Consider the following 144179-nt stretch of genomic DNA (forward strand, 5'->3'; position numbering starts at 1 on the left):
GGTCCTCACGTGGAGTTCGTCATCCTGCACGATTTCACCGTTGGCCAAGATATGCACTGTCCTCCCAGGAAGTATGGGTCCCTGCTGCACTGCACCTTTCCCCAGACCTCGAAACACCTGAAGGAAACAATCTGTGTGGGCGGCTCCCAGAACTCGGCAGCGTCCTCTCCTCGGAAAGTATGGATTCGAACACTGGTTTTGGATGTATTTAATACGAGTGGCTATATTAGCCTGTCCGAGTGCCATAACAAAACACCACAGACTATGTGACTTGAACAATGAAACTTATTTTCTCACAATTCTGGAGGCTGGAAGTCCAAGTTGAAGGTCCTGCTTTCTTCCTGGCTCACAGACAGCCACCTTCTTGCTATGTCCTCACATGGGGACTGAGGGAAGGGCAAGCTCTCTGGTGTCTTTTCTTCACATAAGGGCACCAGCTTTGTCAAATTAGGGCCCCACCCTTATGACCTCATTTAACTTTTATCACCCCCTCACAAGCTCTGTCTTCAAATACAGTCACATTGAGGGTTAAGGCTTCAATGTATGAATTTGGGGAAGGATGCAATTCACAGAAGTAGCCTATTACACGATCAAAGGAAGTGCCAAGCAGGCAGTTGGATGGAAGTCTGAAGTTCCATCCAACAAGGGACCTAGAAATATAAGCTTGGGAATTGCCATTATATCTATGGTATTGAATCTATAGAACTGATTGAAGTTACCTAGGGAATGAATGTAGGTAAAGAGAACGTCTGGGAACATTTCACAGTGAAGAGGCTGGAAGATGGAGAATTGGGCAACCAGTTGAAGAACAGTAAGTGAGATAGGAAAATTGGGAATCCTGGAAGTCCTTTCATTCATTTCATTTCAAGGTGGAGGGAGTGATCTACTGTGTTAGATGCTGCTGATCAGCTGAGCAAAATGAAGACCAAGACTCAGCCACAAAATTTGCAATGTAGAGATCAGCTCTCAGCTAAATGGCCTTCAGTAAATTGAAGCTTTGTTCCCTGCTCGAAATGAATTTCACTTCCTCAGGTAATGGAGGAACCACACCGTTAAAACTGACTTTTGCATTTTTATATTTTCCCTCTGATTAAAGTAATGCATGCTGTGTGAAAATCTCGGAAAACAGAGAAAAGCATGGTGAAGCTTATTTAAATCATACATAACACTACCCCTAGCTATCTATATTTTGGTTTATTTTCTTTCAGGCTTTTTTCCTGTGAGTAGGTATTTTTAATACCAAGAAGATGTCACCTGGACATATAATTTTATATCCTTCTAACATAAGCTTTGTTCACCTCTCACTAAAATGAATGTTTAAGGACTACTTAATTTTCTGTTGTATGGTAATATCATTATTTAGTCAAACCCTAATTTGGGGGCATTGGAATAGTTCCAGGTTATCCCATTGTAAATAGCTCTGCAATGAGTATCACTGGCAATTAATCTCTAACTACATCTTGAATTCTTTTAAGGAAAATTCTAAGAAATAAAAATAATGGCCTTGGGTATTCCCTGGCTTTCTGGTGGTTAGGACTCCACGCTTCCACAGAGCACAGGGTCGATCCCTGGTTGGGGAATTAAGATTCTGCAAGCCGCATGGCACAGCCAAAAAAAAGGAGAGAGAGAAAAGAAATAATGGCCTTAAACATATGGCTTTTGATTAAGCTCTAATTGCCAAACCTGGTTAATGTTACTGAAGGATTTGATGAGGAAGAATGACTAATCTGACCTTTTCATAATTAAGAAGATATTTTGTGAACTGATACTTGACAAGAATACTCAATGGGGAAAGGTTAGTCTCGTTAATAAATTTTGTTGGGAAAACTGGATAACCACATGCTGAAGAATGAAATTGAACCCCTATCTTATACCACTCCCAAAAATTAACTCAAAATGGATTAAAGACTTAAATAAAAGACATGAAACCATATAACTCTTAGAAAAAAAACAAGGAAAAGCTCCTTGACATTGGTCTTGGCAACATTTTGGATATGACACCAAAAGCACAAGAAACAAAGGCAAAAATAAGTAAGTGGGACTACAACAAAGTAAAAATCTGTGCAGCAAAAGGACAACAACAAAATGAAAAGGCAACCTACAGAATGGGAGAAAATATTTGTAAACCATATATCTGATAAGGGGTTAATATCCAAAATATATAAATATACAACCCAATACAAAAAAAATGTCAATTTAAAAATGAGCAGAGGAACTGTAAAGGCCTTTTTTTCAAAGAAGACCTAAAAATGGCCAAAGGATACATGAAAAGATGTTTAACATCATTAATCATCAAGGAAATGCAAATCAAAAACCTCAGTGAGATATCACCTCACACAGGTCAGAATGGCTTATCAAGAAGACAAAATGTAAAAAATGCTGGCAAGGATGTGGAGGAAAGGGATTCCTGTGTCCGTCAATAACAAAAAAACAAACAACCCAATCAGAAAATTGGCAGAAGACCTAAATAGACACTTCTCTAAAGAAGACATACAGATGGCCAATAGGCACATGAATAATGCTCAACATCACTAATTATTAGAGAAATATAAATCAAAACTACAGTGAGGTACCACCTCACACCACAGAATGGCCATCACTAAAAAGTCTACAAATAACATACCTGGTTGGTCATGCCAGTAGCACATGCTTGTCTCAAAGATTAAACCATGCCTGTCTAAATATGCACGGCTGCTACAGTGAAACTGTGACTGGCTCATTAAATTAGTTATGGTTCCTTTGGTCACTCGCTCCTCTCCAACAGTAATTTACTGGCACAAAACCAGAAATCTAGATCAATGGAACAGGATAGAAAGTCCAGAGATAAACCCACGCACCTATGGTCACCCAATGTATGACAAAGGAGGCAAGAAAATACAATGGAGAAAAGACAGTCTCTTCAATAAGTGGTGCTGGGCAAACTGGACAGCTACATGTAAAGGAATGAAATTAGAACAATACCTAACAACATACACAAAAATAAACTCAAAATGGATTAAAGATCTAAATGTAAGACCAGATACTATAAAACTCTTAGAGGAAAACATAGGCAGAACACTTTCTGACATAAATTGCAGCAAATCTTTTTGGATCCACCTCCTAGAGTAATGAAAATAGAAAACAAAAATAAACAAACGGGACCTAATTAAACTTAAAAGCCTTTGCATAGCAAAGGAAACCATAAGCAAAATGAAAAGACAACCCATAGAATGGGAGAAAATATTTGCAAATGAAATCAGCCAACAAGGGATTAATCTCCAAAATATACAAACAGCTCATGCAGCTCAATATCAAAAAAACCCAAATAACCCAATCAAAAACTGGGCAAAAGATCTAAACAGACATTTCTTCAAAGAAGATCTACAGATGGCCGAGAGGCACATGGAAAGATGCTCAACACCACTAATTACTAGAGAAATGCAAATCAAAACTACAATGGGATATCACCTCACACCAGTCAGAATGGCCATCATCAAAAAATCTACAAACAATAAATGCTGGAGAGGGTGTGGAGAAAAGGGAACCCTCTTGCACTGTTGGTGGGAATGTATATTTGTACAGCCACTATGGAGGATAGTATGGAGGTTCCTTAAAAACTGAAAAAAGAGCTACCATATCATCCAGCAATCCCACTCCTGAGCATATATTCAGAGAAAACCATAATTCAAAAAGACACATGCACCCCAACGTTCACTGCAGCACTATTTACAATAACCAAGACATGAAAGCAACCTAAATGTTGCTTTCAAGAGAGGAATGGATAAAGAAGATGTGGTACATATATACAATGGAATATTACTCAGCCATAAAAAGAATGAAATAATGCCATTTGCAACAACATGGATGGACCCAGAGATTGTCATACTGAGCGAAATGTCAGACAGAGAAAAATGTCATATGATATTGCTTATATTTGGAATCTAAAAAAGGGTACAAATGAACTTATTTACAAAAAAGATATAGAGGTGCAAATTTAAAAAAACAAACTTACGGTTACCAGAGGTGAAAGAGGCAGGGGGGAGGGATAACTGGGAGATTGGGATTGACACATACACACTACTATATGTAAAACAGATAACTAACAAGGACCTACTGTCTAGCACAGGGAAGTCTACTCAGTACTCTGTAATGACCTATATGGGAAAAGAATCTAAAAAAGTGGGTATATGTATAACTGATTCACTTTGTTGTACAGTAGGAACACACACAACGTCATAAATCAACTATACTCCAATAATTTTTTTTTAGAAGTCTACAAATAACAAATGCTGGAGAGGGTGTGGAGAAAAGGGAACCCTCTTGCACTGTTGATGGGAATGTAAATTGATACAGTCACTATGGAGAACAGTATGGAGGTTCCTCAAAAACTTAGAAGTAGAACAACCATATGATCCAGCAATCCCACTTCTGGGTATATATCCAAAGGAAATAAAAACAGGGTCTCAAGGAGATGTCTGCACTCCCATGTTTATTGCAGCATTATTCACTATAGCCAAGGTATGGAAACAACCTCAGTGTCTGTCAATGGATGAATGGATAAAGAATATTCGGTTTAAATATACAATGGAATACTATGCGGCAGTGAGAAAGAAGGAAATCCTGCCATTTGTGACAAATACTGTATGATATTACTTATATGCAGAATCTTAAAAACTCTGAACTCATAGAAACAGAGAGTAGAGTGATGGTTACCAGGGGTTGGGGGTGGGAAGAAATGGGGAGATGTTGATCAAAGAGTAAAACTTCCAGTTAGAAGATGAATAAGTTCTGGGGATCTAGTGTACAGGATGGTGATTATACTTAATAACACTGTATTAAATATTTGTAAGACGGGGATTCCCTGGTGGTCCAGTGGTTAAGACTTTGCTTTCCAATGCAGGGGATGAGGTGTGTTGGATCCCTGGTCAGGGAGCTAAGATCCCACATGCCTCAGGGCCAAAAAACCAAAAACATAAAACAGAAGCACTATTGTAACAAATTCAATAAAGACTTTTAAAATGGTCCACATTAAAAAAACAACAACCTGTAATAAATAAATACTTGGAAGTTGCTGAGACTAGATCTTAATCTTCTCATCACAAAAAAAGGAAATGGTAATTATGTGATGGATAATGCTACAGTGGTTATCATATTGCAATATGTAAGTGTATCAAGTCAACACTTTGTACATCTGAAACTTACATGCAATGTTTTATGTCAATTATATCTCAATAAAGCTGGGAGGGTGGAAAGTATTTTGTACAAAACAAAACCACCCACATTTATCATAAAAGTTTTTAAATTACAGATAAGTAAAGTAATAACCATCACTTGAGTGACATATATATTCTCTCAATATTTTTTCTAGCTATTTTTAAACAAAAAGTGGGATCAAACTATACATCTTGTGTAACTTGCTTTCTTTCAGTCGATGATACATGATGAAGAGTTCCATTGTACAGATATACTACAATTTATTTGCTCAATCCCTGCTATGGTTCATTTTATGCGTCAATTGTCTAGGCTATGGTATCCAGTTGTTTGGTCAAACACAGTCTAGATGTTGCTACTAAGGTCTTTTTTTTTTTTAGATGCAATGAGCATTTGCAATTAGTAGACTTAACTAAAGCAGAATTTGCTCAATAATGTGGCCAGGTCCCATCCAACCAGTCGAAGGCCTTAAGAGCAAAGAGAAGTTTCCGAAGGAAAAAGGAATTGTGCCTCCAGACTGTGACCCAGAAGTTCTGCCTCTCTGAGAACCTAGGCTAGTACAGATTTTGGTAAAGGGAAGTGCTGCAATAAATACCCCAAAATGTGGACTTGTCTTTGAAATCAGGTAATGGGTAGAGGCTAGAATTTTGCAATGCACGATAGAGGAAACCTATAGTGCCTTGAAGAGATGGGTGGTAGAAACATGGACATTAAAGGTGATTGTGCTGAGTGCTCAGATGGAAATGAGCATTATGTTATTGGAAACTAGAGGAAAGATGATTCTTGTTATAAAGTGGCAGAGAATTTGGCTGAACTGCTTCTGTTGGGTGGAAAGGAGAACTTGTAAGTGATGAACTTGGATAAGATTTGGATAAGCTGAGAAGATTTGTAAGCAAAGGTTGAAGGTGTGGCCTGGTTTCTCCTTGCTGCTAAGTTTAAATGTGAGACGAAAACGATAAATTGAAGAAGGAATTGTTAAGCAAAAAGGAGCCAGAATTTGAAGATTTGGAAAGTTCTCAGCCTATCCATTTGGAAAATAACTAGAAAGGATGCTCTGAAGAAAACACCAAGGGTGTGGCTGGACAACCATTTGCTAAAGAGATTAGGCTTGTGACTTGTGGATCCAATCAACTAAAACCCTGACCACTTGGAAGGGGACAGAGATGGGACAAAATGAAGAAAGGCTGGTAGACATCAGGTATTCTACAGGCAGGAAAAGGATAGAGCTTTTCAGCTGCAAATGTGTTATCCTTAAAGAAAAGGGAAGAATGATTTGAGGGCAGTTCAGATGCCAGCAGGGCTGCTGTTGCCACCATAGGCCCAGAAGAGACAGGCCAGGGTGCAGGTCCACTGACTCTGGGCCACCTTCTTGGTTCTGAGGGGGCGGTGCAACTACCCCAGTAGGTTCCTTAAGACAGCGCATGGAGCCAGTGAGGATTCTTCTCAAGTCTTAAAATCTAATCAAATGTGCCCTGCTAGATTTCAGACCTGCTTGGGACTTGTGTCCCTTTTTTCCTTCTGACATCTCCCTTCTGGAATGAAAGTGTCTATCCTCTCTGCCTGCACCACCACTGTGCTTTGGAAGCAGATAACCAGTCTGGTTTCACAGGTTCACAGATGGAAAGGAATTTTGCTCCAGCATGAATCTTACCTCTTACCCATAATTGATTTGGATAATTTAGATGATGACATCTGAGTTGATGTGGTTTAGATGAAATACTGGACTTAGAGTTGACGCTGGAACGATTAAGACTTTGGGGGAAGTTGGGCTGGGGTGGAAGTATTCGGTACCTGGGAAAAATATGAATTTTCAGAGGCCACAGGGCAGACTGTAATCGGTTTGTGTTCCCCACAAAAAGGTATTTTGAAGTCCTAATCTCCAGTAGCTCAGAATGGCCTTATTGGGAAATATAGTCTTTACAGAGGTAATCAAGTTACAATGAGGTCAGTAGGGTGGGCCCTGATCCAATATGACTGGTGTCCTTATTTACAAAAAGGGAAACACACTGAGGGAGACCACCACATGAACACAGGAGGTAGAGACGGGAGTTACAGCCACATGCAAGGAATGCCTGGGGCTACCAGAAGCTAGGAAGAGGTAAGGAAGGACTCCCCTACAGGTTTCAGAGGGAGCACGGACGGCCCTGCTGGCACCTTAATTTTGGTCTTACAGCTTCTAGAGCTGAGGCAATAAATTTCTGTTACAAGCCACCCCGTTGTAGTACTTTGTTGGACATGTAGAACCTCAATTTTGGGCTTTTATGGATATATTTTAGCGCATCTGCAATCATTCCTATATACAAAACTGTTGTGTCAGAGGATATACAAGATTGACACTGTTGACTTGCATTGCTAAGTTGCCCTCTGCAGCGTTCCCCAACCTTTTTGGCACCAGGGACCGGTTTCGTGGATGACAATTTTTCCACGGACAGGGGAGTGGGGCGGGGGGAATGGTTCAGGCGGTAATGCGAGCGACGGGGAGCGACGGGGCGATGAAGCTTCGCTCGCTCACCCGCTGCTCACCTCCTGCTGTGCGACCCAGTTTCTAACAGGCCGTAGACCGGTACCGGTCTGTGGCCCAGGGGTTGGGGACCCCTGCTCTATATGCGGCATTAACTTAAATGATCTCCAATACTGTGGGAGCATCCATTCCTTACCCTCTGAAAACAGACTTTGTTTTTAATCACCACTGATTTCTGATTTGGGTAATCAAAGTGTCCAGAGAAATATGCCAGAGTATGTTGGGTAGAACATTATAAACTTGTATCCTGGGAAGATTTAGTTGCAGTGTTTCTAGGTTGGTCTATTACTGGTCTCCTAGGAAGTGACCAGCTCAGGCAAAGGAAAGACAACCGTGAGCGCAATGTGTCCAAGAACAGATCTGGACAAAACAGTCACAGTGGAAATAAATATCAGCTTTATTAACACTCAAAGTGCCATTCATTTATATTCATTCCATAGTCCAGAAGGTTACTTAGAGTAAGCCTTTGCACCACAATCTTTCAAAAAATGAACTAACATGTAAGAAAAAGCAATTTTCATTGTGCTAATTATTGCAGGCCTTCATGCACGATAAATCTAAACAAAGATGGGTGCCAACAATATACAAATTTCCATATAAACAAAGTCATTGATCACTAACAAAATATAAACATGGTTTCTTTCACATTAGATTTCAAAAGAAAAAAGGCTATTTACCAGCAAGAAAAAACAAGTACATAAAATCTGTAAAACTCAGAAATTTTATACATTTTTACAAGCACAATTTTGAATGAACACAAAGTCAAAATGTGCATGAAATGTGGCACACACCACACTGTATCTGGCTTCTGGTAGGTTTTTCTAATCATATCGGCTCCTTGTAACATAATAAGCTTAGTGACATTCAACTTCAACAGTGGACTTTATTCCTAACATAAGTAATTTTACATGGTACCGCATATTAAAAACAAGGTTTTCCTTAAGCACAACAACATTGTCAGATTGGAACTTTAATTCCCAATTCTTTTTCTGCCAGTTACTTAAAATACACAGTACGGTATAAAGACACAATGTATGTCTGGACATTTCTAAACCAATTTATAGTCAATTACAGAGAATCAGAATTTGTCAATATATTGTTTTATGAATGAGGTCTGACCTTGCCCAGTAAGAAAAAAACTGAAAGTTGAAATCTTTGGGGAAGAATAAAGGAAATATTCAAAAACAACAGTAGGCCAGGCCAACAGCAACTGGAGATATAAAAACCTTTGACATCTCTTCAAATTAATTTAGTTTCTCACATTTTTTCATAGTTCTGAGAATTCAAAGACTGTTTTAGTGGACAGTGTTTTTGCTACTGCTTAAAACCTATTTTTTTCTCTTAATTTGCATTTCATAGAATTCTCAGAGAGAATTCAATGTTGTTCTTTGCAAGAGTATTTTAATTGATAGATATCTAAGTAAATCTGCATCCAATTGTGGAAATACAAATACATTTTGAATGGTTAAAAACAAAACTAAAAAAATATTTTTGATCAGCCAGCTGAAAATATATTCATATAGTAAATAATCTCTCAGAAAGCTTTATACATATTTAATTATTCTAACTGAACAGTACCCTTATAAAACAAGTTCATAAAAATGTAGAAATGAAAATAAGAAATTACTGGGATATATACATGTACCTACAGACAGAAAAAGACATCTCCACACGCACATCCCCTGATACACAGAGTTACAAGCATACTTGCCACTTAGTCATGGATTTCAGAATACATATAAAATCAGAAAGTGATGTCGAACTCCTGAGTTCTTCAACAAAGATAGAACCATAGATATGTATACTTTGTAAAAGCAAGAAAGTCCATTTAAGTCAGTAATAGCAGTGCAGTTACTGACGGCTACATCTTGAAAGAAGTTTAAACGTAGAGACACAGACAGTAGTTCAATGCACGCATTCATGATGCTCATACACCCATCAACGATTATTGGTCAGAGTAGTAAATCAGTGTACAAATTAAACATTTCCAAAAATGTGCAAAAAAGTCAACCTTGATAGGAAAAGAACACCTTTGTACATAATTATAAACTGCCCAGCATTCAACTGAGATTAAAAACGTTTACAGAGAGAAACTAATGGATTAAATATAGAGAATTTAATGGCTACATTTAAAAATGTACATTAGGTCAAAGGGTAAATTTACAAATTGATAATCATAGTTTGCAACAATTAAAAGTTTATTCTCAGATTTATCCAAGTTTACTTTTATTTACAATGATATTTAAAGAAAAAGAACCATGTGAAATGTAAGAGATGTCAGACATTAAAAGTATTTTTGGTATTAACTCTTTTACAATATTTCAGAATGCAGGGTAGCAAATTTTAAAACCAACAGCAATAGAAAAAATGTAAACCTTTTACTTACTAATTAAGATTGTATTAAAAACAACTGTTTGTTTTTAAAGAAGTATTCTTATCGTTAGACACTGTAGTTTCACTTGAACAGGGTATATTGCAAGGGTTTGGCCCACTTTTTTTTTTTTTTGGCCCATAAACCTTTCCAGCTCAAATGTTTCCACTAGTTCTCTCTTCTTATTCCAGGTGGAAAAAAGTCTTTGGAAAAAATGAGAACATGACAAATCCATTTTGGAGCCTAAGTATCTAATAGAGTTAGGATGTAATTTTGTTACTTATCTCTCCCCTCCAAGTAATGCTAATGCTAAAGTCACCAATTGTTAGCTACATAAATAAGTGAACACAAAAGTGCTTTTCAGTATAGTCACAAACTTTACTGTTCTCAACTGGCATTAAGGGACTCAGAAATCCTACCTGGGGACAAATTCTGCATGTATGCTGGAGAGCAGACTCGTCCTTACGTTCCAAAGTGTCTATGGCACAAAAAGTCCATAACCTACTTTTCTTCACAGCTTTCCTGAAATGCCCCTCAAGTCAAACACAAGTTCATAAATGTTAAGACATTAGGAAGAAAGTACGCCACCAACCTGAGGCATCATATGTCAAGGTATATGTATATGCATTTATGGTCAAGTGACATTAATTAAGATTGGCACGTGTACAAACTCAAGCTCATAATGTCTATATAGTTCCATAATAGTTGAAGTAAATTCCTGCATGTCTAAATGCAAACACTGAGCACCTGTCTTTAACTTGAAGGATAGATTGAGATACAAATTCTACTAGTACCTGTTTTATCATTTTTACACTATTAGCTTACAGGTGGGCAGAAGTAGCAGTGATAATCATTTTGGCTGTATGTGCAGAGAATATAAAAGCTTTGGTTTAATGTGATTCTGATAATACAGATTGTAAATACAAACAGTAAGTCATCAGGCATAGGGAATAATAGTACTCACTGATTTAATGTCTTTGCTGTTATTAACAAAAATATCATTACTGTCAATTAAAATGCCCAATTATGAAAAATATGAAGAATTACATAAGAGACTGTATACAGGCAACAGGTAAAATTTATTCTTTTCTTTACGATAGCTGCAACTCCTCCCTTGACCTTCTGAAACGAAACCATGTCTGCTCTCACTATAACCTAGAGAAGGTTCTCTAGACTCCCCTGAGAGCTCACTACCATCTACAGCTCTGAAAGGTGAGTACAGAGAGATGGTTGGCCCTGATACTTTCACACCTATTATGGCATCCTGTCCAGACTGTGGCAGAAGTTAAAGCAAAGCTAAAGACGACTATGAAGTAGGAACAGTGGCTTCACAGCACGCCTTCCCTAGCCAACCAAAACAGAGGTAAAATTTCCTTTTGAACACTTGGTAAGCTAAGGAAGCTTGTTTTGATAATGTCTGGCAGAATTTCTATTCCAAAGAGCTCATGAAGAACTATGCAAAACCAATTACTTTCTACTTAAGAATTATATATAAGCTATTATACACACATACAAATTCAATTTTAATCTACTTTTAGCAACCAAGAGCTTGGCAATTTACAATAAATACCTTTATTAAACAACCGTTTGTACTAGCTACTTGTGGAAAATGTGCTGGCATTCCATCATCAGTAGGTCACACACATTTGAGCTGTTCTTCCAAGAACAGAGACTAAGCTAACTGGACATTCACACCTTTCCTTCCTTCCCACCCCTGCACCAACTCCAAACACACACACACACACACACACACACACGTACACACACATACACATTTCACAGAAAAGTAAGGTGGAGTTTTAGTCAAAATGTTAGTCATAAAGTAAGGATTAGAATTTGCTATCCCTGGATTTCTTGCCCATTGCCCTAAGTCTCATTGCCTTAACATATGTAAACCATTTAACTGACCCCTTTAGGACAAAAACCACCTTTCTAGTTCTGCTTTGAAAATCATAACTGAACGACGACATACAAAGAATTTGGACAGTGCCAGTGTGATTGAAAATCAAGTAATCAACCTGGAACACAATTCACTATGTCTCTTTAGAATTAGAATACCTCTTTCTATCCTTATCTTAGGAATTTGTGTCTAGTAAAACTGCAATGTGTCTATCACAGAACAATGCTAATGTTTCTCTTCTAACATATTAAAAAAAAAAAAGAGGTAGAAAAGGGTAGGAGGAAGAAGCAGGCATTAAGAAACGTTTAAGGACCAATACACAGTCTAAGGCCAAATCAACTCTTGAAGCCTACTGATTTTGGAAAAACCTTCATTTCGGTGGGTAACTTGAATTATTATTGATATAAAACAAAATTAAGGCATACAGAGAAAAAGGCACTACGAAAAATTAACAAATTGCTTTCCGTTGACATTTTAACCAATGTTAAAATTCAAATAAATATGAACAGTGCATTTGTAACTAAGGCCAAACTTCATATAAAACAATAAGATCTCAAGAAATTTTCCTGATCTTAGTATAAATAACACTGTTGACAGAATTCAATTTCTATCAAATGTTTTGGGTATTTTAACAATTTAGACCAAAAGAAAATATTTTTTTCTTTAAAGGAAAAAGCAGGAAAAAATACTCTGTAATGGAATAAATGCCCCCATCACTGGAACTGTTTGAGCAGAGGCTGGGTTTTGTAAGAGGGAGTCCTGAGAGAGAGGCTGCTTGACCTACGCAGATCCCTCCAATTTGGGGATACTTTTAATTGCTGTTGTTAATGACATTTTAGTTTATAATAGCCAATGGTTACCCAAAATTGCTTTCCCTCACTTCATAAGAAATAACATTTTAAAACATCATTGCTTAACTTTCAGATTCAGGATATGCCATAAAAATAAGTAACTGGGGGCTCCCCTGGTGGCGCAGTGGTTGGGAGTCCGCCTGCCGATGCAGGGGACACAGGTTCGTGCCCCGGTCCGGGAGGATCCTGCATGCCACAGAGCGGCTGGCCCGTGAGCCATGGCCGCTGGGCCTGCACGTCTGGAGCCTGTGCTCCGCAACAGGAGAGGCTACAGCAGTGAGAGGCCCGCGTACCGCAAAAAAAAAAGAAACTGTTTGCCCATTTTTCCTCCTAGACTGTGACCTCCTTAAGTTAATTTAGTACCATAATAAGCCACAATACTGAAAAAGCAAATGAAAAGGATTCACCATATTTAAAAAAAAAAAATCAATGGACTCCTATACTTGGTTGACACCAGGTGATTTTATATCATGCTATTGGTCCCAAATGAAATCAGTGACAAAGAATTCTGCTGTGGGCCAAGGAGTTTGCATCTGGCGAACATCTTGGCTTTTGCACCCAAGCTTAGTTGTCCTATAAACTACTCAGATTTGATTTTCTCAAATGATTTCATGTATCTTATAACAACTCCGTCTCAGAAATACGACACACCAGACCTGACATATATAAGAGCTGAAGTAGCAAAGAAAGCTACTCTAAAGAAATAGTTTCCTCTTTTTAATGTAGCTTCTACTGGGAATAAGATAAAGACTCCTTCAAGTGAAAGCCAATTCAATTTACTATGAAATAAGTTTTAATTTTTCTTTTATAGTTCAGCCTGTGCATTAACATTTCCATCTCTTATATAAATTATGTAAGGTTGACTGTGCCTTTGAAAACTTTCTAAGGCAGTAGTCTTTAACCATTCTTCAGGTTGGAAACATGTTTTGTAAATGAGGAAAATTAAAGATAGTCATACTGAAAATTTCAAAGTCTGTATATTTTTAAATACATTTTAAAGAATTATCATCAAAACTTCCATTAGTCATTATGATATTTCTCAACCCTTTTATTCAATACACTTTGTTTGCAATGTAAAAGATCTTATATTTGGTCCAAGCCTAAATCATGCCATTTTGAATCTCTCAAGGCCTAAGTAGAAAGATATTTCCTGAAAAGCACATATAAGACTGCTAGTGAATCTTCTCCAGCACCAAAAAGTCTGCCACTATCAAAGCAGAATGCATTTTAAAGGCACAAAGTTAGCAGTCAGGTCATTTTCCAGCCTCAGCAAAGAAACATTACAGTATAGAAGAATCAGTTGTGCATTTAAAAAACAAAATACATTTAGAGTCATCTTAAAAAGTCCAAATTTCATTTGTTGATCCATACAATTATTAGAAAGAAAAAATTGGAGTGTTATTTTAACTGCCCCTGATAGAGGTGGTTCCTTTGAAAATTTTCTTTTTTAAATTTAATTTTGGTCTTTCATACCTCACCCCACTTTAAGCTTTTTTGTTCTAGTAGTTTTTATATATATTAACTTTTACTGTGGTTTTTGGTACCTTTACAACTTGTCTGAAATAAATTCACATCACATTTTTATATAACTCTGTAAACTATTAGTCTACTCTTAAGTCTTTCATAAAGAACAATACTTTTCCATAGCTAGTAATATTTTTCTTATAAAACAAAGGTCTTGTGCAGCAGTGTTAAAGTAGTAGTTTCTTTTCAGGTGATTTTATTTTCTATAGCATTTCAAAAAGAAAAAGAGACTGAAAATAAAGCAAACAATTTTGCTTTGGGTTTCACAGTCTCCCAAGATTTCTCTTTAAAGAGCACCTGTCTCATATTCTGCACTGCTGATTACCCTGATAGACCAAAAATGAGCCAAAAGGAAATCACAACCACACAATACAAAGAAACAAAGGAAAAGCCCACTGGTCCAGATACCATGATCCTGCTCAAGTAGAAGAGATGCCTTCACTCATAAAAGATAAAGAAATTATAATAGATCCACATCCTTGGGGACTATGTTTATAGCACAAGATTTGGCAGTTGAGTTCCCAGGGGGAGGAGGCCAGTAATTCATGTTCTTCCTTGCAAGCTGCTTCCTTTCATTATAAGGGTATGTGAGAAGCTTTAACAACTATATTTGTGCTTTGACTTCTTCTCAGACTAGCTAATGGAATTTCAAATATTCCTACAGGGAATGCCAGATAGGACCTTGATACAGTAAAACAACATCTACTTAAGTTCAGAAACAAAGTATTTTAAAAGAGTTCCTAAACGAGCATACCTTTTCGCAGAAAACAAAATACCTGAGTCCCTTATGAATCCCATGAAAGGCATCACAGTTAGGGCCTCCAAGAATACTATTTTCTAGACCTTTAAAAATAAAGTACTTAGCATTTGCTTTAATACGTTGAAAAAAATTGCAAGTGGCCAAATTACCGATATCATTCATGTTTTTCAGTAGCGCAAGTCCATTAGAGATAGTGGGAGTTTCCCAGCTGTCTCGTTCCGCTTAATGTCGTTGCTCTTATATTAGAAATACCTGGCAGTCTTTAACCTTCCTATAAAGTAGCTAATACTTTGTTTTAATATGCCTTTGTTTTCCCACAATTATGAATTGACTATTGAGGAAAGAATACACACAGATGACTGAGTTCAACAGGCTCCGTGTTTAAGTTCATTTTGTGTCTAAAATGGAAGTTACTGATTTGGGTGCAATATGCAGCTGGAAGGGAAAGGATTGTTACTGGCTGTTTGTTGAGACCTTTCACCCTCGACTTGAAGTAGTGGTATCTTCTCTTGTAAAACCCTCATTATGCATTACATCACTCTCTGAAACTTACTTTTTGCAAGGAACCTGCTTTGTAAATGGCCATTTTCATTTATAACTGGGGCTGGTATGTACATCAGGGTTTCTCAACTTCGGCACTTTTAACATTTGGGGCAGGATAATTCTTTGTTGGGGGGCTGGACGTGCTGTTCTTGTATACTTTAATTTGTTTAGCAGCATCCCTGGCCTCTAACCACTAGATGCCTCTAGCATCCTCCTGGTTGTGACAACCAAAAATGTTTCCAGTCATTGCCAAATGCCAAGCAAAACTATCCTCACCCCAGCTGTGAAAACCACTGTTTTACATGCTGTTTTTTGAGGTGCTTTAGTAGTCTGTGATCCAAAGAACAAGAACAACGGTTTCATATCATGACACTAGCTTTTAACACATGGATACTGCAGGTTAAACTCTTAGTTCCTAAACAATGTTATCTATGGGGAATCAGGAGCTAGAAAGGAAGATACAGTATACATGATTTTGATTATTTCTCCTTCCCCTTGATTTTTGGGACTTTCCCCCTCGGGTAAAGAACACAGTTTAAAATACACTAAACAACACTTAGTTCTTCTTTTCATTATTTCTGTTGACCGGCAAATGTGGTCTCTTCTACTGCTTACACATTTAATTAGAGCAATCTCCTTTTGTCTTTTAATTTGGATTTGCTTATTGACTTCCCATATCTGTTTTAAAATAAAACAATATCTTTTCTTTTTTTAAGCAGAAAGCTATCCCTCAAGGTTTATAGATTCCAGTAACATGGATCTATTATAGTGTATTTGCTTATTATACTGGTTAGGATTAACAAACAAACATACCTCCTAGAGATTCATATTTGCTATCAAGAGTCCTACTGAGCAAAAAGCTTGGTAGACAGAGGTTAGGATCTAAAGAATACAGATACAAGAAGGAACCTATATTCTTTAAGCTGAGTACCTATCCTAAACTCAAGTTTAGGGCTCAACCCCACAAACAAGAATCTATTTTAAATACTATCACTAAAAACTACAAATTATACATCATTTTCTTCTCCTTGTTTTCCATCACTGCCAATCTGTCAGTGACACAGGGAAAGACTCTACAATCTTTAGGTATTCCAAATGATCTTTTTGTACTAAAAAGAGTGACTATGTACTAAAGTGCTTTATGTCTCTGAACCACATCAGTACATTATAAAAATTAAAAAAAAAAAAGTTTCAAGTTCTTGTAAGGGAAAAAAAGATTAAATATAAAAACTTCAGGATACTATTATTATTAATCAAATTTAACCAAGAATCAAGAGAAACACTTTCCCTCTTGTCTTTGTTTTCTCCCCCATCTCTCTTTTTTATAAAAAAGAAAAGTGCAGTCAGAGAGAAGGTGAATGAATAGATGGGAGCTGGGTAGAGGCACACGAGAGGTTACTGGCTGCTAGTGATAGTGCACAAACATGTGCCTTAAAAGTTCATCAGCGGAAGGTCTCAGTTTGGCCTCTACAAAGATCCGTTTGAGGAAATCTCGAGTATGGTCTGAGACATGGGGTGGCAGCTTAGGGTTCGTCGGCTGAGTGGCGATTTTAAAGATGGCAGCCATTGCTTCAAATTCTGCCCAAGGAGGCTTTTCCGTTAGCATTTCCACCACAGTACAGCCCACGCTCCTAAGAAGAAATAAAAGAAAGACCTTACACAAACAACATCATCATGAAGTCAGCTAACTAACTACAAAATGAGAAACAGGCGTGAAGTCCATATACATTTAAATACGACTTGGTTTCAAACGTAAAGTTTCATTAAAAGGCTGTAAAAACTGAGGTCGGCGCTCGGCCTCCCGCACGGAGCCTCTGGGGTCGGGGCCGGGGTCGGGGTCAGGGTCGGGGCCGGGCGGGCGGTTCCACATGCCTCGGCAGCGGCTCCCTCTCCTCACTTCCGAGTTGCCAAGGCGCTGCCGCCGCCGCAACCCGCCGCCGCCGCCGCAACCCGCCGTCGCAACCCACCGCCACAACCCGGGCAGCCCCGCGGGGTCCTCGGGCCGCCGCAAAGCGCCAAAAAGACGCAGGGGTGCGCGTGGCTTCGGCGGGCCCGGCCTGAAGCGCGGCCAGCACCCGACAGCGGGGACACCAGCCCCCGGCCCCGCGCCCCCTACGGGTACTGGAGGAGAATCCCTCGGCTCCTGTCGTCTGGCGGACACTGAGGGCGCGAATGAAGACAACCTGAGAGAAGAAGGCTTCGGGGCCGGAATGAGGCGATTAAGATCAACTGACACGGAGACCTGACAGAAAGGGCTGAAGAAACGGGGTTTTCTGAATTTGAGGAGACATCTTTAAGTGAATTTATGTATTCTTAAGAAATAAGGAAAAATATATCCATACTTGATGTGGTATCATTCCCAAACCTGAAAAGTGAGGAAAGTCTGTTTTAAAGATAAATATGCCTGCAGACACTACTGGACCTCCCAACAGGGATTTGTCAGGGGCAGAGGGCAGTTAGAGGGGAAGCATTTTATGTATGCAGTCTTGAAGAAAAATTTATATTTGGATTCTAGACTTCAATGAATTCTGACAGTTGTAGAAACAGATGGGAAACACTCACATATTCCTCTTGTTGCACCAAAAAGTTAATTTGCGGTACATGAAATGAATATTGTTTTATAACAACTGTTATTAGTGAAATACTTCCTAGTGCATTTTATTGACTCTTCTTAGTTTAACAAACAGTTTAAACACCTATGCAAACTTAAAATGTGCTTTTCTTTCTGAAAGCTGGTACTGTTTTGAAAGAGCTTTCTAAATGTACAGTATTGAGAATTTCAATTTGGGTAAAATGTTTGTATAACTTCCAATATTTGATGTTTGTTAAACTCAACTCTGGGCAATCAAAAATGAATAAAAAAGAATGAGGAAATGAATAGGGGCTACCCTCCTTTTCCCAGGATAAGGGGAAAGAAATTTATCATATTTCTTTTTTTTTTAACTTCTTCTTTTGAATTGCTTTGAAGGCATGGTTTTTATTGCTTATTACTTTAGGCTTGTAGTTCTCAATCCTGACAATACTTCAAAAATCTTTGCCTGGGCCCCACTCTTGAGAGATTCTCATATAACTGTTGAGATTTGGGCTTTGGGTATAGCTAGTTTTTAAGCACCAATCCTCCTCCTTCCCTCCATTCCTCAAATGTGTGGATAGGTTTGAGAACCACTAGACTAACGGTGGTTTTTCCTGTTTAAAGGAGATAATCAATTTGGGCTTTGTTTTTATATTGCTCTGTTGATGGCTTTGTTACAACTAAATTACTGTTATTACTATTTCATTGTTAAATAAAGTAAGCAGGGCTTCCCTGGTGGCGCAGTGGTTACGAATCTGCCTGCCGATGCAGGGGACACGGGTTCAAGACCCGGTCCGGGAAGATCCCACGTGCCGCGGAGCAACTAAGCCCGTGTGCCACAACTTCTGAGCCCGCACACCACAACTACTGAAGCCCACGCACGGAGAGCCCATGCTCCGCAACGAGAAGCCACCGCAATCAGAAGCCAGCGTACCACAACAAAGAATAGCCCCCACTCACCGCAACTAGAGAGAGCCTGCGCGCAGCAATGAAGACCCAACACAGCCAAACTTAAATAAATTAAAAAAATAATAAAGTACTACAGCCTGTGTTTGAGCTAAAAGAAAAAACAAAAACCTGTAGTTTAAACATAAATATCAATGAAAATAAACTAAAATTTAAGCTCTCAAATTTGTTAGGCAAAAAATGTTATTCATTTTATAATTTTTGCTTTATATAATTCTCTAACCTGACATTGAATATAACTGTTTTCTGTCTTTATCTTACAAAGAATACAAACGCTAGAAATTCTTTGTCTTTAGGTGCCTAAAATGCATATCTATCAAAAAAATTTCTCGGGGCTTCCCTGGTGGTGCAGTGGTTGGGAATCTACCTGCCATGCAGGGGACATGGGTTCAAGCCCTGGTCTGGGAAGATCCCACATGCCTCGGAGCAACTGGGCCCGTGTGCCAGAGCTGCTGAGCCTGTGCTCTGGAGCCCATGAGCCACAACTACTGAGCCGGAATGCTGCAACTGCTGTGGCCTGTGCACCTAGAGCCCATGCTCTGCAGTGGGAGAGGCCACCACGATGAGAAGCCTGCGCACCTCAGCGAAGAGTGGCCCCCACTCGCTGCAACTAGAGAGCCTGTGCGCAGCAGCAAAGACCCAACGCAGCCAAAAATAAATAAATTAAATAAATTAAAAAAAAATTCTCAGTGGGAAGTAGGAAATGGCCATTTTATGTTCTAACTTAAAATTATTAAGCAATTAAAGGTTAACTGAATTATAAGACTAATAATAAAGATTAATTACTTTTAAAGTTCTTCAGGGAAATAAAATGAAGATAGCTTTCTAATGCTGAAAGTTGCTCAAGATGAAATCCTTCCTGGGACTTCCCTGGTGGTGCAGTGGTTAAGAATCCGCCTGCCAATGCAGGGAACATGGGTTCGATCCCTGGTCCGGGAAGATCCCACATGCCGTGGACCAACTAAGCCCGTGCACCACAACTACTGAGCCCGTGTGCCACAACTACTGAAGCCCATGTGCCTAGAGCCCGTGTTTCGCAACAAGAGAAGCCACCGGAGTGAGAAGCCCGTGCACCACAATGAAGAGTAGCCCCCACTCGCCACAGCTAGAGAAAGCCCACGCACAGCAACGAAGATCCAGCGCAGCCAAAAATAAATACATTAATTAATTAAAATAAATAATAAAAATAAGTTGTCCTCTGTTTAAAAAAAAAAGATCTTTCCTAAAGAATGGAAGACAGGTTCAAAAGCTCTAGTTATTTAGTCATTTATTAAGCCTCAAACACACACAGTTAAAATGATATTAATCCTTGTAATCCTGACATCCTATTTCAAAAGTACAAAAAAATAAATTTACCTCAGTAAATTCCATCCTGGGTGGAAATATGTTAAGAAGAAATGTGCTTTCGGTCAAATCCCCCATCAAAACCTACCAGATATCTGCTTTTCTGCCATAGCCTTCTCCACTAATCACTTCAGGGCTCATCCAGTATGGTGTGCCTGTGACAGACTTCATTCCTGTCCCCGAAAGACAGATGGTTTGAAGCCGTTTGCTGGCCCCAAAATCTCCTAGTTTGACGTTGCCTGTTGAATCTCGCAGAATATTTGCGCCTAAAATAAGAAATATCCTCATTTCATTATTTGTATTGGCAATTTGGAATACAACATAAAAGAACAACGGCAGAAAATTACTTAGCAGACTCTTCAATCTGTCTCCAAAATCAGGCTGCTCTTCACCTTCCGAGCAGTACCTGGCATAATGCCAGTCATACAGTCAGTGTGCATTAAAAACTTATTACATGAACACTGAATATTTAGAGTCACCTGTGTGATTCAAGACCTAAGAAGTTTCTCCCACTGAAAAGGACTGGTGCAAGTGGGAGGCGAGGATGAAAAAGAAGAGAAAGGGGGAAAGGGCTAAGAATGTGAAGTTCAGAGAAGGATGAAGAAAAGCAGTAGCAGGCTCTTGGCCCCAATTTCTCTGTCATAAAGTAAGAAGCCCATGTCTATAGATTATTTCCCTGAGGACCTAGCATCTCCTCAGGAACCTCTTAAGGGACCTTCATAATCAAAATCTTTTCATTCTTCATTCTCAGTTTCTGTACAGTGTATTTTAAATCTAATCTAAGCAAGCTTTGAGGTTTCTGTTTTAAAATTTCATTTACTTCCATAATAAACTTTTAATTTTACTTATTATAAACTGACCTTGATAGCCTGGCTGAGGTGGTGTTTGCAGAGCCCTCCCCTGTAAAGTTACTCTTTCCCCTTTTCCATACTTAGCTCTTTGGAAGAAGTTCACTATGTGTAAAGGAGTGAGAAGTTATGCTACAGGCTTAGTAGTTACATATAAGGGAATTATTCTGCATGGGAGATTTGTCTCTTCTCTCCCATTTATTTATTCAACCATCCATTTCTATCAGTCTGAACACATGGATATTAATTTTATACTTTGGGTTATAATCCAATGACTTTTCGCTCAAGCTGTTCCAGCTTTGGCCATGGGGAGCTCTCTCTGTTGGCTCCTGTGTCCCTCTGCCATACCTCAATCATTGTGTTCTTGCTTGATTTGATTTCTGGATTGTTTGTTTGTTTCTTAGTATCGTCTTACGTTCTGGTACTAGAAGACGTTCCAGGCTCACCTTGTGTATCCCCTGTAACCACTTCTAGAATTAGCCATTTCTCCGTTTACTGAAGAATGGTATCAGAAACCAAGATCTAGGAGCTAGGTTCATTTATTTTTATTCTCTATTTTCCCCCCTTTATCATTCTTTAAACTCAATCTTTTTTCTGGGACTGTAAGTCTAGTTTCTTCTTATGTAAATTATTTCTATTCTCATTTTTAGCTTTTTCTATAAACTACCTGTTTTTAAATGAGCAACTTATTTTATTAGCTTATCTAATTTTAGTTTCTAAATTTTACCTCAATTATTTTTAAGTCTTCCTAACCTTAATCATATTTTATATTTTTTTTAAAAAATTCCCTATTTGTCTTTTTTTTTTTTTTAATGGCCTCTAAGAAGGAGAGTGAATAGTGGAGAAAACGTATTATAGACTGGAGAGAATGCAGACTGTCCATCCCCACCATGAACTTCTGTACCTGTCTTTCTGTTCTCCCAGCAAATTTCCCAGTCTAGTCAATTAAGGCTTTGCAAAGCCTCTCTCTGGGCAGGGTTAAGGATCCATTCTCTGCATGCCATAAGCCTAAGTACGCCATGGTACCAGTGATTCTCTAAGACACTATTGCCTTTTTAACATCTCCCGCTGTCCAATTCTTAAAGAAGGACTCTGTCAAAAAAAGCCACCGTGTCTAAAATATTTAACCTGGGGAAGGACAAGAAACAAGCCAGTTTTTACTGGTTACCAGCTGGGAAGGAACAGTCCCAGGCAGGTCACAGACAGACAGAGCTATCTCCAGGGAGTAATCACCAATGCTGAACCAACGGCCATCCATACAAAGGGCTGAGGAGAAAATGTATAGCCAGGTTCCCAATACAGTTATCTAATTTTTTAAAAACTTACTTTGGATATGTTAAAAGTAAGCTATGAAGGAGAGTTTTCAAATATACACATAAAGCAGACCGAACCGCATATGAACCCCTCACACTATCTGAATCAAATGAAAGACATCGCGATCCATCAATAGTTCAGTCCATATCTTTAAAAGATAAAGACTCTTATCACACCTAAGAGAATGGACAGTAACGCCTTTAATATTATTAAATGTACATTCAGTGTCTTTTTGTTTTTCTTTAAAAAATCAGAATCCAAATAAGGTCCTTACATTGAGAATCATTAATACATCTTTTAAGTCTTTTGCTAAAGTTCCCTCCAACCTTTTTTTTTTTTCCTTTGCAGTTTATGAAGAGTCTAAGCTGTCTGCCTATAGCTTTCTTATTGTCTAGATTTTGCTGAGTCCATCCCAAGGAGTCATTTAACATGTTCATCTGTTCTATATATTCTATAATTCTCCAATTTGGTAGCTGAATCTAGAGGCTTGATCAGATTCAGGTGCAAAAAAATTTTTCTTTGGCAAAACTGCTTTGTAGATAATGATATAGTCTATGAATAGGAAGCATGTAATGATAGACTGTCTGTGTGAAGTGATGTTAACAGCTATTAATGTTTAGTGCTTATGTCTACTAATCTGTTAGTCATTGTAAAATGGTACTATTCTATCATTCCTGCTTCATTTGTTAGCCAAAATATTTTTATAAAGGTTAAGTTTCCTTTCATCCACTATTTAGTCCTCAGTACAGTTCATAAAAGAAAGGTCCAATAAAGAAACCCTATTATTAAATAATGAGTTGGTTCCCTAGCAACAATGATCAATTAATTTTTGCCCTAGGTTTCATTATGAACTCATGAGTCTAAACTTAAAAGTAATCAACTAGCTTTCCTTTGCCCTCACCATTTAAAAACTGCTCATTATAAAAATTTAGGAATTACATAAAAAGTAAAAAGTATGCAGGAGAAAAACAACTATCACTCATTCTGCCACTTGGAAATAACCACTGTTAATCATGTAGAGATTGTAAAATTAAAGTATGACCTAGAAGAATGAACTTGAGATCATACTGCTTTATCCAATTTTATACCTTACATTTTTCTTATCAATATATTTCCCCTATAATGTTTTTAAATCAGCTTGTTTCCAACCTCCTCATTTTACTGGCAAGGTTAGAGGAGGATCCGCTTGGGGGGTAGCTCCCCTCAGTTCCTTTACCTTATCTTATTATCAGGGGTAAAGAGAAACTGGCTTGAATAGAGATTATTCCTAATAGAATAATTCACAATCAAATCATTTTCCTATGTGTTTTTTTTTTAATTGAAGTATACCTGACCTACAACACTATGTTAGTTGCAGGGTGTACAACATTGTGATTCAATATTTCCATACACTACAAAATGGTCACCACCTTATGTGGTTCTTTAAGCTTTAGGGTTTTGAACTTGATAGCTGAGGTCTGCCTAAGCTGGGTAGACCCTGAGGTGAAAGACAGGCTCTTATTTCTTTCAGATCATGAGCCAGGTTGTCATCCTCTAAGACTCACTAGTAAGGTCCATTCTTTACATGTGATCTGGCTCAGGCATTGTGCAGCAGATCCTACTCTGTGACCAGACACTAGTTAGGAATGTTCTCTTTAGCCTGAATATGGCCATATTCAGGGCGTGATATACCACAGAAAGGAAGTAAATTCCTGGTAGCTCATAAGAGCCCCTAGAAAGACCAATGAAAAAAAAATTCAATTTATTATTTATAAATGTGTGTTGTGTATTTGTTCATTATTCTCGTCAAATGATTGAATAAAGTGATCTTTATATTCGGGTCACAACCTGGTTTTTACAGAATGAAGCCTCTCAGCGTGCTTTGCAGTACAGAGTTTTATGACTCTCAAACTTACATACCTCCACCACTATTTTGTCTCACTTCATGCAGTTACCTTATGTAACTGATCCATGAAAACAGTTGAGTTTGTGAGTTTTAAAAAGTGAGCTTAACTGAGTTGCAGTTTATCAAAGCTCAGTCTTGGTCTCTCTTCTCATTCTCTCCCTTAGGTAATGAGGTCCATCCCTCAGCTTTAAATATGATCTCAGCATAAAGTACATCATCACCGTAACTAACTTTTGAGTGCTTTCTAGGTACCAAGAACGGTTTTAAGCATGTTATATGCATTAACTCATTTAATCCTTGTAAGAATCCTGTGAGCTGTTCACTATTATCACCCTCCTTAAAAATGAGGAACTGAGGCATAGAGAGATTGTCTCGTCTAAGGTCACACATCTGGTGATGGATAAAGCCTGAATCTGAATCAGGTCAAATTCAGAGCCCCTATTCTTAACCGCTATGTCCGAATGCCTGTGCGCTATATGTGAAAACATGTCTCATTTTCATGCTCATTTGAACTTTACTGATTCTGTGAGCCCCAACAGGGGAGCTTTCCTCTTGTGGCGACCTGAACAACACAACTAGCTGGAACTGTTTTCCCATGGTACTTTAAAGGTACATGTATTAAATGCTGAATTTCTTAACCACAGCACATGTTTCGTTAAAAGAACTGTGTACTTAAAAAATACCTCATTACTTACCTTTTATATCTCTATGAACAATCATATTACTGTGCAAATAATGAACTCCCTCCAGAATCTGACGGGTGTATTTCCTAGTCACATTCTCAGTAAGAGCTCCATATGCTTTTAGTTGGTCCTTAATTGAACCCTAGGATAAAAGAAAACGAAAGAAAACTATAGTATGGTTTGAAATGAAAACTACTAGTAAATCTTTATTTTTAAAGACGTGTACATGGGTATTTATTATTCTTATCGACTGAATAAAGTGATCTTTATTTTATTTTTAACATCTTTATTGGAGTATAACTGCTTTACAATATTTTATTTATTTTATTATTATTATTATTATTTTGCGGTATGTGGGCCTCTCACTGTTGTGGCCTCTCCTGTTGAGGAGCACAGGCTCCGGACACGCAGGCTCAGCGGCCATGGCTCACGGGCTCAGCTGCTCCGCGGCATGTGGGATCTTCCCGGACCGGGGCACGAACCCGGGTCCCCTGCATCGGCAGGCGGACTCTCAACCACTGTGCCACCAGGGAAGTCCTATTTTACTTATTTTTAATTGAAGTTTAGTTGACATACAATGTCATGTTAGTTTCAGGTGTATAACACAGTGATTCGACATTTAAATGCATTACAAAATGATCACCACGATGAGTCTGGTAACCATCTATCTCTGTACAAAGTTATTACGGTATTATTGACTATATTACAGTATTATTGACTATATTCCTTATGCTGTATATTACATGACTTATTTATCTTAAAACTAGACATTTTAATTTGGAGAATCCTAGTTCATGACTGGGAGGCTTTAATTGGACAGCACAGGAATTCTCAGGAAGGACATTATATGCCATTAATTTAACATAAAACTCTACTATATTCCCTGACTAGAATTGTGGAAGGAAGCCTTTAAAACTATTCTTTGACTGATACCCTTGTTTCTATGACTATGCTGGTTCTATCTCCTGTTCCTTGCAACTGTATTTTTTTAAATTCTCCAGTACTTTTATCTTGCATTGTTTTTGCCCTGAATACATTTTTGATTTTCCTACTCGCTCTTCTATATACGTCCTACTTTAATTTTATTTATTTTGTTCTTACTCTGTTTTTAAAACACAGTTTTATTGATACCTGCAAATTTACTTCTCAGGAGAAAGAATGGGTATGATTAGAAGATCAGAACACACGTGAGATTTTAAAGTTTTTCTTTTACATATTCACTGTTTTAGTTCAAAACATGAGAAAATTAAAAAGGAATTTCTAATTTTCTTACATGTTTTAGGCAGGATGAGGTGCCATCTCTGAGAATAGGGAATCAATCTGGTGAGACATAGGGACTTGAATTTTGAAAAAGCTTCCCTGCTGATTCCAATGTGCAAATTTGATAAATAATCACGACTTTAAAAGATGGAAATAAAATGCTTCCTGAGGGACAAAATCTTTTAGAGATAACATAACCAAATGTTCCTGTCTTTCCTTGAATTTTGGTAAACTGTGTACTTTGTCATATAAAAATAGATCCTTGGATTTTACAGGTTTAGCCACTTGCTGTTTCCACTATTCATGAGCAATCCCTGAAGGGACAGCAAGATGCAATTCTGCTGACCCCAACTTGCAAACACGTGTGGAAAGCCTTAGGCAGTGAGTGAACCCAGACAACCAGTCATACCTATAACTCAATGTGGCTCATTCTTCAGTCAACTTATTATGTCTCTACTTGCAGTAATGCACAAAATTACAGAGCTAGAACTGAGCTTTCCAAACCATAAGCCCCCAGATACTTGTAGGCTGCAAATGAGTATCAGACTTACAGATCCTCTGGGCCCTCTGGCAGCTGGGCCAGTGGCCCATGGTGCTAACAGCTCCATCAGTGTAGTCTGTTTACTGCTGTGTAACATGAAAATATTACCTTCTTCAGTGTGAACAACTGGAATGGGCTGGAAAGCACTGTGTCAGATAAAAACAGTGTGTGTGTGTGTGTGTGTGTGTGTGTGTGTGTGTGTGTGTGTGTGTAAGAGTAACAGAGAGAAGTCAACTGCTAGGCCAGGTATTGGAAATAAAAGAAAGTTATGGTTCCGGTGTAAAAGTAGTTCTAGATAGACTAAGGAATGGAATGTTATGTTGGGAAAAACTGAAGAATGGAATGACAATTTTGGCAAAGCTTGAATCTAGGGCATAAAGGGGTCCATTATACCAAATTTAATGAAAGAAATTATATAGCATCATTTACAGACTTGGGGATTCAGGAAAGTCTAGGAACATCTACGTCCATCCCATGTATGCCATGGGCTTGCCATACACATAATTCATTTAGATTGCCAGTGAACTATCATTAATTTAGTAACATGCTTTTCAAATTCAAGGAGTGATAACCTAGACTTTGAAAAGACAGCTGCCTTTACAAAACCTAATGAGAAACATGATCTAACACCTCTTCCTGAATAGTCCTAGTTTAGTCTTAAGATTGCTAAATATATAAAGATTACCCATATCTCCATTTGCGATGTAAATTGGTTCTAACCAATGAGCCATTTTAATTAATTTTATCTTCAACAATCTGGGTCTCTATTCACATTTATTCATAGTTATTTCCTTATTTTTAATTTAAATATTTGTTGCACAAACAGTAATGGGAATCTGAATAAGAGAAAAGTCAATCACAATCCCAACATAATACATTTTCATTTTTCTAAGTTTCTTCTGTTCTTGTCCAAATACAGATACTTTTAAAATATCATTAATATTAAAAAGCATTTTATATTCTTTTTCTCTAAGTACTTCCTCCAACTTTGCTACATGGGCTTCACAATTTTAATTTTTAATATATACTGTCTTGGACAATGCCATCATAATTTACTTCCACTGGGGGAATTGATATTTCCACTTTTTCCATCACAGATAGTACTAAAATAAAGGTTCACAGCTTTCTCCTTCTTTTGGATTACTGCTGTAGACTAAATTTTAAAAAACAATTTACACTGCCAACATAATCTTTGAAAATAAAAAATAGCAATGATGAATAACAGTGGTGTCCCTATAAACAATTATTCATGAAGATAAAAATCAAAGTAAAATTTACTGTTGCTGTTGTCAGACCGAGGATGTGTTAAGACCATTACAATCGGCCTGTATTTGCAGGCCTCTCATCTGGGGATTCAACCAACTGCTGATTGAAAATATCTGGAAAAAAAACTTCCAGAAAGTTCCAAAAAGCGAAACTTGAATTTGCTGCACTGGCAACTATTTACATAGCATTTACATTGTAGTTGTAACTATTTACATAGCATTTTTATAAAGGACTTGAGCATCTTTGGATTTTGATAGCCGTGGGAGGTCCTGGAACCAATTCCCTGGGGATACCAAGGGACAACTGTACTATGAGATACTGATCCACAGTTTTATTGATCCATAAGATTAAACTGCAACCTGTACATTCTACATACAATTCTAATAAGCTATTTCCTTAAAGACCCATAAATCAAGCCTTTTTCTAACATATACTGCCTATTATAAGAATGAATGTATTTTTAAGTGAGTAAATATACCACCATCTTGAAAATCATTAGTATTAGAATATACTCTACAAATACTAAAAATAATGAAGAAGGAATGACAGAGTTTTTTGCAAATCACATTTTTCACCTCCCAATGAAATTACTGACTCAGGCAATGACTATCAATCTGTGTTAAAAACATTAGGTGGATAGTTGAAAAGGAACTGGATATTCCTATGTGCCACTGCTGTAAGCCCAGATTACTTTCTCGTCTTCAGGAAAAAACAAAACTTTACAATGGAAGAATCAGGACGTCAATCACCCTAGTCAAGCAGTCATCTTAGCATCACTACCAGTAGAACAACCAGAAATTGTATGTCTCCTAATGGGATGCACAGCATCATTTAGGATGCATGCGAATAAATACTGAATTTGAATATAATTTAGATTTTAGATCTAACTTGGAGTTTACAGGAAATATAGGGATAAACGAACAAACTAAACACCACCATGAGGATGCAAGGGGAGAAATCTATGAGATGAGACTGTCAACAGAACAACTAGTTTGGTCTCTTTCTTTTTTTTTTCTTAACGTCTTTATTGGAGTATAATTGCTTTACAATGGTGTGTTAGTTTCTGCTTTATAACAAAGTGAATCAGCTATACCTATGTGTATATCCCCATATCTCCTCCCTCTTGCGTCTTCCTCCCACCCTCTCTATCCCACCCCTCGAGGTGGTCACAAAGCACCAATAGCTTGGTCTCTTTGTCGAATCTGTCACCTAAAACTGTTCTAGATTAAAAGAGGAATAAGAGACATAGCAGCAAAATGTAATGTGTGGTCCTGGACTGAGTCCTGGTTTGGATAAACCAGTTATTACAGGTTATTTTTAGGACATTTAGGGAAATCTGAGTATAGACTGCTATGATGTCTGTAACCTATTTTAGTATACTTTAGTATTTTTAAAAAACGAGTTAAAAAATACAAAGATAGATGAAGAAGACAGAAAATAAAATTGTATTACCCAGTTCTCATTTAAAACTCTTCCAAAATGTCCTTAACATTTTATAATCAAAGTTTTGTTGTTTTTCTTTATTCTCAACTAAGACTTTAAATAGAATATCTCTATTTTCAAAGGATGTACTAACTTACCCCTGGCATATATTCCATAAATATGGAAAGTGTTTTTTCTTGGGGATCCCTCAAACAGCCATAATACTGAACAATTCGCTCATGCAGCAAGTTTTTCAACAACTGAATTTCACACTCAAGTGCATTTACTTCCTGAAAGACAGAACTCACTGTTAAGTCTTTACAGCATTGCTAGTAAAAACAAAAAAATTCTAACTTCATGGACCATCAAGGTGATTTCAATCTGAAATTTTCACTTCCCAAGGAATAAACATTTTAAAGTCTCTAAACAATAATAACTTTTGTAACAGTCCTTGATGGTATGCTAAAGCAACACTAAATCACATTAGGAATATAACTGAGTACTAAAAGAGAAAAATCCATAGTACAAAGTAAACAAACATATCTAGCTACCTATTTTTTTGCAAATAATTTGCATTGAGGAAAAACAAAAAATTCTATTATGTGTTATATTTATTTTAGTAAAAATGCTTCTTATAATGTGACAAAGCAGCTTATGCAGTGATTCTTACCTTGCTGGTCTCAGGGCTATCTGGGTCAAACTGAACTTGCTTAACAGCCAATTCTCTTCCTGTATCAACATCATAACAGAGGTAGACCCTGCCAAAGGCTCCCTGGCCAAGCAGTTTGCCCAATCTCCAGTTGGTTGGAGCACGAGGTGCTAAAAAAGAACATTTTCTTAAAATGGAATAGCCCAATGGCACACAATGGTTAAGGACTACTGCATTATTGATATCCTTAATTGAATATGCTTGGATATTAAGGGAAAATCATGTTCACCCAAATTCATAATGATCATCATCTTTGAAAACTGTAAGAATTCTAAACCCAAACAAGGTTCAGATCCCTATGACTAATTTTTTCCAATGAGATTTTTTTTCACCTGATTATAAACGTAATAGCATCTTTCACTCAATTTAAGATGCCACTGATTATGTAAGATGCACTACTTCTAATCTTTATTGCAGTAATATCTGTAATTAGTTTTTCAACTGCCTACAATGTAGAAAGCTGGAAAGACCATCGTTCTCATTCTAACAAGAAGAAATCTTGAAAGCAGCCAGTGGGGGAAAAAGCACACTATATACAGAGGAACAAAGATAAGAAATACAGCAGACTTCTCCTCAGAAAGTATACAAGCCAGAAGACAATGGAGAAATAACTTTAAAATGCTGGAAGAAAAAAAAAATTGCCCAGAACTCTATACTCAGAAAAATATATCTTTCAAAAATAAAGGAGAAATATGAGTTTTTCAAACAAACAAAAGCTGAAAGAATTTATTACCAGTAGACTCGTACTACAAGAAAAGGTTAAAAACAATTCTTCGGGCAAAAGGAATTTGATACCTGACAGAATCTTGGATCTACATAAAGATCTACAGAAATAAACTGGAGGTATATTTAAAAGACATTCTTCTCCTATTTTTAATCACTTTAAAATATAGTTGCCTAAGGCAAAAATAGCAGCAATGTAGTGCGAGTCGCAGATGTGAAAGCAAAATATGACAACACTAGCACAAAAGAGAGGAATTCAGAGTATAAAAATATTGTTGCAATAAATATCTTTGAGCATGAATCTTTTATACATTGCTTACATGATAAAGTTCAAATACTTTACAATCCGGCCTTAGTTACCATTCTAATTCTACTTCCACTGTTTCAAGTAAGATACCCTCTACTTCAGCCAAAGATGAACTATTCCCCATTTTCAGAAAATATCATGGCCTCTTGCACATGTCACCTCCTTAACTGGTGAATTCCTATGCACATCATTATCCCCATTAGATTACATCTTAAGAGGCCATATTTGAAATCTCAGAGCTAAGTACTCAATAAGGATATGTGGAATGAATGAATGAATGACTAATTGGTAACAATTTTCCTAATAAAAGCAAAGGACAGAATCATTTAAGGTAATAGCAGTAATACCATGCTTATACCTGACATTACAACCACCTTTAGAAATACCATTTTTACCTCTCTTGAGATTCTGGTCTCCCTGTGAAGACTGGCTTGGTATTTATTCTTTTTTAATACTATAAAATTCTGCAAAGGCTCTGCTACACATTTCACTATGCCAATTTCTATTACTCACAGCGGCTGGGTGGGCTGATGTCCATTACAGTCAAAGTAGGATTGTCTATGTCACTTCCCCTTCTTCTTATTCGACTCTCATCATACTCTGGGGTAAAGATACTGCTTCCACTACTAGTGCTTAAGGAGTGGTCTGTAGGACTGAAACTCACAGGAGACCGGAAGCTGGTCCCCTGGGTCCTTCTAGCTCTTGGAAAAGTTTTACGACCTACAAAGTGAAAATAGCATTACCTTGCAACTTTTATTAATATATTATAATTAAAAGTATTTAAAATTTGTAACGTAAGAGAAATTTGTTCTGTGACTAGGCTAAGAAACTAAAACAGCAATTATATGATTATATGTTTTAAACTTAAGAAGAATAGTATTTTTTAAGAGTGCAAAGAAATATCTTTATTAACACTGAATCATGAAGTAAAAAATAAAAATACAAAGAAAAGTGAAAGCAGAAAAGAAAAGTGGGGAAAAAAGAAACAGAATCTGAATATAAATTCAAATAACCTTTATGTTAACACACACACATTCATAAAAGCATAGAACTCCCTCAGTTTTGTATAAAAAGGAGAAAAAATATATTTATTCTTATTTCCAATAATGATTTAAAATACAAAATAAAAATTGCAAAGTTTATAGGCAGCAATTTTTTTTCCTTAAAAGGACAATGCAAGTATGCATTTCAACATCAAGGAATAATTTTCTAATTAATACCATTTTTAACTATTCCTTTCTTTTTTCTAAGGGAAAGATAAGTATTATGAGGTAAGTTGGCATAAAGCTGTTATTGTAGTTTTAATTATGATCCAATATCTTTTAAAAAAGTTTTAAGCAGAAAGCTAAGTGATATAGGAACAAGTTTTTTTTATTGTTTCTGAGATTTTTAACAAACTGTTGTGTTCTTTGATCTAATAAACTTACCATCATTATAGTCTTGATGATGATATGAAACATGATACCTTCTTGGATATGTTCCTCCTTTTCCAAATTTCTCAAAGATAGGGTTATCATAGTCTATTAAGACACACAAGAAAGTTGTATACAAGTTATACAAAAGTCAAATATTTCCAATGATGAAAAACACATTTACTCATTTTTATTTGATTATTTTAAAATGTTCCCTCGCCCTCCCAGCCAAAAGATTATTCAATGACATAACATTTAAACATTTAGAATGTGAACAGTCTAACCTGAAAATTCCTGATGATTATCTGGGTAGCTCTGGGCCCTAGGCATTCGTGATTTTGGATAGCTCTCTCTAAAAGTAGAAAAAGTCCTGTTATTTTAAGACAAAATATTTAAGGCATTAAAAAAAATCTTTATGCAATACCAATATCTATCTGTCTGTACGTATATATACATACATACATATATAAAACAACATATATTTTATATATACATACATATATACACACACACATACATATATATACACATATATATGCTCTCTCTGAAACATTAGCTGAGAAAGGGGGAACTTCTTTTCAAACATCTATTTGGTACATGCACCGCAAAAAGTCTGGCTTTTAAAATTAACCCACAGAGTACAGTGGTAAGAATGATATATTTTGGAATTACAGATGCATGGAAACACCTGTGTTTCAATCCTAGCTCTGCCACTTAAACTAGCTATTGCAACCTTGGCAAATCACCTTTCTGAGACTATTTCTGCATTTATAACAAGGAGATAATAATGTCTAACTCATCAATTTTATACTTATCTACCTCAGGACACTGTCTTTCAAATATTAAGTACTCAATATATAGCTTTCACAACACAATTTCCCTGAATTTCTTAAATGTTTTAAATATCTATCTTGAGATAGACATGGGCACAGACAAAGGTTTCATGTATATGGGTAACAAAAAATTAAACGTAAAGTTCCACACAATATTAGTTATATTTTCCAAATTTGCTTTCATAGAGCAATTCCAGAGATTAAATAGGTCATGATCTTAATAAAGATATTGACTTTGCATGCTACAGGTGAACACTGTCCGACTGAGACCAAGAGAGAGGGAGCACTTGTAACCAAAAATTCACAGATGCAACTTGTCCCAGCTTATATTCCTGAACAGCTGTCTCACAAAAGTACTTAAACTTTAATTGACCAAAATACTGGGACATAACTACCAAGAATATATGTTATTTATAATTTGGTGCCAGAATGAACGTAATCCTGAACAGGTGCAACAACTCAAGAATCTCCAAAACAAAACCTATTATGAAAAATTTGACAGCAGTTTCACCAACACAGGTTTAAAAGTAAACGTACATAAATTCTAAGTTTGCCTTTAGTTTCAAACACAATTTAGCAAGAAACTCAGAATATTATAATCAGATATCATTTTAACTAAAAAAGATACTGAGCCCATGAAGTTAAGAAATTTGTCCAAACTGAAAAAATCAATTTGCCGTAAGTATAGATGAGTATCAACTACATTCCTCTGAATGTAACACAGAAGAGTTGATACTTTGACATGTTATATATATGCATATTTACCCACATATATTAAAAAACAAAAACTACAATCAACATTACCCATCCAGAGGGCTATCAAGTGATGGACAACTTCCTGAGCCAGAATTTTCAGGGCTGCTTAAAGATAATGGGTCCAGCATCTAGAAAAATAAATGGGTCCACCTTGAGTCTGCATGATATAACCAGAAGTTACTGTTTTTTAAAAACAGCTTTATTGAGATATAATTCATGTATCATAAAATTCACCCACTTAAAGCATACAGTGCAGTTCAGTGGTTAATACTGAGAATGTATAACCCTCACCATAATCTCAGAACACTTTCAGTACCCAAAAAAGAAAATCCATATCCAACAGCAGTCATCCCCAGAGTTATTCATTTTTAAATGTTTTAAAAGTAGTTGTCCTTGTAGGTAGGCTACAACTTCAAAATTTCCTAACAGAAAAATAGGAATTTTCTATTTCTTTCTCTCTGGATTATTATCTAAATAATTAAAAGCTAAAACACTTCACATAATTTTGTTTACTGAAAACTGAACAAAGGCACCACCCAAATTGAAACAAATGACACCATGACTGCTACATTATTAGAAAATGTAAACTCCTGTAATAATATAAGCAGCCAATTTAATGTTAAGAAAACAATAGCAAATCCATGAAAATACTTCAATACCACAAAACTTTAAAAAACATTTTTAAATGTTTTAGAAAGTAGACAAACCTCAGCTTCACAAAGTTAAATATTTATAGTTTTACTGTGTCTTTCAAATGTTAATTTTAAAAAATCCGAATGTTAATCCCAGGATTATAAACAAATGCATTCATTCACTTATGGATGAGCAACATAAGAAAATCAGCCTTATTCCACCTTTCTTTATACATGAATGCACACAGACACATGTAAATTAGTGGGGTTTTTCCTATATTTCTACCATTTTGTTCGCTTATAAAGGAAGATATGGGATTGGAGAAGAGGTAAAACAAATACCCCCTCCTCCATATACCTGCCAAACCACACTATTCCCTGACAACATCCCTTTAAATGAAATTAAAAACCACATCCAAATTTTGCTTACTTGGTCCATGCTCTCTGGAATGAACTCTCCTTCACTGTTGATACTGGTAAATGACCCATTCCGGGCAACCTGGTGTAATTCATCTGGAATGTATCCAGGGGGAGGGGAGCTTCTATCTCTACTAGTGGGACCTCAAAGGAGAAAAATTATATGATTTTATAAATTCCAGCAGGGAACCAATTCTTGTTTTAATTAAATATACACTCAAAATTTCTGGACTATAATACGAATGCTTTTAGCAACTGAAATCTAGTTTTTATTAAAGCTTATCAGAGCACTCATGTCTGTAAAACTTCAAATGTTTTTATTCCTTTCTAAACTCCTACCTACTGTAATTATTAACCTTATTGTAATATTCACTTATATTTATTAGGTGGTATGTTCTTCTGACTGCTGACAACTGCATTATGAGTATTGTATTGATAATAAAGATTTTTAGATAAATGCCACTGCTTCTGCACTTCCAAAGGTCACTTGTACCCTGGTATATGTTACCCTTTAATGTAATTTATGGAAGGCATCATGATGTAGTGGAAAGAATATGGGCTTTACAGTCTAACCTCAATTTAAATCTCAGTTCCAGTTATTTACCAGCTCTGCGTCTTTGGGAAAGTTATCCAATCGCCATGAACCTGTTTCCTCATCTGTAAACATGGGACTAAATCTCTCCTTTGCAAGGGTGTTGTGATGGCAAAATTATTCATAATGAACATATGCTGTGCACATCTGTCTACATGATGTTCTTTCCATTGCCGCTCTTTAATCTTTAGAAACCTAAAGTGAGGTTACTTCTTAGTCATTTAGTCAACATTAGAATGTTTCCAATTTGGAATCCTGGACTTTATTCTTGGGTGCTTAAAATTAGGCTTTTGGTGGCAAGCCATATTCCTGGAATTTAAATTTATTCATACTTTAGAAAATCAGAGAATCTAATACAGTTCGTCTAATTATGCTATGTTTATTAACATAGTTTTCTCAGCTTTCCTCCTTATTTTTTGAAATTAAACTATAAAAACGATATGATGAAATCATGTGAGCATTTGAGTTCTGGTCAGATTTAAAGCAAAAAAGGCTTTTGCCTAATGTAAGGGGTCACTGTAAATACGTGTCGGCATTTGTTAGTGAAGAGATAGGGAGAAAGAGAACAAAATGATTATCAAGAGATATGCATGAAAAAGATAATTTTTCTACACGGGACTCCAAAATTATTAGGAACTATTGAGTCAGTGGTTGATGTGGGCTTTGTAACAACTATGATCACAATGTCCCTAATATTTTTATTTCTTCCATATGCCCCTATTTATAAACGAAGATAAATATACCCATTATTTGAAGCAGACAGGGAAGAAAAAAAGCTTAGAAAATTTCTTCATCTTCTTGCTTGATAACCCATTTTTTTGAACCTTTGTTATTAATAGGTATGCCAATGCCCTCTTGGTCAAAACCTCCACACCAGCATATACTCCCATCCCAAAGGAAGTTCTTCCTCTATCTTTTGTAAAAATAATTGAAGGAGATAATGATCAATAAATAAGGAAAAAAGATAATGGTCATATCTATCAAAGCCATTTCAAGTTTAAAGAGGTGCCAAGAAAAGACTAGTAAATTTTATACTTTACAATTTCCAGTTTCTTCTTATGCTGGCACTGAAGTCAAACAAGAATATTTATTAGTAGAATAAGAGTGAGACATTCAGTACAGTTTTAAATCAAAATGAATTTAAAATGTCAATTTAACTAATGTATTTAGCTTGTTCTGTCTAATGCAACTAAGATGAATTAGCAATTTTTTACTTTAAAATGATAGGTACTATCATGATAAGAAAAAGGATAAAGACATGTATGATTAATAATAGTCATGCTTTCTAGTTTGAAAAGCAAAATGTAGTTTAAAAGTGTTCTCTCAGGGACTTCCCTGGTGGTGCAGTGGTTAAGAATCCGCTTGCCAATGCAGGGGACACAGGTTTGAGCCTGGGTCTGGGAAGATCCCACATGCCGTGGAGCAACTAAGCCCATGCACCACAACTACTGGGCCTGTGCTCTAGAGCCCGTGCGCCACAACTACTGAGCCCTTGCGCCACAACTACTGAAGCCCGTGCACCTAGAGCCCCGTGCTCTGCAACAAGAGAAGCCACCACAATGAGAAGCCCAGGCACCACCAGGAAGAGTAGCCCCCGCTCACCACACCTAGAGAAAGCCCATGCGCAGCAATGAAGACCCAATGCAGCCAAAAATAAATAAATTTATTAAAAAGAAAAAAAAGTGTTCTCTCAATTGACTGCTACAACAATCCCATGATTTAAAGATGAGGACAATGTTATTGGTCTCAGGTTAATTATAGAGCTGGAATTTGAATTCAGGTACCCCTAATGTTCTTTCATCAAAAATTTAAATTATATCAAAATACATCCAAATGAAGACAAGCAATTTTTATTTTACTTGTATATTATCTCTGCTGTTCATACTTCCAACACTTCTGAAACCCAAAGTAAGACAAAAGACAGACACTTAGAAGGAAGTAGTCATAAAAAAGCTTTTGGGTACCAAAACAGAAGATGAATAACAGATTTTCTGGTTGGTTCACATGCTAATTTAATCTTTTCTTTCATTACTAACAATCCTCTTCTATCACCAGTCTTAGATTCCCTTCCTGCTTCCTCCCTATTCATCTGTTTTATGTCTCCTACTTCCCCCTTTAAATTCATCCCTCACATATGTTTTCATGCTATCTTTAATACCCATTTTCGAGCAATGAAATGTTTTTGTTTTTATCATATAAAAACGTAGATTATCAATGTTTTATACAAATTGAAGAAGATGCACAGAACTGGGGAGTTCAGAGCACCTCTGCCCAGCCTATGCCTCTCTAATAGGCCTCCTTAAAAAAAAAAAAAAAAAAAAAGCACACAGGATCCATTTTTCTTTTTACCATAAACGTAAATATAAGTGTATTTTTAATGACTAATAAAGTAATTATAAAACATAATCTGGAAATTCTTAGCAATCTTTATTTTGGTAGCATTCTTGGCAATAACTAAAACTTAGAGAAAGGTGTATGAACTTAGTCCATCCATTAATTTTAATATGTTAGAATTACTTCTTTTAATTTTTTTCCCTTCAGCTTATTTGTACAATTAAAACGCTCTTGAGGTTTCCTTTTAACTTGTTAAACATCAAAATACCCTGGGTATCTTAAGAAAGGAAATATTTAAACTGGAGACTGCTAATCGTGTAATACTTGACATTAACTTTTCAAGGGACATCAGATACCAGAACATAGTTAACTGAACTAAATTACAAAGAGTACAGAGATAGGCTGCTATTTATCAGGATTATATTTAGGTGTTGCCCTACCTTAAAGGATGGAAATGAAACCAAGAAATCACCCATTTCATGATTTCGACGCTAGCTTTCTTACCTACTATAGAAAGTCTTTTTTTCCTCTCTGCTCCAAATACTGTGTTATCCAAATCTTCTAGTGATGGCAATGGCTCTAAATTAGTAGCCTACGAAGAAAAAAAGAAGATTCATGCTATTCTTCCCCTTTAGGGCTTTAATCAGAATCCTTTCCCCTACCAAATATAACCCAGGCATTCTAGGTAACTACGTTTCATATATTGACTTTTACAAGCATAAATCCTATAATCCTCACTGAAAAAACAAAATCCCAATTCATACCTGTGTACTTCCATTTATTACAAGTAATATTTTGAGGCTCTTCATATGAATACTACGATCCAGCAGTTCCACAGCTTTGTCCAAGTCATCTTGGGTGGTTAATGGAATCACCAACTAAACAAAAGGGAACATAGGAATTGTGTAGCCATCTCACCAGGTCAAGTCCTCCCAGGAGCATCTCCATTACTATGGAATTATAAATCTCAAAATACCTTGCTCTTTGATTTGTCAGTATAATGAAATTCTGAATGAATACATGTTATTTAGATTGTTTTGCTCTTCCCATCCTACCATCACTAAAATCATAAAATGAATATGGATTAATAAATTTTTTTTCTTTACTGAACATTAAATTCTTCTAGAAAACACATTTAAAGATTAAAGATCAGTTTTCTAGGATATTTCCATACTATTATTAAACTTAAGTTATAATATCTTCACCTCAAAACAGCATTAAGGAACATACACAAAAACCATGTAAAATAAAATTACTCTCTTTTATCTGCATTGATGAAAGTTTTACTTTTTTTATAGCAACCACAGATTCTCGTCCTCACCCGGTATGCTTACCAACATACAAAATACAATGAGCATCAGTGACGGATGCCGTGGAGGGGTGCCACCAGTAATGTACCTGCAATCTACAGCCTACCTGACACTCTTATCTCTGACTTGACCACTACAGTCTAAAACAAGTAAGCTAAATGGGTGAGCCATCCTACAGTAACCCCTGAATGTTGAAATTTGCTTTCATTAGTCCTCTCATGGATCAGATGTTATAAGGGACAAAAGCACCTGAACAGCCTGTGAGGAAAAAGCATGATTCATACTACTAAACAAAATACTTCTTTTTTTAAAAATGTAAACTTAGGGGCTTCCCTGGTGGCGTAGTGGTTGAGCGTCCGCCTGCCGATGCAGGGGACGCAGGTTCGTGCCCCGGTCCGGGAGGATCCCACGTGCCGCGGAGCGGCTGGGCCCGTGAGCCATGGCCGCTGGGCCTGCGCGTCCGGAGCCTGTGCCCCGCAACGGGAGAGGCCGCAGCGGTGAGAGGCCCACGTACCACAAAAAAAAAAAAAAAAAAAAAAAGTAAACTTAGTAGCTTAAGATGACTTTGTCAATAATCTTCAAAGTACATTCCGTTTCATTGAAAGGACAGAATAAAAACAAGTGAACATATTCCATACTTGTGAGCCAGCACTAACTAACACAGTATATAAGCCAATCAAACGTAAAGGCCTAGTTAGTTAAGGGTCCTCTACAGTACAAATACCTTGCGGGTAAGGACTCCCCCCACTAAGCCAGCAATGAACAGAGAGCACATCAAAAACCAAATACTTGGTAAATATTGTTTAATAAATACGATAGGGTAAAAGCTTCATCTGCACCCAAACCCACTAGCTGACATGGTGTGCATTCATTCTCTATAGATTTCTTTATGAAAACTATTCCTTGTTTTAAGAAAGGCTGCCAGACACAAATACAAAGCAGAACTAATGTGAATTACATCATACAATCTGCTTACATTTACTTACTCTGTACTTGAAATTATATTCCCAATTTCTGTTCATATAGCTAGTTTTATACTGTCACAATTTAGCTACTATCAGGCCTTTTTTTCTCTGTGAGAATTTTTTTCTAATAAAAAAAAGAATATTAACTGTTTGGTATCATAGAACAAGTCTGATCTACTTAATTAAATTCCTTTCGTTTTCCTATCAATCATGAACCATATTGGTACACCTTGTTCCCATCTTTAATAGTTTGTAAATTATATTTTAAGCACTAGAAAACATTTTAAAGCAATGAAGAGGATTGTTCTGCCAACCTTTCATTTAGGGGGAAACCTGAATGTTTACTTTAACTACACATTATTTATAATTGGATTGTTTACTTCTCCAAGATACTGCTGCTTTGGAAGGAAAAGACACTAATTTAAATCACAGTAACAAAGTATGAACATAAATGATTCCGCTCTTCTTTAGCTTACGAAAGTGAAATCTGGACATTCTGGAGTACCTGGAGTGGCAGCCTGGACTACTGTCTATATCGCTGATGTAATCCCTCATATGTGCTGAGATCACTTATTACAAATTTTAAAACAAGGACTAAAAGTCACGAACAAGTCCCACCCTACCTAAATTATACTAAATAAGTCACCCAATATTTCCCTGCTTGGTGAATTCATTTTGGCCTCATTCATGAAATCTATTTGCCTCTGGCTCATTACTGATAAATCCAGTTGTATGTTAATAAAAATCATTTCTGGAAAGGAAACTAAAAATTAAGTCCAAAACCCCATTAAATAGAACCTAAGTTTGAAATAAGTTAATTATCTTCCTAACTTTACATAGTGAAACATGAAAACTGCCCATAAAAAGGCTTGTCCTCCTCTACCTATCTAAAATGGAAAAGGTCTTAGAAAACCCACTTACTTTTGCCTGCATTTATCTCCTGTGACAGTACACACAAACCTGACACTTTATTAGATAAAGAGTAGCCTAACTCACAGATCTAACCAATCCCAGCTTAAATTTGCTTGTTTCAATTCTGGCAAACCAGAAGTTTACAGCCTTTTAGAACAGAGGATTTTATATCACACGAGAAAAAAATATTTATGGAACTGGAAAAACAAGAAGTCTAAATGAGCTTTTAGCTTTGTCTACAAGTCCACGAAACTAATACACCTTGTTAAGTCTTTCCCTAGTGCCCCCAATGTCCAAGGACATGCCCTGGGCTTGTCATGATGTGAATCAGGACATGGTTAACTTACAGAATCACAGATTCTCACAGAAACTCAGAGTTGCAAGACAATTTTAAACAATGTAATGTTACCCCAATGCCTCCTCCACCACATTTCTGCCAAGAGACCACCCAGCATAATGGCAAAACCACTCTCAGAAATCCTTTAGAAAGCATGAGAAAAAGAAACTGAAATGGACACATTTTCCAATTTTTAGACAATGGGAGAGGGTTCCTAAAACTACAGATCAATTAGCTTGATGTCAATCCTCAAGAAAACCCTAGAAAAAATTATATGCAGGCACCCCTTGTTTTAGTGTGCTTCACTTTACTGCACTTCAGATACCATGTTTTTTACAAATTGAAGGTCTGTGGCACCCCTGCCGCAAGTCTACTGGCACCATTTCTCCAACAGCATTTACTCCCCTTATGTCTCTGTGTCACATTTTGGTAATTCTTCCAAATATTTCAAACTTTTTCATTATTATTATACTTGTTATGGTGATCTATGATCAGTGATCTTTGATGTTACTATTACGAAAAGATTACAGTTTGCTGAAGGCTAAGATGATGGTTAGAACTTTTTAGCAATAAAAGTATCCTTAGGTAAGATTTTTTTTTAGACATAATGCTATTGCACATTTAAGAGACTATATTATAACGTAAGCATAACTTTTATATGCACTGGGAAACCAAACAATTCATGTGACTAGTTGTATTGCAATAGTCACTTTATTGTAGTGGTCTGGAACTGAACCTGCAGTATCTCCAAGGTACGCCTATAAACAAATTGGGAGAACTCAGAAAGGAAACAGCAATTTTAGGAGCTCAGACAGGTACAATATGAACAAATCATGTCAAACTAACTTCATTTTTTTTGACAGAACTACTAAGCTCACAGATCAAGACAATATTGTAGTCAATGTATCTTGGCATTTGAAAGTTTTCCATGATACAATTTTAGACCAAACAAAACCAAAACAAAGATATAACTGGGTTCCTTAGAATCATAACATGTGATAAAGATTCAAGTATGTTTGTAAAAGATACTAGGAAACACTGATCGGGGAATGGGGAAGACAGGGAAGAGAAGGAGCCTCATAAAGGGTATCCTATCCAGCTAGTTACCACCGTGGGTAAGTGGGGCCCATCCATCCCCACCTCCCACCACATCCTTGAGCCTCATATCGCCAATCCCAATTCCCCACCGCCATATGTACTTCAGCTTACACCCTACAGCCATACCTCTGAAAAGCCCTCAGAGTCTCAGGGGCTGGCAGATGGAAATCAGGCCAACACAAACAGAAATAAGTATCATGATAGGGCCAGGCAACAAGAGGTGTTCATGGCTAACTGAAAACCCAAAAAAGTATTTGAAAAATAACATTTTAAGGTATTACCACAGTATAATACTCATCACTTTGTTCAGAAATATTATTTGGATATGGATTTCTACTTTATCAAAATATTTTCCACTTTCAGCTATAAGTGGTTTCTTTAGACAAGCTACATTAGCATGTTCTTTTGCTTTAAAATAACAATAATTCATTTGAAAATCTAATATTTCAAATATTTTTATTAGCACAATGCTTTAACATTTGCAAAGTACTTTCACATTTTCTCAAATTAATTTTTACTGAACTTTCCACTGTCACTCCATTCCCACTGACACTTTTTCTACTCCTGACACACAAGTCTTTTCCATCTTAGGATCTCTGTGTGCTCTGCTCTCAAGCTGCTCTCTCTGTCAGGAATGTTGTTCCCCTCAAACTCTTTGCAGGGTTGGCTTTTCATACTTCAAATCTCAACAATTAAATATTACGACCTCATTCAGCTCTTCCTTAGTACTACCTAAATAGGACAAATACTGCCCTTGCCTTTATCCTTTATCGTAACACTTTATGCATTTCCTTCGAAGAACTTCACATATTTAAACAAATCAATTATTAACTGTCTGCTTCTACCACAAGTCTATAAACTCCATGAGGGGCTGTAATTCATAAATCATAGCCATCATGCCTGGCAAATTCAACAGTATTTTTCGACAGGGAACAATAACAAATTAACCAATTAACTACTGTCCCTAAAATTTTTTAAATCTCAAGATCTTGATCTGAGATCACAGGACTCGAAAGAAATCTCAGAGATTTGCAATCCACATTTTACAGAAGGTTCAAAAGGGATTCCCCAGAACACAGAGCTCCTGAATGCCACAGTGAGCCCTTAAGATTACACGTACTGACCCCCAACATAAACATGATGATCTAATCACGTCCTTACAAACATGAAAGTAATCCTTTAAGCTTTAACTAAACTGTCCAACTACCAAAGCTCTGTTGACTCTGTAGACAAGTATACAGTATGAAAAGAAAAGAGTTCATCAATAAAGAACAAAGAGTAAAAATAAAACACAAATAAGCAGCAAACCTCTAAGTAATACATATATTTCCTCCTTTAATAGATCTCAATTATTTGCACAGTAACACCTTTCAATATCCTCCACAATGAAAAAACTCATTTTAATAAGTTAAAATTTACTTCTGTTATCTTATTCCTCTCTAAAATACCATATCCTTAATCAAGCCCCAAATAAAAGCACAACCATCCTAAAACAATCTCTTAAATAAACACACTGTTTTCCAAAATAAGAACTATTGAAAGTTAAACTGTACATGTTTACCTCATTATTGGTATAATGTAGGTCCATAGACTGTCCAAAGGCAATTTTAGCTTTAGACCTCAGATCTTCCAGTTTAACTGGTCTGGGAAACTGAAGGATTCTATATAGACAGAATTTTTATATATTTTATTTTCTTAGGCATAGTTAAATAACTTACTTGCAACAGTTATCGCTTGGATAGAGAAATATAAAATTAAGTTAAAATGTAAACATTCACTTAAACACTACAATGGCGCATTTTTGATCAAGTGCACCAATATTTCAACACAAAGTTCAAGAACTCTGAAGTTTGTTCTATCTTAATAAAAATTATAAAAAGGAAATTCTCTAAATGTTCTGCACTTTATAATTTGTGCTGCAAGTGTTATATGAACATAAAAGAGCAATGTAAAATGTTCATTGAGGAAAGTGATTAAACTTAATTATGCGACATCCATATGATGAAATGCATCAAAACTGTTAAAAAGAATAAAGCTGTTCTCCAGGGATCCCAATTTTGATTCCTATACCCTTATCAACTCAACATTTCTGAGCACATATATATATCGTGTAAGCACATCTCCCCCAGATAAATATCTTTAAAGAGTTAAATTTTTTTAATTTTAGAATTTTCTTCGTATTTCACAAAGGATTGACTTGTGTTGCCCCTGGGGACCATGAACCTAAGCTTGGAGACTACTCTACTAGACCGTAGGTTTTGTAACAGGAGGGATCATGTCTATTTCACTTCATAGCCTAGCATATAGTAAGTACTCAATAAATAGTGCTCAATGAATTAAAAAAACTGAGAAAATATCCATAAAGAATTGTAAATAGGAAAAAAGTAGATTGGAGAATACATGTATGGTATATCTGGTATGTCCCCCCCCCTTTTTTTTAAACATCTCCGTGTAAATCATTTTTACATCTTCAGGTTGTATGATTTATGAGCCTTTTAAAATTTCTTAAAATGGATAGATCTTTCATTAAATTAATTTAATGAGACACTAATAATAGAAATAAAATCCCATCTTCTCTAACTCCTATTAGGTCTTGTTTAGCAATTCTGTTGTCAGCCACCACTACTATGACTTCCACCATTCCACTGAGATACAGATACCCAGTTGAAGGCTAGGCTTCCACCTCCGCTAAGTAATTTGGAGTCACCATTCCAACTCACTTTCCTCAATGTTATTAATTAAATACAGGTCATATGATTAAAGTCTCTTGAGAATAATCAAAATTGTGAATTTAAGACCACGCACCTAAATTCTATATAGTATCTGAAGGGACGATACAATTATAATAAGGAGAAATACATTTAATTTCCACTGAGTAAAAATTTTAAAATGCAGTGACCTTATTTATTTCCTAGTACTGCAAAGTAAAAACATTAATCATTTCTGATGTTTAGCCTGAATTTTGACAGGTTCTATCTTAAGTCCAAGTACACATTACAGTTACCAAGGACTATTCCATTCTCAATTTGTTAGCCATGAACCTTCATTAAAATCTAAAAACAACCTCTAATGGTCTTAACTAGGACATGCATTTGATTATATCAATAAACCGACATATAATGTTTCCTTCCTTACCTTTTTTCTCCTCTGTGTTCAAATTTGACTCGGACATCATTCTGTAACGAAATAATAAATCATTTCAGAGATCAGATAAAATTTCCAGAATTTCTAAATCACTTTTTTTTTCTTAGCCACTCATTTAAAATAGAGCAGAGGGGGAAGGAGGTTTCATTTTCAGTGTCAACTCCAATCAATTGATAGTGTCTACCAAAGAGCTGAGCTGAGAATTAGGTTGCTTAATCTGGGCTCAAAGGGAAAGAGCACCAAGATCTATTAGTGATGGCATCATGGGTCTGCGACATTTGTTAATTCTGTTAGAGGGCAATATAGAATACTATATTTCCACTTTTTTATGTTAGACATCCCAAACAAATTTAATATGATACTCCAGTAAAAATTAATTAAAAAAAAATCAAAATGATCTTCATCTGTAAATATACAGAATAATAGACTATTTTAAATAAAAACCATTGCTCGTGTTACATGCCTTAAGAATTGGATGAAATATCAACTCTAGAGAGAAGTTACCACATTAAATGAAACTACCATTTAAAAAAACAAAACAAAACAGACACCCTACGGAAAAATGTATGCAAATAACAAAATACTTGATTCGAAAGTGTGAAAGCTAATCACTTTAAACAAACCCTCTATACAATTAGGAGAGTCAAAGAAAGTAATTCATAGAATAACAATATATATTTATTAAAATATTATTGAGACAAATACCTGCTTTTTTGGTGATAAGGATTTTGCTTTTCTGGTTTCCTGTAAGGATAATGCTGGTCGACTGGCCTTATGAAGAACAGCCAAATCTTGCATGATTGAGTTCAAAGCTTGCTGATCATCTGGTATTTTTAAAATAACATATACACAGAATTGTAATTTCAATATGTATTTATCATAGACACCAATACAAAAATTTATAGTAAAATTTAATGCAAAAATACATTAATTTAATGCAAAAAATGCATCTAGAACATTTTCAATGCCTACATTCCTGCTATTTTGGTGAAATAAAAATTTAGTTATTTAAAAACTGAAGACAAGTAACATTAAAACTGCACTAGACTCAAGCACTTGCATCTTACTCGCATAGGTGTTCACACGAGACATTTATAAGGCAAGTAAAGTCACTCTGATGCTTCTAATGATGTAACATCCTAGCATATGAGTCAAAACAGCCCTGTTATGACAAATTCTTTTCTACGACACCTAAACAAAACATCAACAAGACATCTAAAATCCTAATTAAAACAAGTGGGGAAAAAATAAACAACTTTCTATAAATACCATCATTATTTAACATTTATGTTCAAAGTATGGAATGCCTTTTAGAGTTTTTCTCTTTCATCAATACTTCATGTCAGAAACAAAGAAACGCTTTATCAGTGGATGAAGACCTATACTGATACTTGGGGAAGAGTTTTTTTTTTAACTTCTTCACCATAAGGTTCAACAAGACTACATTTAACAGACAAACTATTTAATGGTCTCAGCCACTAACAACTTAAAAGGTATCAATGCAAGAAAAAAGTAATGAATCCATAAAACTGAATGAAAGGATCATGAACCATGAACCATGAACTTTTATCAAACACATCAGAGATTTCTAAGACTATAAGCATGAGCCTCCTAGTAATGTCAACTATATGATCTCTGGAAAACTTCAGAGACAATTTAATTGATTTTCACTAGTAAATCAACTCCACTAATGATAATCACCAATTGGTAAATAAAGGAACTGAGGGACTTTACAGCTTACATTTTAAAATGTAACCATTTTGGTGAAGAATAATTTATGTTCCAGAGCAGTAGTTAAAACATGCTTTATCCTGTAAAGGGAGATCATTAAAAAGAATGTGGCAAGTCAGTGGCTTCATCAGTCTTTCAAACACACAAATAGCTGACTTCTCTAACATGTTAATTTTTTATAACACTTAATATATTCTGTTCTACAGTAAAAAAAACTTGCATATTAAAATTAAAATAATGGCTCCAAAGGTTTTGTTAATAAATTCCAGGTCTGGAGAAAATTTTAATCCTTCACAAAGTATTCTTTGTAAAATAAAATTTCTACATAATATTAGCTTAGCCAAACAGTAACTGAGCCAGATGGGTATAATGTAATAACAACAGGTGTATTGTATATGGGTCCAAGCCAGATTATGTCAGTTATTGATAAAAATAAATCCTCCCTTAGAAAAAGAATAAGTTGAAAATGATCTGAACTGGAATAAAATTATCTGATGTAACCTTCTTAAGAAAAGTAAGACCCTTAATTCTATACTGGGGAAAGGAAAACTCTTAAACATATCTATGTTTTATTTTCTTCATTAAACACTTGAATTTAGGCATTTTCACAATATTTGATGTTTAACATTACATGTTTAATATTATAACACCAAAATAAATAAATGCCTGGGAAGGCTTTGGCTTAAATCTCTTATCACATTTACATATACTAACTTCCTTGTTTAAAAAAATGAATACCGTTTTCTACAGTACATGTAAAAAAGTAAAGAGAGCCATTTGAATAAAAGTAACTTCTCAGGGAGATAACATACAACTGAAGGGTTACTTAATTGAATTCCTTCTTTTTCTGGAATGAAGGAGAATCAGATGGTAAATTAGTACCCAGTAGGTAACTTACTTTTGATAAGATGTAAGCTAACAAATCCCCAAAGGATCGAGCAAAGTGGTGAACATACACTACAAGCACTGTTCTAACTATTCCTAGACTGTTTTACTCTATTAAGAATCTCTATGGTGGTTACAGGTACTAGGAAAATTAGACAGGTTATAAACGTCATAGGATCATGAGTTGATCCAAATGGCAGAGAGGATGCTTGAAGGATCCCAGAGCCTGACCAACAGTCACACAGGAGAAGCAGTGTATTTCTGACAAACGTTAAAAGGACAGTGAGTTGAGCAGAAAACCGGAAAATACTTGGGAAATAATTTCAAATAAAAAATTTATCAGCAATGTTTAATTTGATATCTTATATTCTTATTTTACTTTAAAACTACAGGAGAAAATCTTCAATCAAAAATTCAAATATCTGTGACACACTTTTAAATATTCACAGTTTCTTGTGACTAGCTTTGTACATGTTTTTAAGCAATGACTGTTCTTTGCATACTATAAGTATCATTTGAGAAGTATGGTGTAATTCAAATTTAATATAAAGTTCAGACTGCAAGTGAGAGCAACAAAAATGAAAAGTTGGTATGAATTCAGTAAAAGGATATCCAATTTGGAATTGGAGGCGAAGGTGACAAAAGTGGAGAATTTGGACTACATGATGGCACTGCACTCATGGTTAAAAAAGGAGAAAGTAGGGCTTCCCTGGTGGCACAGTGGTTAAGAATCTGCCTGCCAATGCAGGGGACACGGGTTCGAGCCCTGGTCTGGGAAGATCCCACATGCTGTGGAGCAACTAAGCCCACGTGCCACAACTACTGAGCCTGCGCTCTAGAGCCAGCGAGTCACAACTACTGAGCCCACGTGCCTAGAGCCCATGCTCCACAAGAGAAGCCACCACAATGAGAAGCCTGTGCACCACAACGAAGAGTAGCCCCCACTTGCCGCAATTAGAGAAAGCCTCCGTGCAGCAATGAAGACCCAATGCAGCCAAAAATAAAAATAAATAAATAAATAAATAAAAGAGACTGTAGAAGAGAAATTTAGAAAGTAGGAAGGTGGAGGTTTATTTTACACACTTACCACGAGTAGACACACTGAAAGTGTGCTAGCCCTCCCACTAAAGAACACAGACAAATTAAAGTTCCTTGGCCTAAATGCCATGTATATACATATACAAGTGACTAATATATTTTTTTTAATTAATTTATTTATTTTTGGCTGCGTTGCGTCTTCGTTGCTGCACACAGGCTTTCTCTAGTTGCAGCGAGCGGGGGCTACTCTTCGTTGTGGTGCACAGACTTCTCATTGCAGTGGCTTCTCTTGTTGCAGAGCACTGGGCCTAGAACACATGGTCTTCAGGAGTTGTGGCTCACAGGCTCAGTAGTTGTGGCGCACCGGCTTAGCTGCTCTGCAGCATGTGGGATCTTCCCGACCCAGGGCTTGAACCCATGTCCCCTGCATTGGCAGGTGGATTCTTAACCACTGCGCCACCAGGGAAGCCCCAGCAGACAGATTCTTAACCACTGCACCAACCAGGGAAATCTGAGTGACCAATATTGATACATTTGTTAAGCAAGTGGTAGGAAAAGTGTGACAAAGACAAACATTGGCAAATACATGTCAGCATTAAGATACCGTTATAAGATACTGGTCTAAGTTTAAAACCTTAGCTTCCAACTACCCAGTCCATTTTTCCCCATTTAAGATAGGACAGACCAGTTGCTCCATTTCTTTCTAGTGTTTCACTGTCCAATCCCTGCCTCACATTGGAATGCTCAACCCCAAGGAGAAAAGAGAAGGAAAGAAAGAAAAGAGAGTAAAGAAGAAAACAAAATGATATAGAAACTGAACACCCACAATCCATTCCCATACTTTAGCCTCTCTTTCCATTAACATTATGACACCATAGGAAATTCACAAGAGTTGTAAAACATATCCTCTTCAAGCACCAATGATTTACTGCTCTATTCTTTTATAAAGTTTCATGATTTATTATTTTTATGCAGCTATTTTCTTTAGCCTATCTATATTATTACACTGTTGAGTAATTATAACAATTCATTCTTCAGCATTTATTCAATCTTTAAAAGTCAGGTTTCTTTACCAAGTATTCTCTCTGGCCATCAGGTTCTAAGAAAATCACAATCCATCTTAACAGTCTATTTTGAATGTCCATACTATGTCCTGCATACACTGGTTATCCCAAAACTGTAGAAGTCAACACAAGAAGTACTTTAATTGAAAATCTATTAAGTAAATAAATGTAAAATATTACATAAATCTACTTAATCATAAAATTTCTTCATAAAAAGCTTATCATACACACAGAGAAAAAGTTGTCCCTCCCATTTTATCCTTTAATTATAGATGAGAAATGCTTTTAGTTGGAACTCACCCATCATGGCAACCAGCTTGACTATTTGAAAATTAGGGAAATGGTTCTCTCATCAGCATTCTCTATTGCCTAAGAACATAAAAAGATGAACACGTTAATAAGACGAAGAAAGAGAAGAGGTAGCCACAAAAAGAAAAAAGTCAGTACAAACAACACTGATGTGAATGTACAATATTAATACTTTACACATTTTGCTGGGGAGAAGTGCCTTCTTTTTTCCAGATATTCAATTATTGAGAAGGAAATGAAAATTATTATTATTTTAAATTAAATTTACCTAAGTACTTTTCAGGTTCCTATCTATCTAAGCTAAAGCAAAACAAAACAAAACGATTTTTGAGAGTCAAAAAACTTAAGAGATAATCTAATAAACTCAAGTTCCGGGACTTCCCTGTTGATCCAGTGGATAAGAATCCACCTTCCAATACCAGGGACGCGGCTTTGATCCCTGGTAGGGGAACTAGGATGCCACATGCAGCGGGGCCACTAAGCTGGCATGCCACAACTACTGAGCCCACGTGCTCTGGAGCCCACGCATCACAACTACAGAGAAGCTCGCGCACCGCAACTAAGACCCGATGCAGCCAAAACTAAATAAATAAGTATCAAAAAAACAAAAACAAAAACAAAACTGAAGTTCCCACAGGGCAATGGCAGATATAAAGATTGAGTGGCAAATGTCATATTTAGAGCCATCAACAAAATAGTAAAGGCCTACAAATCTCCATAAAAGAAAATATTATCACAATCAACAAAAAGGAATTAACCAAAAGTTTGCAGCAATCTGGACAGCATTTAGGAGTCAGAGTAAAAAGAGAGAATCTTGTGGCATTCTGACCTTCCCTATTCCTATCTTCCTGCCCCTTATTCCCAGCTCCAAAGTAGCAATCTAAACCAACAGCCCACAGTCACCATGAAAATGAGCAGCCTGGCAGCAACTGGAAAGGGCAGAATGGAACTGGAATGCCTTCAAAGTCTGATTCCAAAAAAACCGTCATTATTTGACCTACCTAATGGTTGGCTGATAGACCCCATTTGAAAGGCTGCCTTTATTTAACCTGACTCAAAGCTTTTCCATTGCAAAGAACTTGGAGTGTTTGCTGAAATCAATCAGGGACAACATATGTCAACTGTCTGAGGAAGGGGAAAATAGTTGGGCAAACAATAGGTTAAGAAAAAAATTTTTTAGAAAAGCTGAGAAATGAGATGTCAACAGGGAACTCTGAAAAGCTCCAACAGACTCCTGGGACTCTAGAAGGTACACAAATGCCCAAGGCTGTTGTTTTACTCAAGAAAGGCCTAAGAAGGCCCTCGGCTTTTACCTCTGGCTAACTCTGAGGCTCTGTGGAGCAGTAAGTAAAGGATAAGGTGGAGTTGTAAATGCCTGGGAGAAGGTTAAAGGCCAGCCCCAACACACACAGAAAACCACTCAAAAAAGACTTCGAGACTTATCTGTTCGAAGTATCTAAGGAAATCTCTGTCTAATCATTAGATGACAGCTAAACTAAGAGCAGTCTTCAGTGACCATATATGACAAAGAATACAGACTTTAAAAAGTGAGTTCTGAAATGTCACTAAACAAACAAATAAGAAGAATAAACAAAAAACACTGGGGAGGGGACTTCCCTGGTGGTCCAGTGGTTAAGACTCCATGTTCCCAATGCAGGGGACATAGGTTTAATCCCTGGTCAGGGAACTAAGATCTGGCATGCTGTGTGGCACAGCCAAAAAACAAACAAACAAACAAACAAAAAACCACTGGGGAGGGAGAAAAATCTGATTTCCAGAGGTGGCCCATTATAATATTTTAAATGTCCAGTTTTCAAGAAAAAAATGAGACATACAAAGATATTAGTCCATACACAGAGAAAAAGCAATCAACAGAAACTGACCCTGAGAAAGCCTAAATGTCAGACTAACTAAACACATACAAAAATTCCAGATTCCTAGATGAAAAGCCAGAGTTCAGCATAAACTATATTGTTTGTATAAGCAGCTTAGGCACAATAAGCCATTCTTATCAGTTAGGCAGCTGGGAACTCTCCTGAAATCCAAGTTCTCAGATGCCAGCCAATGATAAGCAATTCATTCCAAAGATAAGCAGTGAGGCTATGTGAACTCTTTTCTATACAAACAGCAGAAGGAAATTAATAGACAAGTTTAAAGAAACTGCATAATGCAATAATTATAAGCGTGTTGTTGGGTGTACAATATATAGATATAATTTGTACAACAATATACACAAATTTCCCTTTGTATAGTACAAAGGAAAGAGGAGGGATGGAGTTAAAAGGAAAGTTTTGTATGCCACTCAAATTAAGTGGCATTAACTCAAACTACATTGTTTTAAGTTGAGATGTTAATTTTAATCCCCAGGTCAATGACTGAAGAATACATTTTTTTAAATGGCAAAAGAAATGAGAGAATTAAAATAGCACACAATAAAATATCTATTTAACACAAAGAAGGCAGTAATGGAGGAATGAGGAACATCAACAACAAAAAAGATACAAAACACATAGAACACAAAAATAAAATGGCAGATGTAATCTTACCTTATGTGTAATTATATTAAATATAAGAGGAATGAACAAACCAGTTAAAAGGCAGAGATTAGCAGACTAGGTTAAAAAACAAGATCTAACTATATGCTGTCTACATCAGACACATTATAGATTCAGGCACAAAACAGGTTGAAAGTTAAAGACTGTAAAAAGATATACCATGCAAACAGTAGCCAAAGGAGACCTAGCTATACTAATAGCAGACAAAACAGAATACATTATACACAAGCACTGAATATGAAACTGTGACTAAAAATCTTCCAACAAACAAAAGCCCAGGACCAAATGGCTTCACAGGCAAATTCTATCAAACATTTAGAGAAGAGCTAACAGCTGTCTTTCTCAAACTCTTCGAAAATTTGGCAGAGGGAGGAACACTCCCAACCTCATTCTACAGGGCCACCATCACCCTGATACCAAAACCAGACAGAGATGTCACAAAGAAAGGAAACTACAGGCCAATATGACTGATAAATATAGATGCAAAAATCCTCAACAGAATACTAGCAAACACAATCCAACAGCACATTAAAAGGATCACACACCCTGATTAAGTAGGGTTTATCCCAGGAAGGCAAGGATTCTTCAATATATGCAAATCAATCAATGTGATACACAATATTAGCAAACTGAAGGAGAAAAACCATATGATCATCAAAATAGATACAGAAAAAGCTTTTGACAAAATTCAACACCCATTTATGATAAAAACCCTCCAGAAAGTAGGCATAGAGAAAACTTACCTCAACATAAAAAAGGCCATATATGACAAACCCACAGCCGATATTGTTCTCAAGGGTGAAAATCTGAAACCGTTTCCTCTAAGATCAGGAACAAGACAAGGTTGCCCACTCTCACCACTATTATTCAACATAGTCTTGGAAATTTTAGCCACAGCAATCAGAGAGAAAAAGAAATAAAAGGAATCCAAATCGGAAAAGAAGTAAAACTGTCACTGTTTGCAGATGACATGATACTATACATAGAGAATCCTAAAGATGCTACCAGAAAACTACTAGAGCTAATCAATGAATTTGGTAAAGTAGCAGGATACAAAATTAATGCACAGAAATCTCTGGCATTCCTATACACTAATGACGAAAAATCTGAAAGAGAAATTAAGGAAACACTCCCACTTACCATGGCAACAAAAAGAATAAAATACCTAGGAATAAACCTACCTAAGGAGACAAAAGACCTGTATGCAGAAAACTATAAGACAATGATAAAAGAAACTAAAGATGATACAAACAGGTGGAGAGATATACCATGTTCTTGGATTGGAAGAATCAACATTGTGAAGATGACTATACCTCTCAAAACAATCTACACATTCAGTGCAATCCCTATCAAACTACCAATGGCATTTTTCACAGAACTAGAACAAAAAATTGCACAATTTGTATGGAAACACAAAAGACCCTGAATAGCAAAAGCAATCCTGAGAAAGAAAAACGGAGCTGGAGGAATCAGACTCCCTGACTTCAGACTATACTACAAAGCTACAGTAATCAAGACAGTATGGTACTGGCACAAAGACAGAAATATAGATCAATGGAACAGGATAGAAAGCCCAGAGATAAACTCACACACATATGGTCACCTTATCTTTGATAAAGGAGGCAAGAATATACAATGGAGAAAAGACAGCCTCTTCAATAAGTGGTGCTGGGAAAACTGGACAGCTACATGTAAAAGAATGAAATTAGAACACTCCCTAACACCATACACAAAAATAAACTCAAAATGGATTAAAGACCTAAATGTAAGGCCAGACACTATAAAACTCTTAGAGGAAAACATAGGAAGAAGACTCTATGACATAAATCACAGCGAGATTCTTTTTGACCCACCTCCTAGAGAAAGGGAAATAAAAACAAAAATAAACAAATGGGACCTAATGAAACTTGAAAGCTTTTGCACAGCAAAGGAAACCATAAACAAGATGAAAAGACAACCCTCAGAATGGGAGAAAATATGTGCAAATAAAGCAACTGACAAAGGATCAATCTCCAAAATATACAAGCAGCTCATGCAGCTCAATATCAAAAAAAAGAACAACAATCCAAAAATGTCCAGAAGATCTAAACAGACATTTCTCCAAAGAAGATATACAGATTGCCAACAAATACATGAAAGGATGCTCAACATCACTAATCATTAGAGAAATGCAAATCAGAACTACAATGAGGTTTCATCTCACACCAGTCAGAATGGCCATCATCAAAAAGTCTACAAACGGGGCTTCCCTGGTGGCGCAGTGGTTGAGAATCTGCCTGCCAATGCAGGGGACATGGGGTAGAGCCCTGGTCTGGGAAGATCCCACATGCCACGGAGCAACTGGGCCCATGAGCCACAACTACTGAGCCTGCGCGTCTGGAGCCTGTGCTCCGCAACGAGAGGCCGCGATAGTGAGAGGCCCACAGATCGTGATGAAGAGTGGCCCTCGCTTGCCGCAACTACAGAAAGCCCTCGCACAGAAACGAAGACCCAACACAGCCAAAAATAAATTTAAAAAAAAAAGTCTACAAACAATAAATACTGGAGAGGGTGTGGAGAAAAGGGAACCCTCTTGCACTGTTGGTGGGAATGTAAATTGATACAGCCACTACAGAGAACAGTACGGAGGTTCCTTAAAAAACTGAAAACAGAACTACCATACGACCCAGTAATCCCACTACTGGGCATATACCCTGAGAAAACCATAGTTCAAGAAGAGTCATGTACCACAGTATTCACTGCAGCACTATTTACAATAGCCAGGACATGGAAGCAACCTAAGTGTCCATCGACAGATGAATGGATAAAGAAGATATGGCACATATATACAATGGAATATTACTCAGCCATAAAAAGAAATGAAATTGAGTTATTTGTAGTGAGGTGAATGGACCTAGAGTCTGTCATACCGAGTAAGTCAGAAAGGGAAAAACAAATACTGTATGCTAACACATATATATGGAATCTTAAAAAAAAAAAAATGGTTCTGAAGAACGTACAGGCAGAACAGGAATAAAGACACAGATGTGGAGGGTAGACTTGAGGACACAGGGATGGGGAGGGGTGAGCTGGGACAAGGTGAGAGAGTGGCATGGACATACATACACTACCAAATGTAGAATGGATGGCTGGTGGGAAGCAGCTGCATAGAACGGTGAGATCAGCTTGGTGCTTTGTGACCACCTAGAGGGGTGGGATAGGGACGGTGGGAGGGAGACACAAGAGGAAGGGGATATGCGGTATGTGTATACGTATGGCTGATTCACTTTGTTATACAGCAGAAGCTAATGCACCATTGTAGAGCAATTATATTCCAATAAAGATGTTGGGAAAAAAAAGAAAGCATCATTATGATGTGAGAGCCACCATCATCCATTTTAAAAGTACAAGACAAGCTCTTTAACAATCAGACATTTTACATCATTCCTTTTACTCCTTGAAATTATATTTCCATTTCACTTCCCCCACAGAATTTTATCCTGATGTTATACATTGATATTTTTATGCTCGACAGTCTTTTATTGATCAGTCTCATATATCACAGCAACAAAACATGTATGCAAATTTGTTTAAAATTTGTTTCCTATAACCGTAAATAATTATTAAATATAAAAAAGAATATATTACAAAATCATTATTAGTGGCAAAGTAGGACATTTATAGTGAAAAAATTGCCAACTTATCAACGAGATATAGTAATTATGAACATGTATGCACCTAACAACAGACTCTCAAAATGCATGGGAAAAAAAAAGATAGACTTGAAATAAACAATTCAAATATAACAGAGATTTCAATGCCTCATTTTCAATACTGGATAAAACAAGTAAACAGAAAATCAATGAAAAAGTGAAGACTTAAATAATGCTATAATATGCTATACAGATAAAATAATGCTATATAGATATAGAGCACTATATCTATAGAACACTGAACCCCAAAACAGAAAAATACACATTTTTCTCAAATACATGTGCAACATTTTCCAGGACAGACCACCTGTTAGGCAATAAAACTTATCTCAGCAAGTATAAATAGATTTAAGAAATATGATGTATGTTCCCTGACAACGATGCAATGAAATGAGAAACTGATAATAGAAAGAAATTTGGGGAATTTACAAATATGTGAAAATTACATAACACATTCCTAAAGAACCAATGGAACAAAAAAGAAGTCACATGGAAAATTAGAAAATGCTTTGAGAAGAATGAAGATAAAAACAAAACATACTGAAAATTATTGGATACACCTAAAGTACAACTTAAAGATAAATTTATAACTGTTGGGAACTCCCTGGCAGTCCAGTGGTTAGGACTCAGCACTTTCACTGCCGTAGACTGGGTTCAATCCCTGGTGGGGGAACTAAGATCTTGCAAGCCATGCAGCATGGCCCCCTCCAAAAAAAGGAGAGAGAGAGAGAGAGAGAGAGAGAGACAGAGAGAGAGAAATTTGTAACAGTTAGTGTTTATATTAAAAAAAAAAAGATCTCAAATCAATAAACTAAACTTCTACCTTAAAACACCAAAAAAGGACGAGCATGTTAAACCCAAAGCAAGTAGAAGGAAAGAAACAATAAGGATTAGAAGTGGAAACAAACCAAAAAAATTAAAACACAATAGAAATTTTTTGAATCAATGAAACAATGGTTCTTTGAAAAGATCAATAAAATTGACAAAATTTTAGCTAGATTAACCAAGGAAAAAAAGAGGGAAGATACAAATATCTAAACTCAGGAGTTAAAGGAGAATTACTACCAACCTTACAGAAATAAAAAGGATAAGGGAATACTATGAAGAACTGTATATCAATGGATTAGATCACCTGGATGAAATAAAGAGATTGAATTAGAAATTTAAAAACTTTTCACAAATAAGAAGTCCTAAGCCAGATAGATGGCTTCAAACATTTAAGAAAGAATTACCACCAATTATTAAAAAAAAAAAATACTGAACCTAGTATTACTCTGATAACCAAACCAGACAAACACGTTACAAGAGAAAACTACAGATTGATAACTTTGTGAATATAGATAAATCCTCAACAAAATACTAGCAAACCTAATCCAGAACGTTAAAAAAGGGGACTCTAGGGCTTCCCTGGAGGTGCAGTGGTTGAGAGTCCGCCTGCCGATGCAGGGGACATGGGTTCGTGCCCCGGTCCGGGAAGATCCCACATGCCGCGTAACGGCTAGGCCCGTGAGCCATGGCTGCTAAGCCTGCGCGTCTGGAGCCTATGCTCCACAACGGGAGAGGCCACAACAGTGAGAGGCCCGCGTACCGCAAAAAAAAAAAAAAGAAGACTTTACACCATGAACATGTAGGATATAACCCACAAAAGCAAGGTAGGTTCAGCATACAAAAATCAATGTAATAAACCACACTGACAGAATAAAAGAAAGATACATGATCATCTCAACAGACAAAGAAAACGCAAATGCCAAAATCCAACTGCCTACTCAAAAGACTAGGAAGAAAAGGAAATTTCCTCCAGCTGATAAAGGGGATCCATGAAAAACCCACAGCTAACATCATACTTAATGATGAAAAACTGCACATGTGCCCCCTAAGATCAGGGACAAGCAAGGATGTCCAGTCTTGCCACTCATATTTAATATTGTACTGGAGGTCCTAGTCAGAATATGAGGCAAGAAAATGAAATCAAAGGAATCCAGACTGGATAAGAAGCAAAACTATCCCTATTTGCAGTTGACAATCTTGTATACAGAAAATCTAAGAAGTTCACAAAAACAATATTAGAGCTAATGAATGAGTTCAGCACAGTTGCAGGATACAAGATCAACACTGAAAAATCAGTTGTATTTCTATACACTAGCACTGAACAATACAGAAATAAAATTTAGAAATAAATTCCATTTATAACAGCATCAAAAGAATAACAAAGTCTTGTACACTGGAAACTATAAAACATTATTGAAAGAAACTGAAACAGATCTAAATATACGGAAAGACATCCCATGTTCATGGATTGGAACAAAATATTTTTAAGGTGACAAAACTCTCAAAGTGATCTACAGACTCATTATAAAACTGAAACTAACACACCACTGTAAAGCAATTACACTCTAAAAAAAAAGTGATCTACAGATTCAATGCAATCTCTATCAAAATCCTCTATCAAAATTCCAATGGCCTTTCTTTGCAGAAATGGAAAAGCTGATCTTTAAATTCATATGGAGCTACAAGAGACCCTGAAGAGCCAAAACAATATTGAAAAAGAAAAATAAAGTTGGAGGACTCACACTTCCTGATTTTAAAAATTACTACAAAATTATAGCAATCAAAACAGTGGGGGTACTGACATAACGAGAGAAACTGGTGGAATAGAATTGAGAGTCCAGAAATAAACCCAAACATCTACAGTCAAATGATTTTTGACAAGGGTGCCAAGACAATGGGGGAAAAAACAGTCTTCAATAACAGGTGCTGGACAACTGGATATCCACATGCCAAAGCATGAAGTTGGACCCCTACCTCAAATGATATGTAAAAATTAATTCAAAATGGATCAAAGACTAAATGGAAAAGCTAAATCTATAAAATTCTTAGAAGGGAACAGAGGTATAAACATCATTTTCTACCTACCACCCTTAGTTTTTGAATGCAGAACTTACCTAAAGTGAACAAATTTTAAATATACATTTTACATATGCATATAACCACCAAACAGATAAAAATATAGACATTTCCGGGACCCATAAAGGCTCCTTTGTACCCATTCCCAGTCACCCTTTCCCCACAAGGGTAACCATCATCTTGACATTTATTGCCATAGATTAGTTTTGCCTTTTAAAATTTCATGTTAGTTGAATCATACAAGACAAACTTTGTATTTTTTTTTTTTTTTTTTTTTTTTTGGCCAGACTGTGCAGCTTGCAGGATCTTAGTTCCCCGACCAGCGACTGAACCCATGACCCTGGCAGTGAAAGCATGGAGTCCTAACCAATGGGCCACCAGGGAATTCCCTGTATTTATTTTCACTTAATATCTTATGTCTCTGAAATTCTTCCACATTATCTGTATGAGTATTTTGTTCACTTTCATTGCTGTGTAATATTCCATTATAAGCCTATACCTCAACTAATTTACCCATTCTACTACTGATGGACATGAAGGTTGTTTCCAGTTACTGGCTATTACAAATAAAACTTCTATGAACCTCTTTGAACATGCTTTTTGGTAAACATAAACACATATTTCTGTTGGATATATACCCAAGGAGGGAACTGCTAGATCTCTAAGACACGCATATAGTTAGCTTTAGCAGTTATGGCCGAACATTTCTTCAAAGTGATTGTGTTAAATATATATACTCTCACCAGCAATGTAAGAGAGTTCCAGTTCTTCCACATCCTCAGCAACACTATTAGTCATTCTGGTGGTTATGTAATATCTCACTATAGTTTTAATTTACATTTATCTGATGATTAATGATGTTGAGTACCATTTTCATTGGTTTACTGGCCACTTTGATATCCTCTTTTGTAAAATGACTGCTTACGTATTTTGCACCTTTTAAAACTTTAGATACAGGAATTTTGTTGGATATGTTCATTATGGTGTCTTCTCCTTACACTCTGTTTATGATATCTTCACTCTAACAAATTTAATGGAGTCAGTAAGTATACAGTGGAGAATTTGGGCAAGTCCCTGATGAGGTGATCAAAATTAACATCACATATAAAGGATGGATGAACATCCTGTGTCTCTAGATGTGATACTCTGAGAAGGACACAACGTAAACTAAGCAGTTTTCTGAGAATGTATAACCTAAATACAATTCATAAAGAAACTTTAGACAAATAAAAAATAAGAAACGCTGTATTTAAACAAAAAGGGAGATTGCATTCCTCAGAAATGCCAGTGAGATAGAAGTCAAAGAACGGCTATGGAAATGTTGCAGATTCAAGGAGAGTAAAGAGACATGGCAACTTCATCCATCCTGACCCTAGACTGGATCCTGTACTAGAGAGAAACAGTGCTATAAAGACCATTATTAGGTCAACTGACAAAATTGGAATACACAGTTACTATTTATTCAGAAAGGCTACATTCCAGTTACTACTGTCTCTGCTATCCTTTTTCCTTTTATTCCCAACATCAGAGCCTTTATTATTTGCATAGTAAATGATAAAAATGCTCATGTGTGTTTTGGTGGTTATTAACTGGCATGAAAGATATTAGAAATGAGTTTTCATTCATGAAACTGGTGGGGTTCAAATAAGTAGGCCGGCTAAAATACCAAAGAAACACTCCTCTACTCTTGCATGAACAACGTATAAGAGCCCATATTCTTTACTCTCTAAAATTTTTAGAATGTTTTTATTGAATGATAGTTGATTTACAACGCTAGTTTCTGATGTACAGCAAAGGGATTCAGTTACACACATATATATATATATATACACATATTCTTTTTCATATTCTTTTGGTTTATTACAGGATACTGAATATAGTTTATTACGGTTCCCTGTGCTATACAGAACCTTTCTTAAAATCTATTTTATATAGATTAGCTTGAATCTGCTAATCCCAAACTCCTAATTTATCCCTCCCCACCCCCTTTCCCCTTTAGTAACCACAAGTTTGTTTTCTATGACTGTGAGCCTGTTTCTGTTTCGTAAGTACATTCGTTTGTGTCATATTTTAGATTCCACATATAAGTAATATCACATGATATCTGTCTTTCTCTGCCTAACTTACTTCACTTAATATGATAATCTCTAGGTCCATCCATGTTGCTGCAAATGGCATTATTTCATTCTTTTTATGGCTGAGTAGTAGTCCAGTGCGTATATATACCACATCTTCTTTATCCATTCATCTGTCAATGGACATTTAGGTTGTTTCCATGTCTTGGCTATTGTAAGTAGTGCTGCTATGAACACTAGGGTGCATGCATCTTTTTGTCCCAATATATGTCCAGGAATGGGATTGCTGGATCATATGGCAATTCTATTTTTAGTTTTTTAAGGAACTCCATACTGTTTTCCATAGTGGCTGCACCAATTTACATTCCCACCAACAGTGTAGGAGGGTTCCCTTTTCTCCACACCCTCTCTAGCATTTGTTATTTGTAGACTTTTTAACGATGGCCATTCTGACCGGTGTGAGGTGGTACCTCATTGTAGTTTTGATTTGCATTTCTCTAATAATTAGCAATCTGAGCATCTTTTTATGTGCCTGTTGGCCATCTGTACATCTTCTTTGGAGAAATGTCTATTTAGGTCTTCTGCCCACTTTCTGATTGGGCTGTTTCTTTTTTTGTTATTGAGCTGTATGAGCTGTTTGTATAGTTTGGAAATTAAGCACTGGTAGGTCACATCATTTGCAAATATTTTCTCCCAGTCCATAGGTTGTCTTTTCATTCTGTTTATGGTTTCCTTTGCTGTGCAAAAGCTTATAAGTTTGATTAGGTCACATTTGTTTATTTTTGCTTTTATTTCTATTGCCTTGGGAGACTGACCTAAACATTGGTATGATTTATGTCAGACAATGTTTTGCCTGTGTTCTCTTATAGGAGTTTCATTGTGTTATGTCTTATACTTAAGTCTTTAAGCCATCTTGAGTTTATTTTTGTGTGTGGTGTGAGGGTGTGTTCTAACTTCACTGATTTACATATGGCTGTCCAGTTTTCCCAACACCACTTGCTGAACAGACTGTCTTTTTCCCACTGTATATTCTTGCCTCCTTTGTCGAAGATTAACTGACCGTAGGTGTGTTGGTTTATTTCTGTAAAAGCCTATATTCTTAAAGATAGTGCCAAGGTCAGTCATTCATTTTGAGGATTCTGATTATTTGATGCCACCAATAAGATTAACCAACTGCTGCCTCTACAATTTTGTTGCATCTATATATCAAGTGAATCTTTCATGCAAGGTATGGCTGAAGTACCTTAAGGATAGAAAGTTGGGAAGTTAACATGTTTACAAAGCAAATGGCACTTACTATTTTTGAAGTTGCTTGCTAATAAATGTTGGCGAAATAAAAGTCTATTATATTTGGCAGAATTTACTTTAAGGTTTACTTTCATTATAAGCCAATAGATTACAAGGAAGCAGCTGATCTTCACTTAACTTCATTGATTGGTAGCTACTTTTATTTACCTAAAAGAACACAATAATTGTGCATAACCAATTTGACTTTGTTCAATTCACAACACCCAACTTAGGGCCTCTGCACTTGCTTTTTCTACATCTAAGAGTCTTTCCCCAAGTCCTTAAATGGCTGCTCATGTCTACTGACCATCCAATATAAGACATTTCTCCCACTCACTCAATTATTTTTTTTACATCATCCTATTTTTGCTTCTTTATAGAACTTATCATGATACAAAAATACTTTTAATTTAGTTAATTTACTTATTTATTGTATCTCCACCCCCAATGGCACACAAGAGCCTTAAGAACAGAGACTTTATTGATATGGTTGATTACTGATTCTCCTATGCACAGGACAGTGCCTGGCTCATAGAAGGCGCTGAGCATTTTCGAATGAAAGACAGAAAGCAAAAAAGTGGGAGGTGGGGGATAAGAGAAGAGAGAAGTTAGCTTGCAAAGATAAAAAACTAAATCTAAAAGAACAGGGAAAAAAAATAATAAAAGAACAGGGGAAAAAAGGTCTACACAAATACTCACACTATAAGAAAATGAGCAAGACATTAGTAAGACAGTTTTGCACGCCACTCAAAAAGCCCGTGGACCAATAAAGAGGAAAAGACACTGCTGTAGTGTCATGCATGTTAACAGAGATATGTCACTAAAATATAGGTAAGAAAAGCCCAACTGTGTGACAGTATTTTGCCATACTGTACTACAACTAATTATTTAAAGTGCACTTCATTATAATTAAGCACACCCTCATCCACAAGCAGATCATGAATTCACTGAGATCAAACCAAATGTTATGTAACTCTTTATCCTCACTAACAAACGACAGTCAAAACTGGTACTCAACCTAAATTTGTTAAACTGTTCTAACAAGATTTTAATGATTTTCACGTTTATAGGAAACTAATGATTAGAAGACTGTCCTGACATGAATAACTTACAAGTTAAATGAGATCTATGAAAGTGGTGTACGAGAAGCTGACAGTAAATTGAGAGCATCTCATGACATTTCAGCCTATTAAGATTCAGTCGAAGCAAAGATGACCTATATTCTATGTATCATGTAAAAAAGTTTATTAAAATTTTGATTGTATGTGGCTTTATTTTCCAAAATACATCCTTTGTCCTGGAATCATTCTCATTCCAGGATCTAATCAAAATACACTTAAAACAAAGTAACCTATTTCTGAAACTCAATAATTCAAACAACTTTCTAAAGCACTAAACCCACCAAAATATATGCTAAAAATGAAAACTATAATTTATATTGAAATATCATTAACACTCTATAATCTTCTGAAACCTTCCAAACAAAATAATTTACACTGACCACATTTCATGTCACTCACAGCCTATCTAAGGTCTTTATCTAAAATCATTTAGGCTTAGACTAGGGAAAAGCCTTTATATCACAGCGTTCCTCACTGTCCAAAACCTCAATTATAAGCATTCACTTCAACAAGGTGGCATGCTGAAAACTTATATTCATGTTCTTGTGTAATGTCCTCCTGCTAAGCACAACTGGACCTAGTGACTCTCTTTTCAACAAAAAGAACAGGGAAAAAAATGAGATGTCATCTCTGAAATTAGGTTACAAGAAGACTGACTTCTATCTTGCTCTCTCTCAGTAGCACCCTCTGAAGAAAGCCAGACAACAATCTGTAAGCTGCCCTATGGAAAGGCTCACATGGCAAAGAAACAACATCTCGCCCAACATCCAACAGGGACTTAAGCCTGCCAACAGCCAACTGAATGAGGAAGCAGGTCACACGCCAGGTGAGCCTTAAAATGACTACAGCATGGCATGGCCAAAAAACTCACTGCAGCCTTGTAAGGAATCCAGAGCCAAAAGTATCCAGATAAGCTGTGCTGCGATTCCTGCTCCACATAAACTGTGAGAGAACAAATGCTTGCTGTTTTAAACCCCTGAGTTTTGAGGAAACTTCTTATGCAGAATAGATAATTGACAAAGAGAAAAAAATTAACTTTTTATATCTATGTAAATGTTGATTGATATTTCCAGACAAAAATAAAATACTAACTAAACAGAGATGTATGAGCTATAAAGTGATGCCATTCTAACAATACAAATGCCATTCTGCCTATACATATATACTTACATACTTTAAATCTTTAAAGTATATTTAAAATATTTACACTTCTATTTAATATGTTATTACTTAAGTTTCATAAAATGGAGAGGACATTTTTGATGCATAGTGTCTTTCCGTCAAAACTGAATGGATTCACTGCAGCATTATTTACAGGAGTAAAAAGTGGAACCAACCCAAATGTCCATCACCTGAGGAACTGATAAGAAAAATGTGATCTATCTATACAGTAGACTATTACTAGGCAATATAAGGAAATAAGATACTCAGGAGTGACATCAGCAACATGATGGACTATGAAGCTCCAAGCCCTTATTCCCCCACAGAACATTTAAAATCAGCCGGAAGCTGGTGAAATAGGAGCTCTGGAAAACAGTTAAACGACTACAACAACCAAGTAAATATCTAATCAAGTAAAAGCTACATTCAAAATAGAAACAAATTTTGTGGCATTTTTATTTGACCTTGCTCCACCCCCTCCCTACACAGTCTTGGTCAGGAGCAAACAGCCTGGTTCCCAAATCCCTCCCCCAAACTAGAGGGAACAAAGCAAATTTGTTTGCAGTGTTCTAAGCTGCTGGGAGCTGCCTGAAGGACTGACTGCTCTCTGTTGTACCTAACTCAGAACTCAGATGGAAAAGACACCAGTACTATGTGGGTAAACTGCAGGGGGCCTACAGACCTGCAAATGCTTGAAACAAGAGATTATGATACATACAACAGATCATCTAGGGCTCTGAGGAGAAGATTCAAGGGGAAGATTCTTTGGAAATTTAAGACCTTTAAAAGCAGTTGTGGGGACTTCCTTGGCAGTCCAGTGGTTAAGAGTCTGCACTTCCACTGCAGGGGGCACAGGTTCAATCCCTGGTCAGGGAACTAAGACCGCATATGTGGTGTGGCCAAAATAAATAAATTCTTTTTAAAAAAGGAGTGTCAGATATAGCAGAAAGGTCAGAGTTTGGGGTACAAGATGCAGACAGTGGGACCCCCATTAACCTCCAACGGAGGTTAATGGTAGAGAGACTAGGATCAGCATTAAAAAAAAAAAAAAGCAGTTGTGGATATGGGGGAACTGAAGAAGTCACATGGAGATTTAGCAAAAGGTATGCCCAGAAAAGGCCTGAGAAGACAAAAAGCCTTCACACTGGGCTGATCCTAAGCCCCAAGCACACTCGGCTTATTAGTGAAAGACTGGTCTGACAGACACAGAACAAGTCTGCAAAGGCAGGGAGAAGTGATCGTTTTTTCAAATGATTAATTTTCAACAAAAAATGACAAAGCATACAAAAAAAAAGAGAACATGGCCCATTCAAAGGAAGAAAAATAAGTGGCAGAACCAGCTCTAGAGAAGCATAGTTAATGAACTTACTGGATAAAGACTTTAAAACAACTGTCCTAAATATGTTTAAAAAGCTAAAAGAGGGCTTCCCTGGTGGCCCAGTGGTTGGGAGTCCACCTGCCAATGCGGGGGACGCGGGTTCGTGCCCCGGTCTGGGAGGATCCTGCATGCTGCGGAGCGGCTGGGCCCGTGGGCCGTGGCCACTGGGCCTGTGCTCCGCGGCGGGAGGGGCTGCAGCGGTGAGGGGCCCATATATTGCAAAAAAAAAGCTAAAAGAAAACACAAAGAGAAAAAGAAACAAGGAAAACAATATATAAACAAAATTACATTATCAACAAAAAGAAATTACAAAAGGGAACCAAACAGAAATTCCAGAGCTGAAGAATAAAATAAAGGGGTTCAACAGTAGACTTGAGTAAAAAGACAAATCAGCAAAATTAAATATAGAGCATTTGAAATTATCAAGGCTGAAGAATAGAAAAATATAATAAAGAAAAGTGAACAGAGCCTAAGGAACTTATGGGACACCATCAAGCAGACCAATATATCAATATAAACATTATAAGAATCTGAGAAGAAGAGAGAGTGAAAGGGGCAGAGAGATTACCTGAAGAAGTAATGGCCAAAAACTTGCCAAATATGACAGAAGACATGAATTTACAAATCCAAGGAGTTCAATAAATTCCAAGTAGGACAAACCCAGGCAGATCTACAGCAAGACACAATATAATCAAACTGCTGAAAGAGACAGAATCTTGAAAGCAGCTAGAGAATCTTGAAAGCAGCTAGAGAATATTCACTCATTATGTAGATCCTCAAAAAGATTATCAGTAGAAACTGTGGAGGCCACAAGGCTGTGGGATAATACATTAAAAGTGCTAAAAGAAAAAAAATGCCAAAGAAGAATTCTGTATCTACCAAGAGCTAAAGAAGTTCATTACTATTAGTACTGCCCTACAAGAAATGCTATGGAATTTCTTCATGTTCAAATGAAGAAACACCAGACAGTAACTCTAAGATATATGAAGATAAAGACCTCCCGTAAAGGTAAATACATGGGCAAATATAAAAACCGGCATTACTGCAATACTGTAACTTCACTTTTTATTTTCTACAGGATATAAAAGACAAATGCACAAAAAGAATTTTAAATCTACGTTAATGGGAACACAATGCATAAAAATGTAATTTGTGACACTAACAATAAACAGGGATGAACAGAGCTATAGAGAAATAGTTTTCGTATGTGATTGAAGTTAAGTTGATTTCAATTCAAAACAAACTGTTATAACTTTAGGATGTTATATGTAACCTCATGGTAACCACACACACACACACACACACACACACACACACACACACACACACACCCCCAACAGAACAGAATATAGATTAAAAAAAAAGGTGAGAAAAATCAAACTGCGTCACTACAGAAAAATCAACTAAACACAAAGACAGGCAGAGATGGAGGAAATGAGGGACAAAAAAATACAAAAAAACCACATAAAATGCCTTCTCTATCAGTAATTACTTTACGTGTAAAGTAATTAAGCATTCCAATCAACAGGCACAGATTGGCAGAATGAATTTAAAAAGCATGATGCTCCTGTATGCTGTCTACAAGAGACTCACTTTAGATCTAACTACACAATAGGTTTAATGTGAAAGGACAGAAAAAGATATTCCATGCAAATAGAAACAGAAGAAAACCAGAGTGGCTATACTAGTATCAAACAGAATAGACTGTAAGTCAAAAATTGTTACAAGAGGGCTTCCCTGGTGGCACAGTGGTTGAGAGTCCACCTGCCGATGCAGGGGACACGGGTTCATGCCCCGGTCTGGGAAGATTCTACATGCGGCGCAGCAGCTGGGCCCGTGAGCCATGGCCGCTGAGCCTGCACGTCCGGAGCCTGTGCTCCTCAACGGGAGAGGCCACAACAGTGAGAGGCCTGCGTATCACAGAAAAAAAAAAAAAAAAAAATTGTTACAAGAGACAAAAAAGAACACTAAACACTAACAAAAGGGTCAATTGATGAAAAAAATATAACAATGATAAACCTCAGAGCTCCAAAATATATAAAGCAAACTGATAGAATTGAAGAAAAAAATAGACATACTTAAACAATAACAACAGTTCACTCAATACCCCACTTTCAATAATGGATAGAACAACCACACAGATCAATAAGCAAACAGAAGACTTAAACAACACTGAGAGCAATTAGACCTAACAGATATATACAGAACACTCCACCCCCAAAACAGAATATATATTCTTCTCAACTCCACATGGAATATTCTCTAGGATAGATCATATGTTAGGCCACAAAAAAGTCTTAAAAATTTAGTAAGATTGAACTCAAAATAATTTTTCCAAGCACAATGAATGAAACTAGAAATCAATAGCAAAAGGAAAACTGGAAAAGTCACAAATATGTAGAAATTAAACAGCAAACTCTTAATCAGCCAAAGAAGTCAAAGGAGAAATCATAAGGTAAATTAGAAAATATCCAGAAAAAAGTGAAAATAAAAACACAACACTTTTGGGATGCAGTAAAAGCAATGCTAAGGGAGAAATTTATAGCTGTAAACACACACATTAAAAAAAAAAGATTTCAAGAGAATTCCCTGGTGGCGCAGTGGTTAAGAATCCACCTGCCAATGCAGGGGACATGGGTTCCATCCCTGGTCCGGGAAGATCCTACATGCCACGGAGCAACTAAGCCCGTGCACCAAAACTACTGAGCCTGTGCTCTAGAGCCCACGAGCCACAACTACTGAGCCTGCATGCTGACTGAAGCCCATGCACCTAGAGCCCGTGCTCCGCAACAAGAGAAGCCACCGCAGTGAGAAGCCCGTAGACTGCAACGAAGAGGAGCCCCCGCTCACCGAGCAACAAAGACCCAACACAGCCAAAAATTAAATAAATTTTTAAAAAAATAAAAAAGATTTCAAATCAACGACCTAACTCTACATCCTGAGGAACTAGAAAAAGAACAAGCTAAACCTAAAGCTAGCATAAGGAAAGAAATAATAAAGATCAGAGCAGAGAGAAGCAAAAGAGAGAAGAGATAAACAACAGAGAAAAATCAATAAAACCAAGAGTTGATTCTCCGAAAAGATCAACAAAATGGACAAACCTTTAGCTAGACTAAGAAAAAAGAAAAGATTCGAATAACTAGAACCAAAAATGAAAGAGGGAACATTACAGAAATAAAAAGGATCAGGGAATTCCCTGGCAGTCCAGTGGTTAGGACTCCATGCTTGCACTGCAGGGGGTGCAAGGGTTTGATCCTTGGTTGGGGAACTAAGATCCCACATGCCATGTGGCATTGCCCAAAAAAACCAAAAAACCCTCCAAACAAGAGAAGCCCAGGGACTTCCCTGGTGGCACAGTGGTTAAGAATCTGCCTGCCAATGCAGGGGACACAGGTTTGAGCCCTGGTCCGGGAAGATCCCACATGCCGTGGAGCAACTAAGCCCATGCGCCACAACTACTGAGCCTGCGCGCTAGAGCCTGTGCTCTAGAGCCTGCGAGCCACAACTACTGAGTTCATGTGCTGCAACTACTGAAGCCTGCATGCTGAGAGCCTGTGCTCCGCAACAAGAGAAGCCACCGCAATGAGAAGCCCATGCACTGCAATGAAGAGCAGCCCCCACTCGCCACAACTAGAGGAAGCCCACGCACAGCAATGAAGACCCAACGTAGCCAAAAATAAAATAAACAGATAAATGTATAAAAACAAGAAAAGCCCAGATCCAGATGGAAGGAACACTTCCTAACTCACTGGATGAGGCCAATATTACCCTGATACCAAAACCAGACAAAGTCATTACAGGAAAACTATAGACCAATTATCTCTGATGAATACTGATGCAAAAATCCTCAACAAAGTACTAGGAAACCAAACTAAGCAACATATTAAAAGGAGTATTCATCACAACCAAGCGGGATGGATTATTAAAAGGCAGGATGGTTCAACACATGAGAAGTCAATGTAATATATCATATCAGTGGAAGCAAGGGGGAAAAATACACAATCATCTCAACTGATGCAGAAAAAGCATTTAACAAAATTCAATACTCTTTCATGATAAAAACACTCAACAAACTAGCAACAGAAGGAAACTTCCTAAACATAATAAAGATCATATAAGAAAAACCTATACCCAACATCATACTCAATTGTGAAAGACTGAAAGCATTTCCCCTTAGCTTTTCCTGGTTCAGATTAGGAACAAGACACAGATGCCCACTTTGCCACGTTTATTCAACATAGCATTGGAAGTTGTAGTAAGAGCAATTAGGCATGAAAAGAAACAGGCTTCCAAATCGGAATGAAATAAGTAAAATGATCTCTGTTTGAAGGTGACATGATCTTTTATGTAGAAATACCTAAAGACTGTACACACACACACACACACACACACACACACACACACACACACACATATACACACAGAGCGCTGGAGCTAGTAAATTCAACAACACTGCAGGAAACAAGATCAACCCACAAAAATCAGTTACATTTCTATACACTATGAACAATCTGAAAATGAAATTAAGAAAATTCCATTTACAACAGCATCAAAAAGAATAAAATACTTAGAAATTAACTTAACCAAGGCAGTGAAAGACTTATACAACGAAAACTACCGAATGCTGCTGAAATAAATTAAAAAGACATAAATAGGGCTTCCTTGGTGGCACAGTGGTTGAGAGTCCGCCTGCCGATGCAGGGGACACGGGTTCATGCCCCGGTCCAGGAAGATCCTACATGCCGCGGAGCAGCTAGGCCTGTGAGCCATGGCCGCTGAGCCTACGCGTCCAGAGGCTGCGCGTCCGGAGCCTGTGCTCCACAACGGGAGAGGCCACAACAGTGAGAGGCCCACGTACCGCCAAAAAAAAAAAAAAAAAAGACATAAATAAATGGAAACACATCCCATGTTCATGGATGAGAAAACTTAATACTAAGATGTCAATACTATCCAAAGTGATCTACATATTCAATGCAATCCTTATCAAAATCCCAATGATTTTTTTTTTGCGGAAATAGAAAAACCCATCCAAAAGTTCATAAGGAATCTCAAAGGATGCCAAATAACCAAAACAATCCTGAAAAAGAACAAAATAGGAGGACTCACACTTCCTGATTTCAAAACGCACTACCAAGTTACAGTAATTAAAACAACACGTGGTGCTGGCATAAAGACCAATGGAATAGAGTCCAGAATTAAACCCTTGTATATTTGGTTAAATAACTTTTGACAAGGGTGCCAAGACTATGTAACAGGGAAAGAACAGTTTTTAAAACATTTGGCGATGGGAAAACTAGACATTCACATGCAAAAAAAAAAAAAAGTAGCCTTACTTTACACCAAATACAAAAGTTACCTTAAAATGGATCATAAACCTAAATGTAAGAGCTAAAACTATAAAACTCTTAAAAGAAAATATAGAGGGAAAGCTTCATTTTTGCAACAATGTCTTGGATGTGACACCAAAAGCACAGTCAACAAAAGAAAAAACAGATAAACTGAAGTTCATCAAAATTTAAAACATCTCATGGATGAACCTGGAGGACACAATGTTAAGTGAAACAATCCAGTCATAGAAAAACAAATAATGCACGATTCCATTTATATGAGGTATCTAAAATAGTCAAATTCATAGAAGCAAAGAATAAAATAGTTGTGGGGTTGGGGGACCAGCAGGTGGTGAAAATGGGGCATTGTTATTCAATGTACATAAAGTTTCAGTTATTCTGATGATTAAGTTCTAGAGATTTGCTGTACAACACCTGAAGTTATTAATATGGTACTGTGCACTTAAAATTTTGTTATAAAGGTAAATATGTTAAGTGCTCTTACCACCACCAAAGAAAAGGGGGTGAGGGGGACACAAGGAATTTGGGGGAGGTATTGGATATGTCTATTACTCTGATAGTGGTGATGGTATCATGGGTGTTCATATATGTCCAAACTCATAAAATTGTACACATTAAATATGTGCAGTTATATTTTTTTATCAATTACACCTCAATATAACTGTTTAAAAAATTTTAAACTTCTGTGCCTCAAAGGACACAATCAGCTGGGTGAAAAGGTAATACATGGAATGTGAGAAAATATTTGCAAACCATTTATCTGATAAGAGGTTAACGTCCAAATATATAAAGAACTCTTACAATTCAACAACAAAAAAACAAATAACATGATTAAAAAGTGGGCAAAGGACTTGAATAGACATTTCTTCAAAGAAGATATACAAATGGCCAATAAGAATATGAAAAGATGCTCGATATCACTAATCATTAGGGAAACTAATGCAAATCAAAACCACAATGAAATACCATCTCACACCCCTTACAATGGTTACTATCAAGAAAAAAGAAAATAATAAATGTTGGCAGAGATGTGGAGAAATTGGAACTCTTGTGTACGGTTGGTGGGAATGTAAAATGGTGCAGTCACTATGGAAAACAGTATGGTGGTTCCTCAAAAAATTAAAAACTAAGTTACCATATGATCCAGCAATTCCACTTCTGGGTATATACCCAAAAGAATTGAAAGCAGGGACTCAAACAGGTTTTTGTACTTCCAATTTCATAGGAGCATTATTTACAATAGCCAAAATGTTAAAGCAACCCAAGCGCTCACTGACAGATGAATGGATAAACAAAACATGGTGTATATGTATACAATGAAGTATTACTCAGCCTTAAAAAGGAAGTAGATTTTGACATATGATACAACATGGATAAACTTTAAGGACATTTTACTAAGTGAAATAAGCCAGCCAACAAAAATACAAATACTGTATGATTCTACTTATTTGAGGTACCTAATCAAATTCATACAGACTTAAAGTAGAAAGGTGGTTGTCAGGGGCTGGGGTCAGAAGAAAAGGAGGAGTTTTTGTTTAATGGGTCTTGAGTTTCAGTTTTGCAAGACAAAAAGAGTTCTAGAAAAGGATGGTGGTGATGGTTGTACAACAATGCTAATATATTTAATGCCACTGCACTGTACACTTAAAAAAATAGTGAAGACAGTAAATTTTAGGTTATTTTTATTTTACTACAATTTTAAAAATACCAAAGAAACACCCCAAAACACTTACTTCTTGCAAAATCCCAACAAGACTCAAATCTAAACTTAATGATCCTGCACTGTGCTTTCCTTCAAATGCAACCTTTTTTTTTTGGCTGTATTGGATCTTTGTTGCTGCGTGCAGGCTTTCTCTAGTTGTGGCGAGCGAGAGATACTCTTTATTGGAGTGCGTGGGCTTCTCATTGTGGTAGCTTCTCTTGTTGCGGAGCATGGGCTCCAGGCGCGCAGGCTTCAGTAGTTGTGGCACACGGGCTCAGTAGTTGTGGCGCATGGGCTTAGTTGCTCCTCGGCATATGGGATCTTCCTGGACCAAGGCTCAAACCTGTGTCCCCTGCATTGGCAGGCAGATTCTTAACCACTGCACCACCAGGGAAGTCCCGCAACCATTTACTTTTAAAATGTAGGGTTTTATTTTGTATTTTAAATGATCTACTAACATTGTAAATACCTCCATTTCGTATGCTTTGAGGAATACCATTCACTCATGTCTTAAAAAAAAAAAATTATTAAGCGTCCACTCACTATGTGCCACATATACTGTAGTAAACAAAGTCCCTGTACTCTTGGGGCTTACACTTTAATGAGGAAGACATACAAGTGAATACAAAGTGGCAATGAAGAAAACAAACTCAGTGAATGAGTAAATAGGTAAGCGCTCTAAAAACTGAGAAGGTATCAGTCTGAAGAAGAGTCAGTGGGAAAACTCTCAAGGCTAAAGAATAGCACACACAAATGCCCAAAAAGCTTAGCATGCTCCACGAACTGTAGGAAGGACTGTGTGGTCAGTACTTTACAAAGCAAAGGGGGAGTGGCAAGAAATAAAATGAAAATGTAAGCTATAGCCACTACCAAGAAAGTTCATAAAGGAGTTTGACTATGATATATAATACAGTAGAAAGTCAGTTAGTGGTTTTAAGCAAAGATAAGATATGATTTGATTTGGGGTTTTTTGTTTGTTTGGTTGCATTTGTTTTTGTTTTGTTTTTAAATATCACATTGGGGGACCTCCCTGGTGGTCCAGTGGTTAAGACTCCATGCTCCCAATGCAGGGGGCCCAGGTTCGATCCCTGGTCAGGGAACTACATCCCACATGCCACAACTAAAGATCCCACATGTCGCAACGAAGATCTCGCATGTAGCAACAAAATATCCCACGTGCCACAACTAAAGACCCCGTGCAGCCAAATAAATATAAATAAATATTAAAAATAAATAAATATCACATTGGCTGCTGAATAAATGTAACAGCCAAAATGTGTATCACTCATAGAATGGATACACTATAAATTCAGGAACTGAATGTTATTTAGTTGGTTCATTTGCATTACTACAGATACATGTAACAAAACATGGATATTTATTCATATTGAGCAAACAATGCTTGAATTTAAAAACATATGTTGAGCAAAAAAGCAAACAAAAAAGAATGCTTACAGTGTGCTTTCATTTGCAAAAGAGGGGAGGAATGACTTTAAGTGCAGATATATAACAGGTACTACCTCAGCCAGGTGACCAAGGTCAACATCACAGTGATAAATCAAGTTTATATTCAACCTTTAATATGATGGTATCAAATATGATGAAAATGGCACTTTACCTTTGTGGCCTTCCTCCAAGAACTCATAAACAAAGTAATATGAGAAAATATCAGTCAAAATGAAATTTGAGAGACAGTCTATGAAATATCTAGTCAATATTCTTCAAATCTGTCAAGGTCATTAAAAACAAGGAATGTTTGAGAAACTACCACAACCCAGAGGAATTAAGGCATTATAAAAACCAAATGTAATCTGGCATCCTAGATGGGATCCTGGAATGGAGAAAGGACAACAAAATCTGAATAAAATATGAGATTAATAATGATATATCAATATTGATTCCTTACTTGTGACAAATGTATCATAATAACGTAAGATGTTAACAATATGGAAACTGGGTGCAGAATACAAGAACCCTCTGAACTATCTAAAAGTTTCCTGTAAATCTAAAGCATTCCCAAACTCAACAAATTATTTAAAGAATGAACTGTAAGAGAAACAGAAGCAGCAAAAACAGTTATAAGGTTACTTAAGGTCCAGAAGGAGACGATGGTATATTAAAGTGTTTAGGATAATATGGCAGCAGGGAAGATGGAGAAAAAAAAAAAGGATTCATGGTATATTTTGAAGACAAAATAAAAAGAGCTTGGACTTCCAGTTAATGTGGAATAAAAAGGTCAGCAAATCCTCTTCTCCAAAAACAAGAATAAAACTGGACAAATTGCCCAAAACAACTATTTCAGGGATCTGGAAACTGCCAAAAGATAAACAACAAATTGAGAAGTATTTATTCAGGGAAAACTACCAGAACTTCAGGTAAAGCAGTGGGAGTCAGAAGATTCCCAACACTAGCCCAGTTTGGCCTACATAAGAACTTTCAACAGGGCAGAGTTGGCCCTGAAATTCAGCAACTCTTGCTAAAGGGCTTGACTTGATTTGGTGTGAAAGATGAAAAGTCACGCTAAGTGACACTGTCAATAAAAGGAAAAAACAGGGTAAAAATGAACAGGGAAAACCAGTAGCTCTGCTAGGAGGAGGAGGAAAGGGTCCCAGCTGGGGGCAAAGTCAGACCAGTCAAAAATTTAATGGGAAGATCTTGAAAATGAGAGAGCCACAGAAGTGCTGGATGAACTGTACAAATCCCTGGCTGACTAGGAAACTATGGGCATATGTAGACAGAGGAAACCCAAGAGGGCCAGGTGCAAAGTAAAAAGTAAGGTCCACTTGGCTATTGCCTTAAATTTGCACTCTCCAATTCACACACATCCACCAGAAGATGGCTGAAGCCTTACAGGCTTGAAGTATTTGAGTGTAACCTCTGTTCTATCACTGACTGACCACTAAGTTATGCAGTCACAGGGCAACCCTTAGGAAGTCTGGCTTTAAAAATACAAACAGAGGGCTTCCCTGGTGGTGCAGTGGTTGAGAATCTGCCTGCCAATGCAGGGGACATGGGTTAGAGCCCTGGTCTGGGAAGATCCCACATGCCGCGAAGCAACTAGGCCCGTGAGCCACAACTACTGAGCCTGCCTGTCTGGAGCTTGTGCTCCATGACAAGAGAGGCCGCGACAGTGAGAGGCCCGCGCACCACGATGAAGAGTGGCCCCCGCTCGCTGCAACTAGAGAAAGCCCACGCACAGAAACGAAGACCCAACACAGTCAAAAATAAATAAATAAATTAATTAAAATACAAACAGAAAAACAAACAAAAATAACTAAGCAAATACAATAACAGCCAAACAAGAATGGGGAACAATGTATTCCATGGATTAAGTAGAAGCAAGTTGGTTTAAAAAAAAAAAAATCCCAATCCAGAGATCCTACAATGTATTATCTAATATGTCTAGTTCTCAAAAAAAAAAAAAGAAGTGAAGCAAGCAAAGAAAAAGTGGGACCCATACTTAATATATATATATTAAAAAAAAGCTATCAGTAGAAATGGACCCTGGGTAGGCTAAAATGTTGGAATTAGCAAAGACTTCAAGGCAGCTATTATAAATATATGTAAAAGAATTAAAGGAAAATCTGGTGAAAATTATTCCATAAATAAGAAACATCAATAAATAGAAACTATAAAAAAAGAACTGAAATGGAAATTCTAGAGGTGAAAAATACCATATCCAAACGTAAAGTGTATCAGATGGACTCAACAGCAAATCTGAGATGGCAGAAGAAAGAATTAAACTCCACAAAGAGATCAATAGTAGTCATTTAATCTGAAGAACAGAGAGAAAAAAGACTGAAGGAAAATTAACAAAGTCTCAGAGACCTGTGAGACATTAAGCAGACGAACACATTTTAATGCACGTCCCACAAGGAAAGAAGAAGAAAAAAGTGGACAGAAAAAAATATCTGAAGAAGCAATGGCTGAAAAGTTCCCAAATTTCTTGAAAAACAGGAATCTACAGATCCGAGAAGCTCAATAAACTCTAAACACAATAAATATCAAGAAATCAACACCTAAAATTTTTTAAAGTCATTTGAAAAATCTTAAAAAAAAGATTCACACCTAGACACACATTGTAATTAAACTACAGAAAGCCAAACATAAAGAACATCTTAAAAGCTGAAAGAAAATAACTCATTTTGCTAGAGAGGAAAAATACAACTACTAACTTCTGTCATAAATAACTGAGTCAGAAAAAGGTGGAATGGCATGAGTAACAACAAAAATAAAACAAGAACACAAATATCAACCAAGAATCATATATTCAGCAAGACTATGCTTCAAAATGGAAGGTGAAATAAAGACATTCCTAGACAAACAAAAACTGAGAGAATTAACTGCAAGAACCGCTTTATAAGAATAAGGGGGGACTTCCCTGGTGGTCCAGTGGTAAAGAATCCACCTTCCAATGCAGGGGACGCAGGTTTCATCCCTGGTTGGGGAACTAAGATCCCACATACTGCAGGGCAACTAAGCCCACGCGCCACAACTACTGAGTTCGCACACCTCAACAAGAGAGCCCGCATGCTACAAGCTACAGAGCCCACGTGCTCTGGAGCTCAAGCACCACTAGAGAGAGAAAATCTGCCCGCCACAACTACAGACAAGCCCGCGTGCCACAACGAAGAGCCCACGCCACAACGAAAGATCCCACACACCTCAATGAAGACCCCGTATACTGCAACTAAGATCTGATGCAGCCAAAAAAAAAAAAAAAAGGCAATAAATTAAAAAAAAGGAAAGAAATACTAAGGTGAGTTCTTCAGACTGAGAAGTGACATCAGATGAGGTAACTCAAATCCAACAGACAAAATGAAGCACACTAGAAAGAAATATGAGAGTAGGTTTGAGGATTATTAAAATGTTTTCTTTTTTCTTCTCTTAAGCGCCTTAAAAAACATATGATTGTATTAAGCTAATTCACACATACATGTGTGAGTGCACACACACACACACACACACACACACACCATTCCACCCATTAATGGCAGATTACACATTCTTTTCAAGCACCCACGGAACATTCACCAAGGTAGACCTGGGCCATATCCTGGGCCACAAAATAAATTTCAACATATTTAAAAGAATTAAAATCATATAAACTATGTTCTCTGACCACAGTGGAAGCAATCCAGAAAGTAATAACAGAAAAACAACAAGAAAATCTTCAAACATTTGGAAGTGAAACAACATACTTAAAGAATAATCTGCAGCTAAAAGAGAAAGTCTCAACAAATTTTTAAGTATATAGAACTAAGCGGAAATACAACATGTAAAACACAGGCAAAGAAGTGGTGAGAGGAAAAATTATAGCACCATGCTGGGCTGCTATTACACCTGCCTCCGCCCACCCAACAATTGCTCCATCTAATGTCTTTGGGGGTCTTGCAAATATGGAAAGGGGTAAGGCAAGAATGAATCCTGTGGTGTGGAATTGGGATTGAAGGTATCATCATAAGTCACAGTTTTGAAATATGTAAAAAAACATATAGATGTACACAAACACACACATTTGTACCTATATATGTTTTTTTGTTTTTTAATATAAATTTATTTATTTATTTTTGGCTGTGTTGGGTCTTCGTTTCTGTGCGAGGGCTTTCTCTAGTTGCAGCGTGCGGGGGCTGCTCTTCATTGCGGTGCACGGGCCTCACTATCGAGGCCTCTCTTGTTGCTGAGCACAGGCTCCAGACGCGCAGGCTCAGTAGTTGTGGCTCACGGGCCCAGTTGCTCCGCGGCATGTGGGATCTTCCCCGACCAGGGCTCGAACCCGTGTCCCCTGTATTGGCAAGCAGGTTCTCAACCACTGCGCCACCAGGGAAGCCCCCCATATATGTTTTAAAGCTTTGTCTATGGAGACCTGGAAGCAGTGACATCCTACTCACAATGAGTACACCTGCTAAATGTTGGTTTCTAAATACCAATCTCCACTAAGAGGAATGAAGGATCCTTGAAAATACGGGTTATTTCCATGTATGAATCAGGTAACTGCAAAGGAAGCCCAGAACATCTTACTGTGCCAGGAAGAAAGTATGCAAAGAATCATGGGACATGTCAAAAGGACACAGGAACGGCCTTGAATGGGCTCCCACTAGCCAAATATGGGACAATTTGGGTTTCAAAATAAATAATGATCGATTACAACCTATTGAACAAAAAAGGAATCCATGAGTCCACATACACATCATTAAAAAATGAATCAATAAATGGGAGAAGAGGAAGAAGACTTTCCTTTATTCTGACATTCAAAGCATGGGTTATTGAATGTAGACTTATAAATTGTAATAATAAAATTATAAGATCATTATTTGGCAGTCATCAGTAGTAATAATTCAGCCAAGAAAAATCAATAAATGCTAAAACTAGTGGGTGAAGTGATGAGGAATGAGATACTTAGTCTCAAAATATCTTTCCCCCCAATGTTTATTAATTATAAAGGAAAAAAGTACCTTTTTTTAGTAGAAATCTGGCAGAAAGCTTAGTTAAGTGATCAATTAACATCACCAGTAATGGGCAAATTAAAATCATTTACACCTGATGGGATGCATTGAGAAGACTATCACATCACCTCTGTGATGTTCCTGCCAAAAATATATAACCTAAATTGAATCATAGGGGAAGCATCAGACAAACCTCAACTGAGGAATATTTTAAGAGTCAACTACTCTATAAATTTCAAAACTATCAAGATCATGAAAGTCAAGGAAACATGGAAGAATTGTTCCAGACAGAAAAACACTAAATACAAAATATGATCCTAGATTGAATTGTGTTGCTAAAAAGGACATTACTGAGACCACTGGCAAAACCTGAATGGGTTCTGTGGATTAGATGATACTATTCTATCAATGATAACTTCATGATTTTGATGGCTGTATTCCAGATATGTAAGAAAATGCCCTTGCTGATAGCAATTACAAACTAAAGTCTTCTGGAGTGATGGAGCCTCATGCTGGCAACTTAGTCTCAAATGATTAGAAAAGAAACTTCTTTACAACCATTTCTGCAACTTTTGAAAATTTCTAAAGAAAAAATTTTAAACAAACAAAGTTGGGAAAATGTAAACATTACTGTTCCTCCCCAGTCTTCACTATCTCATCAAAAAAGCGTCTCTATTTTTCCAGCTGTTCAAGACAAAAATTTGGGGATAGCCCTGATTCCTTTCATTTTTTTCATTCTACATTCCAACCTGTCAGCAAATCCTGTTAGCTTTTCCTTAAATATATATCTCCACCACTACCATTCCATTCCAAGGCATGATCATCTCTTGTGTGGGTTACTGCAATACCTTGCCACCTAACCAGCCTGTTTTCACTCCAAACCCTCATACAGTAACGAGAGTGATCTTTTTTTTTTTAAGTCAGTGGATAAATAAACTGTGACACATTCAAGCAATAGAATATTCCGTGCTAAAAGAAATGAGCTCTCAAGCCATGAAAAAGACATGGAGGAACCTTAAATGCAATATTATAACTGAAAAAAAGCCAATCTGAGAGGGCTATATACTGTATGACTCCAACCATATGACATTCTGGATAAGGCAAAACTATGGAGACAGTAAAAAGATCTGTGGCTGCCAGTGGCAGCCAGGGAGGGAGGGAGGAAGGGATGAATAGGTGGACCACAGAAGATTTTTAGGCCACAGAAGATTCTGTAGGGTATTATAATAATAGTAGATATATGTCATTATAAATTTGTCAGGACTCATTCAATAAATAACACAAAGAGTGAACCCCAATGTAAACTATGGACTTCAATGAATAAGAATGTATCGGGACTTCCCAGGTGGTCCAGTGGTTAAGACTCCACAATGCAGGGGGCCCGGGTTCGATCCCTGGTCAGGGAACTAGAACCCGCATGCCGCAACTAAAGATCCCGCATATGTTGCAACTAAGACCCGGCACAGCCAAATATAAACAAACAAATAAATAAATATTTTTTAAAAAAGAATACATCGATACAGGCTCATCAAATGTAACAAATGTATCAATATCACACTAATGCAAAATGTTAATAATAGGGAAAATTGGGAGGGGTGAGGAGGTAAATGGGAACTCCGTACTTTATGGTCAATTTTTCTGTAAACCTAAAACTGCTCAAAAAAAAAAAAAAGTAAAATTCCTTCCTTTTCACAGTCGGCAAGGGGCGGGGGGAAATACAATGAGATTCCAAAAGAATGGCCATATGAAGTGTTGGCAAGGATGTTGTGCAACAAAAATATCCACATTGCTGGTAAGGATGTCAAACAGTACAACCACCTTATGAAACAGTTTGGCAAAATCTTACAACCCATCCATTTCACTCCTACATACTTACTCAAGAAAAATGAAAGCGAATGTCCACAAAAATACTTGTACACAAATGCTCATAGCAGCGTTATGTGTAATAGCCCCAAACTGGAAACTCAAATGTCCATCACCAGGTGCATAGTTAATTTATGGTGACAAAAAGCAGATCATTGGTTGCCTAGGGACAATGGAAAGAGGCAAGACAGTGATGGGACTACAAAAGGGCATGAAGAAGCTTCTGGGGGTGGTGGATATGTTCACTATCTTGATGGGGTGATGGTTTTACAGGTGTGTATGTCCAATTTTAGCAAATCACGTATTTTAAATGTGTAGTCTGTCAATTATCTCAATCCAGCTACAAACTTTATTCTATAATGCTACTAGCACTGCAACTCTGACCACTGACTTTAAGCCAATTTATAAGTTACACAAGTCTCACTACCTTACAGACACCCCCTTGCTTTTGATTTTTAAAAAATTACGCAGACTGGTGGCCCCTTTATTTGCCAGACTACAAATGAATTGACTCTAAAAAAATAAAGTCTGCCATCATTTGTCAGACACATTCCAATTTCAGGTATTCAAAAATTCGGAAGACAATTTCAAAGGAGTACTTCCCCAGTAATATTGGTCACTTCCAGTTAGGAAGAACTGGGTAGCTGGGGGGTGAGAGTTGCACTGTGTATCTTTTCATAGTTTCTGAACTTTGTACCATATTATCTACTCAAAACCATATAAAGATCAAATTTAAAGAGAACTTTAAGTGTTCCCAAAACATCTTAAGTACTGATATAATAACAACAATACATAGCCTTCTAGAATGATTTAAGAAAATACTTACCTAGATGCAATAAATCTGGTTAATTCTTAATAACTTAATAGCGCTAGCTCTAATGTAATTTCAAACTGGTTGAATGATCACCCTCATGTGCAGGCAATCATTTGTAAACAGGCCTGCACATCCTCAGAAAGGCAGAGAAAAATCTAATGTCCATCTAGTGGTCCCTGTTGTCATGATAATCATCATATTTAGGATGTTTCTGCTTCCTTTCTGTTATCAAGTTCTAAAAGACATTTTAGTTAATAAAATGTTTTATTATTTCTTGAACTGACATTTCAAAAGGACATGTAGTTTATCTGGCAAATCAAATTTGAGTTTTCACGTTTCCTTGGGAAGCAGAGTATTGTAGTAGAATGTTTTAGATTCACACAGGGACTTGCATTCATAACTCTTGCCATTCTGAATACAATCAGACTATTCATGGTCTTGTTTATAAAATGAAGATATCAGAGGTCATATTCCAGGTTTGCTTTAAGCACTGAATAAGATGATACGTATAGCACCTAACACAAATACCTAACATAGAGATTCTAACTTAATAGATGTCAGTTGCCTTCTCTTCCACCAAACAACTCAGAGCTAAAGGCAGGTTAAATTCTAAAAAGCAAATTCTAATTTTTCTCCTTTTTTAAGTATAACACAGTAACAAAATATTTGTGATCTGTAACATTATGTCATACTCACCTGCATTTTAACATTCAACAGGTCATGCTCCCTATAAAAATAAAAATAGCAAGCATACTGGTTAGGAGCTCAGACTGTGGAGCCAAACTGCCTGGGTTTGAAATCTGCATCTGCCACTCACTAGTTGTGTAATCTTAGGCAAATGACTCAATCTCTCTTTGCCTAAATTTTCTTATCTGTAACAGGAAGATTTATATAGGTATAATCATCACCAGATTGCCATGGAAATTAAACAAGTTAATGTTTGTAAAGTGCTTAGAATGGGCCTAGCATATAGTAGTAATTATGTAAATGTTTGTTAAAATTAAGTTGATATATTAAGGGTTTTTTTTCTCTTTCTTAGTTCTTAAATCATACTAAGAATGTTGGGGAATTTATTTTAAATGTCTACAAACCTTAATTCTTTCCTACATTTTATTAAATGGATCTTAAAGGAGAATGGGGTAGCTCTTCAGTCAATACTCTAAGAAATTTGGGCCTTTTAAAAACTTTCGGGACTTCCCTGGTGGTGCAGTGGTTAAGAATCTGCCTGCAATGCAGGGGATACGGGTTCAAGCCCTGGTCCGGGAAGATCCCACATGCCGCAGAGCAACTAAGTCCGGGCGCCACAACTACTGAGCCTGCACTCTAGAGCCTGCGCCCACAACTACTGAGCCTGCGTGCCACAACTACTGAAACCCGTGCACCTAGAACCTGTGCTCCGCAACAAGAGAAGCCACCTCAACGAGAAGCCCACGCATCGCAACAAAGAGTAGGCCCCGCTCGAGGCAACCGGAGAAAGCCCGCAGGCAGCAACGAAGACCCAACGCAGCCAAAAAAAAAAAAAAAAAAATCTCTCAAATCACTGTAGGCTAATGTAGACGTATTTGTACCCTGACTGGCATTCCCTGATATTTCTATCATGCACTAGAGAGGAAAAAACTCAACATTAGTTTACCAAAAATGTCACAAAATTCCCTGACAATAATGATAATGATGGCTCTCAAAGCCCATTTCCTCATCTATAAAATGGGGACAGTAACTGTACCTACTTCATTATAAGGCTTAAATGAAATATCTGTAAAGCACTTAGAACAATACCAAAGCATAGTGAACACTCAAAAAAATAATAGTAAGTTTATTTATTAAGTTCAGCTTTGGAACCCACACAACCTTATTCAGAATCCACTCTTACATGCTACATTATATTGCCTCTCATTTATCCACCAACACTTAGCCCCTGCCTACTGTGTACCAATATGCTCCCCTCACTAATCTCCTGGATTTAAAAAATGACAAAACACCAAATTCTAAAATACTGATGTCTTTTTAAAATTCTAAAATCTATCCAAAGCTTAAAAAATAAGCAAATACGTATACCTTATACTGGTATAATAAAATCACGGCCAGGGTTATATTCAAAATAGGATTATGTTGAGCACACTCATTTTGCTGGTAGCAGTCAGACACTTTCTATTGCTTATATAAAACAAAACTGCCAAATAATATGAAACATAGTACTTCTCAGTCAGAACTTGAATTCAATATATATTGCCAGAACCTCAAACTCCAACATAAAACCCCAAAGCTAGCCAATTTTCATCAAATCAATTCCCATAACCCCTTTCATTTCATGCTTTGTAAAAAAGTTATGTGTACCGGGCTGTGTCCTCATGATACAGTAAGCTCCTGGAGGGCAAGAAACATTACTTACAAATCTTTATATCTCCTGAAGCACCTAAAAGCACTTTGTAAATAGCTAGGCCATTAACAAATACCTTAAACCTCAAATTTGAATCTCTTCACTACCACAACATAACACAGCACACACCTGTTTCAGTCAATCCAATCTACCTGCCTTCCCCAAAGGACTTGATAGATCCTACTTACTGGGCCTTAGCTTCTGTTCATCTCCTGAACGCCTATTTCCCCCTCCTCTTTAGGAATTCTTACTCCTAACATTCATCTCAAAACAACGTATTCATGAAACCTTTTCCAATTAACTGAATTGCCACTCTGAGCGCTTTGCCCCCTATTTCCCCGATTTCTGGGCATGATCTCCTACATATCCAATTTGAAAATTCTAAAATTTTTGTCCACTGTGGCTTTTGCCATGTTTTCATTAGGCTAAGCTGACATTTAGGTATCCTTCATTCCTGTAAGATCAAAAGTATTACAGCTATCATTATTTAATTAAATACAGCTTCAGTATTTCAATATTAGATTACTACCTATACTTTTGTACTTAATTTTATTTCTTTATTTTATATTATCTGTGATATCCCCATGGTACTTTGTATTTGCACATATGTACAGTAAACTGTTAAGTCCCAGGTTGCTAAGGACAGTCCCGGTTTATTTTTTTAACATCTTTATTGGAATATAATTGCTTTACAATAGTGTGTTAGTTTCTGCTTTATAACAAAGTGAATCAAATATACATATACATATATCCCCAAATCTCCTCCCTCTTGAGTCTCCCTCCCACCCTCCCTTATCCCACCACTCTAGGTGGTCACAAAGCACCGAGCTGATCTCCCTGTGCTATGTGGCTGCTTCCCACTAGCTATCTATTTTAGGTTTGGTAGTGTATATATGTCCATGCCACTCTCGTCATCTCAGCATACCCTTCCCCCTCCCCATGTCCTCAAGTCCATTCTCTATATCTGCGTCTTTATTCCTGTTCTTTCCCTAGTTCTTCAGCTTTCTTTTCTTTTTTTTTTTTTAAGATTCTGTATGTGTTAGCATACAGTATTTGTTTTTCTCTTTCTGACTTACTTCACTCTGTATGACAGACTCTAGGTCCATTCACCTCACTACAAATAACTCAATTTCGTTTCTTTTTATGGCTAAGTAATATTCCATGATATATACGTGCCACATCTTCTATATCCATTCATCTGTCGATGGACACTTAGGTTGCTTCCACGTCCTGGCTATTGTAAATAGAGCTGCAATGAACACTGTGGTACATGACTCTTTTTGAATTACGGTTTTCTCAGGGCATATGCCCAGTAGTGGGAATGCTGGGTCGTATGGTAGTTCTATTTTTAATTTTTTAAGGAACCTCCATACTATTCTCCATAGTGGCTGTATCAATTTACATTCCTACCAACAGTGCAAGAGGGTTCCCTTTTCTCCACACCCTCTCCATCATTTATTGTTTGTAGATTTCTTGACAACATCCATTCTGACTGGTGTGAGGTGAAACCTCATTGTAGTTGTGATTTGCATATCTCTAATGATTAGTGATGTTGAGCATCCTTTCATGTGTTTGTTAGCAATCTGTATATCTTTTTTAGAGAAATGTCTACTTAGGTCTTCTACCCATTTTTGGATTGGATTGTTTGTTTTTTTCATATTGACTGCATGACCTGATTGTAAAGTTTGGAGATTAATGCTTTGTCAGTTGCTTCATTTGCAAATATTTTCTCCCATTCTGAGGATTGTCTTTTTGTCTTGCTTATGTTTTCCTTTGCTGTGCAAAAGCTTTTAAGTTTCATTAGGTCCCACTTGTTTACTTTTGGTTTTATTTCTATTTCTCTACAAGGTGAGTCAAAAAGGATCTTACTGTGATTTATGTCATAGAGTGTTCTGCCCATGTTTTCCTCTAAGAGTTTTATACTGTCTGGCCTTACATTTAGGTCTTTAATCCATTTTGAGTTTATTTTTATGTATGGTGTTAGGCAGTGTTCTAACTTCATTCTTTTACATGTAGCTGTCCAGTTTTCCTAGCACCACTTATTGAAGAGACTGTCTTTTCTCCAATGTATATTCTTGCCTCCTTTATCAAAAATAACATGACCACATGTGCGTGGGTTTATCTCTGGGCTTTCTATCCTGCTCCATTGATCTATATTTCTGTTTTTGTGCCAGTACCATACTGTCTTGATTACTGCAGCTTTGTAGTATAGTCTGAAGTCAGGGAGCCTGATTGCTCTAGCTCCGTTTTTCTTTCTCAAGATCACTTTGGCTATTCAGGGTCTTTTGTGTTTCCATACAAACTGTGCAATTTTTTGTTCTAGTTCTGTGAAAAATGCCATTGGTAGTTTGATAGGGATTGCACTGAATGTACAGATGTTTTGAGAGGTATAGTCATTTTCACAATGTTGATTCTTCCAATCCAAGAACATGGTGTATCTCTCCATCTGTTTGTATCATCTTTAATTTCTTTCATCAGTGTCTTACAGTTTTCTGCATACAGGTCTTTTGTCTCCTTAGGTAGGTTTATTCCTAGGTATTTTATTCTTTTTGTTGCCATGGTAAATGGGAGTGTTTCCTTAATTTCTCTTTCAGATTTTTCATCATTAGTGTATAGGAATGCAAGAGATTTCTGTGCATTAATTTTGTATCCTGCTACTTTACCAAATTGATTAATTACCTCTAGTAGTGTTCTGGTTGCATCTTTAGGATTCTCTATGTATAGTATCATGTCATCTGCAAACAGTGACAGCTTTACTTCTTCTTTTCCAATTTGGATTCTTTTTATTTCTTTTTCTTCTCTGATCGCCGTGGGTAAAACTTCTAAAACTATGTAGAATAATAATGGTGAGAGTGGACAACCTTGTCTTGTTACTGATCTTAGAGAAAATGGTTTCAGTTTTTCACCACTGAGAACAATGTTGGCTGTGGGTCACGTATGGCCTTTATGATGTTGAGGTAAGTTCCCTCTATGCCTACTTTCTGGAAGGTTTTATCATAAATGGGTGTTGAATTTTGTCAAAAGCTTTTTCTGCATCTATTGAAATGATCAGATGGTTTTTCTCCTTCAATTTGTTAATATGGTGTATCACATAGATTGATTTGCATATACTCAAGAATCCTTGCATTCCTGGGATAAACCCCACTTGATCATGGTGTATGATCCTTTTAATGCGCTGTGTGATTCAGTTTGCTAGTATTTTCTTGAGGATTTTTTGCATCTATGTTCATCAGTGATGTTGGCCTGTAGTTTTCTTTCTTTGTGACATCTGTGTCTGGTTTTGGTATCAGGGTGATGGTGGCCTCGTAGAATGAGTTTGGGAGTGTCCCTCCCTCTGTTATATTTTGGAAGAGTTTGAGAAGGATAGGTGTTAGCTCTTCTCTGAATGTTTGATCGAATTCACCTGTGAAGCCATCTGGTCCTGGGCTTTTGTTTGTTGGAAGATTTTTAATCACAGTTTCAATTTCAGTGCTTGTGATTGGTCTGTTCATGTTTTCTATTTCTTCCTGGTTCAGTCTCGGGAGGTTGTGCTTTTCTAAGAATTTGTCCATTTCTTCCAGGTTGTCCATTTTATTGGCATACAGTCGCTTGTATTAATCTCTCATGATCCTTTGTATTTCTGCAGTGTCAGTTGCTACTTCTCCTTTTCCATTTCTAATTCTATTGATTTGAGTGTTCTCCCTTTTTTTCTTGATGAGTCTGGCTAATGGTTTATCAATTTTGTTTACCTTCTCAAAGAGCCAGCGTTTAGTTTTACTGATCTTTGGTATTGTTTCCTTCATTTTTTTTTCATTTATTTCTGATCTGACCTTTATGATTTCTTTCCTTCTGCTAACTTTGGCGTCTTTTTGTTCTTCTTTCCCTAATTGCTTTAGATGTAAGTTTAGGTGGTCTGAGATGTTTCTTGTTTCTTGAGGTAGGACGGTATTGCTATAAACTTCCCTCTTGGAACTGCCTTTGCTCCATCCCATAGGTTTTGGGTCATCGTGTTTTGTCATTTGTTTCTAGGTATTTTTTGATTTCCTCTTTGATTTCTTCAGTGATCTCTTGGTTATTTAGTAATGTACTGTTTAGCCTCCATGTGTTTGTATTTTTTATTTTCCTGTAATTAATATCTAGCCTCATAATGTTGTGGTCGGAAAATATACTTGATATAATTTCAATTTTCTTAAATTTACGAAGGATTGATTTGTGTCCCAAGATATGATCTATCCTGGAGAATGTTCCATGAGCACTTGAGAAGAAAGTGTGTTCTGTGGTTTTTGGATGGAATGTCCTATAAATATCAATTAAGTCCATTTTGTTTAATGTATCATTTAAAGCTTGTGTTTCCTTATTTATTTTCATTTTGGATGATCTGTCCATTGGTGAAAGTGGGGTGTCAAAGTCTCCTACTATGATTCTGTTACTGTTGATTTCCCCTTTTATGGCTGTTACCATTTGCCTTATGTATTGAGGTGCTCCTATGCTGTGTGCATAAATATTTACAACTGTTATATCTTCTTCTTGGATTGATCCCTTGATCATTATGTAGTGTCCTTCTTTGTCTCTTGTAATAGTCTTTATTTTAAAGTCTATTTTATCTGATATGAGAATTGCTACTCCAGCTTTCTTTTGATTTCCATTTTCAGGGAAATCTTTTCCATCCCCTCACTTTCAGTCTATATATGTCCCTTGGTCTGAAGTGGGTCTCTTGTAGACAACATATATATGGGTCTTTTTTTTGTATCCATTCAGCCACTCTGTGTCTTTTGGTTGGAGCATTTAATCCATTTACATTTAAGGTAGTTATCGATATGTATTACCATATTGTTTTGGCTTTGTTATTATAGGTCTTTTCCTTCTCTTGTGCTTCCTGCCTCGAGAAGTTCCTTTAGCATCTGTTGTAAAGCTGGTTTGGTGGTACTGAATTCTCGCAGCTTTTGCTTGTCTGTAAAGGTTTTAATTTCTCCATCGAATCTGAATGAGATCCTTGCTGGGTAGAGTAATCTTGGTTGTAGGATTTTTTCCCTTTCATCACTTTAAATATGTCCTGCCACTCCCTTCTGGCTTGCAGAGTTTCTGCTGAAAGATCAGCTGCTAACCTCACGGGGATTCCCTTGTATGTTATTTTTTGTTTCTCCCTTGCTGCTTTTAATATTTTATCTTTGTATTTAATTTTTGATAGGTTGATTAATATGTGTCTTGGCTTATTTCTCCTTGGATTTATCTTGTATGGGACTCTGCACTTCCTGGACTTGAATGACTGTTTCCTTTCCCATATTAGGGAAGTTTTCAACTATAATCTCTTCAAATATTTTCTCAGTCTCTTTCTTTTCCTCTTCTTCTACTGGGCCCCCTATAATTTGAATGTTGGTGCATTTAATGTTGTCCCAGAGGTCTCTGAGACTGTCCTCAATTCTTTCCATTCTTTTTTCTTTATTCTGTTCTGCAGTAGTTATTTCCACTATTTTATCTTACGGGTCACTTATCCGTTCTTCTGCCTCAGTTATTCTGCTATTGATTCCGTCTAGAGAATTTTTAATTTCATTTCTTGTGTTGTTCATAACTGTTTGTTTGCTCTTTAGTTCTTCTAGGTCCTTGTTAAATGTTTCTTATATTTTCTCCATTCTATTTCCAAGATTTTGGATCATCTTTACTATCATTACTCTGAATTCTTTTTCAGGTAGACTTCCTATTTCCTCTTCATTTGTTAGGTCTGGTGGTTTTTACCTTGCTCCTTCATCTGCTGTGTATTTCTCTGTCTCCTCATTTTGCTTAACTTACTGTTTGGGGTCTCTTTTTCACAGGCTGCAGGTTTGTAGTTCCCGTTGTTTCTGGTGCCTGCCCCCAGTGGCTAAGGTTGGTTCAGTGGGTTGTGTAGGCTTCCTGGTGGAGGAGACTGGTGCCTGTGTTCTGGTGGGTGAGGCTGGATCTTGTCTTCATGGTGGGCAGGACCGTGTCCAGGGTGTGTTTTGGGGTGTCTGTGACCTTATTATGATTTTAGGCAGCCTCCCTGCTAATGAGTGGGGTTGTGTTCCTGTCTTGCTAGTTGTTTGGTGTAGGGTGTCCATCACTGTAGTTGCTGGTCGTTGAGTGGACCAGGGTCTTAGCGTTGAGATGGAGATCTCTGAAAGAGCTTTCGCTGTTTGATATTATGTGGAGCCAGGAGGTCTCTGGCGGACCAATGTCCTGAACTTGGCTCTCCCACCTCAGAGGTACAGGCCTGACACCCAGCCAGAGCACCAAGACTCTGTCAGCCACACGGCTCAGAGGAAAAGGGAGTGAGGGAGGGAGAGAGAAGAAAAAAAGCAAGAGAAGGAGAGAAAGAGAGAAAGAAAAGGAAGAACAGGAAGGAAGGAAGGAGGGAAAGGAAAAAAGGAAGGAAGGAAGAGAAAGAAAGAAAGAAAAAGAAAGAAAGAAGAGAGAAGGAAGAGAAAGAAAAAAGGAAGGAAGGAAGAAAGAAGAAGAGAGAAAGAAAAAAGAAAGGAAGGAAGAGAAAGAAAAGAAAGAAAGAAAAAGAAAGAACAAAAGAAAGAAAGAAAGGAAGAAAGAAAGAAAGGAAGGAAGGAAGGAAGGAAGAAAAGAAAGTTATTAAAATAAAAAAATTATAAAAATAAGCAAAGTAAAAGTAATTTTAAAAAAAGAAAAAGATAAGAAAGAAGAGAGCAACCAAACCAAAAAACAAATCCACCAATCATAACAATCACTAAAAAACTATACTTAAAAAGAAAAAAAAAAAAAAACCAACACGGACAGACAGAACCCTAGGGCAAATGCTAAAAGCAAAGCTACACAGATAAAATCACACAAAGTCCACCAACTCAATTTTCGGATGATCTGTTGTCTATTCAGGTATTCCAGAGATGCAGAATTCATCAAGTTTATTGTGGAGATTTAATCCACTGCTCCTGAGGCTCCTGGAAGAGATTTCCCTTTCTCTTCTTTGTTCACATAGCTCCTGGGGTTCAGCTTTGGATTTGGCCCCACCTGTGCATGTAGGTCACCTGAGGGCATCTGTTCTTTGCTCAAACAGGACGGGGTTAAAGTGTGGCAGAGGCCGACGTGATGGTGCAACAGTCTGAGGCGCACTGTGTGTTCTCCCAGGGAAGTTGTCCCTGGATAATGGGACCCTGGCAGTGGCGGGCTGCACAGGCTCCCGGGAGGGGAGGTGTGGATAGTGACCTGTGCTTGCACACAGGCTTCTTAGTGGCCGCAGCAGCAGCCTTAGCGTTTCATGCCCACCTCTGGGGTCCATGCTGATAGCCACGGCTCGCGACCGTCTCTGGAGCTCGTTTAGGCGGTGCTCTGAATCCCCTCTCCTCATGCACCCCAAAGCAATGGCCTCTTCTTGCCTCTTAGGCAGGTCCAAACTTTTTCCCGGACTCCCTCCCAGCTAGCTGTGGTGCACTAGCCCCCTTCAGGCTGTGTTCACACAGCCAACCCCAGTCCTCTCCCTGGAATCTGAACTCAGAAGGCAAAGCCTCAGCTCCCAGCTCTCACCCGCCCCGGCGGGTAAGCAGACAAGCCTCTCGGGCTGGTGAGTGCTGGTTGGCATCGATCCTCTATGCGGGAATCTCTCTGCTTTGCCCTCTGCACCTCTGTTGCTGTGCTCTCTTCCGTGGCTCCGAAGCTTCCCCCCCATCACCACCCATCTCCACCAGTGAAGGGGCTTCCTAGTGTGTCGAAACTTTTCCTCCTTCATAGCTCCCTCCCAGAGGTACAGGTCCCATCCCTATTCTTTAGTCTCTGTTTTTTCTTTTTGCTTTTGCCCTACCCAGGTATGTAGGGTGTTTCTTGCCTTTTGGGAAGTCTGAGGTCTTCTGCCAGCATTCAGTAGGTGTTCCGCAGGAACTGTTCCACATGTAGATGTATTTCTGATGTATTTGTGGGGAGGAACGTGATCTCCACTTCTTACTCCTCTGCCATCTTGCAGGTCTTCCCCAGTTTATTTTTGTTGCTCCAAAATCATTATTAAAATAGCATGCTTTCATTCTCAAAAGTAGCCCAGTCTGGATAACTAATTATGAGGTCACCCTAATATGTCTGTCTCTCCCCAACCAGAATGGAGTCTATGGCTACAGGAACAATGATCAATTTATTTATCTTCAGTGCTAACACAGAGAAGGCAGTCAAACATTTTAGTAATAACTGTGCACATGAACAACTAAAACTAGATAACAAACTTATTAAAAGCTCATTTTACTGATTCCTAAGATTTTTCAATAAACATTCAGTGAATTTAAAAATTAAAATAGAAAGAAAAAAAAGCAATGTGAATACTTCATTAAAAAATCACTTATATACTCCAACAACACAATGAAACGATTATCATTAATAAAATATCCGTATAGCCTTTTAGGTCTGATTATACAAGAGAAAACAGACTGGAATAATATCTTCAAAATGCTGAGGGAAAAATAACTGCCAATCTAGACTTTCACTCACAACTAAAACGTCATTCAAGAACAAGAGCTAAAAATTTCCAACAAACAGAAATCGTAATTTATCACCAACAGACCCTTCTTAGTTGAGGAACTCCTAAAGGATATACTTCATGAAGAAGGAAAGTGATTCCAGGAGAACAAAAGCTGGAAAAAATTGGTAAATGTGGTTAACTTATACAAATATTAATTGTATTAAAAGAATAAAATGCTTAATTCGAGGAACTGAAAAATAACGAGGTAGAATTATTGTACCAAATGACTATAACGAAAGGAGGGACTCATCCATAGTGGCCTTCTTCTGGAAGCTTGTCCCTTCTACCACCACCACCTCCAACCACCCACCTGATTACTAAGTGTCACCAAATTAGCTCAGTGTGGTCCCACACCATAACTGATGGTCCAGAGGTGGGCAATTGGCCCAAGCAGGAGCAAACACGGACAATCTTTAGAAACTACAAACAGATTACCAAAAGCAAAGAGTGGAGTCAACAGGCCCCAAACTGTGTTAATGAAATGCTACATACCTTGTCTATGTCTCCTCCTATTTCTGCTGTCTGAAATGCTTCCTCCCTTTTTCTACTTGTCTAAACAAGGACCCAGCTTAAGCCTCCCCTACCCCCCTCATCTGGGCATCTTTCCTTCTATAAATAAGAAGTGGAAAATAATTAACCTCTGTGGACTGCCAGTGTACTAGGAATTTCACATACATTACCGCTTAACCTAAACTGCCCTGGAATGACAGCACTTGCTGTCTCTCCACTTATCACAGGAGTCATTTTTCTTAAATGATGTCACCTTACTTAACAGCTTCCCAACCATGCTTTATGTTTACATGTGTTCTCTGCAGCTTGACTATAACATTCTCAAATACAGGAACCATGTATTCTACTTCATTCCTTTTTTTTTTTTTTTTTTGCGGTACGCGGGCCTCTCACTATTGTGGCCCCTCCCGCTGCGGAGCACAGGCTCCGGACGCGCAGGCTCAGTGGCCATGGCTCACGGGCCCAGCCGCTCCGCGGCATGTGGGATCCTCCTGGACCGGGGCACGAACTCGCGTCCCCTGCATCGGCAGGAGGACTCCCAACCACTGCGCCACCAGGGATGCCCCTCTACTTCATTCTTATCTCCACTCATCTGCTCTACTTCTCCCCTCCCTTTTGAAATACACCCTTCCTATTTCTCAATCCCTTCTCATTACTACCACAACTACTACTAATAACAAAAGCTACTATTTACAATATTTTACATTGTGCTGACACTGCTAGATGCTTTACAAACATTTCATTTAATCCTGTAAAGTAGGTATTATCTCCCCATTTCACAGAGGAAGAAAAAGGCCTGGAGATTTTAAAGAACTTGCTCTCTCACAGGAGGATGAACCTAGATCTATAAAATATCACTGTGGACTCCCGCAACTACCACATCCCCTACTGTGGTTTCCCACCCGCCACTCTCACCTGCAGTGACAGTTTGTACCATGTCAACTTTTAAGTTCAAACTACATTTCCCAGAATCCTCTTCCCACATGGTTCCAGGTTAGAGCTGGCCAAAGATGGAAATTACTCTCTGAAGATTATGGTTAGATGCACAGTTGCCAGAAGATTGCACCGTGTCTCTGCTCTCCCCTGTACTGCATGCGGCTCTTCTTCCTGATTGCCAACCCTGCTGACCAAACAGCAACCTCAGCCCCACCACCAGAAGCCTGACAAAAGACCACAGAAGAGGTAGCTATGCAGAGGCAACAGCTTTCCATACTTTCCACCAGCTCTACTGTGCAGTCTCACTCCAGCATCTGGGCATACCTAGCTTCTCAGATTCACCTGCAAACTCTGACTTGCCCACTGCACCACCGCTTCAGGAAGGCTGATTAGTGGCTTCTCTGATCTGCCGATTTCCCCTTACAGACTCTGGTTTCCAAGTTTCTCCCACAACTCCACAAGGTCTTCCTCCTTTCATAAGTCCCTTAATTCCATAATACCATAGCAGTTCTTCTTCTGTGACTGAATCCTAACTCATGCAACTACTCAAGCCTCCCCCCATCTACTGACCAAGATCTCTGCAACTTTCCCTTTTGAGATCTTCCTGCATAACCAAATCTAGGCCACTCAGTCCTTTCATAATCTCCAATCAAGCCTTCTTTAAAATAGGTTCTGAGCTGCCCATCTTTGGAAACAGGCTGAAGTGTCCATCATTCTAAAGAAGCTGTATCTCCCTTACTTGATCCTCCCATTTGCAAGACAGCAAGATTTACATGAGAGAAAACACTAGAGTGGGTATCAGATTAACAAAAGCCAATACCAATTTATTAACTAAGGACAAAATAAGCTAAGCACTCTTAAGGTGCTTTTGTGCTTTGGTTAGAGATGTGAAGATGGAGAAAGAAAGAATAAGGATACAGAAAGATTCTGAGGAAAAAAAAATTTGCTGATGTATAATTTGTCCCAAATGTTTTTTTCCATTGGAAAGTAGAAAGCTTCATTCTTTTATGTAATCATTTTGGGCTTATCCAAGTACATCCATAAATTATTTTAAAATTTCTAGTGGGCATGAAAGACTGCATGTACAAGTTTTCCAATACTTTTTTTCTCCTTTTCCAGAAAGATCTTCCCTCTCTTTTGGCTAAAGTATTTCCAAAAAATGTATTTCACTAGTCTTGGCTCCCCATTCATGAGAATAATGTAGTTCTTCTCTGTTATTTTCTAGGGTTCAATGCTTACTATCCTGGATTTTATCACTGAACTGATCTATGAGTGATTCTGATGTCTATCGCATCAGTCCTGAAGTTATTCAGTCACTCTTTCAACAAGAATTTACTGAGAGCCTACTATAGGTTATCATAGTTCAACACAAGGTACTTGGCAATAAACTACCTTTAAGGAAAAAATCTCATTCTGACAAATTAATCACATTTAAAGAGAGCTATTTATCTTCCAAATGCTGCCCTATAACTAACATTCCCTGGACTGTTGCCATCTTAACAACCTCCTAACCAAGAAAACTTAAATCTCTTTTGACTCTTTACTATTTTCTATTATGTTGTGGATCTCACAGAATCAGAGACTAGACAGGTCCTTAAGAAATCAACTAGGGTAACTTTTTCAAATTCAGAAATGTTGAAGTGGGCTTCCCTGGTGGCGCAGTGGTTAAGAATCCACCTGCCAATGCAGGGGACAGGGGTTTGAGCCCTGGCCGGAAGATCCCACATGCCTCGGAGCAACTATGCCCATGTGCCGCAACTACTGAGCCTGCACTCTAGAGCCTGTGAGCCACAACTACTGAGCCTGTGCACCACAACTACTGAAGTCAACGTGCCTAGAGCCCGAGCTCCGCAACGAGAAGCCACCGCAATGAGAAGCCTGCGCACCGCAATGAAGAGTAGCCCCTGCTCGCCAGACTACAGAAAGCCCGCACGCAGCAACAAAGACCCAATGCAGCCAAAATTAAACAAAAATTAAAAATAAAAGTTTTTTAAAAAAAAAGAAATGTTGAAGTCACTTTATCACAGTCTATTTCTAATTAATGGCAGATTTAAGGCTGACCTCAGGCTTCCTACCTACCATCAGTGTTCAACAAACAGCATGAAATACAGTTTGTAGTTTGTGGTACTCACTTCAGGAACACTAGGCAAGGTACATCCCTGAGTAAACCTTCTAACCCTAAGGCAGTATGCAACAGTCCATGACTATGGGACATAACTTTGAGATGCTATTTAGTATATATTACATGATCTAAGAACACATAACTCATCTATCCTTTCTTATATCATGGGGCAAGATTTATATATGCAGGTACATGGTGGTTTGGGGGTGAAGTCAATAGAATGCAGCCAGGTACTGCTCACAGATCGGATGGTTAATGTTGCACCATCTCTCAAAGTAAATCTTCATCAACACAAGGCTGAGCTACCTTCTACTTCTTTCATTTCCTTTTAATGTCTAAGCAAATCAGAAAGTTTGTAAATATAGTTTGACATTATCTCATACTGTACAATAAAATATTACTAATTTTACAAAGCAGTCAACAGGCTACTTTAAAATGCCTAAACTGATTTAAAAATACATTAAAGTCATCATATAAATCATATTAATTCTCCTTAAATTTAGGCAGAGGACATTGGTCTCATTTCTTTCATATTAAAACAGAAGAACAAAATATTCTGGGTTAATTTAAAACTCCACAAATACAATTAAAATGTAGCCAAGTCAGTCAAACTTAAGAGTAATCACAAACTTATCAAATAATGATAATGATAACGAAGCACCTTCAAGTCACAAATCTAAAATACAATATGAGTTGGAAGTATTTAACTAATAGCACAGAAACAATTAAAAACTGGCTTCACCTTAGACTGCAGATCTGTTCTCAAAGACTTACAAAAATAATAAATATTATCTCATATTCTCCCACTAGCTCCTGCTAATAATTTTCAAAAACTTTTCGAGGGACTTCCCCGGTGGTGCAAGACCCTGTGCTCCCAATGCAGGGGGCCTGGGTTCAATCCCTGGTCAAGGAACTAGATCCCACATGCATGCCACAACTAAGAGTTCACATACCACAACTAAGGAGCCCGCATGCCGCAACTAAGGATCCCGCCTGCCACAACTAAGACCTGGTGCAACCAAATAAATAAATAAATATTTTTTTAAAAAAACAACAACTTTTCCACAGCCTTGCCTCTGTGTTAGAGCTGTTCACAATTACTTAATTTTCCCCTGGGCATATGGAAGTATTTTATTGAACTTCCCCACCCTGTTCAACTCAGGCAGGCACGACCTTTTAAGACTCCTATAACAGTGCGAAAGAAGGTCTCTTCTGTCAACTCCCTATTCATTTAATAAACATTTGGCAACAGGCATTGTGCTCGGTGTTGGGGCACCAAAATCAACAAAACACTGCCTCTGCTCTTGAAGAGCCAACTTCCCAGTGGAAGACACAGAGATGTGCACAGTGCAATGCACACAGTGCAATGCGGTCAGTGGGTGGTCGAGGCAGGTGCAGAGTGCTCAGGGAGCATTCTGCCTGAGGTAGTAGTGCTGAGGGGACTCAATCTGGGAATTATCAAAAGAATACTGATAAAATCATATCTTAAACTATTATTTTAATTGGTCATCATTAATAATTAAAGTCCACACTAAATGACTAACTGCACAACTGGGGGAAAAACTCTAGAAAAAACTTCTGAAGTTTATAAACACCACAGTGCTTTTTAAATTTATGGGACTATGAATCTCAAGTGTAACACTCTTGAACACTTATAAGAAAGGTGATGAGCTAGTTACCAGAGGAACTCCAAAGAAGATTCTACCCCTATCCTCCTGACAAAGTATGCCTAACAAAAAAAGTAAGCAACAAAAGTAACAATAAAGGCAACAACACAAGAGATGTTACAAAGCAAATATGTGATTAACCAGAATGAGAAAGTCAGCCAATGTTCCTAATAAATCCCAGGGATATCCTAGATAAAAGATGAAATTAGGGCTTCCCTGGTGGCACAGTGGTTGAGAGTCTGCCTGCCGATGCAGGGGACACGGGTTCGTGCCCCAATCCGGGAGGATCCCACATGCCGCAGAGCGGCTGGGCCCGTGAGCCACGGCCGCTGAGTCTGCGCATCCAGAGCCTGTTGCTCCGCAACGGGAGAGGCCACAACAGTGAGAGGCCCGCGTACCATAAAAAAAAAAAAAAAAAAAAAAAATGAAATTATACAGACATGTTTCTTATAAATGTGTGTGTATAAAGAGGTATACCTCTCACAACGCTTAGAGAATAAGGGAAAAGTTTTTAAATTTCCATATGTACAGTTCATCCTATTTATAAAAGAGATGTGTGGAAAACCATGTAAACTTGCTTCATGAATTAAATCATACTTTTAATGAGAAAATGTGTTACTTAAGTAAGTTGTATTATGAACCCTTCATTAAAACAATCACCTACTAAATGTCAGTTAATTCGTTGGGAAATAAATTCAATTTTATATTACACATAGTTGATTTATTTCTATGTGGCTTAATTAAAGTGAGGTTTGCCTCTAAATGTAACCAACATGTCTCATTATCAGAAATACACAAATGTTTACTAACAATCATTATGACATAAGAATACAGGGTGAAACTTAAAAACTTATAATCCTTGCACTTCACAGAATGGTAGAATTAGGCCTAGAGTTTAGATCTTCTGATTCTCAATCCAGTGCTCCTTTGTATTACACCAGAAAATAGACAGTTTTGTCAAAACGTTTTTTAGTAAAGCCATTCTCCCTTTATTGTATTTCTGGCTATTCCTGTGCAACAAATGTTGGCTAAGAAAAACTGAAAAGAAATACACTCCTTGAGGGAATTCCCTGGTGGTCCAGGGGTTAGGATTCCACGCTTTTACTGCCAAGGGCCTGGGTTCAATCCCTTGTCGAGGAACTAAGATCTCACAAGCCACACAAGCTACGTGGCACAGCCAAAAACAAAAAAAAAACAAAACACACACACACTCACACACACACTCACACTCCTTGAGACAGGTGAAAGAGTACAAGAAAAGATAGGCATTGAATTTTTCCCATTTTTCTCAGGCCAGGTTTCCTTTTATTCATAAGAGGAGATAACTTGAATTCATGATTAAAAATCTTTAAAATCCTAGAAATCAGAACCTGATTAATATAGCTGCACAGATTTTTACAATTCCTGTGATGTTGTTACTATCTATAGACCAACAAAAGATTGTTAACATTGAAATTCAAAAGTTACCTTGACAAGGATCAGCAACAGATGCAGCAATAGATAAAACTATTAGGTAAAAGATTACTGGAGAACAGGCCAGCACTAGAGTGCTAATTTATCATGCCAGACTACTTGCCAACTGCAGTGGGGAAAATAAACCTCACCTTAACCCCCATAACCAAGTGATCAAACTCAGCATCACAAATAACAGGACTTGACAATATACATCCCCTGATGGGAAGCAATATAAAGTACACAGCAACACCCAGTAGTTATTCTTGCCCAAAATATTTAATTTGAAACTAATCAATCCTTTAAACCTAGCTTACAGTTAGTGTAGGGGAATAGAGGAACATGCTAAATGACATGAGGGAAAAAAATCAGACAAATCCAGAATGTGACTCATTTTATAAGGTAACTGGCTTGATCTCTGAAACAAAACAAAACAAACAAAAGAAACCACCATTTTAAAAGAGAGAGGTAATGGGACTTCCCTGGCATTCCAGTGGTTAAGACTCCGCACTTCCACTGCAGGGGGCACGGGTTCGATCCCTGGCCAGGGAACTAAGATCCCACATACCATGTGGCACAGCCAAAAGACAGATAGACAGATAAATAAAAAATAAAAATAAATAAAAAATAAAAATAAATAAAAGGGGGAGGTGAGGCTGTTCTAGATTCAAAGAGATCAAAGAGACTTAACCAAATGCAGTAAATAAAACTTGATGGGATCCTGGTTTGGTGGGATTGAGTATAAAAAGCCGTAAAAGACCGTGCAGCACAAATGCGGAGATTTAAACATGGATGGATACTAGATTACATTAAAAAATGATCAATAAGAAACTATTAACTATCAATAAAAAGTATTAACTAAGGAAGTTAACAATAATGGTATTTTGGCTATGTAAGAAAATGTCCTTATCTTTGGAGATGCAAGGGGTAAAGTGTCATGATGTCTACAGCTTAGTTTTCAAATGGTATGACCAAAAATAATATACGCATATTTATACACAAAACAAATACGGCAAGACGTCAACAAATGAAACTGGAGAGTTATCATACGGATGTTCAATATTACCAACTTCCTGTGTACTTGAAATTGTTTTATAATAAAAAGTTGGGGCTGGGTTTGGGGGTGGTGGTGGGAGGGAGCCTAAAGAGCTCTGATTCTACAGGGGAAAAAAAAAAAATCAACCTGAAACCAAAGCTGTGGGCACTGCATAGAACCAAACATGATTTCATTTTAATATAGCATCTATTAAATATAGTTTACCCCTTTGGTAGCAATAAGGTAAACTAGGAATGAAAGTTCCAACTAAAACACTGCTTAAAAGATTGAATCTACAATGTAATCCAATTATTTAAGATAAATCTTTAATAGTTATTTCTTTCAAGAGAGACACATGGGGCTTCCCTGGTGGCGCAGTGGTTGAGAGGCCGCCTGCCAATGCAGGGGACATGGGTTCGTGCCCCGGTCCGGGAGGCTCCCACATGCTGCGGAGCAGCTCAGCCCGTGAGCCATGGCCTCTGAGCCAGTGCGTCCGGAGCCTGTGCTCCGCAACGGGAGAGGCCACAACAGTGAGAGGCCCGCGTACGGCAAAAAAAAAAGAGAGACACATGGAGAGCATGACTGGATAAACATTCTACAACGATATATTCAACAAGACTCACCATACATTTATATTTTAACCAAACAACAAATCAATCTGTGAACCATCCACTTCTTAACTATATAATTCGACCTTTTCTCTTACAGACATTCAACTACAAATTTTCTTAAATCTGATAATACACTAAAGGAAATTATAAAGCACTACAAGTTTGGGCATCAACAGATTTCTTAAACATTTACAACTATGCATGAAGCTTGAACTACTCAAAGGGATTTATCAACACTTTCTTCTGTAAAGAGAAATGTAAAGGAACTTTCGTTTTTCCCTAACCATAACCAAAGAAACAGTACAGGCCAATGTTAAAATGAGAATTTCAATTAGTTTATAAACACTCATTAGTTGCTACATACAAAGAAAAGAAAAAAATCACACCAATAAAAGATAACTTTTTACAATATTCTACACATTAAATTTTGACACTCTACTCAGAAATATTGCACAAATTAACGCACAAATTACTAAGCGTGTTGCCATTGCCACATAATCCAACAACAAATTTTGCAATAAGGAAATCTCAAGGAAATAACCCAACTGCGAGTTCCCTGTAGGCATCAAGAATTACACAAGTAAAATTGTAACTTTTCAAGAAACATGGAGTTTTACCAAATCTGTTTCTTCTTTTTGTTAAGAGAGAAAATAATTTCTGCTCATTCAGTCCCACTGCAAAAAAAAGGTAAAGGTGCATGGAGTCACCTTTTAAAAGTAATTTTTTAAAAAGAAGAGCCAAGAAAATCATCTGTCTAGGCTGCAGCAAAACACATCGAACAGCCTACATTACGGGCAAATGAACTCTACCTATGTATTTAGAATTCACTCCCAAGAAGAAACTTTCCAGCTATTCTCATTTTCCTCACAAATTTATTTTCGCAAGACCCAGAAATACGGTTCTACAAAAAAGACATCATATTCGAATCAAGACTTTCCCAGATTACCAAGCTGCACGACCTTGGGCAAGTTCCTGAATCTGAGCCTCGATTTTTTCAACTGTAGAATGGGGAGACACGTACCCACCTCACTGGGCTTCGAAGGTGAAGTGAGACAACGCACGACAAATACCGGGCGCGCATTAAGTATAAGTGCTAGCTAAACGGTCCGTAAACAGAAAGGGGCCTCGACCCTAACCACTAGTGAACCACGCGGTAACAGTGCAAAGACAAGCACTTTCTCGCTCACTGCATATAACATTTCTGCTTCTGCCAAGGACCAGGGAAAATCTTCCTTCCCAAAGCCCTGCAGAGTACGCGTCTGACAGCTCCACCGCCCAGCAGTCTAGTTCGCTCAGACCTGGACTTCAGGACAGGATGCAAGGGGCCAGAAGTCCGCCCACCCGGACCGCGGCAACCACCTAGCGAAACCTCCGCCCCAGGAGCAGCGCTCAGGCCGGCGGCGGCCCCCTCCCCACGTCCGGCCCGCGCCCCCGCCCCCGCCCCCACCCCCACCCCCACCCCCACACACATGCGCGCGCCCGAGCACACGTACCAGCCGCTCTGCCGGGACATAGGGAGCCGCAGGCCCACCCCTCCGCCCCCGCGCGGCCTGTCACCGCGCCCCCCGGTCGGGGGAGGCTGCGGGCCCCCGGGAGCCGGAGGGGCGCACGAGGAGTCGGGCGCGGGTCGGGGGACCAGGCCCGTCCTTCCTTCACATGGAGCCCGGACCGGGCGCGTGGACCGTGGCGGCCGGCCGGAGCCTCTCGGAGCCCCTCGGTGCTTCTCGCCGCCGCGGCCAGAAGGCCCGCGGGAAGCTGGGTAGGAAAGGAGGAAGCCGCGGCCGGGCGCCGCCGAGGCCGGAGAAGGGGCGGGGGCGGCGACTCCGCGGCTGGGAGCGCCGGGCCTCCCGGTCGTGGTCGCTGCCGCCGCCGCCGCGGTCCGCAAGACCCCCGAACGCCGCACCCAGCGGCCGCACCGCCCTCGTCAGGAGCCGCTGCTGAGGGCAGCCCGGCCGCCACTACACACGGACCCGTGACGTCGGGCGTAGCGCGGCACACGTCACGGCCGGCTCGCTCGTGCGCGCGCAGCCCTCCGCCTGTCGGGAGCGGAACCCGCCGTGGGCGCGCGCCCGCCCGGAGCGCCGCGCGCAGGCCGAGGGGAGCGTGTCCGCGCCTGCGCAGTGGCCGGATGCGTCCACGCACGTCCCGCTGCCCACGCCCGCTACGCCGTGCGGAGATTCCCGGCCCGGGCCCGGCTGACGCGCCGCCTTGTACTTAGGTCGTAGCTACCGGTTCCCGGCGGGTGAGCTGCGCGCACACACACGCGCGCACGCATCTCGGTCCCCTCGCATCTGCGGGAGTCCTCGGCGCCGAGATTCCAAAGCAAACCTCGAAAAGGGTCTCCCGCGTGGCTTCGGGCAGAGCGGGAGGAGCAGAGCAAGAAGAGGCTGCGACCCACTTCGAGTCCATGGCAAGTCGTTTGCAGGCGAAAAGCCATCTGCCTCTTCGTTTTTGGAGCTGGTTTCAGAATTTTTTCCTAAAGGACTTACGAAATTCTTGTCGGCTTGTCACCTGACCGTAAACCACCCCCCTGGAGATCAGCCTTCTAAGTTTTATAGTTGTTTTGTGTTTAGTTATTACATGTATGTATTCGAGGTCGGCCCAGCAAGTATTACCTTTTCAGTTTAACAGATGTGGAAATCTCGGCCCAGAGAGATGAGTTGACTCCACACCTCCAGAATTCGTGGCAGAGTCTAAAACCCAATCTCTTTCACCGAAGCCATTTTCACCCCCTCTCGCCCTGCGGGATAAAATACAGATTCATCGTGCTAGCGTTGGAGACCTCTGTGATGTGACTAACGTACATTCCGATAGTTTTTAGCCCACACTACTCTGATCCGGAAAGTATCTGTCCCTCCCCATCTCTTCTTTCCTCAAATACCTCCTTGCAACTTCCTGTGCCGTTTCTCCTCTCTCTCAGCATCTGCTTGGTTTCTCGGTACGTTGTGGGTCCCACCCGCTTCCTGACTTTTCCAGACCGAGAGTTGGGGTGGGTAGCCACCCAGAGGTAAGCAACTGCTCCAACTCAGGGCCCTAGAGGGCAGGGGAGCTGGCATCCGTGGGGCGGGGACTGAGGAGGAGGATGTTATGTAATAAAATATCTGATCCCCTTCGTGGAGTTTTTATTACAGACCCATTAGCGGTGTTGTCAAAGGAGCAGGACCAGAGATGTTCATTGGCAGGTTTTTGTAACAGTGAAAGCCTGGAAACCTACATGACTATAAGACTGAGCTGACGGTGGTTCATCTGCTCTGCGGAGGATTAGGCAGCCAACACAAAGAAGGGCTAATGTTGAAGGACTTCAGAAATACACAGCTAAATAGAAAAGCAGATTGCTCCCACTAATTTAAGAAGTGGAGGAATTTTAAGCTTACATACGCATAAAATCAGTCTTTAAGATTGCTTTTGGTTCTAACATCTAAGCCTGGTAGACCACAGAAAAAAAAGGATCTCAGGATGCTTGGGCAGGATTTAAATCTTAAACTTCTATATTGTTTTCAACAATTCCTGGCCTGGCCACATAGCAGGCGCTCAATAAATACTTGTTTACTAAATAATCTAGAGATGGAGATGGATTTTCCTTCACACCTCTGCTCACGCCTTCCTTTCCTACCCAGGGACTTCATCCACCACTGGTTCCTTAGAAACACCCCACGTGTACATTAATAATAGTCTCTTTTTTCTTTTTCGCCAGTCTCTTTTTACATTGGTGAGACTCTTGCTTAGACGTTAAATTTCTGGCATCCTGGGTTACTTTAGTATATATGATTACAAATTAGTGATCTCAGGCCTTCTTTTCCTGGATGAAACCTTCATCGCACAAATATTTTTTGCTTTTGCCTCCCTGCTCTGTGCCTGGGATTACGATGATAAAGTGGTAGTCCCATCCTCTCCCAGGAACTTAGAATCTTTTGAGGAGAGCAGACTGGTAAATGAATCATGATAATACCGAGTGACATGCCCTATAGCAGGATGTTTATGAAGTGCCACAGCAGTGGAGAGGAAGATGGCACAGGGGTACCCAAGGAGTGAAGGGAAACTTGCGAGAGGAGGCATGATGTGTTTGTTTTCTGTTGCTGCATAACAAAGGACCAGAGACTTAGTGGCTTCAAACAACACCTGTTTATTAGCTCACAGTTCTGTAGGTCAGAAGTTTGCACAGCATCCTGGCTGGGTTCTCTGGTCAGCATCACAGGCTGAAAGCAAGATGTCAGCTGGGCTGAGTGCTCATCTGAAGTACCTGGGAAAGATCTGCTTCCAACCTCATTGTTGTTGGCAGAATTTGGTTCCTGGTGGTTGTAGGGTCGAGGTCCCCATTTCCTTGCAGGCAGTCAGCCAGAGCTTGCTGTGGGCTCCTAGAGCCCACCGGCATTCCTTGCCGTGTGACCCCCTCCATCCTCAAAGCCAGCAGCAGAGGATTTCTTGCACACCAGATCCCCCTATACATGTTGAATATCTGACTTCCACTTTTGCTACCAGCCAGAGGAAACTGTCTGCCTTTAAAGAGTTCATATGATTAGATCAGACCCACCCAGACCCACTGTCCTACAACATAACTTAACCATAGGAGTACAGCTCATTGTATTCACAGTAGCCAGGGTTATGCAGGCCATGTCCACCAATGGGCAGGCATTTTCAGGGACACAGGAGAATCCTGCGCACCACACACGGTGAGCTAAAACTTGGCTCAGGGTATTTATTTGCTGGGAGAAATAAGGATGGAGGAGTGGGCATTCCCAAGCAGAGGGAATCAAGTATGCACAAGCTTGGAAGTGTAAAAGAACATGCCCTGTCTAGGGAATGGCAAGAGTTGCTGGCCTTGGGGTGTTGGAAGAGATGCAGGCAGGGGATAAGGCAGAGAAGGAAGAGAGCAAAAGCAAGGGTGTTGGAGCGGGCTAAATATCTTAAGTAAGGAGGTGAAGGTGTAAACCACAGCAGTGGCTGTGAAAGTGATTTGAAGAATGTCGATTGAGATGCATTCAGCTGCAAGGAACAAAACACCGGGACCAAAAACAGCTTAAACAGTGAAGTTTATGTTCTCGCATAACAGAAATCCAATAGATGGGTCCAAAGTTGGTTAGGGCTGTGAATTGTTATCTCTGCAGTCAGAAGATGGCTGCCTCAGCTTCAAACATTATGACCCCCCACTCACGAAAGAGGGGAAAGCGTCTTTCTCTCTTCTCTCTTTCTCTCTTCATTTTTTGTTTTTGCTTTGTTTTGGCCACGCTGTGCAGCTTGCGGGATCTTAGTTCCCTGACCAGGGATTGAACCCAGGGCCATGGCAGTGGAAGCGCCAAGTCCTAACCACTGGACCGCCAGGGAAGTCCCTCTCTCTCTTTTTTTTTTTTTTTGCGGTACGCGGGCCTCTCACTGTCATGGCCTCTCCCGTTGCGGAGCACAGGCTCCGGATGCGCAGGCTCAGCGGCCATGGCTCACGGGCCCAGCCGCTCCGCGGCACGTGGGATCTTCCCAGACTGGGGCACGAACCCGCGTCCCCCGCATCGGCAGGCGGACTCTCAACCACTGCGCCACCAGGGAAGCCCCCCCCTCTCTTTTTAATAAACGTTTAATTTTAGAATAGTTTTAGATTTACAGAAAAATAGAGACGATAGTACGGAGAGTTCCCATATACCCCACACCCAGTTTCCTCTGTTATTCATATTTACATTAAAATGGTACATTTGTTGCAATTAGGGAACCAATACTGATACATTATCATTAACTAAAGTCCATACTTTATTCAGATTTCCTTAGTTTTTTTACTTAATGTCCCTTTTCTGTTTCAGAATCCCATCCAGGACACCACGTTACTCTTAGTCATCATGCCTCCTGAGGCTGCTCTTGGCCATGACTTGTCTTGTTTTGGATGACCTTGACAGTTCTGCAGAGTACTAGGCAGGTGTTTTGTAGAATATCCCTTCACTGTGGTATGTCTGCTGTTTTTTCTGGTGATTAGACCAGGGTTATGGGTTTGGGGGATGCAGAGCACAGAGGTAACGTGCCATTCTCACCACAGCCTGTCAAGGATACATCCTACCCACATGCTTTATGACTGTTGAGCTTGACCTTGATTGCCTGTTTGAGGTCTGGTTCGTCAGGTTTCTACAGTCTTTTTGCCCCCCTTTCCATACTGTACTCTCTGCAGAGGAGGCACCGTGCTCACACCTGAGGAGTGGGGAGATATGCTCCACTCCCTGGAGTGCAGAGTATCGACATGAGTTCCATAGAATTCTTCTGCGTGGGAGATGTGTCCCTTCTACCTCAGTTGCTTACTTATACAGTCATTTATTTACATTACTATGAACTCATGGGTATTTATGTTTTACTCTGGTTTATAACCCAGTACCACATTATTTTGTTCAAGTAGCTCCAGATTTGGGCATTAGGAGATCTTTCCATCGACTTCTGTGACCCTTTGACATACCCCCATCACTGTGCGGGTTTTGTTTTGTTTTTGTTTTTGTTTTACTTTTTTGAGCACTCCCTTACTTTCTTGCCTTCACAGATGTGCCAGATTCATCTTGACTATTTCCTGACCCAGTCATAGATTCAGCCATTTCTCCAAGGAGCCCTGGTTTCTTTGATTGGGGGATGACATTAGAAACAAAGATCTGAGGCTGGGTATGCTTGGGACTCTCTTTTCATTAAGGATGATCTCACATCAGCCCCCCCCCCCCCCCAGAAGACTGCCTCTTTTGTTTTTGCAGCAAGGTCAGCTAATGGTGGCCCCAAATTCATCCCTTTCTTTCCCAAGTCATCAGATTTTAGCTGAGTACATAGGTACCCCCCCCATAATAAAGAGTTCATTTCCCAGTCTCCCTTGCAGCTAAATGTGGCTGTGTGACTAAGTAAGTACAGGCTAAAGGGAAATCAGTGGAAGTGTCTAGTCCAAGTACTTGCCTTGAGAGACCCTTCCTCAGCAGACCACTGCTTTTGCCCCTCCGTCTTCATCCTCTCCTCCATTCTGGAAGACCTCCTGGCGATCTTGGAGAGTGAGGACAAGGGGCCACACACAGGAATGGTGGAGCTGGAAGCAGAGCCCCCTTCCCAGTCTGTACTTTCTCATGAGAGAGGAGTAAATACCTGTCACCAGTAGCAGAACCTACTCCTAATAGCATCTCATTGGCAGGAGCTGGGCCACGTGCCTGTGCCTGCAGAGGACTCGGCTTTGCTATGATGGGTTCAGCCCATATGAGGCCCACACTGGGGCTGGGCACACTGCCAGGCCACATCTGGACAGAAAGCCAGGTTAGGTTACAGGGGAGCCGAGGGATGGATGGCTGTTGCATAGCGGCCAACAGTGTCTGCCTGAGAAGCGCTTGGAGAGTCAGGACTCGGGGAGCCAGAGCAGGACCCCTAAGCATATCTTGTACTGTGTAAATGATCGGTGGCGTGTCTATTATTATCATCCTCAGGGCAGTTGCGGTGGAAACGCACTTTGCTGTTTCAAAAAGCAAAACATTAGTAAGGTAAATCTCCTGATCGAAGTGCACAGTGCTTCCACAACCAAAAAAAAGTCATTTCTGGGATTTCTGCTGCTTGGAACTGCCTGAGAAGTTTTCTGAGTTTGGTAAAAGGCCATATGAAGGATTTCTAACAGAGGATTATCTTAAATTTTCTGTGATCTTGATCATCTCCAGTTCTTCTGTTTATCTGTTGCTCATACATACATTTCTTTAAAATTATATTTGTTACATATTTTCTGCTATACATAGTAATAGAAAATGTGGAAAACACAAGAGAAAACACCCTCTAATTCCTTCTGTAGCTTATTTCCATCCAATCTTTTCTCTTCGCGCAGATCTTTGCTGAGGAGTTGTTTTTTATTTTTAGATACATTTTAAGATAGTTTTCAGGTAGTTGTGCGTGTAATTTTATATCCTGCTTTTTTCACTTAACACAGCGTTAAGTAGTTTGACTTTATTTTCCTTACACTTGCAAACAGAAATTTGAATCGCTGGTATGTATACTTAAAACTTTGCCTTTATTCTAATCTTTTTAATGAAACATGTTCATAAAATGCATATATGTGGAGCCAATGACAGCTTCTTGGCGGCTGTGGAACACATTAGAGAGAGATTTCTTTTTGCCCTTAGTATTTGAGGCAAAGAGAGAACGACCACAGGAGATCCCAATGCTAACCTAAGTCTGAGAAGTGAACCTCATACTACAGGGAATGACTGTCCATTTCGCATCCCCTTAGCCCTTGTCCCAGCATGAGCTAATTTTGCTTATACTGCCAACGGAATATTATGGATTACCGTTGGGGGAGAACTTCCTATTTTGGAAAACGACCCATAGGTATTTAAATCATATGGTTTATCCGCATTAGTGCATTCTAAGACTTTATAGTAAAAGATATGCTTTTAAGACATCAAACTGTGAACAATAATAACCAGGTTTTTTAGCAGGTGGCTGTTTGCTTGGGGCCTCCTGGTGCCCCCCACCGCCGCCACACACACCACGGGCCCCTCGCTTCTGACTTCTGTCAGCACAACGAGGACTGGCTGTCCCTTCCCTTGCTCCTGTTTATGCCGTCTTCTTATTCTCTTCCTGTGCCTCTTTCTCCTTCTCTTTCTGCCTCTTCCCCACTCTCTTTAATTCACCAAGTATTATCACTTAGTTTTCACAAACATCCTGAGTAGCTCAGCAGAATTACTATTCTCATTTGCCTATGAGGAAAAAGTGGCAGAGAAAGGTTGGGGTTACTGTCACCACGTCCCTGGGACACCTCATGAAGCAGCCCTGAACTGGAGTCCACCTGTCCGGTCCTCCCTCGTGCCTGATGTCTCACGTGGCTCCCTGATGCCAGGTCCCTCCCTGATTGCCTAACGCCTGGGGGTTCCTCCTGGCACCAGGGCTCTGCTCTCCAGGTTCAGCCTCGTCATTCCTGAAACCATTGGTCCTTCACTCCAAGCCTTCCCAGCCCCCTCTCAGAGCTGCTCTGCAGGACTCAAAGCCCCCGTGGTGCACCATCAAGGGGGCTGGCACCAGCAGAGGTGAGTTAAGGGTCAGTCATCTTCATCCTTAGGGCTCATCACACCCCTCAACCCAGTGTGATGTAGCTCCTTCGGCAGATGGTTTCTACAAGTCAAATCACGAAGGTTGGGGGCCTTTCTTCCACTGGTTCTTCATCAGAGGCCAGCCTAGCTGAAGCTGAGCGGGGCAGGGTTCAGTGTCTCAAGAGACAGCGGTGCCACTGAACCTTCAGGCCCTCCAGACTGCTCAGACCAGTCTCAGAGAGCGGGGCTCCCTGTGTCCTCAAACGGTGGCCACCCTGCCATGGCCAGGCCTGGTAGCTCTGGCCAGGCTGAGCCACACAGAAGCCTGGAGTTAGCAGACACCAGTGCCCGCTCTTCTCAGCCCAGCTTGCTTAGCGTCCTCATCTGAAGACAGAAGAAGGCATCCTGCCCCAGGACTGTGGTGGACACCGCGGGGTAAGGCATGTGGAAGCCACTGGAAACGGACAGCACTTGTCTGCACCTGCTGCCCACAGAAAGCCCAGCACTGCCCCCTCCCCACTAGACTAAGAGCCAGCGAGCCCTTCAGAATGGAGGGCTTCCAGCACGACCGGCAGGCACGGTCATTTTCAGGGAGACCAACTCTGAGATTGTGTCCCCACGAGACGAGTCACCACCTCTCATTCATGGAGTCACACGGATAATCAGGCTCTCATGAGCCAGTTGACGGTCAGCCTTAAGCACAGCACAGGGTCTGTGCCAGGAGAAATCTGGGCAGCTTTCTGTCGCCATGGGAGACACAACCTACCACCCGGAGCCCCTGAGACAACCCTTCCCCTGCTGGGCCTGCCCCCGCTCTCCCTGACCCTCTACCACCGTCCTTGAGAACCAGCCTCTCAGGTCCTCTGCCCTGGAAGTAATTCATGCCAAAGCAAGAAGAGCTGAAAGATGTTATCCCTGGAGGTTTATAAAATTATGAAGCTGTAGAGAGATTGCTGAGCAGACAAACTGCACTGTGATTGGTTTGGCTTGGATTCCCGCACCCAGTGAACCTGGCTCTTACTACAGATTCTCTTACAGGCCGATGCCTGACTTCGCTGCGCCCTCACTTGCAAGTCCAGTCTCTGGTCCATACCTTTCACCTAACCCTGCTGCCTTAAGATCCCGTAGCTTGAGGGGGCCTAGAAGTCAGACATCCCAGTGACGATGAGTATGTCTAATGCCCTAGTCTTGGTTTCTGTTTGCCATTCTCCACTAAGGGGACCAGGGCTGGTGCAGAAGTGTGAGAGCCCGGACCATCGTACACCAGAGAGTAAGGAAGCACTCAGAAAACCACGAGGGTGTGTTAAAAGGACGCAGGAGTCAGCTTAAAGGGACTGCTTCTGGCCAAATGTGGGACATGGTGGACATTAAAACAGTGATAGTAATGAATTCTATCCCATATCATAAAATAAACCATGGGGCATGCTGACACGTGAAGGAGCCGCAGAAGAATGTCAACCAACAAATGTAAAAGGGATGGTGGAGTTAGGAAATTCACGTTGGATATTCAAACTGGTGGGTGAAAGCTTGATGAGGTACAGGATACTTATTTCAAAGTCTCTCAAACTATTAATTACAAAGGGGAAATAGTCACTTTACAGTGGAGAAACCCGGCAAACACCACCTTTACCAAACAAACACCCTGCAGCCCTGCCGTTTAAGCTTCCAGGAGTCACCTGCTGAAGTGCCCTCCAGGAGTGACCTTTGTCCCTGTGCATATGGCATGCTCAGCAGCTTATGCTCAGTGTCAGGCTATGAACTTGAATGCAGCTGAATTCAGCCCACGTACACGTCGCTACAGTGATTACTGACCAAAGAGGTACTTTGAACTCAAAAAATACCTGTTTTCTATGGGTGGCCACTTGGCATACAGGTCAGACTTGACTCTGAATTTCTGCCAAACTGGGAGCTCAGGCAAGCTGCTTAACCTCTCTGAGCTTCACTCTTCCATGTATATAATGGAGATAATAATAATAATACGTATTAAATGAATCAGCAATTCCACTCCTAGGATTTCCTCAAGAGAAATGAAATCATATGTCCACACAAAGGCTTGTACATCTATGTTCATAGCCGCTTTTCTCATGAGAGCCCCAAACCAGAAAATCCAACTGTTCATCAACTGGTTAGCAGAGAAAGGAACAAACCAGTGCTCATATGAATGAATTTCAAAAGCATTATGCTAAGTGAAAGAAGCCAGACAGAAGACTTCAGAGTACAGGATTCCATCTATATGAAAGTCTAGAGGTAAAGCTATAGTGGTCAGTGGTTGCCAGGGGCCAAGAGGGGAGGATTGTCTACAGAGGGGTGATGGGAATGTTCTATGTCATGAACATTGTGGTGGCGGTGATTAAAAGCTTGTATACTTTTGTCAAAACTCATCAAACTGTACACATAAAATTGCTGAATTTTGTTGTATGTCAGCTAAGCTTAATAAAACTGATTTTAAAATACCTGCATTACAATGTCGCTGTGAGGGTTAATGGAATGATATATATGCAGCCCCAAGTTCAGCGCCTGAGTAGGACAGGAGTCCTAAAATAATAGCTGCTAACTGCGCACGCTAACTGTCTTCGGCCAAGCAGGCAAGTGTGCAGACGAGAGGCCGCCCAGGGAGCCACCCTCTCAAGACGTTCGCAGCTAAACTGAGTAACCAGGTGATGCGAGGTGGAGTAAGGAAAGCGCGGGTGCGCAGGTTCGAGGAGAGGAGCCGCGGAGTCCTGCAGACCCACGCAGGGCGCTGTCACCGCCTTCGAGGCACCAAGAGGAGCAGAAGCCCCTCGTGCCCCTGGGAAATGGGCACGCACTCTCATCGTGGAACCATCCTGTGTCCTCCGATTCGGCCTCAGGGAGCCCTGCCCGGGCACCACCTCACGCAGCCGAAATGGTGAAAGTCCACGCTGCCTGCCGCCGCCCACGCCTTGGGCCGCCCCTTCCTCCACCCTGCCCCTCGTAGCCTCGTCCCATTCATCGCCCGGGCAGAGCCCCGTATCCACCCCGGGAAGTCCGCATTCACTCCGGTCTGGAAGCTCTTAGCCTGAGGGTCAAACCTTCTGCCCCAGAAAAAGCCGGAGGGAAGGCTGCGGGGCCGGGGCTGGAGGGGAGGGGCAGGGGAAAGACAGCAGCGCCATAGACAGCCTCACTGTTACAGCGAGAGATCCCAGAGTGTTTATGTGTGTTGTGTCTTGTTGCTTGGCAACCAGGTCTGGGCCGCGAGCAGGCTGGGGAGGAGGGGGTCTCCTTGCTGGAGTGGGTTGCTGTGACTCATCCCTGCACACTGTGGCCCCTGGGACTAGGTTGCCAGGTACACGTCGTTTCAGGCTGGGTGCAGCCAGCCAGGGCTCTTCTTGTGGAACCGAGTCTGGAGCAGCGCTAGCTAGCTCCTAGGAGGAATATGGGCTACCTAGTCAGACCACCACTGGGCTCCTGGTTCTGCCAGCTGTGTAGCCTTGGGCAAGTCCCTTAACCTCTCTGACCTCAGCTTCCTCATCTGTAAAGGAAGAATATGAGATCACATTTAGAGTGACTCCTAACTGGGGGCTTACAACAGACTTTAAATACATTACCTCATTCACACTTACCCCGCCGCCCACTTGACAATGAGGAAACTATAGTCCAGGGCAAAGTTGACTAACTTTCCTAAAATCACCTAATTTGTAGGTGGTTGAAGCAGGATTCCAATTGGATCTGTGTGGTACAGCACCCTGCCTTTTCACTGTGACACCCCACCTCAAGTGCTCAGATACCTGGCCCCTCCAAGGGGTTCAGGGACTAAGTTCCTGAGCTCAGCCTGAAGCAACTCTCCAGGGCAGACCCTCAGAGGATGGAGGGCTGGAGAATTCCCTCTGATGTCAGGGCCAGGTCTCGGACTAGCACGGATGGTCCCTGCACTTGGCTGGGAGAGGCTGCAGCTGCCTTCATGCCTCAGCTTGCCTCCTCTAACTGGAAAGTGGGCTTCTCATTGCGGTGGCTTCTCTTGTTGCGGGACCAGGGATCGAACCCGTGTCCCCTGCACTGGCAGGCGGATTCCCAACCACTGTGCCACCAGGGAAGTGCCCCCTTTTCTATTCTTTTTTTTTTTTTTTTTTTTGCAGTACGCGGGCCTCTCACCGTTGTGGCCTCTCCCACTGCGGAGCACAGGCTCTGGACGCGCAGGCCCAGCGGCCATGGCTCATGTGCCCAGCCGCTCCGCAGCATGTGGGATCTTCCCGGACCGGGGCACGAACCCGCGTCCCCTGCATCGGCAGGCGTACTCTCAACCACTGCACCGCCAGGGAAGCCCCCGTTTTCTATTCTTGAGTCAACTTACCGGGTGTCTTTCAAGTGCTGCACGGTGTCAGATTTTGACCAGTTTCCTTAGAGTTGCAGGCATCTCTTGAGTCAGGGTAAAGGATACAGATCTGGCCATGTCACTCTGTTACCGACCAGGGTTCTCGGCCTCCTTAATAAATAGAAATTGATAAGAGGCCGGGCAAAGGCTTTATTGGGGCCCCTGCTAGAGCAGGAGGGAGCGAGAACAACCAACAGGTTCCCTTGCTCGCTCCCTCCCCGGGGGAGTGTGGGGTGTGGGGAGTGAACTGGTTCCTCATATGGGGTGAGGGGAGGGGTGTGCCCAGGGGTCTGGCCGGAGGGGCGGCTGAGGTGCTCTGCCCACCCCCTTGGTGGTGCTGCATGCAGGGGGCATGCGCAGTACCCTGCTTTTGCTCCCAGCTCTTCAGAAGTGGCAGCTGGGATTTTGGTCTTTTTGTATCATATTGTCCATAATTTGCCCCAGCTGTGCATGCACACAGTTATTTTTAGTTTCTTTGTATTTAGTTTCTCTGTATTTAGTTTCTCATAGTTTCTTTGTACCTGTTGCAAACATCACTGAGGACATGTTTGTCCAGGTGCAAGCACTGCAGCAATGGGTCCCAGGTCCCAGGTCCCAGCCTGTTTCAATTCCCCTTCACAGAGCACCTCGGTGGCCTCCTTGCCAACAGGATGAAGTTTAAACTCCATTGTGTGGCAGGCAGACAAGGCTTCCATCCTGGGGCTGCTGCATCTCCAGCCCCTCTTGTCATTCTCATCACGCCTTGCTCTCCAGACCCCAAATCCTCAACCAGTCCCACCTCTCAGGCCTGCAGGTCCCCCACAGACTGTCTCCTCTCCTCCCTGTCCCTCCGCAGGCCTCCCCGCCATGCTCGCCTGAAGCCCTCCCCAGCCTCCCTGTGCTGGATGCTTCCCAGGCTCACTAGGACTCAGGCAGGTAGGTCTTAGCTGCCCCATTTTCCAGGGGAGGAAACTGAGGCTCAGAAAGATGACTTTCCAATGGTCACACTCCCATCCTGCCAGGCTGACAGCCCTCACTCCCACCCTGTTCATCTCTGTCACTGCAAGGTCCTCTGTGGCTGCTTCTACGGCTGCCTCCCGATGAGACTGAAAGCACCCCAAAGGCAAAGCACACCACCTCCATCGTGCATGCCTGCTTCTGCCTAGGACCAGCTGTGCGCATTTGCTGAGTAAGTGGATGCATGGGTAGGTGAAGGACAAAACGTTTATTTTATCTTAAAGAGCCTAAAGCCTCCAACATTAGGAATTTGAGGCTATCAAATAAGGGCAGGAAATCTCTGGTTCATGACCCTTAGGCTAATTTCATCCAGCTCTGGACACTTTTTAAAAATCTACTCTTATTATTCAGACCTATTTCTCCCCAATAGCTGTAAAAATGTAGCATTGTTTTAAAGGCCATAAGCAAATGTATCCTGAGAAGCCGCAGCAGTTTGGGCCCTCACTCCCCTTCTTAGGGCCTCAGTTTCCCTGTTTGCACAATAAGAAGCTGGCCTAGAGGGGTGTTTTTCAAACTTCAGGTCCTGATCCATTCATTAGTATGTTGTGAAATCAAAGTAGGGGGAAATAACCTGCATGGGGTAGAAAGTGTCACACACACAACAAGAGTGACTATTGTGTTGTGAAATTTTAAGTTGAATGTGTGTCTCTATGGTAGGACATCTTGTAAAATATATTTTTTATTTTTAACTGTGGGTGACAATCAGAAGAGTTTGAAAGTCCCTCTCCCTCTGAGCCCCGAGGCTTTCATCATTTGGAACTGGAGTGCAGGTGGACTGCTCCCCCCCCACACACACACACACACATTTTGCGGTGGGTGAAACCCACTGTAACAATCCATCCACATCCCCTCCGCTGTTGTTCAGTTTGAGAAAAAGGAAACAATATAGACATTGTTAAAGAAAAAAACAGAATAGATCTTTTCTGTTCTGTTTTAAAAATAATAGATGATGTGGTTTAAAAAAAAAAAAATTCAAGCAGTACCGATGCAAGGGAAAAAAGAAAAATCATCCTTTCCCTTTCAACTCCTGGCCCCAGGTGCACCCCAGAGGCAAGCTCTGCGTGGAGCCCAATGGAGGGGCACTGCTGCTCTGAATCCATCCTTTTATCCGAATGGAGGCCAGGTCCCCACAGTGCTCCCAGCCAAGGACTGAGGGACCCAGCTGCCCTCCCTCGCTCTGGTTCGCTCTCAGTCTCACAGTCTGTGTGCTCCCTGCCTCTCTTCTCGGCCCTGCACAGTTTGCTCCTCGCCTTCCCAAGCTGCCCCAACGGCAGCCCCGTTCTGCATTTTCATTTAACCAAGTTAAATCTGACTCATGCTTAGATCTTACTTTCTAAATACGTTCTCCAGTGAAACAAACCAGGGCTCCTAGAGAAAGGGTTGATCGCAGCTCTGGAGCAGGGAAAGTACAAGATGAGCCTGCAACATCTTGTGTCAGACAATAAGGAAGTGCTCCAAGGATGATGGGGGCACATCATAGACACAGGGACCAACTCAAAGGAGCTCCCAATAGCCAAATGTGGTGCAATCTGAGCAAAAATAAAAAGGTAATAGTAATGGACTATAACCTATAGAATGAAATAAACATCCAAAAGTCCATACAGATATAGAAATAATGGAATAAATACATAAATGGGGGAAAGAGACAGCTCTTTTTTACAGCAGAATTCCAAAGAACAAATGTAGAAAGAACAATGGTAATAGGAAAATCACCATTTGGTTAAAAAAAAACACCACACAGTAATAACTCTTGCCACCAGACTTCCCTGGTGGCACAGTGGTTAAGAATCCGCCTGCCAATGCAGGGGACACGGGTTCGATCCCTGGTCCGGGAAGATCCCACATGCCGTGGAGCAACTAAGCCCGTGCACCACAACTACTGCACCTGGGCTCTAGAGACCGCGAGCCACAACTACTGAGCTCGTGTGCCACAACTACTGAAGCCCACGCGCCTAGAGCCCGTGCTCCGTAACAAGAGAAGCCACCGCAATGAGAAGCCCGCGCACCGCAACAAAGAGTAGCCCCCGCTCGCCGCAACTAGAGAAAGCCTGCGCACAGCAATGGAGACCCAATGCAGCTATAAATAAATAAATTTTTTTAAAAATCACTGATGGATGCTACAATTAGAAGGAAAATGTAAGAGGAGAAACAGGATATTTACATAGTCATAAAGATTCTCCCCACAGGATGTTTATTAATTACAAAGGAAAACAGTAACTTTACAGTGGAGAAACCTCAGGAAGACATCACTTTAACTAAGTGATCAAAGTTACCATGACTAGTGCAGGCGTACCTGGGAGATACTTTGGTGTAGGTTGCAGACCGCTGCAAGAAAGCGAATATTGCTACAAAGCGAGTCACACTTTATTTTCCCAGTGCATACAAACGTTATGTTTACACTATACCGTAGTCAATTAAGTGTGCAATAGCATTATGTCTAAAAAAACAATGTACATACCTTAATTTAAACATACTTCATTGCTAAAAAAAAGTGCTATCTTCTGGGCTTTCAGCGAGTGGTAGTAGGAACGTGAAAGGTCAATGACCACAGACAACCATAACAAATATAATAGTAAGGAAAAGTCTGAACTATTGTGAGAATTGCCAAAACGTGACACAGAGACACAAAGTGAGCAAATGCTGTTGTAAAAATGGTGCCACAAGACTTACTTGATGCTGGGTTGGCACAAACTTTCAGTTTGTGAAAAATGCAATAAAGTGCAATAAAGCAAAGAGCAATAAAACGAGGTATTCCTGTAATTAGACACATCAACAACACCTGATGTGGTGTCCTGACACAGGCACAACATTGCTTCCATGGCATCCTTGCCCAAAATGCATAACCTCAATCTATGAATGAAAAAACATCAGACAAACCCAAAGTGAGTAATGCCTTACAAAACAACTGGCCACAGTGGCAAGGACTGTGGAACTGTCCCAGATGGGAGGAGACCCAGGAGACATGACGTGTGGGATTTTCAAAATAAAAACACGAGGTGCTGGTAGCCAGCATCAAAAGGGTGCAGCCTACAGGATGGCAAATAACTCAACTCAGGGCTGCCCCAATGCTAATTCTTTGGCTTCATCCCAGGGGCAGAGCTGAGGGTGGCTGGAGTTGTCTATGGGGAGGGGGAGGGAAGGGGGAGGGGGAGGAAGGCCAAGTATGTGAACTTGGTGGTGGGTACAGGACTGTTACATTTGTTCCTGACACCTCTGTGTAGGTTTGAAATGTTTTTAAATAAAAATTTTGAAGTAAAATATATACAACAGAATTCAAACACCACAGTGAAAAGTCTTCTTCCCATGCCCAAGTTCCTCCCCTCCCCCGCCCCACCGCCCTTCCCCGCTCCTAGGTTATCACAGTTACAGAGGATTCGATGCACATCAGATAATAACAAACAGGTATGTGTACTTATTGCCCGTAGAGGTTGGGGGCTCTGTCTTCGGTCACAGGAAGTCAAGGAGGGTCATGATGCGTGAGAGCCAGGAAGCTTCTGCCAACAGGTGAAGAAGGTCCTTTCCTGCTGATATGTTTTGTATTGAAGACAGAAAAGACAGATATGTCTGGATATCACCAAACACATTGGCGTTGCACTAATAGGTAGGTCAAAAGATCAACTGAGTGTTTCATGATCATCAATTTTTAAAAATAGGAAAGATATTCTAAGAAAAAACGGGAATACAGTAGATGAAACAAGATGGACAAAACGTTCATTGTGAAGCTGAGGGACCGGTACATGGAACCTGATTACATTATTCTACTTTTCTGTGTTTGAGACTTTCCACAATAGTTTCTGTAAAACTATATCTCCTGGCAGCTTTTCTTTCCGTTAAAAAAAAAAAAATGAGAGAGAGAGAAAGGAATAGACAACGGCAAGAGTGCATCACTGTATTCGGGGTCGTTTTTGTGAAACTTTATTACCATGTAAAACGTATTTCTTACTGAGGGTTGAGGGCTTGTTTTTTTAAAGTTTGAAAAAGACTGCCTTGAGCCACAACTGTCAGAAGGCTAGAACCTGGATCACCAAGACAGTTTGCCCCAGGCTGCAAGCCATAGGGCATGTCATGTTCCTGGGATCCACCAGGCAATAAATGCGCAGGCCTGACTTCCTTGAAACTTGATTCGAGGACTAGCTGGTTAATGGGTAACCAGGGACGACAACCACTCAGCTTGGGTGCGTGTGGTCCCATGGGGGACCCCGCACACTGCAGGGTATAGGCCTGCCCCAGGGCCTAGCAAGTTCAACCACAGAAGAGGCTAAGGGCGCCTGTGCCGAGGGCTCTCCCGCCAGCTGACAAACCCTGGGATAGCTTAGCTGGGCTGGAACGGTTCCCAGCGTGGGAATCCCCCTCAGGCCGGAGCCGCCCACCCCAGCCCAGGACGTGCTCTCTGCAGACCAAGCCGCCTTCTTAACAGCCGGGCGGGGCGCGCCTTCTGTGAAAGGTGCGGAGTCTAGGCTCTGGGGCCCACACAGCCCCTCACAACTGCTCCGTTCTGCAGCTGTCGTGCAAAGCAGCCATGGAAAATACATAAACAAATAAGCACTGCTGTTCCAATGAAATTTTTCATGGACGCTGAGGTTTCAATTTTATATAATTTTTTTTCTTACAAAATAAGTCATTTTGGGGGACTTAACCATGAAAATATGTAAAAATCAATTTTAGCTCCTGGGCTGAACAGAAACATGAGATGCTGGACTTGGCCCGCAGGCCACAGGTTGCAAACCCTTGCTTTGAAAGTGGCCCTCCTTTCCTCCGTCTCCCCCATCCCTCCCTCCCTCTCCCCCATCTCTCCCTTCCTCCCCCCACTCCCCACCCCCGGCCCCGCGCTCTCCGATCCGGGTCCCCGACTGCAGCCCAGACGCGGCGGCCGGCGATCAGGGGGCGCTGACTCACAGGCTGACTCAGCGGCAGGCGCGCGGCCAGCACACGCCCGGACTGGGCGGCGGGGCGCCGGGCTGGCTGGCGGCCGGCGGGCCGGCGGCGCTGCCCTCGGAGGTAGGGGCGTGGCGGCGGCCGCGCAGGGGACGGAGCGGCGCGGGCCCGCGCGCACGCCCAGCCGCAGGAGCAGCCTTGCGGGCCCCTGACTTCCGCGGGGCCGGACAACCCGCGCTGCCGGGAGCGGTGGCCTCGCCAGAGCCTGCGCCTCGAAGGACGACGGCCCACGGCGCAGGACAGGCCCGGCAGACGCCGGGCACACGGGGGCGGTGACCGGGAGGGAGGCCCGGGCTGCGCAGGTCCATTGGGGCCAGTCCCCGGCCGGGAGAGACTGGGCGGCGGCCCCGCCCACCTCTTCACACGCCCCCTCTCGGAATTCCAGCCACGCTCCCGCCCTCGTCCTCCACCCCGCCCCGGTCCTTCGCCCCCGGGGTCCAGCCGGGGCTGGCCTCCTCCAGGCAGCTTTCCCACGGGGCCTCCTCGGGGCTAGGTAGGGCCGGCTCCAGGGTTGCCTGGGGAACCTCCCTCCTGGCACCTTGGACGTCGGTCTCAGTTGGCTCTGCATCCCTGGGGCTTAAACAGAGCCCAAGCAGAGGAGGAGGTGGTGACCAACTTTAGAGATCCCACCTGAGACACATCCATACCAGATCCCCCAAACCGATGATAATATAATAGGTAAAAAATAGACACTTATTTGTTATACCCAGAGTAATATAATACGTAAGAAAATTCTACACGTACATATCTATATTACTTTAACATAGAAATATGAACAAAGGGTTTATTTGAAATGATATCTATTAGAATTACACATTCTATATGTGTAATATGAAAACTAGGTGTCTATTTAAAATGATATATTCTGTATTTACTTTTCTGTTACATAACTGCTATTGTTTAAACAAAACAATAGGATTAGTAATAATTAAGAGTAGGGGGCTTCCCTGGTGGCGCAGTGGTTGAGAATCTGCCTGCTAATGCAGGGGACACGGGTTCGAGCCCTGGTCTGGAAGGATCCCGTATGCCGCAGAGCAACTAGGCCCGTGAGCCACAACTACTGAGCTTGCGCGTCTGGAGCCTGTGCTCCGCAACAAGAGAGGCCGCGATAGTGAAAGGCCCGCACACCGCGATGAAGAGTGGCCCCCCCGCTCGCCGCAACTAGAGAAAGCCCTCGCACAGAAATGAAGACCAACACAACAAAAATAAAATAAATTAATTAATAAACTCCTACCCCCAACATCTAAAAAAAAAAAAATTACGAGTAGGACGAATTAAGCAAATAATATGTATGAGAAAGAAATAGGAAAATAGTTTTATAATGTTTCTTTCCTCTGACAGGGCAATTTATTTTAACCATTATGGGTTACTAAAATTTTGTATTAAGATACATAGATATGAAAGACTATGTACTATATGATTGCAACTATATGACATTCTGGAAAAGGCAGAACTATGAGCAGAATGAAAAGATCAGTAGCTTCCAGGGGTTGGGGAGAGGGGGTAGTGCCAGGGATGAATAGGTGAAGCACAGCATCAAGAGTGAATCCTAATGTAAGCTGTGGGTTTTGGCTGATGATGTTATGTCAATGCAGGTTCATAATTGTAACAAATGCACCACTGCTGTGGGGATGTTGATAATGGGGGAGGCTGCACATGTGTAGGGACAGGGGGTATATGAGAAATCTCAGTACTTTCCCCCTCGATTTTGCTGTGAACCTAAAACTGCTCTACAAAATAATTTTTTTTTTTTTTCCATGGCTCATGGGCCCAGCCGTTCCGCGGCACGTGGGATCTTCCCGGACAGGGGCACGAACCCGTGTCCCCTGCATCGGCAGGCGGACTCTCAACCACTGCGCCACTAGGGAAGCCCCAAAATAAATTTTTAAAAAATACATGTAAGACTTTTAAAAGGGAGAATGTAAATATAATAGGACTAATTAAACAGATATTACCAGTATTTAATTTTAAAAAACAACGACATTTCTGTTCTATGATACAAAGGCCCTTTTTACCTCTTTCTATTTCCTTGCCTGCAGCCTTTAGGAAACACTTCTTTTGTGTAGTGATCAAACTGAATGTGGTCAAACATAAAATTCTTTGACTTGCAACCCTGCTGTTATTAAGCGCACTTTGCACTGATTCCAGCTGTCAGTCCAATGTGATGGCACCAAGCTAATGATTCTCTCAACAAAATCATTTGAGCTTGGAATACGTAGGGTCTTAACTAACAATAGCAAGTTTTTAGACTGCAGGGATTAGTTTCCAGATCTCCAGAAATGTCCATCCGCTTCATACCTACAGGCTGGTTCTGGTAGATAAGTTGTCAGCTCCTTTGCATCTATAAGTTCATTATGTAGGATATTCATGTCTAAAATGTCCTTTTTGGACATTTTGAAGCACTCTGGATGTTGTAAGTTAAACCTCTCAGGGAAAATGATTTTAAGCACAGTGATATTTGAACTTAGGAAATTAAAGTTGAATGACAAGTAATTTCAAGTTTTAGTAAAGAAATGATAAAATCCTGTTTAAATTCGTTGTCCTTTTCTGGTGACATTTTATTTTATTTCCCGCAAGGTGAATCATTTTTCATTATATGCGTTTTTGTCACTACCTACACATCACACTGAACAGCTCAGGTGCAGTCAGCTCATCCATTTTTAGGGCCCATATGGCCTCTTCAAACATCATCAAACAGTTTTATTTATTTATTTATTTGTTTGTTTGTTTGTTTATGGCTGTGTTGGGTCTTCGTTGCTGCGCGCAGGATTCTTCTAATTGCGGTGAGCGGGGGCTACTCTTCGTTGCAGTGCACAGGCTTCTCATTGTGGTGGCTTCTCTTGCTGCAGAGCATGGGCTCTAGGTGTGCGGGCTTCAATAGTTGTGGCATGTGGTCTCAGTAGTTGTGGCATGCGGGCTGCAGAAAGTGTGATTGTTGGTAGTGTCTGATAGATTCAGCTCTACATCATAAAGAGCCAACACATCTGTTATCAAAATTTTTCTCCTTTTTTTCACTCACAGGATATTTCAGTTACAGCCTCTGAATGAGGAAATGTAACTTTACTCAGTTTCACTGAACAGTGAAAGGAGCAATACGTTCATTCTTGTGGCAGTCCCAAGCTAATTAAATGGCCACTGTTTTTCTTTTTTTTCTATTGAGGTATAGTTGTTTGTTTGGTCATGTGGCATGCAGGATCTTAGTTGCCTGACCAGGGATAGAACCCATGAGCCCTGCAGTGGAAGTGTGGAGTCTTAACCACTGGACTGCCAGGGAAGTCCTGTTGAGGTATAGTTGATATACAATATTTATAAGTTTCAGATGTACAACATAATAATTCACAATTTTAAAGGTTATATTCCATTTATAGTTACCATAAAATATTGGCTGTATTCCCTGTGTTGTACAATATATTCTTGAAGCTTATTTATTTTATACATAGTGGTTTGTGCTTCTTAATCCCCTACCCCTAGCATGCCCCTTCCCCATTACCTCTCCCCACTGGTAACCACTAGTTTGTCCTCTACATCTGAGAGTCTGTTTCTTTTTTGTTATATTCACTAGTTTGTTGTATTTCTTAGATTCCACATATAAGTGATATATACAGTGTTTGTCTTTTTCTGTCTGGCTTGTTTCACTTAGCATAATGCTCTCCAAGTCCATCCATGTTGTTTCAAATGGCATTATTTCATTCTTTTTTATAGCTGAGTAATATTCCATTATATATATATATATATATATATATATATATATATATATATACCACATCTTCTTTATTCATTCATCTGTCGATGGACACTTAGGTTACTTCCATGTCTTGGCTGTTGTAAATAATGCTGCTACGAACATAATGGTGCATGTATTTTTTCAAAGTGTGGTTTCCTTTGGATATATGCCCAGGAGTGGGATTGCTGAGTCATACGGTAGCTCTATTTTTAGTTTTGTGAGAAACTGCCATACTCTTTTCCATAATGGTTTCACCAATTTACATTCCCACCAACAAGTGTACAAAGGTTCCCTTTTCTTCATATCCTCACCAACATTTGTTATTTGTGTTCTTGTTGATGATAGCCGTTCTGACAGGTGTGAGGTAACATCTCACTGTGGTTTTAATTTGGGTTTCTCTGATGATTAATGATGTTGAGCATCTTTTCATGTGCCTGTTAGCCATCTGTATGTCTTCTTTGGAGAAATGTCATTTAGGTCTCCTGCCCATTTTTTTTAATCAGGTGTTGTTTTTTTTGATGTTGAGTTGTATAAGCTGTTTATATATTTTGGATATTAACCCCTTATCTGTCATATCACTTGCAAATATTTTCTCCATTCAGGTTGTCTTTTTATTTTGTTGATGGTTTCCTTTGCTGCACAAAAGCTTCTAAGTTTAATTAGGTCCCATTTGTTTATTTTTACCTTTATTTCCTTTGCTTTAGGAGACAGATTCAAAAAAATATTACTATGATTTATGTCAAAGAGTATTCTGCCTATGTTTTCTTCTAGGAGTTGTACGGTTTCTGGTCTTACATTTAGGTCTTTGAGCTTATTTTTGTATATGGTGTCAGAGAATGTTCTAATTTCATACTCTTACATGTAGCGGTCCAATTTTCGCAGCACCTCTTATTTTTTTAATTAATTAATTAGGTTGTGCTGGGTCTTAGTTGCTGCAGGTGGGCTTATTAGTTGCAGCTCGAGATTCCTTAGTTGTGGCTCACAGGCTCCTTAGTTGCAGCACATGGGCTCCTTAGTTGTGGCATGCAAACTCTTAGTTGCAGCATGCATGTGGGATCTAGTTCCCTGACCAGGGATCAAACATGGGCCCCCCTCATTGGGAGCATGGAGTCTTAACCACTGCATCACCAAGGATGTCCCATCCCAGTACCTCTTATTGAAGAGACTGTCTTTTCTCCACTGTATATTCTTGCCTCCTTTGTCATAGATTAATTGACCATAAGTGAATGGGTTTATTTTTGAGCTCTCTATTCTGTTCCATTGATCTATGTGCATGTTTTTGTGCCAGTACCATGCTGTTTTGATTACTGTAGCTTTGTAATATAGTCTGAAGTCAGGGAGCATGATTCCTCCAGCAGCCATTATTTTCAACTGCAAATTGTTGTTTTGGGGGGAGGCCAAAAAACCCTTTTGATTAATTTAGAAGCACTTGCCTGTCTCATTGGGGACTTGTGAGAATCAGTTTCTACATGTGCTTTCACATTCCTTTTTCCACCATGCCCAACCCAAATTCTTTTCTGCATACTGTGCAGTATGCTCTTTTTAATTTTTTACCTCCCTAACCCAATTGTATGTGTTATGCCAGCTGTCATTAAAGTAACATAGTCATTTAGCCTTCTAAACGACCATCATGTCTGGTTCCTGCTGGCATTGATTGGTATTGTCATCATTTTCATTTTCATTATTCAAACTCTTAAAAACATGGCCACAATATTCACCATGTTAAAAATTAAACTGGCACTGTCTCGACACAAATCATAACAGTCAGTCCACAGGCAAAGTGGATGTTCATGCTTTAGATTACAGTGCACTTAAGTGGAATCACTAGGCAGTGGTGGGGTGGTGGTTTATAATGGATGATCCGTTGTCAGTAACTGCAAATCATGGTTGTCATCATGAGCAACAGAGACTAGGGAAAGTGCCATGTCCATTTGGCACTAAAACTAGTGTGGCTTTCAGCCTCTCTTTTGGGGGTCACCTTTGGGTTTTGTACCTTTCCCCTAACCTTCTGTGCCCATCACTGAAAACTGGGAGTTTTCTCATCCCAGGGAAGAGTTTACCCAATGTAGGACTTTTAGTGCTAAAATCAGGACAGTCCCAGACAAACCAGGTTGGTTGGTCACTCTAGCAAATGCTTGCAGGATCAAGAGCTCCATCTCAAGATAAATACTGTATGACATCACTAATGAGTGTAAAAAAGAACTCATAGATTAAGGAAACAGACTGGTGGTTGCCAGAAGGTGGGGGCTGGGCAGGGGAAATGGGTGAAGGTGGTCAGTTATAAGATAAATAAGTTCTGGGGATGTAATGTACAGCATGGTAACTCTAGTTAACAATGCTGTATTGCATATATGAGAGTAGATCTTAAAAGTTCACATCACAAGAAAAAAATTGTAACTAGGTGAGGTGACAGCTGTTAACTAAACTTATTGTGGTGATCATTTTGCAATATATACATATCTCAAATCATTATGTTGTATACCTTATATTAATACATTATATGTTAATCGCATCTCAATAAAACTGCAAAAAGAGAAATGTCTCCATATTAAAAAATCAATCGTACTTCTATATACTAGCAACAAACAATTGTAAATTGTAATCTGTAAAATGCCATTTACAATAGCATTTTAAAAACATGACTTAAGTAGGGATAAATTTAACAGAATATATTCAAGACTGATGCACCGAAAGCTATCAAACTTTGGTGAGAGAAATTAACAAAGAGCTAAAAAAAAAAAAAATGGAGAGAAATACCATGCTAATAGATCAGAAGACTCAATACTGAGATGTCTTTTCTCCCCAGATTGTTCTATAGCGTCAACTCAACCCCAATCAAAATTCCAGCAAGCATTTTTTTTCATAGAAATTGACAAGCTGATCCTAAAATGTGTGTAGAAATGCAAAGGACCTAGAATAGCCAAAACAATTTTAAAAAAGAACAAAGAGGATTTACACCGCCTGATTTCATGACTCACTGGAATCTTGTAACAGTGGTCAAGCAATTAAGACAGTATGATGCAGGCATAAGGAGGAACAGATAGATCAATAGAATAAAATAAAGTGCAGACGTAGACACGTGCATATATGGTCAATTGATTTTTGACAAAGTACTGAGGCAATTCAATGGGGAAAGTGATAGTGTTTGCCACAAATGGTGCTGGAACAACTAGATATCCATAGGAAAAAAAAAAAAAAGAACCAATCCCTGCCTCACACCATATATAAAAATTAATAAATTCAAAATGGGTTGGAGATCCAAATGTAAAAGCTAAAACCATAAAGCTTCTAGAAGAAAACATAAGAGAAAACCTTTGTGACCTATGTGATCTAAGGCAAAGATTTCTTGGGTAGGACACAAAAACACAAACCATAAAAAATATTGATAATTGGAGTTCATCAAAATTAAAAATATTTGCTCTTGAAAAGACACTGTTAAGTAATAAAAGACAAACCATCAACTGAAAGAAAATTTTATTTATATGACAAAGGACTTGTTGCCAGAATATATAAAAATTCTCAAAACTCAGTTTAAAAAATAGGCCAAAGATTTAAACAGTAACATAACCAAAGAAGATATATGAATGGCAAGTAAGCACATGAAAAGATGCTTAACATCATTAGTGATCAGGGAAATAAAAATTCAAGCTACAGTGCGATACTACAACTCACCTATTAGAATAGCTAACAGTTAATAAACAAAACCCAAAGAACTGACCACACCAAATGCTGGGGAGGATGCAGAGCAGTTAGAACATTTGTATGTTGCTGGTGGGAATGCAAAATAATATAAGCCACTTTTGATGACAGTTTTGCTCTCTTTTTTTTTTTTTTAACAAAAGTAAACATGTACTTACCACATGACTCAGCAATCCCATTCCTAGATATTTGCCCACAAGAAATGAAAACATATACCCACACAAAGACCTGTGCGTGAATGTTCTAGCATTTTTATTTAATAATAGCCAAGAAGTGGCAAATGGACAGCAAATTGTGGTACCTCCGTATAATGGAAACTACTCAGCAATAAAAAGAAACTGCTGATACACACATCAACATGGATAAATCTGAAAAGCTTCATGTTGAATGAAAGAAGCCAGTTTTAAAAAGGCTACATACTGTAAGGATTCCATTTATATGCCATTCTACAAAAAACAACAGAAATCAGATCAGTGGTTGCCAGGGGCTGGGGGTGTTAAAAATGTCCCATTTAATTATTGTGCTGGTGGTTACACTATTACAGACATTTGTCAAAACAAACAGAACAGTTCATTCAAGAAGAGTGAATTTTACTGCATGTAAATTATACCTCAAACCTATTTTTTTAAAAAAGAATAATAATAATAATAAAGAATGAAATAATGCCATTTGCAGCAACATGGATGGACCTAAGTGAGTCCGTGGATGGACTCACTAAGTGAAGTGAGTCAGACAGAGAAAGACAAATATCATATGATATCACTTATATGTGGAATCTAAAAAAATGATGCAGATGAACTTGTTTATAGAACAGAAACAGACTCACAGACTTAGAGGGCAGGCTTGTGGTTGCCAAGGGGGAGAGGTGGGGGAGGGATGAAGTGGGAGGTTAAGACTGGCATATGCACGCTACTATATGTAAAACAGATAATCAACAAGGACCTACTGTATAGCACAGGGAACTATACTCAAGACCCTGTAATAACCTATTTGGGAAAAAAATCTGAAAAAGAATAGATATATGAATATGTATAAGTAAATCACTTTGCTGTGCACCTGAAACTAACACAACATTGTAACTCAACTATACTCCAATATAAAATTAAAAGAAAAAGAATCAATGTGTCCTTGTGCTGTTGACATCATTTCCCCTGGGGGGTTTGATCCTCACCTTCTCTCTGGGATATTTGGGGAGCCACAAGAGAAAATTGTTGTCGATTAATCGATCACCTGTTAAGTCTCAGGCTCACCTTGTAGAAACTATTTGATCCTCATAACAACTACCTGAGGTGGATGCTATTCTTGGCCTCGTTTACGGAGTAGAAATTGGGGCCCAGGGAAGTTAAACACCCAGCCAGGAAGATGCCAAGATGAGGTTTAAACCCGCGTAAGCCTAACCCCAAAGATGAGGTTTTTGAACACCCCACTGCTGGATGCCGTCTGATAATTTTGACTTTCTGTTTCCCCACACACACACCTTTGCTTCTTGTTCCTTCACCTGGGTCCTCACAAATTCAGGGGATTCCCTGCACACAGACGTCCTTCCTGTCTCTCAATCACCTCTGGCTGGGATGCCTAAATTCTGCTCTAGCATCTGGGGTCGACTTGACTGAATTCGGGCCGATGTGGGGTGACACACCTGGGAAGCGAACCCCCAGAGTCAGACAAGGTCAGTCATCCGCGCCCACCAAGCCCGGTGAAGCTACACCTTGGAGCAGCGGTCTGGACCCTTCTGTGGGACCAGAGCAGCGCCCCCTGCTGGAAGCCTGTTGCAGGTAAGCAGAGACGCTGGAGTCCAGGCTGCACCTAGACTCTCCAGGTGATGCCAGGCTTTCAGAGCCAGCAGAACTCGGCAATAGCTGGTGGCGTGGACCTTCCCTGCTTCAGGGAGATGAGCCGGGTCTCCTGCGCTGGCAGCCAATGCGGAGGCCGTGATGCAGGCACCCGCACTGCAGCGCCCCAGGAGGCCAACAGGCGTAAAGAGCAAAAGGAGACCCCCTGGCCTCCGGACAGCCTTCCAGGCCTTTGCGGACCCCAGCACTGGTCACTCCTCCCACTGCAGGTGCTGTGGCTCTTCTGGGTGCCAGTGGGCATCTGGGCTGGTTTGGAAGGGGGTGCCTCGGGCAGAGTCCCTTATTCTTGGTCAGGGCCCGTGGTGGACCCTACATAGATTTCACATGGAGCTGATCTCCTGGGCTAGGCTGGGGAGCAGATGGGAGGCGAGGAGGTGGTGGGGAAGGGAAGATGGGCGGGAGTCCCTGTGAACACACACAGCACCTTGCACTTGGCAGGCGGGGTGAGGGGTGGCAGGCAGTGGAGTGGAGGTGATGCCGCAGACCCATGGGGGAGGACCCTGGAGCAAGCACAGGGGTGCAGGAGGCATTTTCACACATTCCTCAGCTTGCAAGCCTCCCCTCTTGTGTGGTCAGGCACGTCGTCTCCAATGCTTCCTACTCGAGTCAACAGGACCGTGACTTCCCTTCTCCAAGCAGTGGCCCCAGACCCTACAAACAGCCGCTGGCTCCCTACTTCCTCGAGGCTCCATCCCAAACCCTGTCCCCTCCCCCTCCCGTCCTGAGGGCCCTTCCTCTTTTACCTGGGTCCTGCCTGCCCTCTGATGTCCAGCTGAAGCTCTGCGTCCTCCAGGCAGCCTTCCCTGACCATCCCACTTGTGCTGATTTCCCTCTCCTCGGAATTCCATAAGCGTCGCCATCTGCACCTGTCACCTGGCCTCCGCCCAGTGGGTCTGCCTTGTTAGAAGGTCACCCTGTTCCTCTGGTCTTCTCCAGTGGGCCGTGTGGGCAGCACAAGGGCCTTGTACTCCACAGCCGGGCACGGTGCTGTACCCCAGTAGGAGGCGTCTGGTTGCAAGGAGACATAAGGAAACAGGGGGTTTCCCAGGAGCACAGGGGACTGCCATGAAGCCAATGGTAGGATATGCCCCAGTCATGACGAGGTAGGATGCTACCACCCGCCCGCAGCCCACCCGCGACTCTCAGCCCCTGTCTGCACGTTCTACATCTTCCACCTCATCAGCCTCGTCTGCTTTAGTCGGAAACGTCAGTGCCTAGCCTCTGGCTTCAAAATCTGAGTCCAGGGACTTGCCTGGTGTTCCAGTGGTTAAGACTCCGTGCTTCCCCTGCAGGGAGCGCAGGTTTGATCCCTGGTCGGGGAACTAAGATTCCGCATGCTACAAGGCGTGCCCAAAAAATTAAAAAATCTGTGAGTCCAGGGCTCACAGTGGAACGAGGCTCTAATGCCATACTCCTCGGGGCCGAGGGAGAGAATCTGGTGGACTCCTGGGTCAGGGGACTTCCTGGTGCCATCACCAGAGGCCAGCAGGGCAGGGTCACATGAGCCGTTCAGGGGCTGGGAGTTTGAGGAGTTTGGTCAAGTCCTCCACGGAGGGAGTGGGGTTTGGGAGAAGTGGGGGCATCCCCGGTACAGGAAGGAAGATACAGAATAAATGCTGACGGACCGCAGGGCCAGGGCAGAGGCTCCAGGTCGAACCCTTTACTTCTGCTCCTGCCTTTTCTGGCAAACCGGTCAAGAACTGACTGCAGCCTTTTCGGAATCCTGTTTATTTTTCTCACTTGCTCACAGAAGTGGCCAAGAGGTGCTGGGAAGACCCGAGTTCTAATCCAGGCCCGCCACTTACCAGCTCCGTGAATTTGGGCAAGTGACAAAAGATTTCCGAGCGTCCTCACCTGCAAAATCGAGGTTATGGGAACAGTCGTGTGCAGTCGCGTGTGCGTGTGTGTGGGCTTGGGGGGCAGCTACCGGAGCGGCTGGAGCTGAGAGTTTAGCCGAGTGCTTGGCACCCATGTGGTAGGGACCCTGAGAGGCACATCTTTTCATGTTTTACATCAAACCTTCATGATGTAATCAGGATGGCCGGCCATTGAGTAATTAACAATGTTTCTTTTCTTTTACGCTGACACATAAAATAGATGCATCTTATAACTAATGGCATCCTAGATTTGATGAAATATCATTACCGGTTGTGCTGATCTGAGGCAAACCGCAGTACCTCCGGGTAAAAATGTCCCCATCAGCTAAAGGGGGACAACGTCCCTCCTTCAGCCAGCTGCTATGAGGCTAAAATGAGGCCGTGTCTGTAGACAGTTTTGACGTCGCCCACCCCTTCCCTCCTTCCCTCCTGCAGGCACCACTGATGGGCACAGGTGGGCTTGGGGCAGACAGCGGTCCTGAGCCGGGAACTTGTTTGTTTATCTGTGGAGAGGGAGGCCTCAGCACCAAGGGCCAAGCAAATATTTGAAGTTATGGATTAACTCGAGGTCCAGGCTGTCATGGCGGCAGGAGGGCGACCTTGCAGTTTCTCGGCGGTCCACCCCAGTAAGTCCCCTTCGAGGCAGGTCTGTGAGGGGGGCCGGAGGAGGGTGAGCAGGGCTGAAGGTGGACTCTTCTAGCCAGGGTTTGAGAGGCTGGCTGGAGCTTGGGGTAAAGGAAATCTGGGCTCTGCTGCCGGCCAGGCCAAGGCTCTGGCTGGCATTCCTCAGGCTGGGGTGCCATGGCTCCCAGGGGCCTTCCTCCCAGACTTTGAGGGAAGTGGAAGTCGGCTGAGGGCCTCCAGACCCCAGAGCCATCGCCAGAGGCAGCTTGGAACCCGGAGCCCTCCAGGCTCCCCACCACAGCCTCACCTCTACTTCTAAACCCTTTAAACAAATGTCAGAATCAGCCTCAGAGGGAGTCGGCAAAGTGGAACATGAGGTTAGATGGGGAGGGAGGTGCCGGTGGGGCAGCCTGGGGGGCAGCGGGGGCTCCTAGGTTTCCGGCCAGCAGGGCTACCTCTGTGGCCTTGTGGTGCGCCTGGTGGTTTGTGGCAGGGGTTAAGGTTCCAGGCCTGGAGCCACACAGGCCTGAGCTCAAGCACTAGCTCTTCCGCTTCCTGGCTGTGGGTGTTTAATAAGCGATTTCTCTCTTGTGAGCTTCAGTCCCCCCCTCTGTGAAATGGGGTAACAACATTAATACCTCCCTCTTGGGTGGTGGTGAGCCTTCGCTGAGATAATAGTAGCTCATGCTTACTGAGCATTTGCTATGTGCAAACGTATTCAACAGCTTTAAGTAGATTAACTCATTTAATTCTCACAATAACCCTCTGAGGCAGAAATACAGTTTTTCCACCCGTTTTACAAATGAGGCAACTGAGGGGCAGTTAGGGATCTCGCCCGACAATCCTGTCCTGGAGCTGGGATTTGCACCAGGCGCTCTGACTTGGTGGCCTGTCCTCTGAACCATGTCCAAATTTCTTGAAAGACACCGTGACTGTCCAATAAATGTCAGTTATTATTCTTAACCTGGCCTTTAGATCAGCAGAGGCGTCACCCCCGAATCCTCACCCAGGGAGGGCAGGAACGTTCTGGGTGCACCTGCCCATCACCCTTCTGTGCCGAGTCCCCTTTGATCTTCACCAGGTCACTGCCCCTTCCACTTCCTCTCTTCACCCTGCAGGCTCGGGTCGTGTGACCTTAGCCCCATATAGACAAGGGGACCGAGGCGCCACGTGGGTGTCTGAATAGTAAACAGGGACCCCCGACCCCAGCTTTTGCCCTGGCGATCCCACCCGGGGCCGGGGAAGGGGGCAGAGCGGGGGCTGGCGCGGCTGCTGGAAGCTCAGAAGTCCTCCTCAGACAGGTGGCAGCAACTTCAGAATGTGGCGGCTTACAAGCCTCTTATTGTTCGTGACCATCTGGGGAGTTTCCAGCGCACCAGCTCCTCCCGGTAAGGCCACTCTCCCACCCCCCTCCTCGGGACCCTCGGGGTCTTCACACCTTTCACCGTTTCCCCTGAGCCTCAGGGCGAGAGGAGATGAGAGGCGGACCTGAGGGAACAGGGATAAATTAACCGAGGGGAACACAGCAGCAGGCCGCAGCTCAGGGGCTGAGTCCTGTGGCGACGGCAGGGAGCCCCCGGGGTCGCGGGGTCACGTCCTTCCTCCCACCTGGGGGGTTGGTCACAGAGTCCCCTGGGTCCCCCCACTCCACCGTTCACTCCCTCAACTGTGAGAGCGCCAGGCCCCGCTGCCACGCAAACTGCCCCAGAGCAGCCTGTCCTCCTAAAATGCTCATCTGTGGGCCGCTACCCTGCCCCAACCCCTCCCCTGGTCCCCACGGCCAGGGGACCAGGACGTGGAGAGGAGGAGGCCCGCGGGACAGCTGTGCTGCCTGGTTTCTTAGGCAGCCCCTCCCCCCACACCTCCTGCAGCCACCCTGGGCTCTTTCTCCCATTTAGGCCTCTTCCTGAGCTGCTCTGTCTTCCTGGCGGCCCTTCCTCCCCACTCCCAGCCCCGGTTCCCACCTGCGGTCCTCTTGGCTCCTATGTCCAGACTCAGTCTGGCACATCTTCCTTTCCTGAGGATGCCCTTCCTGGTCCCGGCACCCTCGAGCCTCTCTTGCTCACTCCCCTGCTTTGGTCCCTCCACCCCAGCTGTCCCCCTGCCCCCAAGGCAGACACCTCTCAGAGCCCAGGAGACATTTGGTGATGCTCCCCGGGTGGCAGGTCTGCCTTGTCCAGGTGTGCCTGCCCTAGGGGAAGGGTGTGGGAAATGCTCCATGAGGGGGACAGGAGGAGGGGAGGGCAGGGAGGATGGAGGGACGGCTTCACGACGGGGTTGCACAAGGTGTATCTGGAGAACGAGGCCCACTTACCTTTGCAGTATAATAATAACAACAGCAGTAGCACGTGGCATTTGTCACTGGCTGCTCATTTCCGTACTAAGTGTTTTACGTGATTATCCCATCCTCATTTTTTGATGAATAAACTGAAGTTTAGAGAGGTAAAGACATGGGCTCAGGGTCACACGGAGGTCGGGCTGGGTTCGGAGGGAGGGAGGTCTGTCGGCCTCAGTGCACGCACCCTGAATGGTCAAGTGTCCTGTCCTCCGATGGCCGGCCCCCTGCTTTGGGAGGAGGAGAGGGTATCGGTACCTGGAATTATAATCCTGAGGGACCCAAGACGAAAACCTCCCCAGGGACTCCCCAGCCAGGCCCCCCCACCAACGCGAGCTCCCTGTCTCCCTCTCAGACTCAGTGTTCTCCAGCCACCGGCGTGCCCACCAGGTACTGCGGATCCGCAAACGCGCCAACACCTTCCTGGAGGAGCTGCGGCCCGGCAGCCTGGAGCGCGAGTGCACAGAGGAGACCTGTGAATTTGAGGAAGCTCGGGAGATTTTCCAAAACATGGAAGACACGGTAAGGCCGCCCGACTGGGTGCAGAGCGTGAGGCTCAGGGGTGGGACCTGGAGCGGCAGCCGGGGGCCCCTTGGGAGTCCTGGGAAGTGGTGGACACCAGCCCCTTACCCTCCCAGCTTGCCAGGGGTGCAGCAGTGGAGTGAACGGCCCTATGGTCTTGGCCAGGGCACGTGGGACTCCAAGAAACAGAACTCTGCAATGAGCGTGAGAAGCTTCTGGGGAAGCCTTAGGCAGGGATTCCCACCCAATCCCACTGGAGGTAGCTCAGTCCCCCTCTCCACCTGTGACTGGCCACCACGGCCTCCCCTCTTCTCTCTCCCTCTGATCCAGAGGCCACCACCCCTGCTTCCACCCTGCTGACCAGGTGACCCAAGACTCCCTGATGTCTGGGTACACACACTCTGTGCCTTAGATACTCCAGGGGTGAAACCTGATTGCTCAGGGGATCCAAGGAAAGGGTCTGCGTCCTCTCTGGCCCTCAGGGCCCTGTGGTGGTGGCCCTGAGGTGGTAGGATGCGCTCGGTAAGGGAGGTGTTCCTGATACAAGGCTCAGACCCCCTCCAGCACCCAGAGCTCACTTTAGCGACTAGGACCTGGGGGTTGTGCCACCACCTGGGTCCCCTTCAAGCTGTCTGTAGGCATGCCCTTCCCACTTAGCTCTCACAGCTGAAGGCGGACCTCTGGGTGGCTTCCTTTCATGCCCTCAGCCACCATCTCCACTGCCTCTTTCCCCAAATGGCCTCCTCAGTAGATGCCAAGATAATTTTCAGCAGGCACAGCCTGGGCACATCACACCCCTCCCGTGCCTCCCCCGCTCCCACCCCACCCCCACCCCCCGCCCAGGGTCTTCCAGGCCAGCAGGGGGGCTTTCAGCCTGGGCATCAAGCAGTAGATCTCAGGGACTGGTGGTCCCAGCCCAGCAGCAGAAGTGCCACCAGAGAGCTGCTTAGAAAAGAAGACTGTCTGAACCGACAAAAGCCGTGTCTCACGCACACCATGTCCTGCTCGTCACCCAGCTCTGAGGACAGGCTCAGGGAAAGAGCAGACGCCCGGTGCCTGGAGGGATGGAGCTGGAAGCAGGCAGAGCACCCTGGGGGGGGCGGGGTGGGATCTGGGTCCATTCCTTTGCAGAGGCTGCTGGGGTAGCAGCCAGCGCCCAGAGGACGCTTCCAGCTGCACGGGCGGGGGACGGGGGGCGGGTTTGAGATGTGGGGTGGAGATGGGCAGAGGGGCAAGGAGCCTGGCTTTTCTCAGGGTGCAGCTGCCCAGAGGCTGGGGTTGACCCCTCTTTGTGTGGAAGCCCTTCCCTTCCCTGCCCGCTTAGATGCTGCCTCCCGGACCTGGGCCAGCCCGGGGAGGGACCCCGGGGCCTCCCCATCTACACAGGTGGGCTGACGGCCCCTGACACCGCCCCTTCTCTCCGCAGATGGCCTTCTGGTCCAAGTACCACGGTGAGTGCGCTCCAGACCCCTGGCCGCGGTGCCCGTGCCCCTCGAGGTCTCTGGGCCGCTGGGGGCACGGGGACGGGGCCGGCGGACCCCCGTGATCCCCTCCTTACCCCTCGTCGCAGACGGGGACCAGTGCGCGGCCCCGCCGCCGGCGCACCCGTGCGACAGCCCGTGCTGCGGGCGCGGCACGTGCATCGACGGCCTGGGCGGCTTCCGCTGCGACTGCGCGCAGGGCTGGGAGGGCCGCTTCTGCCTTCAAGGTGAGGGGCGGCGGGCGGCGGGCCGGGGAGCTCCCCGGGGACGGGGGCGGGGCCGGGCGCGCAGAGCGCTGCGCTCTCTCGGCGCCCTCCTGCCGGTCCCCCGCAGAGGCTCGCTTCTCCAACTGCTCGGCGGAGAACGGCGGCTGCGCGCACTATTGCTTGGAGGAGGAGGGCGGGCGCCACTGCCGCTGCGCGCCCGGCTACCGCCTGGGGGACGACCACCTGCTCTGCGAGCCCAAGGGTGAGCCGCAGATGGGGGACAGCACGGGGCGCCCGGGCGGTGAGCAAGCCACAGGGCCGAGTCCCAGGCGAAGGAGACGGGCCGCCCCGACGGGGAGGGAGGGTGCCCTCGGCGGGTCTCCTGCCCGCTCTTGCCCTCGCCCGCCCGCCTTCCTCCAGGGGCCGCTGCCCACTCTGGGGGCGTGGCCTGGAGCAAGAACCCAGAGGTAGCGCATCTCCCCAGGGAGGAGCGGATGGGGCGGGCACGCCTCCAGGGTCCTCCTCATCTCTCTTGACGGCTTTCTTTCCGCCTTCACCTCTGGCTTCTGTGAGGAGAGACAGGAACCGTGATTCTGCCTTCTCTTCTACTTTCCTTTTTATACATTGAAATTTCTATCAGATTGATATACTTACGCAACAGTCGGAGTTTCACAGCTCTTACCATGATTTCAGCAGGTTGTTCCTCCGTGTGGATCTTCTTGCATTCACTGTGCAGCGCCCTTTTCATGTGGAAATGCGTGTCTTCTATCTCTAGGAACATTTCTTTAGTTATTTCCTTGATGACCTGCTCTGTGCTTTCTCTGTTCTCTCTTTCTGCACCTCCTAATCAGATCTCTTTCCCCGGATTGATCTTCTAGTTTTATTATCACATTATCTCTTCTATTTTCCGTATCTTTGACTTTGTGTTCTTCTTTCAGGGAACTTTCCACAACTTTATACTCCAGTCCTTTTACTGAAAAAAAAGAAGCCAACTATTCCTTTTAAAGTAATTAGAGATTCACAGGAAGGTGCAAAGAAATGCCTGGTGGACCTGTTGGCTGGTGGGCTTTTCTGTGAGACCATCTGAAGGCCCAGGTCACTGGCAGAACCCCTATTGCCCAGATTCTTAGGTCTTTAGGCTTTTTTCTGAGAGTAATCCTCCAAGTTCATGCTTGGGTGGTCCCAGCCTGGCTTCCAGCCCCCTGGGGAGAGTAGGGGGAGAGGAACTGGCATCTGCCCCGTCTGCAGATGTCTGCGTGACTCTCTCTGGTCAGCCTTGCGTGTCACTGTTCCCTGTGGCGGTGCCTGGAGTCCCCAGGTCTCTGGTTCACCGTCTGCGGAGAATACACCTAGGGTCTTCTGCAGGGGTCAGAGAGGAGAGTCAAGCCACTGATGAGGGGTCGAGACAGAAGCCTAGGGCTCTAGCAGTTTCTTTGACAAGCTCTCACCATTCCTGCTGTAGCCCCACCTGCACAGCTTCTTCAGAGACACGTGGAGGCTTCCTGGGCGTTTGTGTGGCCAAGCAGCCTGCTCCCAGCGTCTCCTACCACTGGCTGAGGTTTCGGCTTTCTCAGTCGGCCAAGTCAGTTACCATGTCCCTCTGCCGTCCAGCTTCTGGAATCTTGTCGCTGTTGTTTCATCTCCATTTTCTGTCACTAGGCAATCCCCCTGCTGATGGTTTCCCACTGCTTCTCGCGAGTCTAAATCTCCCATTGCAGCCTGAATTGGCCCTGGCCCGCCTCCCAGCCCTCACTTCTGCTCAGTGCTCTCTCCTCTGGGCTGGAGCTCACAGCCGTGCTCAGAGCCACTCTGCGGCTCTCTGGGCGTGTCCATCTCCTCCTCCCCATAAGTCCTTACCTCTGTTAGGAGCTCGGCAGTATCCCAGCGCTGAGACCTTGCTTGTGCATCTCAGGGATTACTCCCAACAGCCCTGGGGTGTCCCAACTCTGAGAACTTTAACGACCTGCCCAAGGGCGCACCGCTAGGTAGAGATGCTGCTTGGTCTGACTCTTGCCATTAAGTGGCGCTGTTCGTTAACCGACTGACTATCCCGAGGGGCTTTGCAAGTTGATAGAATTGAGCGTCTGAGCATCATTTATCCTACAAGGCAGCAAAGGAGGCTGCTGGCAGGAGGGGGACAGAGATGGGAGGGCAGTCTCGGGAGCAGTACCCAGCAGGCACTCAGCAGCCTCCCCCTGCCTTCAGTGACGTTCCCTTGTGGGAGGCCAGGGAAGCGAATGGAGAAGAAACGCAAGAACTTGAAACGTGACACAGACCAAGTAGACCAAGAAGGCCAATTAGATCCACGGCTCATCAGTGGGCAGGAGGCCGGATGGGGAGAGAGCCCCTGGCAGGTGAGAGGAGAGAGAGACAGCGGCTCACCAGCTGGGTCAGGAGTCACTGAGCCCACCCAGTTCCTGCTCAGGAGGCACCAGTGGGAAGGGAAGTGCAGCCTTTGCCTGGGGGGGCAGGGGGCGGCAGTGCTAAGGGTGGAGGGTTCCAGGGAAAGATGGCGCTAACCCGATGGGAGAGGAGCAGCCGGGCAGGGTGGGCTGGGCACCGGGGGCCAAGGGGGAATGTGCAGGAAGGAGAGGTATAGCTTTTAAAAAGAGCTGGAAAGATAATGCTCTGCTGGTGGTATTTGAGGCAGAAGCCTGGCTGAGGGGAGCGGTGTTTTGCGTGGGAAAGGGCTGGGAGGGAGGGTTGTCCTCTGCCCCGCCATGGGAACTAACACTTATTTGGTCCCCATCTCTGCCAGGCACTGGGTTGGGGGGGGAATTGTCCAGAGATCAATAAGCGGGGGTGGTGGGGGGCTTCCCTGGTGGCGCAGTGGTTGAGAGTCTGCCTGCCGATGCTAGGGGACGCGGGTTCGTGCCCCGGTCTGGGAAGATCCCACATGCCGTGGAGCGGCTGGGCCCGTGAGCCATGGCCACTGAGCCTGCGCGTCCGGAGCCTGTGCTCCGCAACGGGAGAGGCCACGGCAGTGAGAGGCCCCAACAGTGAGAGGCCTGCGTACTGCAAAAAGAAAAAAAAAAAAAAAAAGCAGGGGACTGGCAGGTCTTGGGGAGCTCACAGCCCCCAGGAGATTCAGGCTCCTAAACACATGGTAACCCAATGGGACCAGAGCCGGCTGACAGGACAGGGACTGAGGGAACCTGGAGAGGGCTCCCAAGGCAGCCTGGGGGCCTCAAAGGCTTCTCAAAGGACTCGACGACCAGCCTGAGCCCCCGGCGGTGAGAAGAAGTCTCTGGACGCTGCTGAGGGTGATTATAGGAACAGCACAGGCAAAGGCGGGGAGACACCCTGGAACAGGCAAACGCCGTCAAACATGCAGAAAAGAAAATGCCAAAAAAGTCCATGCCCGTGTGACCAGGGAACCCAGGGAAGACCTATTTATGCGGCTAGTGCCTGGGGCTGTGCTGAGACCGGGGGCCCTGACACGGAGCTGTCAGAAGGCCGTGTGGTGCCGTCACTGCCCACCCCCCATTACAGGTGATCCTGCTGGACTCGAAGAAGAAGCTGGCCTGCGGGGCGGTGCTTGTCCACGTCTCCTGGGTGCTGACAGCGGCCCACTGCTTGGACGACCACAAGAAGCTCATCGTCAGGCTAGGTGCGGGCTGGAACCAGGCCGGAGGGGTGGCCCAGACGGGCTGGCCGGGTGGGGAGCCTGGTCTCCGGAGTGCTTGAGCAAGACGACACCAGAGCCGCACAGAAGGCATCTGGGGGGAAGAGGCCCACGTGCTCCCTCCCCGCCACTCCTGTGGCGGCATTTTAGACACAATGACACCAGGTAGTTTGCACGTAAGGGATTCTCTTCGAATCTGGTGCCCAGGTGCTTACACACGTGTGTTTGCCAGCGAGGAGGTTACACACATACTTGTGTCTTCACTCTCACTATGTGGAGTGGCCGTGTGTGTGGACCTGCAGCACCCTGGGGTGCAGAGACCCAGAAGACATCCTCAGGGCCACGCTTCACACAGGGTGACAGGGATGGACTGTGCAGCGGGGGCCCTGGCATCTGGCACAGCAGCAAGCTGCTTCCCTGCAACAGCCCAGGGCTCCCCGAGTCTAGACCCCACTCTCTACCAATTTCTGGGGGGCGGGGGTTCTCTCACTCCAATCTTTATGCAAAAAGAAAAAGAGGCAAAGGTACGCACTGAGAGTGAATGACCAGATTCACACACCCTGCCATCACGCCCAGGACAACCAGAGGCCAGTGGCCTCCAGCGGGGCTGGGCTTGGAGGCAGAGCCCTCACCCCCCCTTTCCAGGAACCAGCAGCCTCGCCTGAGAAGACCTTGTGTCTTGTGTGTGGTCCAGATCTTTCTTCCCTGGTGGAGCCTGTGTCCGGCTGGCTGCTCCTGCCCTGCCCCCATCTTGGCAGGTGTCCCATGTTCTCTTTGTGGCTCTGGTCTATGTCCCAGGTCTCCAGGGAGCTTCAGGCTTCCCTGCTGACTGCCCACCGCCGGTCACTTCCCAGGCCTCACTGCTCCGTCTATGAGCCAGTCCTGAATTCAGACCACCGTTCTGCCCCTTTAGGACTGACACTCACGGGCTGTTACCCTTGATAGGGACCATGTGGCCCAGGACAGTGCCGGGCATATGTGGTGACCACTCCTGCTGTCCCTCCACGAGGACCTGCAGGAGCGTGGCAGCCACGTTGGCTTCAGGAGGCCCCAGGGGAGGGAGGCTCCCCCAAGCCCACTCTGACAGCCCCTCTGCCCTACAGGGGAGTATGACCTGCGGCGCTGGGAGAAGTGGGAAGTGGACCTGGACATCAAGGAGGTGTTTGTCCACCCCAACTACACCAAGAGCACCAGTGACAATGACATCGCGCTGCTCCACCTGGCCCGGCCCGCCACTCTCTCGCAGACTATTGTGCCCATCTGCCTCCCAGACAGTGGCCTGTCGGAGCGCGAGCTCACGCAGGTCGGCCAGGAGACGGTGGTGACAGGCTGGGGCTACCGCAGCGAGGCCAAGAGAAACCGCACCTTCGTCCTCAACTTCGTCAGGGTCCCCCTGGTCTCGCACAATATGTGCGTTCTGGCCATGCAAAACAAGATCTCCGAGAACATGCTGTGCGCCGGCATCCTGGGGGACCCGCGGGATGCCTGTGAGGGCGACAGCGGGGGGCCTATGGTCGTCTCCTTCCGCGGCACCTGGTTTCTGGTGGGCCTGGTGAGCTGGGGCGAGGGCTGCGGGCGCCTCAACAACTACGGTGTTTACACCAAAGTCAGCCGTTACCTCGACTGGATCCATGGTTACATCAACGCTAAGGAGGCCCCCCTCGAGAGCCAGGTGCCTTAGCGTCTTCCCCACTTGTGTCTGGACCCCAGAGGACACCCTTGGACGGGGGCTGGGTTGTTGAATGGCCAAGATGTTGGACATTAAAAAGGGCATGGAGCAAGCACAGCAGCTATGGATCTGTCTGTCTTTCCGACCCTTTTCTGGGCTGTTCTGGAGGGAAGTATTTTTGGAGCATCTACTGCACGCCCCACACTTTATGAACTGGATCTTATTTACCTTCCACAACAACTACTCTGTGGGGTAGGAAGGAGCAGACCCAAGGTTTGCGACGTCTAAAGCCGGTAAAATTCGGGGAAGCTCGCTTTATGAAAAATAATAAAAAATGGGACTACAAAACTGGGAGAGTCCCTCCCAGGGCTTTGGAAGGGGCCTGTGTGAGTCAGAGATCCTGACAGTAAAGCCAGCTCTGAAGGTAGAGACTGCAGCTCCTGTTATGGGGGAAGAAACTGAGGTTCAGGAAGGTTTGCATTGTGGAGCCAAAACTCAAACTTGGTTTGACTCCCAA

At 41.1% G+C, this 144179-nt stretch overlaps 2 protein-coding genes and 1 non-coding gene across 3 annotated transcripts; 2 read left to right on the forward strand and 1 right to left on the reverse strand.

Annotated features, from left to right (window-relative positions):
* Window positions 1–16022: 16022 nt before the first annotated feature.
* On the reverse strand, window positions 16023–104528 carry MAP3K2 (mitogen-activated protein kinase kinase kinase 2). The gene is made up of 17 exons (XM_029225267.1): window positions 104278–104528; window positions 51261–51329; window positions 46948–47066; window positions 46234–46274; window positions 44660–44759; window positions 39241–39354; window positions 38981–39068; window positions 35564–35694; window positions 34550–34629; window positions 33197–33264; window positions 32928–33020; window positions 32014–32220; window positions 30432–30580; window positions 29920–30051; window positions 25285–25414; window positions 20631–20808; window positions 16023–17291 (listed from the first exon to the last, which is right to left on the reverse strand). The coding sequence occupies exons 2-17, from the start codon at window positions 51265–51267 to the stop codon at window positions 17066–17068; spliced, it is 1863 nt and encodes a 620-aa protein (XP_029081100.1). The 5' UTR covers window positions 51268–51329; window positions 104278–104528; the 3' UTR covers window positions 16023–17065.
* On the forward strand, window positions 75520–75592 carry TRNAW-CCA. The gene has a single exon. It is a non-coding gene; the product is annotated as a tRNA-Trp (tRNA).
* A 29247-nt stretch (window positions 104529–133775) lies between the features above and the next one.
* On the forward strand, window positions 133776–143777 carry PROC (protein C, inactivator of coagulation factors Va and VIIIa). The gene is made up of 9 exons (XM_029225883.1): window positions 133776–133826; window positions 135126–135212; window positions 136515–136681; window positions 138108–138132; window positions 138252–138389; window positions 138496–138630; window positions 140574–140722; window positions 141861–141978; window positions 143097–143777. The coding sequence occupies exons 1-9, from the start codon at window positions 133781–133783 to the stop codon at window positions 143672–143674; spliced, it is 1443 nt and encodes a 480-aa protein (XP_029081716.1). The 5' UTR covers window positions 133776–133780; the 3' UTR covers window positions 143675–143777.
* The last annotated feature ends 402 nt before the right edge of the window (window positions 143778–144179 follow it).

Source organism: Monodon monoceros, unplaced genomic scaffold, assembly GCF_005190385.1.
Source record: "Monodon monoceros isolate NGI ecotype Baffin Bay Population unplaced genomic scaffold, NGI_Narwhal_1 Super_Scaffold_16, whole genome shotgun sequence".
Classification (NCBI taxonomy): domain Eukaryota; kingdom Metazoa; phylum Chordata; class Mammalia; order Artiodactyla; family Monodontidae; genus Monodon; species Monodon monoceros.

Bases quoted from the DNA above. Each gene is read 5' to 3' on its own strand.
- PROC (XM_029225883.1), top strand. From the start codon at position 133,781: ATGGCGGCAGGAGGGCGACCTTGCAGTTTCTCGGCGGTCCACCCCA. The intron at 136,682-138,107 runs GTAAGGCCGCCC...TTCTCTCCGCAG, and splicing joins TCCAAAACATGGAAGACACG to ATGGCCTTCTGGTCCAAGTA. The intron at 140,723-141,860 runs GTGAGAGGAGAG...CCCCCATTACAG, and splicing joins GGGGAGAGAGCCCCTGGCAG to GTGATCCTGCTGGACTCGAA.
- MAP3K2 (XM_029225267.1), bottom strand. The intron at 46,275-46,947 runs GTATTTGTCTCA...ATTTCGTTACAG, and splicing joins CCTTATCACCAAAAAAGCAG to AATGATGTCCGAGTCAAATT. The intron at 30,581-32,013 runs GTGAGTAATAGA...GTTCTTTTTTAG, and splicing joins CATCAGCCCACCCAGCCGCT to CACCTCGTGCTCCAACCAAC.